This window comes from Rattus rattus, chromosome 1, assembly GCF_011064425.1.
Source record: "Rattus rattus isolate New Zealand chromosome 1, Rrattus_CSIRO_v1, whole genome shotgun sequence".
In the NCBI taxonomy this organism is placed as follows: Eukaryota; Metazoa; Chordata; class Mammalia; order Rodentia; family Muridae; genus Rattus; species Rattus rattus.
Window position 1 is genome coordinate 97,386,192 of NC_046154.1, and position 144,179 is coordinate 97,530,370.

The 144,179-nt window shown below is 41.6% G+C and overlaps 2 protein-coding genes across 5 annotated transcripts in view; both read left to right on the forward strand.

Moving 5' to 3' along the window:
* The first annotated feature begins 19,514 nt into the window (after positions 1-19,514).
* Positions 19,515-82,949, forward strand: Fsd1l (fibronectin type III and SPRY domain containing 1 like). The gene is given in 16 exon segments (XM_032903966.1): positions 19,515-19,712; positions 37,994-38,089; positions 38,703-38,834; positions 41,390-41,491; positions 47,250-47,272; positions 50,873-50,994; positions 61,624-61,833; positions 63,783-63,881; positions 67,851-67,980; positions 68,656-68,688; positions 75,533-75,544; positions 75,546-75,603; positions 75,605-75,632; positions 77,001-77,252; positions 79,166-79,254; positions 81,846-82,949. Coding segments are annotated over 16 exon segments (1,524 nt in total). The 5' UTR covers positions 19,515-19,697; the 3' UTR covers positions 81,969-82,949.
* A 9,700-nt stretch (positions 82,950-92,649) lies between these two features.
* Positions 92,650-144,179, forward strand: part of Fktn (fukutin) — a 51,736-nt gene continuing 206 nt past the window's right edge. Inside the window, exons 1-10 of one of the 4 annotated variants that reach the window (XM_032903983.1) lie at positions 92,650-92,876; positions 100,519-100,721; positions 109,092-109,151; positions 110,239-110,442; positions 115,884-116,161; positions 118,093-118,225; positions 123,160-123,289; positions 125,939-126,072; positions 127,353-127,480; positions 142,762-144,179. The exon at positions 142,762-144,179 is cut by the window's right edge and continues 206 nt beyond it. In XM_032903983.1, coding sequence (XP_032759874.1) covers positions 100,617-100,721; positions 109,092-109,151; positions 110,239-110,442; positions 115,884-116,161; positions 118,093-118,225; positions 123,160-123,289; positions 125,939-126,072; positions 127,353-127,480; positions 142,762-142,975 — 1,386 coding nt within the window. In that variant the 5' untranslated portion in view covers positions 92,650-92,876; positions 100,519-100,616 and the 3' untranslated portion in view covers positions 142,976-144,179. The other 3 variants (XM_032903975.1, XM_032903991.1, XM_032904000.1) reach the window with 3 other exon arrangements.

The following is a 144,179-nucleotide window of genomic DNA, read 5'->3' on the forward strand; positions in this document are numbered from 1 at the left end:
GTATTTTTACCCTTTTAATAATGTTCTTTGAAGCATTAAACATTTTTAATTTTGATAAAATCAAATAACATATCTTTTCCTTGGTTTCTTGTACGTCATTGTTACATAAATAAACAAATATTTCACCCAATCCCAAGTCATGAAAATTCAGTTCTAAGTTTTCATCTGAGGATTTATGATTTTATTTTCTTTCCCATCTTTGACCTGTTTAGATTACTTCCTGTTTGGTGCATCGGAGGCAAGTGTCCAGCTGTCTTCTTGTCCACAGAGAGACCCAGTTGTTCTGTCACTCTGTTGAAAGACTGTTCTTTTCTCCATTGAATGGTTCTTGGCACCCTGTGAGAGTCAAAGTCAAATGGCTGTATGGGTACATTTCTAGATTCGCAGCAGTCTTGCTCTGCTTCATGTCTCTGAGCTGGTCTTCACGTACAATGCAGCGAAGTGAGTAGGTTTTATTCCTCAGAGTAGACTGGTACCCATGCTTCTTACTGTCAAGGGTCATGAGTAGGTAACTGACATCCTCTGCTGAGATGTAAGGGTCACTACAGGGGTGTTTGCACAGCAAGGACTAGAGTTCTGGTCATCTTTAACAGGATCCATGAGACAGATGGACAGATAAGACCCAAATGTTTAGCTCAGCTAAAAGAATTTAAATCCCAGGTAACTATGTCCATCTCTGTACCTTCAGATCCATCTGAAATGTGTTTATCAAGGCCTGTTCTGGTGCACACCATAAAGTAGCTTGAATTAGAAGAGTTTTACTTCCTAGCATGCATCCAACATAAACTGTGGCAAATTATTAATCTTATCAAGGTAACTGGAGAATTGTTATCTAGTTAAAAGTCAAAACAGTTGGCTCTGGTTTTTTTGAACATTTGATTTTTTCAGTCCTTTTCTTTGTAAATAATTAGCTAATATGCCAGTTATCTCTCCAGGCCACTCCTCGTTAAAGGTGGTAAACTTTATTCTTTGTGTACCATAAAATGCCCTGATTGATCTTGTTTGTAAAAGGAGACATCTACAGGTCATAGAATCTTACTTCTAATGACATTAAATTATTAACACACAGGCTCTAACATTGAAGGGGGCATAAAAGCACTGATCTCAGGGCTGGGAGGCTGTCCTTCAATCTTCAGAGACTAAAGCTTTGTCGTGATGCGACTGTCACAACACCTAAGGGAGGTCACTTACCATCGCTCTTCCTGTCTTCTGATGCTGAAGATCATAGAGTAGCCTGGTATCCTTTGTTTGTGGTGATGTTCAGTGGCACAAGAGTCCCAATACTGAACTCAGGAACAGATGTTCAGTAAACCCAAATCTTATACAACTTGATCTCATACAAAGATCAGAAAGGTAGACCTCTGGACCAAAGCTTTTCTCTTGAAATTGCTTTGAGATGTCCATTGGATACAATTAAAAGCTAAAATTTCCAATGGTATTTATCAGAGGAAACCATTAAAATGAGGTAGGTTCTAGGGAAAGTGTATCTTTGGTAAAAGGCTCATTGGAGACCCATAGAGAGCATGTGCAGCTGGGTAAGAAAAAGGCGGAGAACCCAAATTGCTGGAAGATTTGAACAGGCACTTCACCAAGGAAAATCAGTGCCTGGAGAGTGGATAAAGGGACCTTAGTAGCTTCCTTCACAGGGAGACCAGCAAGGGGCATCTGCCTCACTCTGGGCACTGGACAGTGCTAAGAATTCTTAAATCAGGGGCTGAAGGGGTAGCTCAGACTGCAGAGTGCCTAGTCTAACAAGCATGAAGCCCCAGATCAGTCCTCAGCGCTATATATGCTGGGTGGGATGACACATGAAGACCTGGGATATATGAGCCCTTGTCTCAAAAAAAAATTTTTTTTTCTTAAAACGTGGCTACACTGTGTTAAAGGTGGAGAGTACTCTTAATGGTCAGCACCTCCAGTGCATAAACTGTGCACTCCAATATTCATTTCTATAAATAGGCAAAGACACTTGGGGCAACTTGACTCTATAATTATCATCTATCAGACCTTCTCTTGCTGCTCAAACTTGCTTGACAAAAAGACTCTAGGTAAAAACAACCAAACAGCCCGCTCTCGTTCTTGCACCAACCACACTGAATCTCCGCAGAGATCCTGAGACATCTATACAGGGAATAGCAGCAGGTCACCCTGGCTCCTGGAGCCCTAAACCTTATCAGAGCTATTTGAAAGGCTGTAGAGGGTGGTTCTGATGCTTTGAAACTGTGTTTACCGTCGCTGAAGATCCTTGCCCCCAATTGGTTTTTGATCTATCAATAAAGAGGCCAGTAGCCAATGGCTGAGTATGGGGCCGGACACGGAGCGTTGCGCTGGTAGGACTAGAATCGGGAGGGGGAGAGGATAAGTGCCTTGTGCGTTGCTCTGCGGCAGATTGGTGGCTAAACAGTCCCAGGGGAGCAGAGGGAAAGCTGGTACTGACCAGCACAGCACACGCGATCTTGTGTACAACTGCTCGATAGTTGGCCTCTCAGTCCATCCCGGCAGCCGGCACCCAGTTTCCAGTATTCAGTATTGGGTTCTAACTGGCCCTACCTGCGGTCAGTGTCCAGTTGCCATCTTAGAACCTGCATGGCTGTAGAAAAGGCCCAGGCAGAGGCGTAGAGCAGCTGCTCAGCATAGCCACTGACAACTGACAGAGCAGAGAGCAGCCAAGGTGGGAAGGGAGTGAAAGCAGAGACAAGGACGCTGAGAACGGGCTGTGAGGAGCCAAGAGGAGAGAACCTGACGCTCTGGACTCCACAGAGCTCCCTCACAGCCACGAGACTCAGACCCCCAAGCTGAGAGACATAACACAGGCCACTGACAAGGACCCAGGACCCTTGCCCGAGGCCTTCACTGGGCTGTAACAGATTGTTGCTTCCTGCCCTGGATGTCTGCCAAGTGCTGGGACCGGTGTGGCCAAACATTGAGGGAAACACAAACTTCTAGAGACCAGCAGTGAAGAACCTCTGTCTGCCCATGATTTCCACCCATTTAAGTCAAGAGAGCTGTTAACCATCGGATTGGTGGCAACTGGAGACATACATACTTAAGGCATCCGAGATATGCCACCCCTAATGTTAGAAAAGAAAATGTTGACTTGGTTTTGAAGAAACTAGAAACTGTATATAACTTCTGGGAGAATAAGTCAGCAGAAACATGCTGGAAACCTGTTTGCTTTTATTCATTAAAGTTGGAAATAAATACAGATCAACAGTTTCCTTCCTGGGCACTGAAAGGCCGGAACATCTGTGCACCAAGTAACTTGTTCGGGAATGCTCATGGGATGGGGGAGCAATGCTGCGAGCCTTGTGATCCCAGCACTAGGGCGACTGAGGTAAAAGGACCATGGGTTGAAGCCACATAGAGAGACACTCAAAAAAGCAAATAAAACGAGGCCCCCACCATGGTTATAGAAGGATTATTTGCAGTACCCTCAAAATTGTAAACAACTCAGGTGTCCAAAACAGTAGGATTAATTGTGCTTTATTGGCATGCTATAGTTGTACTGCACTGAAGTAAGGATGGGATGAGCTGCTGGTGTCTTCAATAACATTCTAGCATGCAGGTTTTCACCAGCAAAGGGCGATCTGGGTGAGTATTCTCTGGGTCTCTAGGTCAAAGCTTAGAAATTGAAAATAGAAGAAAGATGCAAATCCTGGTAATGTGTGTAGGTTGTGATGAATTTGAGGATGTCTTTTAGAAAGCAAGAAAGAAACTAGAAGACGGAGGGGGGAAAAAGAGGTGATTCCAAGGCCTTCAACACTAAAACAATACATAATGTCGGTTGTTGGGTAAGATGTAGATGGGGGAAGGACGGAAAGAGGGAGGGAGAGGGAGACAGAGAGGGAGAGGGAGACAGAGAGGGAGAGGGATGAAGAGAAAGATGACAGAGAGAATGGCTTCAGAAACATATTTGCACTGCAGAATTCTATCTTTGGGAGCTCCATGAGGGTAGGACAAAGCCAGTTCAAACATGCTTGGGATTTTTATGCCATCACACCGGTCATACCAAGGTCATGATCAAAGAAGGACCTTCACTGTATTTCTCCTTTGTTCAAAATAATCATAAAAAATCACCTTTATTTTAAGGTGGTTGAGTAAGAGAAGAAATCAACTATCTAAGAGAAAGCTGAGGAGGTGTGGTGCTACAAGTGTGTTACCTCATCACTTGGATGCAGGAGGGTCACAAGTTCAAAGCCAGTCTGAACTACACTGAAAACTTTGAAAAAATTAAAACAAGGGAATAGATAAAATACAATATATATATAATATACAACATATAATATGTTTATATAATATATACATACATATACACACACAAAACAAAGGGTCAAGTGCTAGCCACTCAGGCATGAGGACTTCGGTTGATTGTGGAACTTATTTGTCACCCAGATGCTGGTGGGATAGAGGCAGGAAGATCCCAGGGGTTTGCTCGTGAGCTTCCGGTTTGGGGAGAAACCTTGTCTCAGAAACTAAAGTTTGAGTCAACTGAAGAAGAAAACCAACAGTCTCAATCTCAGGCCTCCTCTTTCACATACACACATTTACATATGCACGTGATCACACACATGTACACACAGACACACATGCACACGTATACACACCACACACATGCACACACACACACATGCACACACACATACACACACGCACACACGCACACACACACATACACATACACATGCACACACGCATGCACACACACACGCACGCACATGCACGCATACACACATACACACACACTACACACACAAGCACACAAAGGGAAGTCATAAACTTGAAAATAAGTGTGCTGGGGTGGCTAAATGGCAAATGTGTTTTTTGGGGGAAAAGGTCTTGAATTTTTTCTATGGGGGATTCAGACAAAGGAAGAATAAAACATGGGATTAGTAAAATTGTTCAAATTCTATTTTACACCAAGTATTTCACCTGGAAAAAGTTTCTTTCATTTTAAAGTGTCTTTGACCTTGTTTTGTTTTTAGATGAGGTCTCACTTAGCAGCCCAGGGCCACCAGCCCTTGACCCGTTTGTCTCAATCTCCTAAATGGTGGTATTAAAGATATATACCTCGAGGCCTGATATAGAATTGAATCAAGGGAAACATTCTTTGTTTTGGAAATGGGGTCTCATGTAGCCCAGGCTGGAAAACAGGGTCCCATGCAACCCAAGTTGCTGTGTAGCCAGTGATGACCTTAACATTCTGGTCCTCCCCTTCCTCCTCGTTAGTGCCGGATTTACCGGTGGGTGTCACTATTCCTTGTTGACGTGGTTCTGGGATTGAATCAGGCTACACGCATGTCAGGAAAGGCATTCTACAGACTGAATTACACCCCAGCTCTATTAACTGAAACCTTTATTGTCTGAGGCTGCTCCCAGCACAATATAGCAGAGGCCTGCCTGGTCTGGCCTCAGTGGGAGAGGATGCACCTAATCCTGTAGAGATTTGAAGTCCCAGGGAAGGGGTTGGGGGGGGGAGGGAGGAGCACCCTCTCGGAGGCAAGGGGGAGGGGGATCGGGAATTGGGGGCAATGTCTGGAATGCAAATAAATTTTTAAAAACAGGCATATTGTTTTTCTTCTGCAAGAGGTAGGGGGGAAAGATTACCTACTTCTGACAGAAAAGAAAAAGAAAAGAAAAACCAGCCTTCTGGTGGGGAACTTGTTCTTTCTATTCCTGTCAGTCAGGGAAAGTTGAATGTGCCAGGCGAAATGTGGATCTGCCCATATGGGAGAGCTAAAAACTCGTGTTTCAGGCAGTTTTGCCTACTGTTAGCACAGTAACCAGCCGTGCACGCTGCTGCTCCTCCTCTAAGCAGCATAAATAGGCTGCTCCCCCATCCCTGGATCAGATGAAAGTCACTGGCAGACTAGGGACAGTGGATTCTGATCATGGTTTTCTAAAAGCCACGTTAGTATCCCTGGCCTGAGAGGAGGCAGTATGAGCAGTGACATTCTGAGGTACTTTTCCTCTTACGTTGGCGAAAATTCACTTCTGGTGCATCCTGTGTAACCTAGGCTACCTTGAACTTACTACAGAGCTCAGGAGGACCCCCTTTTTTCTTTCTTTCTTTCTTTCTCTCTCTCTTTCTTTTAATTTAAGACAGGGTCACTCTTACTATGTAGGTCTGGCTGGTTTGGAACTCACTATATAGAAGAGGCTAGCCTCAAACTCAGAGACCAGCCTCTCCCAAGTGCTTGGATTAAAGGCATGTGGCCATGCCGTATTTAGTCTCCAATTAGCCTTTCCTCTTCTCATTTGGTTAATCAAAATTTTTATACAATGTATAAATAAACCACATTTTTAAATGTATGCTAATCCTGTTTTCCTTCCCCTCCCCCAATTCCTCCCAGATCCTCCCAACCCCACTTCCCACCCAAATTTATGTTCTTCCTCCTTAAAAAAAAAATCCACAAAAACACAAAATGAAAATCGAAACAAACAAAAAAAGGTAAGAAGAAAAAGTCAAATAAAACAAAAGTCCCCCCCCACAACACACACGAATGGAGTTCATTTGTGTTGGTTAACTACTCTTGGGCATGGGACTTGCCCTGGAATATGATTGATATACCAGTGACACTCCAGTGGAGAAAACTGGTTTCCCTTTCCCAGAAGGTATCATTGCATCCGGAATACCTTGTGCATGCCTCTAGGCCCACCCATCCTCCATCCTCAATGAGTATTCCCTACGGATAAGGTCAATCCTGTGAGCACCACAGCAGATTTCCTCTTTTCAGCTCATTTACTTATTTCCTGTCTGACAAACTCCGGTGATAGATAGATAGATAGATAGATAGATAGATAGATAGATAGATAGATAGATAGATAGATAGAGACTCGTTCCTCTAAACTGTATAAGAAGCAAAACTTTCCCATAGGCAGCTAGTTAGATGGAGCCTTGAACTTTGAGTCTGAAACAAAAGTTGTTCTGCCTCCCAACAAAACTGGTACATCCTCATCCATCCTTGGGAAGAACTAGATTATATTAGAAATTTTTTCACATTCAAGGGTGGTGGGAAAGATAGCATCAAAGTGTCATCAAAACACAATCAGATTATATAATATGTTTAAGAGTGGCATATGGCTTTTTAATTATTTTAAATATGAAGAAGGGAATCTGTATATGATATAGTTTCCTGAATAAGCTCTTGGAACAGAAAAGGACATTGGGAAAATTAATGAGTCTGAATAAAGTATGGTGTGCAGTTAGTATCTATCTATCTCTCAGTGCTGGGTCAGGAGTTGTGACAAATGTCACAGCATTCTGAGATGTGACAACGGGGGAGACCAGGTGACAGGGAATAAGAACACTTCATTACTTTTATGGATCTTTTAAAATATATACTTAAAACTGTTCTAAAGTAAAAGTTTAAACTAAAATAGTAGTAAAATAGTATTTTTTTCAATCTCGGACAAATCACAGGCTTAGCTAAGCCCACTGTCTGTGCTGTGTGACCTTAACTAAGCACCAGCAGTCTTGGATGTCAGTCTAATTATAGGAAGTTTCGCTCTCCACAGTAGGGAACGATCATGAAAGTTGAAGCTGTGCGTCCCAACCTAGAAGACCCCGAGCATGGAACCCACGAACAGAAAGCTTAGAGGAGGTGCTGGAGGACACGAGGAGCCTGCGACTTCTTGGGAGAGTAACTGGAATCGCAGAAGCAGTGCTCTGGGGGTTATTTAAGTTTTCATTTGCCAAATGCACTGAAAGTAGGAAGACAGCTGAGGTGGAGGTCTGAGCAGAGAGGCAGCAACCCGAACGGGACGCTGCCTTCTCAAGACTGCAACCCTGAAGTGATCAGTGATGCTGTTGCCGTGGTGCTTCCAGCTGCCCGGGTCAGGACCTGGTGAGAAGCAGAACCTGGCATAGAGATGTGTAGAGACCAGCGTGTCCGGGGATCTTAGACACCATTAAATGACTGCATCTTCCTGTCTTCCTGATCCAAGCCCAACCTCCCTGCACGCTGAGGTCAGGACTAACATCATTGCTGCTTGTCCTGCCTTAGCCCTAAACTTGCATAAGAGTCAAGCTGAGTCCATAATTCTCAATTAGGTCTCTTTCATCGATTTATCCTAATGGATTTTTTAAGACTTTTATTACCCCAGCATGATGGATAGAATCCCTCTTTTTTGAATATGCTAGGGCCAGCATTCTACCAGAATCACATGCCCAACCCTAAGTACTGCCAGAAATTATTTCAAACTTGTAGAGAGAGGCTATAAGAATAAGAATGCTGTACAGAACACCATGTTCCCTATTGTCAGACTTACTGTGCCTACTGCCAACCATTCCTCCACCCGCGGGATCACTCTTTATCCTTGTTTTATATATATCCTCATAGACACCACACATCACACACACCACACACACACACACACACACACACACACACACACACACACACACACTACAACCATAATCAATACACTCAAGCACCACATACACCACAACTGTATACCACACACACACACACACACACACACACACACTCACACCACTGTATGCATCTGGATACCTTGTGAGGTATCTAGGCCCACCCATCCTCCATCCTTCAGTGAGTATTCCCTACGGATAAGGTCACTCCTGTCAGCACCACAGCGGATTTCCTCTTTTCAGCTCATTTACTTATTGCCTGTCTGACAGACTCCGGTGAACTGTGGTAACACTCATTTTCTTGGCCTGGTCTGCCCCTCTGCTAATGGGTTTACGGGCTTGAAAAAAGGTCCATTTTTATTTGAGTTTCAGGTTTGAGTCTTTGAGGGCACCATAAACCCATGCTTGTCGGTTTAGCTTTGAGTTTAACTCAAAGGCTTTTCTCAGTTCGACCTTCGTTAGGGAAGTGTAAGCACAAAGGTTAAGCAGCTTGCTCACAAATCACAGCTGATAACGGGGTACAAGTAGAGTTTGAACCCGGGCTACTGCAGACATGCATTATATTTATTGTCTCCTATGTGATTGTATTCAGCGTCTTTGATATTTCCTAACATCTAAAAGATTATCCGCATTGTTTATCTTGGGCGTTGGATGTCTCTTCTTGTGTTTCCTTCTCCAAGTACAGAAACATTCATTCTCTTGATGTGTTTACCTTGCAGCTCAGGAAAAGGTGACCTGTCTCTGGGGACTGGAAGAATGGACCCAAAGGAGGCTGTTTACACAAGGCTCTCCCGCTCACCAGCTGTTGAGTTTGTGAGGAAGACAGGATCTTATTACTTCAATGGCCGAGATCAAGAAGGTTCTCCAACCATGTACAGCCAAATGGATTCACTACCGAGGGGCTGGCTAATTAATGATTAATCAGAAGCATTTGATAGTAATCTGCCTTGCAGCCACATCCTCAAACTTCATGTTGCTTTCTCTTCTGGCCTTGTCGTGTTTGAGTCAAGCCCTGCTAGTGGGTGCTGGCGTGAAGTCAGAACTCACGGGGGGAATTCTCTGCGCTCATCTGTCCTCTCTGACTCTGCTATTTATAGAGTCCACGTGGGCTGCTAACTATTACTAGGGGCCTGCTGCATGCTAAGCACTGGGATGGGTGCCTGACATAATACTGGATCCTCACACGGCCCTGTAAAGTTGCTTTGTATCGCTGACATTTTGACCATGATGAAATGAGATGCTCAGAGAGATCATGTGTTGTGGGTAAGATCACACAGTTGATAGGATCGGTATTCCAATTTCAGAGGCCCTCCACTATAACACTATGCTTTGCTCATTCTTGCTACAAAGATAACTGCCCTGTAGCATCCCTGTGGGTATCACTCCCAGTCTCAAATTGGGGTGGGTATGGCGGTGTATGTGCATGGGAAGTGTCTTGGGGGGAGGGTTGTAGAAGCACAGAAGAATCACAGAATTATTTTCTAAGCGAGATAACACTGTTTGTTTATGACCCATGGATCATATCTCCCTGTCCCCACCTATTTTTGTAAATAAAGTTTTATGGGAACACAACCACATCCTTTATACATTGTCTGTGACTCCTTTCTTTCTGGAATGTTAATTACATAATTTTATCAAAGACCCTGGAATCCTCAGTACCTAAAATATTGATGATATTGGCCCTTGCAGGGAAGTCTATGACCCCTCACTTAGTTGACTTTGCAAGGAAGCCCACAGTTTTCATTAAGACCAATTTATTACATTTTCCCTTGACTGAAAGCTGAAGACGCGATAACGCCTACATAATAACTCTTCTGATGATGGCGGTGTGTTGGTAGACATGGTAGTGATGGGCAGGGATCGTAGGGTTGTACTGTTTTAAGTAGTAAAAGATAGCAGCAGGGGGCTGAGAACTCTGCCTCTGGAACCCCAGTAAACTCCTCTCACTCAAGGACTTCCTTCTCCTCTTGCCAAAGTAGGTCCTAAAATAACAATTCCCAGGTTTACAAGAGGTTTCCCACATACAACATACTCCAGCCCTGACATCCTAACTCAGGATTCAGACACAAAGACAATCCGATCTCTAGTCATCTCTCTTCCCATCACCCTTTGTTTCTAAGCCACGAGGAAACTATGCTAAATTTAAATGTATATTTCAAGGCTAACTTGGTTTTGGATTCTCGTCCATGAAAGCAGAAAAAGAAAATGCATAATACTTGTAGGTTTCACTGTTAGTCTGTCCAGGCTGCTATAACAAAATCCTGTACACTGTGCAGTTTATAAACTACAGAACCAGTTTTCCCAGTTTGTAACACTAAGAAGGTCAACGAACTGGCAGTAGCTTCAGTGTCTGGTTGAGAACTGCTTTCTGGTTCATAGACAGCCACCTTCTCATTCATCCTCATAGATTAGAAAAGACAGTCTCTTGTTGGGGGTAGTGGTAATGGGGGAGGTGGATGAGGAAGGGAACAGCCATATAGAAGGGGAAGGGGAGGGGTTAAGGGGCTGATGGACTGGAAACTGAGAAAGGGAATAACATTAGAAATGTAAACAAGAAATACCCAATTTAATGAAAATGGAAGAACATAACAATAAAGAAAAAAGAAGAAAAGAAAAAAAGAGCTAATAGAAATGCAAGTTCTACCACTCTGGAAATCAATCTGGAGGTCCCTCAGAAAATTGGACATTCCACTACCTGAGGACCCAGCTATACCTCTCTTGGGCATATACCCAAAAGATGCTCCAACATATAACAAAGACACGTGCTCCACTATGTTTATAGCAGCCTTATTTATAATAGCCAGAAGCTGGAAAGAACCCAGATGCCCTTCAACAGAGGAATGGATTCAAAAAATGTGGTACATCTACACAATGGAGTTCTACTCAACTATCAAAAACAATGACTTCATGAAATTCATAGGCAAAAGGAACGAACTAGAAAATATCATCCTGAGTGAGGTAACTCAATCACAGAAAAACATACTTGGTATGCACCCATTGATAAGTGGATATTAGCCAAAAAGCTTGAATTACCCAAGATGCAATCCACAGACCACAGGAAGCTCAAGAAGAAGGATGACCAAAATACAGATGTTCTCACTCCTTCTTAAAAGGGGGAAAAATATCCATAGGAGGGGATATGGAAGCAAAGTTTAGAGCAGTGACTCAAGGAACAGCCATTCAGAGCCTGACCCACATGTGGCCCATATATATACAGCCACAAAAACTAGGTAAGATGATGAAGCTAGAAAATGCATGCTGAAAGGGACCGGATATAGATCTCTCCTGAGAGACACATCCAGAGCATGTCCATACAGAGGTCAATGCTAGCAGCAAACCGCTGAACGGAGAACAGGACCCCCTTGGGGGGAATTAGAGGAAGGATTGAAAGAGTTGAAGGAGCTTGCAGCCCCATAAGAACAACAATGACAACCAACCAGAGCTTCCAGGGACTAAACCACTACTGATAGACTACACATGGACTGACCCTGGGCTCCAACTGCATATGTAGCAGAGAATAGCTTTGTTGGGGCACCAGTGCAAGGGGAAGCCGGTGGTCCTGCCAAGGTTGGACCCCCCAGTGCAGAGGAATATGGGGGGGTAGTAAGGGGGATGTATGGGGGGGAATACCTGTACGGGGGAGGGGGAGGGGGAGGGATGGGGGCTTATGGACAGGAAACTGGGAAGGGGAATAACATTTGAAATGTAAGTACAAAATATATATCTAATAAAAAATTTTAAAAAAAGAAATACTTCTAAATTTATTTAGATTAAAAAAAAGAAATGCAAGTTCTGCATTTGTTTAGGGGACCTTGATATCATTTTAATAAAAGCTTAATAGTGTTTTAAAAAAAAGAAAAGAAAGAAAAGACAGTCTCTATGGCACTTCCCCTCCTTTCCCCTCCCCTCTCCTCCCCTCCTGTCCCCTGTCCTCTTTTCTTTCTTATTTTTCAAGCTCATTCATGAGAGCCCTTGCCTCTGAGATCTGGTCACAGACCGAAGGTTCCAACTCCTAGTCTCATCACTTTGAGGAGAAGGATTTTTAACAAATGACTTTGAGGCAGAACGTAAGCATTCGGCCTATGACAGTATGATGTTTCCTAGCAGGCTCGGCTTCCGTATATGATACCACTTCTCCTGAGCCAAAAGAAGCAGATGTACTAATTTCATCTCTACATATGGCATTCAATTAATTTAGAAAAATCCAGCTATTTTCAAAATTATGTCAAATATGCTTTCTTCCACATGGCTATGCATTTTTTCACAGAGATAAGTTTTCATAGCTGCAGACTTTCCTGCCTCCCATAAATTCTAAAGTTTTCCTAACCTTTTCCCATTGTTGGGACATTAAAAGGTTCTCTCTCCCTAGTTCCTGGGTCATGCCCTACGTCTTTTTCTTGACATTACTTTCCCACCATTTCCTGTTATGCCCATGCTGTGTCTGTAGCACAGTCAGGATCCTTCCTTCCTTTCCTGTCTGCTGATAGGTCATGGTGTACCCCACACAATGGAGAAAAATACACTATAATTTCAAATCAAAGATTATTACTCCCTGCCATAGGTCCCACCTCCCAAGCCTCTCTCATCTTTTCAGTTCAGTTGTCCTGTCATGGAAAAGTACACATTGACCTTCGGAATGAGAAAGGCATCTCCGGAGTGTTATTTCCCAGGAAGGGCTGATACAGTGCCCTCCTAACCTGACAGTCACAGCCCTGCAGTATCAAAGGACGCACAGAACCTATACTTAGGAAACTGGCTCTCCTCAGTAAGAGAAACTGGGCCTGTACTTAGGAAAATGGCTTATTTTAGGACATAATAATATGTGGGTAACGCGCATTATGTATTTTCTATGCATTAAGCATTATTCTAAACGCTTCCTATGAAGGGGATGCTGTTAATACATTCATTCTACAAATGAGAAAACGGAGTATAGGGAGGATAAGAAATTGTCCTGGCCGCACCGCTAGTTCTTGCAGGCTGGGATTTGTTTCCAGTTGTGGGGCACTGGAGTTTGGGTGATGAACCTGTATGTACAGTCTCGTATACACTGGGGCGCTGTATGCCCCCAGGCTCTGCCTGGCTCATGCCATTTCAGAGGTTCTGCAGAGGGAGAAGAGAGCTGTTACCGACAGCAGTGAGCATTCCCTTTGTGCTGGGGAGACTTGGCTAGGGGCCAGCATCCTGGGGAGATTTCCTTTCATGAAGAGATGGATGGGAAGAGAATTGACTTTGTCCACAGTCATTCCCTGGACACGAGTCCAGAAGCCAGGGCCAGGCGTGTGCACTAGAAACATTTGTGCTTCCAGGCTTTCTCCCCAGTACCTAGTGTAAAGTAGGCCAGCACACACTGTGACACAGAAACCTCTCAGTAGAGCTTTTAAGAGAGTAATCTCTCTTCCAGAAGTTAAGAGGGGCTCTTGCAGTGGACTGGGGCGGGGTGTGCAGTGAGGCTAAGGAGAAGAAATCCAGAGGGTTTTCTGAAGGTAAGTACAATCGCAGAGTCGAGTCAGAGAGGGATTGGATTGTTATTGGCCTGGAGTTTTGTAGAATGGTGGCACCCAGGGTTCACAATGACGCTATCTCTACTGGGCACACTTCCAGTACCTAGTCCCCCCAACCCCATGACAGCTTGGCTAAGTAAATGCCAAGCTTCTGCTTAGATATTGGCACTGGTGAGGATCTCCTCATGGGATAGTCTATTCTAGATCTCTGTGACTCTTTTATTATGTATTGATTTATTTTACCATTTTATACATATATAGTATGTATTGATTATCTGTCGCCAAATTCCCCTCACATTCTCCACAGGCGCCCTCTACGTGTGCCTCTCTCGCCTTGGTGTGTGTGTCACTTACTCTCAGCACTCTGACTAGTGATAACTCTCGGAATTGACTGCCACTACTGCACAAAGGAGCATCTTTAGCTAAGGGTGAGAGCAGCACCAAACTATAGATTGACAACATACCTGGTTATCAAAACAAAAGTAGTAGACTGCCCCGTAGGACAGCAGTTCTCACCTGTGAGTTATGACCTCTTTGGGGGTCGAACCACCAAAGTTTGACCATGAAAGGGGTGGATCATTTCACAGGGGTCACCTAAAACTGTAGGAAAAACACAGATATTTACATTATGACTCATAACAGTAGCAAAATTACAGTTATGAGGTAGCAACAAAAATAATTTTATGGTTGGGGGGGTCACCACAACATGAGGAACCGTATTAAGGGGTTGCAACATTAGGAAGGTTGAGAAGCGCTGCTCTAAGGTCTGTGACTACTCCAGCCATTGGATTTACCAGGTGTAAACCATCGAGGATACACCTTTTGTGGAGCATGTCTCACATCCAGTCAGCAAGTATCTGTGGGACTCTAGACATTTGAAGAGGAAACCTGTCTTCCTCTAGTTTCCAGCATCTGGGCAGATTCTACCAGTGGGCTACTAGAGGACAAGACATCTTCTGTGTACTCATTCCCAAGGAGACAAAGCCAGTGACTGTATCCACACCATGTGTTTCCTTCTAGGCAGTGAGACGGTGCTTGAACTGCGCCTCTTTGGTTCTTCACCATTTAGGTTCATGTCTGCTGCTTTCCTATGTGTCTTAGGGCTGAGTGTGAACGAGGCCACTCCACTGCCCCACCTCTCCACCAGCCTCCTCCAGGGTATAACCAACCTCTCCTCTGTAGGAGTTGCTGTCATATGCTGAATGCCTAGGGCTTCTGGAGCTTTGGGAGCTGAACCTGGGGTTTCCTCAGCAGGAAGCAAGAAGCACAAGATTAGTTGTCTATGGATGAGAAGCGATACTAAGCACAGATGCTTTTTGGATGTTTATCACGTGTCAGACCCAGCTAATCACCTGACCCGAGTCGTTTCACTGAATCCACTCATCGGCTGGAGCTGGTGCCATGAGCCCTGAGTTCCACAGCCGAAGAAACAGAGGCTTGGAGAGAGGCTTGTCTTACCAGGCTGGGTTGTGAAAGTGAAAACCTGGGTCACATTTAATCAGGAAGTGATGAACGAACATTTGGGGCTTTGACCAAGGGCTGCACCTAATTAGTAATGGGTATCGGGGGGAAAAAAACAGGAATAGCAGAGAATAGGGGAGTTGGAGTGGGAACAGGTTTTTCTAAGGTTTCAAGACTCAAGTGGAGAAAAATCTATGCAAGAGTGGCCTTGAAGGACATGCGGTGTAGGAGTGTAATAGTCATAGCGGCCACCACCCATTACCAAGCCAGACATTTTCCATACACAGTCTCCTTCAATCTTCACTAAACGCAAGAAGCAAAGTATGGTCACTATGCTATGCCCTAGGAAATGCAGCCGTAGTAATGGGCTTACTGATGGCTGTAGAGTTGGCAAACAGCAGGATCAGGATCCAAATGTAGACAGCTGACGGTGCCTGTAGACGCAGTCGGACTGATCCTCAAAGGGGAAGGTTGTTAGCTACAACTCCTGAGGAGGCTCAGGCCTGCATGGAGTCCCCGGCATCTCTCAGAGAGGACAAAGAACCTAGTTTGGAGTTTTGCAGGACATTAGCAGTGCCAATCATGAGGTGATCATGCCTTGGGGTTTCATCAGAAAGCAAGCAGCTCAGGGAAGGCCCGAAGCTTCAATGAGGTAGCCATTAGTGACTACACGAGCATCTCAGAATCCCAAGCTCACATCTGGAAACAATACGTATTGTTGGTCCTCTGTTGTCCCTTTCCCTGTTGAGAATGTGTATCATGTTTGTGTGCAACAGGTATGTATGGGTACAGCAGGTACGTGTGCATTTGTGCACCACAAGTGTGCACACCAAAGGTTGATATCAGGCATCCTGCTTAACTGCGTTTCCCTGAAAACTTGAGGCAGGATCGCTGCAAGGTCACTTCCTAACTCTCCAGCACGCTGATTAGGTTGGGCTGGCCCGCCTGTGAGTGCCTATCCTTTTATCTCTATCCCCGTAGCACTGGAATTGCAGGAACTCCACCATCCCTTACACTTTTTGTGTGGGTGCTAGGTATTAAGTTTATGTCCTTGTGCTTGCGTGGCAGGCACTCTACCAACAAAGCTATCTCTCCAGCCCCTCCGTTTTCTTAAGACTTTTATTTTTATATTATATGTGTGTTTTGCCTACTTGCGTACATGAGTGCCTGATGCCCTTGAGGGTCAGGGAGAGGCATTAGGTTGCCTAGAAATGGGAGTTACAGTTGTGAGAGGTCATGTGGATGCTGGGAATTAAGCCAAGGTCCTCTGGAGGAACAGCCAATGCTCATAACTGGTGAGCCATCTCTCTAATTCCCCTTGCCCCTCCCCATGTAAGAGCAATATTCTTCCTCTCAGTGGTTCCCAGATGTTAGCTGCAGTCGTCCCATCTAGAGGACGGGTTAAGGGTTACTGGACCTGACCCTGGAGTTTCTGTTTTGTTGGTCCTGAGGAAAAAGCCTGAGAACTTGCATTTCTAAGAAGATATCAGATGATGCTGATGCAGTCAGCCCTGGGGTCAAGATTTAAGAACAACTGCTTTAAAATAGTTACTTTAAAACATTCTCCTAACGTTAGATTATTTACCCAATGAGTACCATGCCTGTAGTCCAAAGGCTTAGTGGGGTGGGTTTGTAGATGAACTGCCTAGCTTGGCGAGGGAGAGTAGTGAGAGAACTCTGAAGGCTGGAGGGACACAAATCACAGCCCAAAGGAACTGGCTGCTGAGAATGAAGTTAGCAAATGGTTGTGGGTGAGCTGTGCTGGGTAGCCAGACATCAGAGCCAGAGATCTGCTGGGAGCAGAAGTCAAATGGGGTACAGCTGTTGTCAAAATCCACAGGCTGCTTGGCTGGCCTGAAAGGAAAGAGCTACAGAAACTGGGGCAAGGAGCCCAAAATGAGCTCCTAGGGTGTGTCTCTGTGGCAGCCTGGTGATCACACTGCAGGGCAACTGTGTCTCCCGAACCCACTGTCTTGCCCTTGTGGTGGTGCCTGTCACTCAAAATGTGCCTCGGGGCTTCCCTCTGGTGGAAGTGAGATGAAGCTTTGGAGATGAGACCAAATGCTGCATCCTTCCCTTCGTGATTGGTCCATGGTGTCAATCCAGGGTGGGAGTTTGACCTCTTTTGTCTTCTCCCCTGCAGGCTGCATTTCTCATCCTTGGAAAAATGACCCCATTTTAGTGTTAAGATTGGCCCTCCCAACCACCAGCCCTTCTGTCACTTCTTCCCCCATGTAATTGAGGGCGCTTGGACAGTAGAGTCCCTTCCCTGGCTATCAAGGGCAGGCTGCTCTGAAGGACCGCATGGCAGCCTCCTTTCAGCTGGCTGGGGTGGAGTTGGGCATTCTTCTCCTTAGCCCCAGGCTATTGAGCACCTCTGCTTAGCCCAGAGTAAACCATTGTTTCCCTTTGTGTCTTTTATTACATTCCTTGCCCTTCCCTTCAGTTAAGAAAGGTCAGGTGGTGGTGGTGGTGGTGGTGGTGGTGGTGGTGGTGGTGGTGGTGGTGGTGGTGGTGGTGGTGGTGGTGGTGGTGGTGGTGCACTCCTTTAATCCCAGCACTCAGGCTGCAGAGGAAGGAGGATCTCTGTGAGTTTGAAGCCACAGAGTCTTAGATTGTCTATAAAGTGAGTTCCAGAACAGCCAGGACTACGCACCCTGTCTCCAGAAAAACAAAAAACAAAAAACAAAACAAAACAAAAACAACAAAAAACAAAACAAAACAAAACAAAAAAAACCCAAAGAAAGAAAGTCTATTGGGTGCACAGCGTAAAGCCTGGCCTTTGCTTGGGTCAGAATACAGGTAAAGTAAGAGAAGTTTTGGTCTTAAGAAATCACAGTGTATTTGGAAAGACTCTAGCAGAAACATAAAACATTGACGTGTAAATATGATTCATCTAAAACAGCTCGTGCCTCTTCAAGGTCTTGATTCTTAACTGTGCTTCTGACTAGATATTCTTCCTCAGACCCTTTCATAGGGCATTCCTGAGTAATGACAGGAAATTGAACCCTACTTCTTCTGGGTCCATTAATTCCGTGCAATTTATTTGTTTACTCTGTTTCTTTCATTTACCCCATGTAATTTCCTTCTTTGTTCATTTTTGTGTGCTTTGGGTGAGGATATTCCAATGTGCGGGCACACGAGTGAGAGCACCTGTGTGTCTGTGGTCACTTGGCTTTTATGTGGGTACCAGGTTCTGGGTATATAGACTCTGTTCTCTACTCCTGCGGTATATATGTGCTTTACCCACTGATCTGTCTCCCTCCTTCTCCCTGATTCTCTTACAAACTTTTCATCTAACAGCCTCATGGTTCTTACTGTCATTTCCCACCTTAGATTGTAAGCTCTTGAGAACCAGGCCTTTTCACTGAGGATTTGTGTAGAACTGCAGAACTGGTACCTAATGCTGATACTCGTTTCCCTTTTATTCCATTAGGATGTGAACACCCACTTGGATTTCTCTAGAGTCACCTAGATGGAGATGAAGCCTGTCTCTCTCGAGAACCTTTTCAAGTCTTCTTCCCAAGCTTTCTGATCTGTGGTGCCAGCTCTGGCCGCCCCGAGGAGATTCTAATTTGCTGTCCCACTCTCATTTACTCCATATTCTGGAGAGTTCAAACAAAGGATTTAAGCTGTACAGTCCTCGACAAGGTCTGCATTCCTTCTTTTATTTCATAGATGACACAGGATCACAGAGAAAGACTCAAGAGGTAGCAAGGTACTAATAGGGCAAGGTTGGCCAGGCAACAAAGCCCTTGTGATGTGGTCTCATACCCACGTTTCTGTAACTTCTTTCTACCTCTTGTTCTGGAGCCCTTTAAGGTTTCCACCACGCCCCATGAAGACCCTGTCCCACATTTCTGCAGCCTCCCCATCCTAGAGTGTTTCCTCCATCTGGATAGCCAGGCCTGGCCTACCAAGGCTAAGTGGAGCGACTTTGCAGATGAGGGATGCATCCTCAGCAGAACTACCTCCCAGGCCCTCTGCACAGGCCTGGCGGGTGACCAATGGCTCACTGCAAGGCCCACAGCCATGGCACAGGAAAAAGGATGCCAGGAAAAAAGCAGCTGCAGAAGGAAGATGCAGGCGAACCCACAGCGCTCCATTCTCTCCGCCCGTGCGGGTGCCAGCGCACGCATGCGCGCATGCGTGGCGCGCTCGCACCCCACCCTCCCGCGGGCCGCCCTTTCACCCTGGCAACCGCGGCTCGGCAGCGGCGCGCGCGCGGGTTGGGCGCGGACGGGCGGGATCTCTGCGGGACGGGACAGGGCTGGCGACGGCCGAGATAGCGGCTCTCAAAGGCTCCTTCGGCTCCTCACTCAGCTCCGGTGACTGGTTTGGTCCGGAGGGCTTAGCCTCTAGTCATGGACTCGCAGAAAGTAAGCGGTGGGCGCAGCGCCCGGCCGAGAGGGTGGGCGGGGCGCGCGGGCCGGGCAACCGAGGGCGAGGCCCGGCCTGGGACCCACCCGACCCGATCCGACCGGACCTGACCGAACCTGAGCGCCCGCAGGGTGCGGTGGCCGCGCCGCCGACCTCTGTCCTGCTTTTGGCTCGGAGCGGGTACTGCGGGGAGGAAACCGCGAGCCGCACCCGGGTCCCCGCCGCCCTCTGCGGGCGCTAGGCCCCTTTCTTCCCGCTGCCCGCGGCGTGCTCCGAGGGTGGGTCCCTCCAGGGTTGGAGTGAGGACCAGGGCTCAGCCTCGCGTGGGGGGATCCCCGCCTGCGCCTAAGCTGGTGTCCTTTTCTTCCACCGTGTCTTCAGCATGCTCTGTAGGTCCGGGGACCGAATCTCCTTTGTACCTCTGCCCACTGCCTTGCTAGTGGTTTATTTATAAGCAGATCTCAGTGTTTGCCTAATTGAGGAAAAAGGCAGTTGTCAGGGCCGCTGCCCCACCCTTGTCCGTCTGTTAGTGAGGCTGGTCAGTTACCCAAGTGGTGTTGTTTTGGAATGTTTAATACTTTGAGAACAAGTTTAAGGACAGAGTTACAGAGTAGCCTTTTTAATTAAGTAAAATATAGCCAGTGTACTGAATACAATTGCAATTGAATTTTAATACCAAGTAATTCCTGTAAAGAAAAAAATAAGCCACCTTACTGTCTTTGTTATGTTATAGTGTGGTTGCAATACATCCCTGTATAGGAAAGAAAAAACAAAACAAGTGTTATTAATAATGCAGCAGGGAAAAACAAGGGCATTTCTAAGAGGCCATTTTTCTTTTTATTATTGCATAGAAAGTACCAGAAAGACTTATAGAAAAACTGTAATTTTTTTTACCTGGATTCATCTTCCAGCGGAGTTCTGGAGATGTGGAAGCATGAGTAATGTGATATAGTATTGAACAGAAACGCACAAGATCCTATTGTACGTGCTTGCCTTGAAGCCCATTTGGGTACATCCAGTTATTATTTCCAGAACTATACTATAGTATCTTTTAAAGATATTGCTAGGATATCCAAGAAGTTCTGTGTCTTTTGAATGTGTACAAATTTAAAGCATTCTCTGTTAAACTCATAAAACATTGCACGGCTTATTAGAGGAAAGGCACGTGATATTTAAATGGACATTAGCAAAGGTCAAAGGAAGAGCACGTGACTGGGGAAATCCAGAAGGATGAGTGGCAGGGTACCTACCGTATGTTTGCTACCTATGTAGAGCACATCTGACACTTTTGTCTGTTCTGTAGAAATAAAGAAAAGAATACAGTACTATAAAAACTGGATAAAATACTCCATTTGGAAAACGGTATTTTAAAGTACTAAAATAGTCCATGCATGGTAAAATGCTAAAGGTCTTTCAGTGTAGATCATCTTATCAAGGGACGCTGAGGAATCAAGTGTTTGATGTTGTGAGCGCTGTAAAGACAAACAAGGTTTGAACTGGGTTGTTCTCATTTCAGACAATGTGTTTGTGCACAGGATACCATGTGTAGTTTTCCCAGAGGTAGTCAAGAATTAGCTGTTCTTTTTACTGGTGCTAATGCATCACGTTGGATAACTCTGAAAAGTCAACTTTTGATTATTAAAAGTTTGTTGGAGATTCTCTGAATCTTCCTGGCAAGGAGAGCTTGTGCTGTGCCTTCCAGTGGCTATCTAGTGCTAATGCTTGTAACTCCTGCTGTCAATCTGAGCTTCATTTTTCTTATGGTTTCCTGTAGAGTCAGTGACTTGTTACAAATAGTGATGAACTGATGGGTTATTCTTGTCTATTACCTAAGACAGTAGTGCACCCATAGCATGAGATTTCGAGACTGTTTCCTGTGATAGAATGTTCCAATTTAAATGGTAGGAGAAATGATACCGGGGTCTCCATTTCTCCATCTATAAAATAGAAACAACCACTGCTGTCTCTTTAAGAGTTATGGGGACAGAGTCCATTTCAGGAAAACCACCTAACAGTATTATCTGCGAGCTCTTGTTAATCGCAGACGCTCAACCTCAAAAAATCATGTTTTCCCTCTCAGATCCACTCTAGACTTCTTTAAAGGTGTGTTTTCTACTTGTTTATCTTTAAGAAATTATTTCAGCTGGTGATGCCAAGAGACAGTTGTTAAGTCCTAATACAAAGAGGATTGAGAGTTGTGAGTCAGGCAATCAGTGATAAAGACATTAACTGGGCGTCTTACAGAAGCTTGCTGCTGGCTGGTCGACTTCCCCAGATGCTTTTTCCTGTTTGTGGAGACAACTTCAGTGTTTTGTTAGCAACACATGCTCTGTTTCAGTAGAGGAAGAAGACGAAGTCGCTGTGGGTGTGTGAGGCACACTGTAGGCTACAGAAGCAGCATTATCTCCTAGAAATGGACAGAGGGATTTTGTTTATGTAGAGTTTCTGGGACACTTTTGTGAGCAGGATGTGTTATGGATAGGTGGCTTTGTTTGATCCGTAGACCTTTTGAATATGTCCTTAAGTGGTTCTAAGATAAAATCTGGAAGGTTTCTTTACCTGATGAAATCAATGTGTGCATTCAGAGACCAGAGACAACGTGGAGACAAATAAGACAGTTGTACCTCTTCCTACTTCTTTTGAATTTGATAGTGCAAGTTAAATTTTGGTGCAGATGACTGGTATTCACAGGGGTTTCTGTCTCTGGGAAAGGTGCTTGTTACGGCAATGAGGGTGGGAGAGTGGGGCAGAGGAAGGATGCTATGAGGGGCCTGCTTTGTTAAATGCTTTCCCCATTGTTTTTCTGGACGGTCTCCCTACCTGGATAGGGACTCAGAGGTCTCCATTATACTACAGGGTAAAGCTAGACTGGGGACATCTGCATGTGTCTTATCTATTTCCTCTTAAATCCTGACACGTGCTGTACAGTTGAGAGACTCACTCCATATCCGGTTGGATAGCTGTAGCTAGCCAATTGATCCGTGTTCCCTAGCTACTTGTTTCAATTTAAAAAAGAAAAAGTTTCTCAAGGAAGGTGAAGAAGAGTGAACGAACACTGGGTATTGTGCATACGGTACCGTGTCAGACTCTTCGAACTCTCACATAGTTCGCAGAGTCACTCAGCTAGAAAGTTACAGTCTAGATTCAAACCAGGTTTTTTGTTTTTGTTTTTGTTTTTCATATTCCATGCTTTTCCATTACCTCCCTTCAGGCCTGAATTCTTGGCTTCTAAATACTGAAACAATCAAGGTAATTAAAATTTAAAATATTAGGTCCCAACAGTTAGGGACTGAGAGATGGCTCGGCAGTTAAGAGCACTTCCTGCTCTTGCAAGAGGACCAAAGTTTGATTCCAGGACCCATATCAGGTGACTCACAAGCACCTGCAGGCATGTGCACCTCCCCACACACATACACATAATTAAAAAGAAAAAATATTTTTGAAGACAAATAAAACGTTACTAGGGACAGAGCAGAGTACAGTTGTCAGTTCTGCTTGTTTGAGATACTTGTGTAGTGAAGCTTTGGTAAGTGGTATAGAGTATAAGGGAGGGAGAGTCTGGCATCTGGTCTGCCTTGCTGCCTCAGGTAAGATCGCTGTACTTCGTGAGTATCTCCCTCCCTTTACCTCTTTCTCTGCGGGGTGGGACTCTTGCCTCTCTAAGTAGAGCTGTAGATCATAAAGGGCACTGTCAGTGAACACCGTATGAATGCCCATGAACTCTTTTCTCACACGTAGGCATCTTTGTGTTTTAATTGAGCTTGGCAGTTTCTAAATACCAGTAACGAAGCAGGCTTTTTTTTTTTTTTAAAGTCTTAACACAGTGCTTCTTTGCAATGCTTGGCTGAATGTCAATGGGATTATTCATGCAGCAAGCACATATTGGACGCTTGCTATAGTGCCGATACTCCACACTGACCATATTCTGAGGCAGGTGGATTTGTCAGCAGCCTTCACTGTGTTCTCACCTCAGCTGGTTTTCCCAGCCTCAGCATTCAGATGTAATCACTGATGTTTGTGGACTGATAGGGATTTAATCTTGATGTACAATTATTTATTTTGTTAAATGTATTTTTTAGCAAAGCCAGTCTGTATCTCTGCTAGATTATAAATACAAATAATGCAAGTTTTATTGCAGGAAATGTCAGCTCTCAGTAAGTAAGTAAATAAGTAAAGCCACCTTTAATTCTGAACCTTGAAGATACCCACATTCAACATGTGATTTGCTGGTTAGCTTTTTATGCAAATGGAACCTTAACAGTTGGTATCATACTACGTGTACTGCTTTATAATCTACCTTTTCATAATATATCTCCATATTCTTCCAATGTATCCTCAGTCTCAACACCTAGCATCAAGTCAGCTTTCATATGAGTGTGATTCTTGAATACACTTGATTGCTGCCCTTCTGTTGGATGTTTATGTTGGTCCCAGAGTTTAATGTAATAAATAATACTGAAAGAAACATTTTTGTAGCCAAGTCTCTGCCTCTATTCTTAATAAACTACTTGGCATTTATTAGAGAAATGGAATTATCGGTTACTAAAAATTCTTGAGCTCTATTGCCCATTGCTCTTCAGAAGGGTTGTTGGGGACAGTGTTGCTATCCACAGTGCTTGAGCATCTCCATCTAGGTTCTCCTTGTTCCTCCTTGGTCCCTGGTTTGCTTGTTAGGTGAGTGGTTTGTTATTGGTGGTGGTGGGTTGTTTTCTTTTGCTTTGCTTGCCAGCAGGGATGTTATTGCTCTACTCAGATGGATTTGTGGAATGGGTAAGTACTTAGTTGCTGTAGGCCTGGGACCTTGAATGCCCAAGGCTTATGCGGGGCAATCAGACTCAGGGGCTTATAGCTCCAAACCTTGAACACTAGAGCTTTATAGCCCCAGGCCTTAGGAGCCAGAGCCATCTGGCTGTGAATGCTCAAGTAAGAAGCTTACTGTCCCTGGCTCTGATTGCCAGTGGCCCTACCAGTCAAAGCCTCAGTTCTGAGCAGTAGCTAGTGGGAACAGCAGTCAACAGCAGCCAGGGACAGCGGCTTTTACAGGTCTAGTGCTTGGGTCTTAGAATCAGTAGTGGCATGATTTAGCTCTTGAGCTGCCCATGTCAGGGCCTCAGCCTTCAAGGCTTAGAGGCTCTTAGGCGTGCCCAAGAAAATAGTGTTTGTGTTCTTGGCCACCACCTCGCCTTTCTACTTTCTCTGTATTTCTATCACCTGTTATCATCTACTGCCATTACTTCTGCCACTGTTGTTCCTGCTGCTGTCTCGACTTGTCACTATCTTCTTGGTGTCGCTGATGAGGTGGCAGCCACTCCATCTCCACTGGGAGGGCCACCGATTGTTTTTCATGCCACTGGGGGTAGCACAGGAGGATGCTGGGCAGCTGTGGAGAGAAGGATGTGACATAGAAATGAAGGAGAGTGTTCATGCCAGGCATTACACCAGCTTCCAGCCTCAGCAGTCAGTGCCTTGTGCTGTCACTCAGGAGGTGCTTGTCCTTCATCTTGAGTGACAAGAGCTACCAGGTCATCTGAAGTCTAACAAAGTTTGTAATCCTGGCACAAAGCTTCCCAAGGCCAGGCCAGGCTTCTGAAGTGGTTGTGACTGGAGTACAAGGCTCCTGGAGCAGGAGTCCTGGCTTTAGGTTTATCGACACTTTCAGCCAAACATTCTCCCAGTAATTGTAAAGTATCCAAAACAGCTAAGCTACCATGAGGGCAGTCTGGCTGGTGCCAGAGAAAGGACACCTGCTGTAAGGGAAGGCTGTGTACTGCTACTCAAAGACCTGAACAGGTGCCCTTGGTAGTTTAACATACTGACAGAAAAAACTTGATGGGATATTTACAATACAGACTTAAAGAAAGCTCAACATAAAACTAAGGTTCTCAATAGCATTCAACAGTGCTTATGCTTACTTAGCCTCTCCCCCCAGTGCTCTAGGGAGTGTTGGCCCCATCTTACCTCTCACACCATGGAGTGGAACAGTTCGCTGCACGAGTAAAACCTCTTCAGTCTCTCACGCGCTTACTTTCCCTACCTCCTAGATGGGAGACTACCTCCTCTTCTTCTGACTCCCGATCATACCCAGTTCAGGATAGAAAGGCAGGCTTATCCTACTGGTTCATTTACAAGTATTAAGCAATTCTCCCAGTTGATAAATCAAATGACCAGAATTGATTGTTGGTTCAATCAATTCAATCTTACATTTACATTCAATACTACTCACAGCCGCTCACTGAGCTTCCCTGCCAGTTAGTTATGATTGCCAGATTCCTGACATCTCAGTTCTCCTTTCTTACCTTCTTGCATCATGCCTGGACCGAACACCCTTGTTAATGTTTGCTATACTCACCTGGTAGGACTTATGTCATAGCTTACCTGCTGGATGAGGCTCTCTAATTTTCAACTCTTTTTACGTAATTCAGAGGAGGACCAAGGTCTGAGGTGATAGAAGAGGGGCCATTCTGGCACAGCTAGACTCACTGATCCCTTTGCTCTGGTTACTAAAACCTTGTCTTCCAGCCCCAATAGTGGCAGTAGTTTACACGAGTGTAAAAGCTGATGCTCCTTAAACAAGTACCTGGATTAGAATTGGTCTGATGGTTGGTAGCTGCATGACCTAAATCAAGTTAACGTCTAAAATCTTTATGCAACCATAAATTGTTGACAGCCCTTACAATGATTTTTTAAAAAATACTCGTGACATTGGACATGCTTACTAAATAGTTTGTCTGAATTAAGAGTACACTGGCCTCTTTACATTGCATGGGTGTTAGTGGTTTTCACAGTGGTTCTAGTTTTGTATGCCCTAATTGTTATAAATGTAGAATTTGTCCCAGATGTCTCGTGGTCTGACAGAAAAGCCTGAGAGAGAGAGAGAGAGAGAGAGAGAGAGAGAGAGAGAGAGAGAGAGAGAGAGAGAGAGAGAGTGTGTGTGTGTGTGTGTGTGTGTGTGTGTGTCCTAATCATGCCACATGGGTGAGGATCCATGGTATAAGGTGAAACTTGGGCCTGATGGTTTGAGGTCATTTGTTCTAAAAGCGGGAAGTTAATGCATCATCCTGGCAGACTTGTTACCCTGGGTAGATTTTAGATTAGTGGCCCAAGTTGGCAGAGTTTTGTTGTTGTTGTTGTTGTTGCTATTGGCTGCAGCTAAATTAAGACTCAGCATTGGAGTTATCAGATGTTGCTGGAGCACATTAGTTAGAACAATGCCGTTTCAAAGTGGTGAGCTGCAGCATCTCAGATTCCAGTGTACAAATGACTGACACAGTGTACTGTGGATGGGGTCTGGGAAGTCTCCCACAGCCTGTGTTAAAGACATTCCCCAGTGGGTGACATTGTGGGGGAGAGCCTTGGGGGAGGTCTTCAGGTTACTGGGCTTACTCCAGCTTCCTGGTCATGGCGGGGAGCAGTGTCCTCTGTTCAGCCTTTCTGCCATGGTGATGGACTGCTTTGAGGCTGCAAGCTCTGGCGTGTACCAGCCATGTGTGAAACAGAAGGTACTGTCCCTCTGTAGGTGGTATGTGTGAGCAGTATCTGCCTCTCAGTTCCAGGGGTTTCCTGGTAATTTTGAAGCACAGTCTTAGTTTGTGATGCTCTTAGATGTTCCGACTCCTCATAAACCTCTGATCTTTTCTATATCAGACAGCACAGTGTAATAGTTAATATTAACTGTTTCATCTGAATCCTGCCTCTGCGGCATATTAATTCTGAGCCTCTAGACAATCTACTTTAATTTCGTCATCCTTTGGAAAATGAGGATAATATTAATATAAGATTCTTGATTTAAAATGTGTATGGCTGTTTTGTTTGAATGTATGTCTGTGCTCACGTGTATGCCTGAGGCCTGAGGAGGCCAGAAGAGGGTGGAGATTTCCTGGGACTGCGGTGACAGACAGCTGTGAGCAGTCAAATGGATGCTGGGGATTGAACCTGGCTTCTCTGAAAGAGCATCCAGAGCTCCTAATAATGAGTCCAATGCCATTTATAAGAGTCTTGAAAAGACTAACTGAACTAAGATGTAAACAGTATTTAAGCCAGCCTTGGCTCTGACAGTATGGAAGTGTTACTGTCCATTTTCCAGGCTACTGAGTGTGCTTTTACTTCACCATTCATTGGGACTACACACATAAGTTGGACTACCGTGAAGAAAATGTTTTAGACTTGGTTCATCCAAGATTACATTGATCCAGTCTGGAAATGGTGGCAATTGCATTTGGCTAGGGTGTATAAAGCCCTCTTTGAATTGCTGGCTTAGCAGTTGTGTTATTCTAAATTCACAGTCAAATAATTGATAGCTTGTTTCTTATGACATGGACTTTTGAGGTTTGGTGACTGTGCTGTATGAACACACACAGCAGCTAGAGTTCACATCTCTGGAGACATTTGCTCTGTGTGTTTTGTCGTGACCTGGCATAATTGGCATTTATCAGAGTCTCTTTTCCTACCTATTTAGAACTGTTACTTATTACTGCCTGCTTTACAAAACATAGTTTTCAAATGAACTCCCAAGTGACTTTATATGGCCTTTATCTATTAATATTTATCATGATATCCAGTAATATTTGGAAGGTAACTGGAGGCTTGAGACCTGACATGAATCCCAGGTCCTTGTAGGTACCTTTCATGGTGCCGATAAACAGTTTTCATCATGAGTGCCTTCCTTCACCAGGAAGCCGGGAACTGTCACAGACACCACAGTGCTCATCCTGTAACCTTTGTTTAACCAGCACATAGTATATGTCTTAGAATTGTAGTTATGAATGTGAGGGCTCCCAGGTGGAAAGAGGCCTCATTGGAGAAACTCAAAACAGTCTATACAACTGAGAGAAGAGCAAGAAAGTTGTAATTAAAGCAGCTGAGGTAGGCCGTGGAATGATCGAGTTGGCTTTGGATGCTGTGTTGAGGGTGTTTTATTTTATACAGGAAGCACTGGGATAGTGGCTGAGAGGTGTGTTGGTGTCTTATTGCTTTAGTTGAAAAATAAAAACATTGGGAAGAAAGAATGAATCAGAGGTTGAGCATGGGCTTTGCTATAGACTGAGACATGATAGTGACGTGTACTAGGGTTGTTAGTAACTATATCACTGCTTAGGATGTAAACGTGGTAGAACTCGGTGGCTGCATGCAGGTTATAAGTCAGAGGGGAGGAAATGTTGGGAGATGAAGTTTTTGGATTTTTGGATTGCAGTGCCCTTTATGGAAGTAGAACATAAGAATGGCCCACGAGTCAGTGAGGGAAGATTATGATGACCTGTTGAACTTTGAAGGGCTTTTGAGATGTCCAAGTGAGATTTCAGGTAGGAAGCTCAGAGGAAAGGCTCCTGCCTGAAAGCTCTGGGTCTCCGCCTGCACAGCGTCTACCACATTGGTGGAAACTTCAGGCTTCGACCTTCTGCCTCACCCTTGCCAGTTAATTTGTGTTCTTGTTATGAAAACTGTTTATAGGCTTAGATTTTTCAAAACCTACTTTAATATGGGTTCTTAAACACTTTAACCTCACTTCTAGCCCACCACCCACCAGCGATAGTGGAAAGGAAAGGCTGTCAGGGAAAAGGGGGATGTGGATCTGCTTAGAAATAGTTTTTGGACAATTCCAATCTTCATTGTCAGGGTGTCAGAAGTTGAGTTTACACAAATCCATTGACAAACACTGTTCACGAATCAGCAGTGGCAATTTGATCCAGAAGAAACAGCAGAGCTCCGCTGGTTGGTCAGGTCTGTGGAAACAGCAAGAAGCTGCCAGAATGAGAAGTTCGTTTGTGCGTTTCTCTCTGCAGAGTCATGACAAACAATGATCAGTGAAGAAGGCAAGGTGAACCAACGCCACAGCATCGTCAGCAAAGCCCAGCAAAGCCCAGCAAAGCCCAGCAAAGCCCAGCAAAGCCCAGCAAAGCCCAGCAAAGCCCAGCAGAGGGGGCAGGGTGAACCAGTGCAACACAGTGTCCCACTGTCTGCCAGGTTATACTTACATCCTTTCCAAATATCCCGTGTCCTGTCAAGGACTCAAAATATCACATGCCCTTTCTGCAGGCTACTTCCAGAAAAACACCACATGTCTGTTCTCAACAAAACATCCTCCCATGTCTGCATCAGCAAAAACATCCTCTCATAAGACAGTTTCCAGAGAAACATCACACAACACAACTGAGTCTCCAAAGAAACCAGAACTTTCCACTTCAACTAGTGATGAAATTTGAAATTCTGGGGGGATCACCTAAGGTAGTTGGATACAGAACATATTTATATCTGCCCTGACACGCTGCCTGGTCTACTTAGAAATTACTAGAAACAAACAGACAATTGAAGACCCTGCTGCTTTGGCACTCATTCAGCCTGCTCTTACCCAGCACATGTCCCAGAGTACTCACAAGCTATCCTGTATCACCTCTTCCCTGGGCCCTGCACCCTGGAGAGCACCCTTGTCTGACACGCACATTAAGGTCGAGTTTCCAAATGCCACTCACATTATTATCTTTTATGGATTTTTAAAGTACACTTTGGAGATGGTTATAGTTCAACTTCAATACTTTGATTACTTGTAACTTGTCTTCTGTTCTGCTGCGCTCCAGGTTCTTCTGTGGTTCTGTCATCCCACCCTGGATTAGCAAGTCCTATCCTTGGATTGGAATGGTTAAACCCACTGGTGCCCTTCAAAATTTAGTTCTCAATACTTCCTGAGGAACCTGGACTTGGTTATTACACTAAGTATAAGCTATTGACCAGAGCTCTTTGCAGGCACTTGGCCTCTCCATAACAAAGATAAAGGTCAGGTGGATTCAGAGATTCTGGACCCTTTTCTTAGCAGTCTGCCCTTGGGGGACTTTCAGGTTATTAAATATAGAAGCACTTATGTGCATTTGCTGCCAGTGTCACATTGGTTTCTTTGGGTTTCTGTTATTGATCTAGGAGTTCGCTTCTTCTGCAGTATATAATGTGCTCAGTAGCTGTATTAGATTCCTTTCCTGTTGCTGCGATAAAAATCCCATGACAAAAGCAGCTTAAGAAATGGTTCATTTAGAAGTCAAAATATCACTATTTGCAGATGATATGATAGTATATTTAAGTGATCCCAAAAGTTCCACCAGAGAACTACTAAACCTGATAAACACCTTTAGCAAAGTGGCTGGGCATAAAATTAACTCAAATAACCCCAGTGAACTAGACTGTTGGGAGAGGGCAGCAATGGGGGAGGGTTGGGAGGGAACACCCATAAGGAAGGGGGGGGGGGGGATGTTTGCCGGAAACCGGAAAGGAATAACACTCGAAATGTATATAAGAAATACTCAAGTTAATAATAAAAAAATTAACTCAAATAAATCAGTAGCCTTCCTCTACACAAAAGAGAAACAAGCGAGAGAAAGAAATTAGAAACGACACCCTTCATAATAGTCCCAAATAATATAAAATACTTGGTGTGACTTTAACGAAGCAACTGAAAGATCTGTATGATAAGAACTTCAAGCCTCTGAAGAAAGAAATTGAAGAAGACCTCAGAAGATGGAAAGATCTCCCATGCTCATGGATTGACAGGATTAATATAGTAAAAATGGCCATTTTACCAAAAGCGACCTACAGATTCAACGCAACCCCCATCAAAATACCAACCCAATTCTTCAGAGAGTTAGATAGAACAATTTACAAATTCATCTGGAATAACAAAAAAAAAAAAAAAACCCAGGATAGCTAAAACTATCCTCAACAATAAAAAGGACTTCCGGGGAATCACTATCCCTGAACTCAAGCAGTATTACAGAGCAATAGTGATAAAAACTGCATGGTATTGGTACAGAGACAGACAGATAGACCAGTGGAATAGAATTGAAGACCCAGAAATGAACCCCACATACCTATGGTCACTTGATTTTTGACAAAGGAGCCAAAACCATCCAATGGAAAAAAGCATTTTCAGCAAATGGTGCTCGTTCAACTGGAGGTCAGCATGTAGAAGAATGCAGATCGATCCATGCTTATCACCCTGTACAAAACTTAAGTCCAAGTGGATCATAAAACCAGATACACTCAAACTAATAGAAGAAAAAGTGGGGAAGCATCTCGAACACATGGGCACTGGAGAAAATTTCCTGAACAAAACACCAATGGCTTATGCTCTAAGATCCAGAATTGACAAATGGGATCTCATAAAACTGCAAAGCTTCTGTAAGGCAAAGGACACTGTTGTTAGGATAAAACGGCAACCAACAGATTGGGAAAAGATCTTTACCAATCCTACAACAGATAGAGGGCTTATATCAAAAAAATATACAAAGAACTCAAGAAGTTAGACCGCAGGGAGACAAATAACCCTATTAAAAAATGGGGTTCAGAGCTAAACAAAGAATTCACAGCTGAGGAATGCCGAATGGCTGAGAAACACCTAAAGACATGTTCAACATCTTTAGTCATCAGGGAAATGCAAATCAAAACAACCCTGAGATTTCACCTCACATCAGTGAGAATGGCTAAGATCAAAAACTCCGGTGACAGCAAATGCTGGCAAGGATGTGGAAAAAGAGGAACACTCCTCCATTGTTGGTGGGATTGCAGATTGGTACAACCATTCTGGAAATCAGTCTGGAGGTTCCTCAGAAAATAGGACATTGAACTACCTGAGGACCCAGCTATACCTCTCTTGGGCATATACCCAAAAGATGCCCCAACATATAACAAAGTCATGTGCTCTACTATGTTCATAGCAGCCTTATTTATAATAGCCAGAAGCTGGAAAGAACCCAGATGCCCTTCAACAGAGGAATGGATACAGAAAATGTGGTACATCTACACAATGGAGTACTACTCAGCTATCAAAAACAATGACTTTATGAAATTCATAGGCAAATGGTTGGAACTGGAAAATATCATCCTGAGTGAGGTAACCCAATCACAGAAAAAAAACACACATGGTATGCACTCATTGATAAAGCTATTAGCCCAAATGCTTGAATTACCCTAGATGCACAGAACATATGAACCTCAAGAAGGATGACCAAAATGCGAATGCTTCACTCCTTCTTTAAAAGGGTAACAAGAATACCCTTGGGAGGGAATAGGGAGGCAAAGTTTAGAACAGAGGCAGAAGGAACACCCATTCAGAGCCTGCCCCACATGTGGCCCATACATATACAGCCACCCAATTAGATAAGATGGATGAAGCAAAGAAGTGCAGGCCGACAGGAACAGATGTAGATCTCTCCTGAGAGACACAGCCAGAATACAGCAAATACATAGGTGAATGCCAGCAGCAAACCACTGAACTGAGAACGGGACCCCCGTTGAAGGAATCAGAGAAAGGACTGAAAGAGCTTGAAGGGACTTGAGACCCCATATGAACAACAATGCCAACCAACCAGAGCTTCCAGGGACTAAGCCACTACCCAAAGACTACACATGGACTGACCCTGGGCTCCAACCGCATAGGTAGCAATGAATATCCTAGTAAGAGCACCAGTGGAAGGGGAAGCCCTTGGTCCTGCCAAGACTGAATCCCCAGTGAACGTAATTGTTGGGGGGGAGGGTGGTAATGGGGGGAGGATGGGAAGGGTAACACCCATAGAGAAGGGGACGGGAGGGGCTAGAGGAATGTTGGCCGTGAAACCGGGAAGGGGAATAACAATCGAAGTGTAAATAAGAAATACTCAAGTTAATAAAGATGGAAAAAAAGGAAATGGTTCATTTAACCCGCAATTCTGTACTTTGCAGTCCATCCTTATGGGGAAGTCAAGGTAGCGGAGCTTACAGTAGCTGTCACGTGACACCCATAGTCAAGAGCAGAGACCCATAGGTTAATATATCCTATAGGCTAGTGGTCAGCTCGCTCTCTCTATTACCAACCCTGCAGTTGTGCCACCCACAATGGCTAAGTCTCCCTGTGTCACTTAATATAATCAGTATAACCCGCCATAGACATGCTCACAGGCCAAGTTAATCTAGACAGTCCTTCTTTCAGATTCCTCTCTAGGTGATTCTAGATTGTATCAAATAGATAATTGAAATTAACCATCACAGAGCTGGAGAAATGAGTGCTTAAGAACACTTAGTGCTCTTGTAGAGGACTATAGTTTGGTCTGTGGCACGCACATGTTAGCTTACAGCTGTCTGTAATTCTAGTTCCAAAGGATCCAGCATCCTCTTCTACACTCCTGGGCATATGGCCTCTGTGGTCAGGCAAACCCCTCAAATTCATAAAAATAAATAAATAAATCTAAAACAAAAACCCAAAAACTCTCACAGTAGTTTTGAAAATCAGTGTGACCTTAAATTCAAAGGCTCCAGTGTCCTATCAGAGCTGGCTTGTCTGTTTTCACATCTCAGTGTGTTTCGAAGCCAGGGCTACAAAACTCTTGTCACCTGGTCTTCCTTAGGTCCTTATAGCCCCACCTGTAAGCTGACTCTGCTCCTGTCGTTCCACTGCACTGGCATCCATGTTCAGTTAAATGGAAGCCTGAAGAGTTCTGTCATCAGATGATAAGACTTTTCCAGAAATACTCTTCCAACCTTTAATGGCCTTTCTTCCAACAGTTTCCTGATAAGAGTGTGGTATTTTTAGACAGTTCCTGCCCTTAGCACAGAGGTTCTGTTCTAGCTCCACAATGGTAGAACTGCTTTCCAGAAAGCATTGGAACAGCTGCTGCAGCACCTCCTGGACCAGTACAGTTTGAAAGGGGTCTTTGAGTCTTTGATTCTTGTGTTGATAATACAAGAATTTTAGATGAATTAAATGGAAACAGTAAAATGTAAAGATGAATTGTAGTCTACAGTGTTGGCGGTATTGAACAGATGATCCTGCTGGGCCTTTGCGTTTGGCAACTCACATGACATCTGTCCTGGGTACAGTCGTATTTTTGTCAGTTTCTATTTTTACTTTGTTGTCTCCCCAAACTGCTCTCCAATGAGTAATATTGGTGATCAGTGTGCATTTTACTGGCAGGGTACGTTTATTCCCCACCTCGGTGTGTGATCTTTAGGGTCTGAGAGTAATGCTGCGTCTGCACCTCTTCCTTTTCTCTTTCTCTTGAGAGTTGATAACTTTATAATATTTATAATCTAGTGGTAGGAATTACACACATAAAAACTTAGAAATTAGTGAACTCTGAAGCTCTGGTAAAGAAACATAGTTTGACTGTTGCCACTTATATCCACATAAGGCTGTTAGAATTCAACAGTCCAGCATGGTATAAGCACATACAGAAAATGTACTTATCTAAGAAAAAGCTGAGAAACATTTAGATGGTTTATTTTTAATTCCAAGTTAATTGTATCAATAGATGAATTCTTTCTACTCTTAGGAAATTAAGGACTGCTTTCATGATGTAGGTCTGTAAGTTGTATTGCCTAACTTCTAGACACATGAGGCTAGTTGAATTGAGATATGCTGGAAACTGAAAACGCACATTAGATTTTAAAGATATAGTAATACTTTTTTACTTTTTAAAAAACAGATAAACTTTTTTTAAAGTTTGTTTTTAAAATTGGTATCATACTATGTTGTTCTATGCAGGCTGTCCTTGAATTCTTGGACTCAAGCAGTCCTCCTGCCTCTGCTACCTGTGTAGCAGGGACTACAGGTGTGTGTCACCATACCAGGCTATATAATGACTGAACATTTACTATAAGTTAGAATGATAGAGTAAAATGCCACAATGAATTCACCTGTTTCTCTTTGCTTTTGTGGTGTGGCTGCTATTGGCTTATACTGTATTTCTGTTGGCCAGCACCCCCCTAAGAAGGAGAACACTGTAGTTGGTAAAGGCTGCACTCTGACTCCTGACGTCATTATTAGACAAAAGTTGGTGGGTAACTCATAATGTTGTAGAAGAATTATTATGAAGACATAATAAAAATTAGAATATTTAGGTGTGTTTGCCTATAGTCAGTAAATAACAGAAGCTTTAAAAAGCAAGCTCTTTATAGAAAAGTCCATGGATCTCACCACTCATATAGCCAAGGCAGTATGCCTTTGTCCCCAGAGTTCTTACTACAAACGCTTACAGTTGGCTCCTAAGCTTAGGTAGACGCAGAAGCGTTGTGTTGGAGTGTCCTTGCTCGGAGAGATTTGCTCCTTCTGTGTACATTGCTTCGGTTTTTATTGAGCACCCACAGATCCTGATCATTGAAACTTTGTTATTGGGCTGCGTCCCTTGGGACCTGGCACTTCTTTTCCATAGACTAAGACAGTCTTGAAGATTCTTCTGTCTCTGTTCTGGTGCAGTGTCAGCATCTTTAAATGACCCTGCAGTTTGCTATATGTGCTTGCCAGTGAACAGAGCTTAAGTTCAATTATGAGTCTCTACTATGGAATTTCTAGAAACTGTCTATGCCTTTAAAAACTTAACAAGCCAAATATTAAAGGATATTAACTTCATCATATGGTTATACCAGATGACACAAATTAATTGGGTTTAGAGACTGTATTCTAAAGTGGTTGAGGGCATGGACTTTGGAATGTGACTAGCCCATCTGTATCTCTCTAGCAGTGTGACTAGCTAGTGAAGTCTCCACTTTCTTGTCTTGTGTAGGATAGATGAATGCGGCTTTCCCTTGCTGCAGCAAATATCTAAGAAGAGGGTTAATTTGAGCTCATAGTTTCATGGGTTTTAGTTCATGGTTGTCTTTGGACCTTTTGCCTTAGTCCTGTGTGGAGGACCATCATGACATGGATCATGTGATGAAGCAGAACTCACTCCATAGCTGAGGAGAGAAGAGAGAGGAAAAGATTGAGGTCCTTCCTTCAAGAGTACACCCCTGTGATCCACTAGCCTCCACTTAATGATTCCACCTTCTTCCAGTAATGCCACTCTGGGGGACAGCTTTGAAGAAAGGGTCTTTAAGGAACATGCAGGACTAAGCTATAGCACTTGCCCTTATGAGGGTCAGAAGCTGTCCGTTGGCCAGAATGAACCAGGTCATGTTATTTACCCCCCCCCCCCGTAAAAGCCAGAGGATGGTGTAGTAATGTTCATACTCTGACTGTGCTGCTTTACATACCTGGAGGGCCTGACTTGGACACATACATGGCAGACCTGAATCTTCTTTTTACGTCTTTTCAGAAGAGATGTGATGCACCGTGACACCTCTAACTGTGCCTGCCCTTCTTCAGAGTTCTGACTGCTGATGCCATTCTGATCTGTACATATTTCTGGGAAGAGCACAGACAGGTTCAAGGCTAACTTTTGGTGCCTATAGTCCTTTTTCTAGCATAACTTCATTGTATTGTTTTAAAATAGCACAGAGATGAGGATAGAAAGTCATGTGGGTGAATGAAGAAAGCAGAAAGCCCTTGGTTGAGCGCAGGGATGACAATGTCTCCTTAGCTCCAGGGATTGTGAGAATTAGATGACATTTGTTGTGATTGTTTTTAACTTGCATTAATGTTACATGGATTGTCCTCTTACTTCACTTCCTAAGTATTTTATATATAACCTCTTTATCCATGTCCAAGTGTATATTGAAAAGAACCTTGATCCTATGAAATTTTATAGGCTTTACCAATAGTTCAGCATGCAGGTTCTTAGAGGTACCTGCTCTGGGAAACGTTATGCAGGAAAAGTACTTACATTTGGTTTTCACTGCAGTTTCCCTCATTATTACTTGTGAAGTTATTAGGCAATTAGAGCTGTACTGTCCACTGTGGCAATGCAGGTCATACATAGCTCTGAACATTAAAATTAACTAAGTGGGAAGATATCATCAAAGTATATTACATACATATCTGGACTGAAAAGTGAGCAGTAAATGTATTTCCTAGTTGTGCTCCCACATTTCTGGACAGTGATGATTAATTCTAGGCAATGAGTGGTCCTTCTGGAAAGCTTCATGTGGCTAGGGGCCACATACAGAGAATGCATTTGTCTTAGAAAATGTCATTAACATGAATTTAACAACATTAGATTACATAGTTAAATTAATTTAATAATATTAAAATAAATTAGTTACCTAGTTTAAAAGTAGTTTACAAGTACACAGCCCATTTTGTGTAATCATAGGTTTTGAGAAAAGGAAGGGAAGCTTTACAGTGCTCCTGTGCGTCACGCTCTGCGCAGTGCTCAGTGCTCCTGTGCGTCACGCTCTGCGCAGTGCTCAGTGCTCCTGTGCGTCACGCTCTGTGCAGTGCTCCTGTGCGTCACGCTCTGCGCAGTGCTCAGTGCTCCTGTGCGTCACGCTCTGTGCAGTGCTCCTGTGCGTCACGCACTGCAGTGCTTGTGTAGGTTCTCTAGAGAATGGTTGTTAGGGGATTTAAATTTTTTTTTTTTATGAGAAGATAATACTTTGTTTTAAATCCTAGGAAGCTCTACAAAGAATCATTTCAACTCTGGCAAATAAGAATGATGAGATTCAGAACTTTATTGATACACTAAACCACACACTGAAAGGAGTTCAGGTATGAATATTTCTATCAATAAATGTATAGTTGAATGATTGCTAAGTAATATCATATAAGTAGCAGGGCATCGACTTTAGAGGATAACGTAGTGCAGCCAGGTCTTCAGAGGACAGAAGAGTCAAATAGCTTCCTGAGTCATCTCTGCATTCTACACAGGAGAGCAAGGGCTTGGGGCCAGGACACCGTGATTAGGAGCAAGTATTAAAGACTTGCTCATTTCTGTGGGTGGTTTTCTTTACTAATTCCAATTAAGAGCCAATGGTGCCTCTTCCAAGTAGTGGAGAACAAACCATTTCTTCTACTGTACATAACGAGGCAGATGCCAATGATAGGACTTGGTTGAAGAGATAGATGAATACCGGATATTTACATTACTATTGGTATCAGTAGCAAAATTACAGTTATGAAGTAGCAACAAAATAATTTATGATTCCAGATCACCAGCACAAGGAACTGTATTAAAGGGTCGTAGCATTAAGGAGGTTGAGAACCACTCCATTAGAGTAAGGTAGTTTATGATATGCATCTATTCTTTCCTTTGTTTATGCATTTAGTTTTTATGTGCTGTATGACTCTTTAGTAAAATCTTTGCTTTGTTTTGTAAAAACAGGAAAATTCTTCCAACATACTTTCAGAATTAGATGAAGAATTTGACAGTTTATACTCTATATTGGATGATGTAAAAGAAAGCATGATTAACACCATCAAGCAGGAACAAGTGCATAAGTCACAGGAGTTGCAGGTGAGTGTGCGACTGCCTGAACATGGTGGTCTACTCCATGCTTGAGGTTTTAAGTCTTGTCAGAGTGGTCTTTATCTTGGCTTGGGTCACAAATATCTTTTAATGTCTTTAAAAGTTATAGTTAAAAATAACAGAATTTACTGCTTGCCCAGAATTTACTACTTGTTTCAGGTATAGCTTGTTGATTCATACTATTGTTTAGCAGAACTCAGGATCTGAAACTCTTCCTCCCTAAAATAACAGTTCTTCACTTCCCCCTCTCAGCTCCTGGCAACTGTGCCATTTGTCCCATTATTTTGATTAAATAGATGTCACATGCAATCGGAATTGCACAGCATTTGTCCCTTAGTGACCATACAACTGTAGCATAATGTCCCCAAGGTTCGTCCATGCTCTAGCACAAGCCAAGGTTTCCTTATGGCTCCAAAGGAAGAACAGGGACAAAAAATGGAACAGAGACTGAAGGAAGGGTCAACTAGGGACTGCCCCACCTAGGGATCCATCATGTCTGCAGACACCAAACCCAACACTGTTGCCGTGGTCAAGAGGTGCTGGCTGACAGGAACCTAGTGTGGCAGTTCCTGAGGAGGTCTGGCCTGCAACTGACCAAAGCAGATGTGGATCCTTGGAGCCAAGCATCAGACTGAGCTCAGGGAACCTGGTAGGGGAGCTGGTGGAAGGAAGAACTGGAGGATCAGAGGGAGATTGCAACCCTATTGGAAGAACAACAAAGGCTGGCCTGACCACCCAGTTCTCCCAGAGTCTAGACCACCAACCAAGGAGTGTACCTGGAGGGATCAATGACTCCAGATACATATATAGCAGAGGACAGCCATGCCTGACAGCAATGGGAAGGGGAGGCCCTTGGTCCCAGGGAAGTTTGATGTCCCAGGGTAGGGGGATGCTGGAGCAGTGGGGGGGGAGCGTGTGGGTGGGTGGGTGGGGGAGGACTCTCATACAGGCAAAGGGGAGGGGAGGGCAGATGTGGGATGGAGGGCTGGTGGAGAGGTAACCAGGAAGTGGAGTATCATAGGAGATGTAAACGAGTGGAATGATTAAGGAAGAAAAACATTTTTGTAAGCCACTCCGTCACTGCCCGTTCTTCTCTGTGTGGCCTCGGTGCTGCGGAGAGAGTGGGCAGGCAGGCACACCTTGAAGGCACTCCTTCCCACTCTTTCAGCACTCAGTGTGCTGACCACGTGGCAGCCGCTTTTTTAGTTTTCTGAGGAGCCTCACACTCTTTTCCTCACTGCCCTCAGTATTTGATATCCCACCAGCTGTGCCCAGTGATTCCAGTTGTTCATCCTTAGCAACATCTGTTTCCTGCTGTTTCGTTTTGTTTTGTTGGCAGATATCTTAAAGGCTATGAATCTTTGTTGGTTTGTTTGTTTGGTTGGTTGGTTTTTGGGACCAGGTCTCGCTATGCAGATCTGGCTATTCTAGATTTCACTTATAGCCCAGGCTGACCTTGAACTAACAGAGATCCATTTGCCTCTGCTTCCTGAGTGCTGGTATTAAAGGCATGTACCACTGTGCTTGGATATGTATCTATATTTTTATCTTGTTTTGATTTCCATTTCTCTAGTGAGTAGAGAGAGATGGAACAGTTTTTGTGTGCTTGACAATGTCTACATATTTTCCCTGGAGAAATTTTTAATAATTTTTTTCTGTTTATTAAGTAACTTATTTATTGTTTTAAAGTTACAAGCTTTGTTTATTCATTCTATGTATATATGTTTTTCTTTCAGCAGGGCTGTACCGGGATTTTTAATTCAGCCAGGGTTTATGTATATGTTAAGCACATACTCTGCTTAGCCTTACACCTAATCCTGAGCCTTGGATGTTAACCTTGGAAATATTTTCTCCTATTCTGTATTTTGCCATCTCACTCTCAGTTGTTTTGTTCTCTAACTGCAAATTATGATTAAAATATTTTTTAATACTTGAGTCATATGTAAGTGAGCTCTGACTATACTAACTTGATTTACTAGTTTAAGTTAAATAAACATCAGGAAATTCAGTCTTTATTACAGAAAGTTGCTTTCTGCAAGTAGATTATTCTGGTATTTTAGTATATATTATAGTTTTCTGACTAAGAACCTTTAAGTTAATTTCATCCCATTTATTTATAATTGCTTTATCCTTTTGTTTTAAGTTATATGCTCAATAATTTTATTGCATGTAATTGTTTTTAAAGATATTTATGTGTGACCATATGTGAAAGTGAGATGGGCAGGGTGTGTGTGTGAGTGTGGATCAGATGGCAACTGTTTCAAGTCAGTTCTTTCCTTCCACGGAAAACTTGTATCATCAGACTTGGACCACAAAGGCTTCTATCCACCTAGCCATCTTGCTAGCCCTGGTTAAGCTGTTTATGATACATTACAGAAAAAGAAGCAATGCTGTCATGTATCATCTTTCTTCAGTAGCTCCATGACATGCATATTTATCCAGTTATTGCCATCTCTTTAAATTTATTCTAGCATATATTTCAGATCGGCCTAAATAGTATTGGAAAGTTCACTGTGATAACCTGGGTATTGTGCTTTCCCTAGAGTCAGCTCAGTCAATGTAACAATGCCCTGGAGAACTCTGAAGAACTACTAGAATTTGCAACAAGGTCGTTAGATATAAAGGAACCTGAAGAATTTTCAAAGGTAAACAAAACCAAAAGCAGATAAACAGACAAATATAAAACCCTATCCTAGTATACTGAAGGAGTATTTCAAAAACTGTTTTGTCCTTTCTGATGCTGAAAAGGGCTTGGGGTTTTTTGTCCAATTTAAATAAGCCACTCTTTCCTATGCCTATTGGCAATTCATTTTAGCTGTTCTTCAGTGATTGAGCCGGATCATACGTTTCTATAGGCCTTCTTCAAATGCTTAGTTACTGACAAAATCGCGTGGGTAACTCTGAAGTACAATTAGTAGACAAGCTGTGAATTTTTGTAAAGCTGGAGAAAACAATTCTTTTTGTCACACTATTTTGAAACATACCATCTTAGAGCCCTTAAGTCGGGCTAATATAATTGGAAACAACAGAATAGCCTTGGGTAAAACCATACAGTGGTTCTTTTTATACTTCTTTATCTTCACGTTCTACTATTTAAATTGCTGTGTTCCTGTTGCTAGCGTGAGACCTGGATGTGAAGGGCCTCCATTTATCAACATCATACAATCCGAGAGTGAACAGTAAGAACAGCACAAATGAGATAAGATTTCTAGAATATACTTCACCTTATTTTTTGAATATTAGAAGTTTTGTTGATCATAAATATATGCAAAAATTCGAATGAGATGGGAAGGTAAATTACCCAGGTAAATATCAGGTGTGTGAAATCATTGGGTAAATAGCCAGGACTCCAACTCTGGTCTCTCCATTACCATCTGTGTGACCTGCAGAACAGTGCTTGGATCCTCTGTTAAAATGTAAATTCCTCTTCTTACCCTGAATTCAAACCTTGAACTCATCCAATGAAAAGAACTGGGCAGAACAATTTCCGAGTCAGTATATGATTATCCCCCTCCTTCAGCCAGTTGTCAGATTCAAAGGGAAGAAGGATTTCCTGCCCACGCATACCCACAGTGGAGTAACAGTTCCAGGGCACTGTGAAAGGGGAGCAGTGTCTGCATTTGATCACAGAGGAAAAGAGAAAATGGGGCTCATTTCCTTTCTCTCACAGTAGCTTGCCTCTGGAATCCTCTCAGGGTGCGCCCATCTCTTGAGCACCGAGAAGAGCAAAGGAGAGGTGGAGCCCAGTCAGTACCCTGCAGACTGAGGTTGGGAGAAAGTCCTCCTTAGGCTGGTGAGGAGAGCCTGGAAGAGAGAGGGACTAACCCACACCACAGATAAAAAGCACTTAGTAAACACACCGTAAAGTAGAACTTTTTATCTGTGAGTGTTGACGTCTCAGAAATGTAGTCTCCTACTGTACAATGTGCTTGGCTTTAAAGGAGTTGTAAGTAGGACTGTACTGAATTAGTTTCAGGCTATCTACTTTTAAGTGAGCATGCGTTTGTTTTAAGGGTCTGAAGGTTTTGCTTGCATATATGTATGTGTACGTGTCATGTACCCTCAGAAGCTAGAAGAGGGTATCAGATGTCCTGACTGGGATTCCAAGGGTTTGTAAAACACCATGTGGGTGCTGAGAACTGAACACTGGTCCTCTGAAGAAACAGCAAGTGCTCTTTACCACTGAGTTATCTCTTCCAACCCTAATCATATGTTTTGAAAAATACTACTTTCATAAAAAAGATTATATACACACTTATAATTATATATATACATTAGGTATATAATCCTATATATTAAAGGATATGTACATGTATATATATGAATATATATGTATATAGAGAGACGGGGAGGGGGAATATGTAACTAGTTCTTTTCCAAAGGTCTTAAAAAAAAAAGACAAGATTTTCCTATGTAGCTCAGACTGGCCTGGGACTCGGCTATGTTGACCAGGATGGCTTACAGCTCACAGAGATCCACTCTACTTCCTTACATGGCAAGGTTAGTATTTTTGCCTAAAGGAAAAAGAACATTTTGAGATACCTCTTTTTTTTTAAATTTTAAGAAGGGGAGGGGATATTAGGAAGAACTGTACTTTTTCCTACCTTTGACAGAGTTAATAGGTCCCTGAGTGTCAACATTAACAGCTTCACATCTTGGAGTCAGTATCATGTGACCTAGGATGCCACAGGCCACAAAATGAATATTTTGAATTATTCCATAAAAGGTATAGCTTGCCTTTTGGCTTTATATAAGAAAAAGAAGCCCCAGGTTCATGAACATTTGATGAAGACAAAATATTGATCTGACCTGAGCAGCCACGCTGGGAAATAAAAATGAAGTGAACAACCACGATATGTGGAGCATGGGACAGCAAAGGAAGAGCTAGAAGCTTCTGCAGGGGCAGGGCCCTCCTTTGATGGACAGAGAGGAAAACTGATGAAGCAAAGGTGAGACAAGCAAGCTCATGTGGCCGCAGTCCATGCTCAGAGAGAAGCAGAAGGATTAAAACTTATGTGAGCTGGCATGAGGCAAAGAATTCCTGGAAGAGGCCAGGCTAGTCTAAAGGCCACCTCAGCACTGAACTGAGAACCACCCTTTGCTTTCCAGTGTTTGCTGAGAAAACATCACTTCTCCCCACCACAGGCAACTCTGGTGTAATTAGCAAAGGCACTACCATTAAAGTGGGTTTGACATGGATCTTGTAGCGAAGGAAGCAAGATTATTTGGAAAAACAATACCCCAGGTACCCTGGAAATGAAGCGTGTATAAATGTAATCTTACTGATTTGACAATAGTTCCATATTGACAGCCACAAAGCAGTCAGGCAATCCACCATTACTGTGATGTTCTGAATACTGCCAAACAGCCTATCATTGATCCCAGCCATCAAAAGAACTGTTCTGTAAACTCTTAGGAAGACAGCCCAGACTTATTATTGCTATGTTTGCCTGTTTTGAAACAGGGTTTTATGCATATCCCACAGTGTCTTGAGTTTACTTCAAAGCTGAAGATGGCCTTGAACTCCCAATCCTCCTGACTCTACTGCCTGAGTGCTGGGATTACAGGCACACACCGTCATGCTCAGTTTAAACTGCTGGAGCTGTGTGCATGCTAGGCAAGCACTTTAGCAACTGAGCACCGTCCACAGCCCCCGGGTTTTAAAGTATAGAAGCATAAGGTAGTCAAAATGGTGGATACATTTACAGTAGTTTCTGGATCTTTTCATTGCAGTTAAGAAAAGGTTAGGCAAAGACCCAGTTTGTTTTGTTTATGCGTAGTTGGTAATTATGAATGCGTATTTGTAATTACTCCTTTACTCTTGCAGTTCTACCTATCCTAAATCTGAAATACAAAGGCTTGTGGTTAGTAATTTAAAAAGCAGAGGCTAGGTGAGATAGCTCAGGCCTGTTGTCCCAGTACTTGAGAAGCTGAAGCTGGAGGATTTCTGTGAGTTTGAGGCCACACTGTACTACAGTATGAAACTATGTCTCAGAAAACAAAACAAGAAAGTTAACTGATGAAGGGAAGAGAGAATGAGAGACATTAGAGGAAGGAGAGGCCACCTCCAGTCCAAACACAGAGGTGAAGTGTTGGCAAACGGGATTTAGTCAGTGTAAATAATGATGCTTCCTGGAGGCTTTCCAGTACTGCACCACACCATAACCCTGTGCAGCCAAGCGCTCACCCATGCCCTCCTCAGTGGCCGAGTGGAGTCATTCAGATGCAGGTAAATATGAAAGCAGCAGAGGTCTGCAAAGTTCTAGACTTAGTGTTTCAGAGACAGAAAATTATAAAATTATCACTCTTGAAGTGAAAGCAGAGGAATGAAAGTATATGGTAAAGTATACTTTTTAGATGGCTATCTTTAGAAGAGGAATTTCTAGAGAAATATAATTTATTCCCTATTAAAGATATTTCTTAAAGTCGTGCCATTCTAAATTCTTGCCCTTTTTTTTTTTCTTTTTTTTCGGAGCTGGGGACCAAATCTAGGGCCTTGCGCTTGCTAGGCAAGCGCTCTACCACTGAGCTAAATCCCCAACCCGCCATTCTAGATTCTTATAGAGGATAATTTCTCATCTTCTACATCTGCAGGTACATGTAAAATAAAATATGAATCTAAATGAAAGAGGACAGAATTTACAGTGTGTGTGGTCTGTGAACACACAGGACAGCAGTTTCTCCTAGGCCGTTTGCTTCCTCATCTGTTCCTTTGCTGTCGTTTTCACACACGGTGTGGCATGTAACTGATGCCCAGAAGCTGAGTCAGTGGTCGTCCTATAGATGGGTCATGTGCGGGAAACTGGGAGTTCAGAGCCATCAGGAATAAAATAAAGCAGGGAAACTGAGAAGACCCCGAATCCTGCTGTGAACTGGAGAGTTTGGGTTATGTCAGTAGGCAGACTGCCTAAGCCTGGAACTAATCTACCTACCCAGGTCTGCTCAGCAGAGGTGTCAGAGCACTGCGGGCTGGGGAGGCTCGTTCAGGGTCACTTAACAGCACAGAGGACGAAGACGACAAAATATGTTCTCTGTGGAATTCTGAGAAAAGTTAGAGGCACTGAGTTAATACCTTTAACACATATAATCTGGTATCACTGTTAAGGAAGAAAGAAGTGAAGGGGTAATGATGTGGCTTCCTCTGTACGTAAAGAAGTGTTGGCACAGAGGAGAGTCTCTTTCTTTTCCAGATTTCACATCTATATGAAAATCATTTCAGTTCCAGCTGCCCATGGCAGTAATTTCCAAAACCAGTATAATAGTTGGTTAATGTAACATTCCTTATAAAAGGGACTGCCAAACTAGGTTCATGACCTAAGGTGATCAGAAAGCCACCACACTGGATAGGCTGTAGTATGTGGACCTTCAAAGGGGCTTTTTTTTAAAGGCATTAAGAACCCAAATCCCTAGTAGAGAAGTAAAATAATTAATATCCAAGGCCACAGCATTGATCACTCGTAATACTGGAGTTGGAGCATGTTGCAATCTATTTCAAACTTCAGTTCTTTTATGTAGAATGATACTCAGGCCTAAATAGTTAAGGCTGGGTATGAAAATGGCTTGTGGCAAGTAGAAACAGTCCTAGGATTGAAAGAAGGAACAGAAGCAGTGTTTATACATCTAATTTCCATTCACCTGTGCACCAGGCTGTATGCTAGCAAAACAACCATCGTTGTCAGCTGTAGTGGTTAACTATGCTGGTTAGCACGGGAGAACGCCTTAGGTTGTATATATTACATTTAATTCATATGTGAAGCAGCAGCAGCTTTCTGTATTTTCATTGTTGTTCTATGACTGTATAGTACCAGGTATTGACAATGAACCCTTGCTAAACTTGTATTTCCATTTTCTAAAGTCAAAAGTGGAAGATATGTACAGTATGTGTAAGTTTATAACGTCCGTGAACCTTCTCAAAGGAAAGACTCACTTATATTTCTCTCATCTATCCTTGTCTGAATCTCTGCTATCAGAACTCTTTCTTTGGGAGCGAAGGCTTCTAGAATTACAGTCTAGTTTGTATGCTAGCAAAGAAGCTTTCATACGCATAAAAACTATTGGGTTGTGTGAAAATTTAGTTGAAAAATATCAGACTGAGTAAAAGTGAAGGTGTATCTGATAATCTGTTTAAATAAAACACAATTATAGTTCCATGAAACTAGTTGAAACATTAAATTTTCCTACTTTTGCAATGATTGCTATGGGGGTCTGGATTCTACTGTGGTTCTAACATTACTTTACCAAGCTTCCATGAACTATATAGATTTCTTATAAGTTATGTTTTGGATCAATATGAACTAATCTATTGCAGGGTTTATATCCTAACTTTTCTTGCATGTCGCTGCCATTGAACTTGCATGGAAAGCACTAACTACCTTCTTTCTCTTCTCCCTGATTTGCTCCAAGGCTGCCAGACAGATCAAGGATAGGTATGGTATAAAACCTACATTTTTTTATTTAAGTGTCAATATTGAAGTCAGAAATGAAATTCAGAAACTCATTTTTCTTAGAATTCTGTTGATTAACACAATATGTAATAATTATGTACAAAGTAAAGAAAATATATTCTATATATAATAGAATAACTGGTTAACTTTTTAAAGTCACATTTTAAGTTGTGGAAATTACATTTCTAAGAGAATTTCATTTCTGGTTTAATACAATAATTAGCTTTAGTTTTTAGAATAGCTCTTAATTAGTTTAGTATTGAATATTGATCTATTTTGAATGACTTAAAATGCATCCTGCTGGAATGCAGTTTTTGCCGCTGTTCTTAAATCTAAGTGGATCTTGTTTCCAGAGAAGTCCAGTGCTGCCTGTGTCTTCAGTCTGAAGCTCCTCACTGCTGTCCTGGTTAACACCTTTGAGTTCTGTGCTGTTCTGGTGTTGCCTCTTTCTTCTTCTCTTACTGAGGACACTTAAGGAAATTGTTAAGTAGTTTGGCTTAAAAGGTGTTTCTCATTGGTAGAATCATGAACATAAAAGGGCATTTAGCACTTGCTGGAACAAATGTGTGTGTTAAAGGGGCTGAGGTAACATTTGGATTTTGTTCATTGAGTCACTGAGCATTGTCTGGAGTTTTTGTAACTTGAGGCTTTTTATCTCAGGATGGTGAGATTCTCTGACAGGCACAACTTTTGAGTCTTTTCAAGTCTAGATCAGTTTATTCTTTATTAGGAAATTCACAGAAATTCTCTTTATGGATTGTGTGAAAACCAGTGTCTGTTGTTAATTTGGAGAAATTTTTTGGCTGTGTTTCTTGGTTATTTGACCGTGGGAGGCTGGGGGTTGTGTGGAGCAAATTTACATAGAGTCAAACAAAACTATTGTCCCTCTTTGTAGATTTTTATATTATGACTAATGATGGGGTTCATTCTTGTAAGTGCCGGATATAGGAAGGTCACTGGAGTTTTGTTTTAAGAGATGGATTCTCACCCTGTTTTCTAGGCTGGCCTTGAGTCCAGAGTTCTTCCTGCCTCAGGCCTCAAGTAGCCAGGTCTGTAGGTACTCAGTGAATGAAGTACTATGTGAGGGGTGGACAAGAGGAAAGTCTTTGACAAAGTAGATTTGTCTGCTGAGATTTGCCCAGGCCAGATTATTACTCCTCGTTGATAATTCTATTACACTCCGCTCTGCTTCCTGACTTTTCTGGCCTAGAAATCAGTTCCTAACCAGGTTTGGTGCTGTCCAAACAAATCTTGAGAGATCTCTCCTTCCTTTCAAGAGTGTGTGGCTTTCCCAGCTCTCACCTCTACTTCTGAGGCCCTCTGTTCAGGTTTGTTTGCCAGGATTTAATGTTAATGCCAGCTTTGATGGTGTCTCCCCTTCTCAGTCTGCCTCTGCATGTGATTGATCCCTTCAGTATCCTGGTCAGTCAGTCTGGGGGTGTGGGGGGCATTGGAGTTCTTGCTTCTTTATTTTGTTTAAAGCCTACACTGTTTCCTTTGTTCATTTGGCTACCAGAGTACTCGCTCCTTGCCTGAAGAGTGTTTCTAGGTCTTAGCCTGTTTTTTAACTTGATTAAATGTGCTCATCTGTTTTGCAATTAATTTCTGGTGACCATGATAATACTAGAAGGAAAGAGTCTTTTAATTCAGCTGCTACTGTAAGATAATCTAGGAAAGTCAAAAGGAATAAAAGAATAGCAAGTAGCATGGTGTGAGACTGTCTTACCAATTTTGGATTTTTAGTTTGGGCTTTAAGGCTAACTTGTCCAAATATAATCAGTTTAAAAATAAATTTTAAGTTTTTGAAAATATTGTTATACATATGAATTGATTCATATACTTTTTTGTTTGTTTTCTTGTTTTTTGTTTTTGGAGTTTTTTTCTTTCCTTTGAGACAGTGTTTCTCTGTGTAGCCCTGGAACTAGCTCTGTAGACCAGGCTGGCCTCAAACTCAGACATCTGCCTGCCTCTGCCTCCTAAGTGCTGGGATTAAAGGCCTGTGCCACCCCTGCCTGGCAGATTCATATACGTTTTTATTTTAACTAGAAATCATTCTTACTTTTTCTATTTTAAGTGACATGTCTACTGAATTGGGGCGGGGCATTCTTTTTCTTTTTGTTCCTTGTTGTGTTCAAGACTTTACTGGTTTCAGATTTAAAATTCTTAAATCCTCAGCTTTTCTCATTAAGCAATTAGTTCATTAGGTTTGAAGACACTGGCAAGGCCGAAACCCATTTATTGAGCATCTATAAACTGTCTCATCTCAGTATGGTGCTTGAGGAGCTCTGAAGTCAGGAAATGCTCAGGGCTGCCATGTGCGTGTCCAGCTGAGCCTCCCTTCTGACTGCTTATCAGCATAATCGAGATCGTACTCCTGAGAGCCAACAGCCAGTGCTGTGTATGGGGTATGCAGTGCGTATTTCATTTCTAAAGCTTTCAGACATGTGAGCTGCCTTCCCCAGGACTGATTTGCAGTGTATCCCTTTCTTCTTGATGAGGTAATCTCTAGCTGTTCGTTGTTACATTACAATGATTACTTCATTTTTTAATGAGGTAAAGTGACTAAAGATAGCAACAGTTTTACATCAGCAGGTTTGCCGTCTTTCATCCAGTTGACCTCTGGGTAGCAGGTCCAGTTGACTAGGCCGGGCATTCCCATTGTTCTGTAGCTCTCATTATATCGTCTCTCACACTGTATACTAGGAAGAGGACATTGACAAGTAGACATCTGCATCTTTCTTTCTCCAAGGATGTTACATAACTGACCGTGATATTTATAGAAATTTACTATAATGTGAAAATATTGAAATTGATGATTAACAAGTTATTTAAATACATTTATTTTCTTTTGTGTGTGTGAAAACCATTTGGATAGTTGAGGGAAAGCAATTACAGACAGGAGCACAGTTAAGTGGATTTCCTTCTTATATCAACATATGAGCTTCTTTTAATTATCAGTATTTGCTAAGAGCTTCCCCCATACTTTGATAAAGCAGCATTTTGTATTTTACTTCACATTTATCTGAGTGTTTATGAGCACTTTTTATTCTATGACACATAGGTCCACTAGCCTGTTTCTCATCGTAAGCACCTTTCCGTGCAGTTGATGCTGATAGACGAGAGTGACAGCTCGGTGGTATGGCACCCACTGTAAGGATCTCAGTTCCTCCTTTGTTGTTTGTGGTCTTTAGCGGATTGCAGGATGTAGTGCCAGGTGTCTGCCTTTGTTGAGAGGACATGCTGGAACAGTACCTGGGAGAAGGCTTGAAACATGCTTTGGTGGAAATGAGTAAGGCGAGGACTAGGAAGACGTGAGAGTGTACACAGAGCTTCAGATGAATGGGGACCTTGTATAGATTATTTATATAGGATATTGGTTATTGTGATAATTGTGCGACATTTTAGAAAACTGGCTAGAGTTTCAGCTTTTGATTCAGTTCCCAAAAGACAAAGCAAATTTGTTTTATTGCCTGTATTAGAGTTTCTACAGTCACTTAGTAAAATAATTTTTATCTTAATTTTATAAATTATATAAAATTTGTATTGATTTATTTTTAAAAAGTATGTCTGTGTTTACCATAGAGTCACAATGGCTTCAGCCTTTCGCCTTTCTTTGAAACCAAAAGTCAGTGACAACATGACCCATTTAATGGTGGATTTCTCTCAGGAAAGACAGATGCTGCAAACTTTGAAGTTTTTGCCAGGTAAATACATTATTACATGAGAACTTTCAAATAAAAGGTATTGCAAGAGTTTTCTGTAATAAACATCATGTAAATATAAAGAGATATAGTATATTTTAATTTAAGTAAGAATTAGTTACATTCGTTAACTTTTATTGAAAAGAATTATTTTCTTGAGTACAAATTCAACTTTAATGTCATTAAGAGATAGTGCATGTTCCTGTTTTGGCAAAGAACAATAGTTGGTCTCATGGCTAGACTGCATAGATTAGAATTTTGCTGGTTTTTTTGCAATATGATCTCAAGAAGTCAACTAAGTTTATTCATTTTTCTACATCTTTAAAATGCACTGCTGATGTTCTCAAGGCGTCATGGGTGTTCATGCATTGGTTCTTCTAACACAGCTATAGCAGCAGCTGGAGCTTACTTCAGCCTGCGTGAATGTTTACTGGCTGCCGGTCTCATTGCTGTTATGTTCAGTGTTCAGCATGAACTTTCTCTCCATGTTATGTGGTAACATTGTCTTATGAGAGAGTTAGTCTAACCATGTGAAACTCAGTCACAGATTATCGCTTGTCTGTGTATAACAGCCAGCGATGGCTTTTGTTCCTGTCCTTTGAATTCTATCTTTTTTAGTGCTAAGTAGTATTTTTATTAGCCAGTAATCTGTTCATAGATATGTTAAATTGTTAAAACAGTGATGATTTGGGAAATCAAGAATCCGTTTGAAAGTGAAATTCCACTTGCATGTTTCTGTGGGGTTAGTTTATGTTATTTTTGTTTGTTTGCTTGTTTTTGAGATTGGCTGGCTTTTGCATAGGAAATACTAACTGCACCAGACCATGTCTTCTCTGGATTTAAACCTAGTCGTAAAGAGTAGTTTAATAATCATAATGCTATCAGAGATCCCAGTATAGTGGCATAGGTGAAGAACTAACTTGTATGCTAGACATTATGAGCTGTAGAGGAGGATTGTAAAAGGAAAGGTGAAAGAACGGAGTGCATGTGAGAGGAGGAAGGTGTCATGGTGTACAGGAGTAAATACTCAGGATTACAGATAATCCCTAACCTACACAGATTTGACTTGTAGTTTTCTGTATTAAACTGGTACAAAGTGAGAAACATTCAGTAGAGACCATATTTTAAATGTGGGTCTTTTCCTACGTTGGCAGTATGCAGTCCTATGGGATAAGCTTTTATGATGGAGGGCAAGACAAGGAAGGCACAGTTTGCAGTGAACCTTGTAAAGAGCCACATGTATGCAGTGGAGCATACTGTGTGGACAAACTGCAATGCACCATAGACTAGGCTTATGACATGAAATTTTACATAAGATATTTTCACGTTGTGTTTGGCCTAATGTGCTGTTGGCCTCTTGCAAATTGAAGAACATCTGTGCCATCATTCAGTTCACGGGGCTCACGGTTGGTGTACATCTGATATCAGAAGGCAAGAAAACATTTTTTAGAGTTTCCAAATACCAGATACTTTAAATGGTTTGGTAATCTCAGTCTAACACTTAGAATTTCCTTGGGAAGAGACTGGATCTTATTTTAGTTTTGAGAGTGTGAGGTTTTGGATCAGAGTTCTGCTGATTACCCGTTAACTGAGACCTTACTCTTTAGTACCCGCATGGTCACTTGTGAGCTCCAGACACTACTTGGCAGCAGGACACAGCCTCATGTGCCCAGGACAGCACTGCCACAGAAAGAGGGAGTGTCTGTGCTCACTTGTAGGCAATAGAGTAGGGACTTAGGCTTCAGCCTGGCAATAGATCTCATTTTTAAGAACGACCTTTTCTAAAACACGGAAAAGAATTTAAAAACTATCTTGGGTCTCATTGACTGTGTACTATTTACCATCAGTTTGGCTCTAGAATTTTACCCTTTTCATGTAACTGTCATATGTAAAACATGGACAGTTTCCACCCTGGGGAAGAAAAAGAATTGGTAGCAACCTAATGAGAAGATCTGTCCTCTTGAAGTCTCTCCACTCAGTTATAGCTTCTCAAAGTCCCGTGCTGGTGCTTTGTGCTGGGGAGGGAATGCCTTCCCCGCAAGGCAGAGCAGCACCGAGTATGCACACGAGTCTCTCTTCTCGTGGCACAGTGGCCTTCTTTGCAGGACCATGCAGCTCCTGCTCTTTCTGCATCACCAGTGGAGAATGGCCAGACAAGCATCAGGAACACAGTCATGGAACTGACACAACTTTGCTTCCCTAAAGAGGCTGTTCTTTTAGTTAGACCTAGTTTTATTCCACTTCCTGTACAAATATGGAAGAATGCATATATACTATACTACTAAATACTTTTGCTTTGGCATGTAACAGTGTGTGAGAGGTTCTTGTTGATCACTTCTGTTTCACTAATGGCTGGGTGATCTGAATTTTTCCATTTTTATTTATGGTAGAGCATTGTGTATAGGTCAGAGGACAGCTTGCAGGAATAGGTCTTTGTCTCTCATATGTGGTAAATATCCATGACACCTTAGTTTTTCCATCAGATCAGTTTATGGTCATTTTTTTTTGCCAAGCAAAGAAAATATTTTTATGTAATCACATATATATATAATTTTCTTATATATAATACATATTTATATAGATATAGATTATTTCCTTTGTGTATGTTATATTTTAGTAAATAGTTCTTACTTAGATTCACTATTGCATGATTATGTAAGTACACATACTTTCTTATAGTTGGCTATTTAGGTAACTAGTAAGTTATTGAGATAGGATCTCATTGTAGGCCCTGGCTGCTCCAGGACTTACATGTATCAGTCTGGCCTTCACCTCATAGATATTTGACTGTCTCTGCATCTAGAGCACGAGGATTAAAGTCACGAGCTATCAGTGTGTTTATTATATTTTTAATATGGCTGTTATTTTGTAGACCAGTTTTAGGTGCCTAGCAATACTAAGTAGGAGCCGTGGAGCATTATCAAAGATATTCAAGACACAGAGTCCTTCCCCCATTATCAACATCCCACAGCAGAGTGGCACACTTGTTAGAAGTGAAGCATCTTCAGTGATAAGTCCTTGTCATCCAAAGTCATGGTTTACATTGAGAGTCTCTCTTGGTGTCATTCTGCCATGCTCCGCATAGTGTGCCTTTTCTGGAAAGTCACCGACGTGGAATCTTTTCTCTGGCAGCCTTTACAGGTTGGATTCTCTGGCCTAGTCAAGAGCATTAGTTGTCTTCCATTTCTTTTCATGGCTTGATAGCTCTTAAAGCATTGAATTAAAACCGGTCTCGATGTTCCATATGCAGTTTTCATAAATAGTTACCGACTAAAGGACAATTGAATTGCTTCTTAGTTTTGGCAGTTACAGTTTTAAACATGTATCTTTGTGTAAATATAAGTTTTCAGCTTCTTTAGGTAGTTTAGGGGTAGTGTGATAAGATTGCACTTAGCTTTGTAGAAAACCTCCCAAGCGTCTTCCAAAGCGTCTATGGTTTTGCATTCCTAGCAGCAATGAATAGGTTCCTCTTGCTCTGCGTTTTGCCACCAGTGATTCTGTGGTGTCATTTCATCGCAGGTATAATTTGTGTCACATCTGACGTGGGGCACCTGTTCAGATACTCAGTCTTTGCTGTTTCCTTAGGCCTTTGGCTTTTTTTTTTTTTTTTTGAGTATTTGTTACTCCTCTTCCTCTCCCCCCTCCTTCTTTTCCTCCTCCTTTTCCCTTCATGTGAATCTCCAATTACTGTAACATTTGTTTAAAATACTTCTGTTCATTTTATTATTATTATATATTATATATAATTTATTTATTATTGCCATTCTGAAAGATCAGTCATATATTTCTCTGGGTCTGTTCCATAAATCTGTTTGCTTTTTCTTTGATCAGCATTTGAGTTCTGTAGCTTTTAAGGTGTTTTAAGTCAAGCGACGTAGTTTTCCAGCTTTGTCCTTCAGTGCTGTGCTGGCTCTCCCACAGCGTTCCCTTCTCCGTATACACAGTCAGCTGAAACTAGCAGGAGAGTTGTGGGGTTTCCCCTGGTCGTATTGAGGGAAGAACTGACAGCCTGAGGATGTGGAGCCGTCTGGCCCCCAGGCATGGGGGCCTCTGCAGTGATGCAGCTCTTTAAGTTCACTCATTGGGGTTTAGCAGTTTACGGCACACAGACCTTGAACACACTTAGTTCCTAAATGTTTCACACTGGCGATGCTGATGCAAATGCTGTGTTTTAATTTGAAATTTTATTTTTATCGCTAGAACATAGAGAAGCAGCTGCCTTGTGTGTGTTAACCTGTGTGTGCAGCCTTACTGTGATCACTTCTCAGCTCTAGACTGATTTCATTTTCCTTCAGATTTCTTACATAACTGGTCATGTCATTTGTGAGTAAACAGTTTTCTTCCTTCTCAACTGAAACCTTTTATTACATTTTTAGTTTCTTAGCACACTGGCATAGGCTTTAGTGGGTCATCACAGTGGTGAAGATTTCTGTTTCTGGTTTCAGTAAGAAGAGTTCCAGTTTCACAGCCAAGTATGAGATAGCTATTTTCACAGACCTTCCTTGTCAACTGGAGTTGAGGAGGTTTCCCTCAATTCCTATTCTAGTGAACCAGTTTTTTGTTTTGTCTTGTTCTGTTTTGTTTCTAATTAAGAATGGATATCTTGGCTGGAGAGATGGCTCAGAGGTTAAGAGCACTGACTGCTCTTCCAGAGGCCCTGAGTTTAACTCTCAGCATCCACATGGTGGCTCACAACCATCTGTAATGGGATCTGATGCCCTCTTCTGGTGTGTCTGAGGACAGCTACAATGTATTCATATATATCAAATAAATAATATTTTTTAAAAAAGAATGGATGTATCGATTTCATGTGGCTTTCTTTTAGCCCATTGATAAAGGTGGGTTATATTTGTTGATTTTTTTTCCCAGGTTGATAATTGAGTGTTGCACATAGAATGATACACATTTGGTCAACACACATTCTTACTTGATCTGTCCTCTAAATATTTTGTTCAACTTTTTTACATCTGTTTGTTAATAAATATAGTAGTCTATAGTTTTCCTATAATACTCTTGCCTAAATTAGGTTATTGTAGGTTGCTGGTCTCACCAAAAGAGCTAGAAAATATTTCATCTGCTTTTCTCTTTTCAAAAAGATTGTATAGAATTTATTCTTTATGCTAGGTGGAATTCACCAATCAACCCATCTAGGCATGATACTTACTTTAGAAGGTTATTAACTATTGGCTGAATTTCTTTAATCAGTTTAGGCCTGATCAGATTAATTTTTCTAATGTGATTTTTTTGCATGTAGTGTTTATCATGGAATCAGAATTTATCTGTTCATTTATATCACCAAAATTGTAGATCTAGAGTTTGTTCATAGTATTTCTATTTGTTTTTGAGGATTATTTGTTCGTTTGCTTGCTTGCTTGCTTGCTTGCTTGCTTTTTGAAACAGGGTTTCCCTCTGTAGCCCTGGCCTTCCTGGAACTAGAAACCAGGCTGGCCCTGAACTCCGAGATCTGCCTGCCTCTGCCTCCTGAGTGATAGCATTAAAGGCCTATGCCACCCCACCCCTGTTTAGCCATAGTATTTCTTTTTTTTTAAAGATTTATTTATTTGTTATACATGACTATATTGTAACTGTCTTCAGACACATCAGAAGAGGGCATCAGGTCTCATTACAGATGGTTGTGAGCCACCATGTGGTTGCTGGGAATTGAACTCAGGACCTCTGGAAGAGCAGTCAGTGTTCTTAACCACTGAGCCATCTCTCCAGCCCAGCCATAGTATTTCTTGATAGATATTCTTTCTCCCCTCTTCACCTCCCTCTTTTCCCCTCCCCTTTTCCAGTGCAGAGAGAGAGAGAGAGAGAGAGAGAGAGAGAGAGAGAGAGAGAGAGAGAGAGCCCCCCCCCTTCCCTTCCTCTTTGTATCCTTGTCCACTCCCCTTGGAGATAGAGTCTCCAGGTTGCTGGCCTGGAATGCACAATGTAGACCAGGCTGGCCTCAAACCTATATATAGTATTTCTCTTTGTCCCCAAATGCTGGGATTGCAAGTGTGTACCTGGCTTGGTTGTTGGTTTTTACATCCATGAAGTCTGTACATCCTCTTTCATTTCTGATATTAGTAATTGGTGTCTTCTGTCTTTGGAGTTAACCTAGACTTGTTGATTTTAATGATTTTTTTTTCAACAAACCAGCTTTTGGTTTCATGAGTTTTCTTTTTTTCCCCCCATCTGTATTAAATTGGGTATTTCTTATTTACATTTCAAATGTTATTCCCTTTCCCGGTTTCCAGACCAACATCCCCCTAACCCCTCCCCCTCCCTTCTCTATGGGTGTTCCCCATCCTCCCCCATGACTGCCCTCCCCCCAACAATCCTGTTTACTGGGGGTTCAATCTTGGCAGGACCAAGGACTTCCACTGGTGCTCTTACTAGGATATTCAATGCTACCTATGAGGTCAGAGTTCAGGGTCAGTCCATGTATATCTTTGGGTAGTGGCTTAGTCCCTGGAAGCTCTGGTTGGTTGGCATTGTTGTTCATATGGGGTCACGAGCCTCTTCAAGCTCTTTCAGTCCTTTCTCTGATTCTTTATTGGTTTTCTGTTTTTAGATTTGTTTACTTGTGTTCTAATTTTCATCATTATTTTCCTAATTTTGTATTTAATTTGTTCATTTTATGTATATGCATTTGTTTTCTAAAATAGGTGTTTAGATTATTGATTTTTAGATTTTTATGTATTCAGTGTTATTTTTATAAGCAAGTCATATGTTTTACAAGTTTTCATAAACTATTTCTATTTTCACTTAGTTCAAATATTAAAAGTCACTCTGAGATACTGTGCGTGGCTCATGTATTATTTAGAAATGTGTTGTTGAATATTTCTAAGTATCATAGTATTTTCCAGCTTTTTCCAGTTATTTCCAGTTTAATTGGATTGTGGATGAAGAGCAGATACTGTATGTTTTCTACACTTCTAACTTTGTTAAGGTTGATTTTGTGAGTAGTCTGCCTTGCTGAAAATCCATAGTCATTTCAGGTGGTTCTGTATTCTTCTAACACTGCACAGAGCAGACCATAGATGTCAGCCTTAGAGTTGATTGTTGTTTAGCTCAGCAATTTTCTGTGGTGTTCTGACTTCTAGATCTGTCTGATTCTGATGGAGGACTGTTGAAGTCGCTGACTGGTCTGGATGTATGCATGTCTTTTTGCAGCCTTGTTAGTTTTGACTGACAGATGGAATCAATACTACACCCTTTCTTATCCTTGAAAATTCCCTCACTCTAATGTCCAAAGTGTCCAAAATTAATGTAGACTCATTTCCTTTCATTCATGGTGGTGTTGTTTATCTTTTCCTAAGCAACAAGTGCTGTTATATTTAAGGTGAGTTTTCTCACAATCTTTTAGCTTGTGCGTATACATCTGTGTACTTCTCTCTGCCATCAAGCAGGCACCCCTGTAACATACACATTGGGTTTTCTCTAACTGAATTTCCTTCTGACACTGTGTAAAGGTAGCACTTAAGACAGGTTGTAAGTTCAGTTCTTAAAATTTCTACTTTAGGCCCACTTGCAAATATGAGGCCTCCAGAACATGGTAGTTGATAGGAATATTGAGATTCCTGTTGAAAGAATCAGTCTTCCCAAGGGTGATCACATTACACTGAATGGGCTTAGCATTTTGTATTTGTATACTAAGGCGCGTGCGTGTGGTGGGGGGGTAAAGAAGCCATTTTGAGAGCAAGCAAGGGTGAGTGGTAAACATGCGAAGGATTAGAGGGATAAAGGAGAAGAGAGAAATGATGTAATTATATTTTAATTTAAAACATTTTAAAAAGTGAATAAAATTAAACTGAGATTTCCACAACCCCCTCCTTAGGGTTTTATGACTTGCTGTACTGGCTCTCAAAACTCAGAAAAACACTGTACTTATACTAATTTATTATGAAGGCTACTTTTAGAAATATTAGTAGGTAGCTCAAAGAAGAGGCATTAGGACGAAGTCTGGAAGGAGTCCAGGTACAGGAGGCCCCTTCCGTGTGGGATTTTGGTGTGCTGCACCCCTGGCGTGCTGCACTCCTGGCATGCATGAGTTCCTACCACCGCTTTGCTTAGTGCACCCTACTTGGCTTCCCAGAAGTTCTCAGCCCAGTCATTTTGGTCTTAATGCAGACTTCATTGCATAGGTGTGATTGCCAACAGGGTTTGTGAGGGAAACCTACAAGAGCATTCCCTTGTGAGATCTCTCTGAGTCTCTGTAGCCTGCTTTGATAAAGAGGTTATGAATCAGTAATCATGATTATAAACCAACATATATGTATCATAATGTCATGTAGTGCTTTATGTAAAAGACATGGTAACCACAAAACCCCAAATCTAGAAATATTAGAAACAAAGAAGGAGGAAATGAAACCTGTTCAAAACATTTTGTAAAATGGAAAAGTGAAGACAAGAAGAAACACAGAAGCTGTAAGACAAGTGAAAACAGTCGACCAATTGGCAATAGTAAATCCTTCCTCATCAATAATTTAATGTAGGGAGCAGAAGAGTGACTCGGCAGTGAAGAGTGCTGTTTATTCTCGGAGGACTGGATTTGATTTCCTGCGTCCGTGTCATAGCCCACCACACTCCATTCCAGGGAGTCCGTGTTCTCCGCTGGCCTCGGTAGATGGGCATTGGCGCTCTCTGCTGTACTGCACAGTTCTCTGGGCTTTCCGAGATGACGTTTGCTGCTCACAGTCATAGAGAACTCCAGGAAGGATAGGCTCACTGCTAAGCTCCCTGGCCCTCCACCTACTTGGCTCTTGCACCCACAGTGGTTCAACAGCCACTTGAGACTGCCAGTGTTAGCTTTGTTCAGTGTTTTCCCATGGCTTCTTTCATCTGCAAAGAAACTTTTGTTTCCTTTGGATACGTTTCATTTTTTTATTTTCTTGTCTTGCTGGATTTGGATAAGACTTCTAGTAAATTGCTGAGTCCAGATGATAAGAAGGAAATATCTTCACCCTGGTTCTGCAGTCTTGGGGTTAGGTATTGTGTTTCTCACCATTAACTTAATGTTAACTCCAGGCTGTTTTGAATATTTTTTTCCTTTTACTTAATGTTGTGTTATTTGCTTGTTTGCTTTTGAGAATCCTCTAGCCTCAGCCTCCCAAGAGCAGGTATTGGCCAGCTTAGGAAATATTTTTTATTTTATTTATTTATTCTATGTGTATTAGTGTTTTTCTTGCATGTGTGTATGTGCACCATCTATGTACCTAATGCCTACAGAGGCCAGAAGAGAGGGTATCAGATGCCTGGGACTGGAGTGATAGACAACTGTGAGCTTCCGTGTGGGGCCTGGCAATATGGCAATAGAAGTAGGTCCTCTGCAAAGCAGTAACTGCTCACCCACTGAGCCGTCCTTTCAGCCCACTGAAAATGCTCTTTTTAAAGTAAAGTTTCTTACTGTTTCTACTTTGCTAAAAGTTCTTGTCATGATTATTGTAATATATTTTTGATTTATTTTTATGGTTATGTCTTTATTGATGTTATTGAATATATTCATCAATTTCAAATGTTGGTCTAGCTTATACACCAGGATTTTTTTAAAATAAGGACTCCTCGTGTAGCCTCATCTGCCTGTGAGATCCACTCTGTAGAGCTGGCTTGCCTATGTCTCAAGACATCTGGCTGTCTCTGCTTCCCAAGAGCTGGGACTAAACGCATGCACCACCATAAGAGGAGGAAATGCTTTTACAGTCCTGATTTTAACTTTACATGGTTTATATATGTGTCTATGTATCATATGCAGAGATTCACACACTTAAGGTTCATCTGAGTCACTTACCAGTGTTTTAAAGCTGTGAAACCTTTTATGGAAAATAAATTGATTTATAGTTATATGTGTTAATTGTAGCTCACCGAATCCATTTATTTTAATAAATCATAAAACTCTAGGGAGAAACACTTTAAAAATCATAAATATTTTTAAGAAACGAGGAAATCAGTTTTGTTTAGTATATTAAAATTATTTTTTAAGGTTTTTTAAATTTAATAAACATCAGTTTTATATATTTATGGGGAATAGTGTGATATTTTTATATATAGTCAAATTATGAACTCATGATCAAATTATTCATGATCACATCATCACCCAAAACATTTACCATTTGCGTTGAGAGCATAAAACATATAACTATTTTAAAGTATATAATAAATTATTGCCAACTATAATTTTTTCTGCTTTTGGAATATCAGAAACTATTCTTGTTATTTAACTTGATATATCTGTTCGTGTCTGCTAACCAACTCTTCTCTTCCCACTCTCAGATCTTAAAAGTACACTGAAAACATTTTTTACTTAATTTAGCTATTATATATAAAATATATTTACAAGTAATAAGCCATTCTCAATTATCTTTAGCATGATAGATGTTTGGAATTTACCTGTTGCCATCTAAGATGTTAATAAACTCAGAGTCTAAGAGAAGCTTTGGAATGCAAACATTATAATCTGACAATAAAAGAGGTTTTGAAAATAATTATCTTGAATTTCTAGGTTATCCTTTCTTATTAACTTGACTCCCTTTTGAATATTTGAAAAGAAGAAGTAGCAGAGGTTGAGTGCCAAGCATAATAAATGTTTGCTTAGTGTTATAATATGTGAGAGTTGATAGCCCCTCCTTTTTTTTTCCTTCTCTGCAGTCCCAAAAGCTCCAGAGATTGACCCAGTGGAGTGTTTAGTAGCTGACAACTCTGTAACTGTAGCTTGGAGGATGCCAGAAGAAGATAATAAAATTGACCATTTCATAATGGAATATAGGAAAACGAACTTTGAAGGACTTCCACGTGTAAAAGACGAGCGATGTTGGGAAGTGATTGATAACATCAAGGGTACTGAATATACATTATCAGGTAAGTCAACAGCATTTCATGAATCTAATCCTTAGAAAGTAAGTGGAAATAAGAAAAACAGTTTGTTATTTTAAATGATAAAATTAAGTTCTATTAACCAAACTGCTGCTCTTAGATATTTGTTATGTGAATGACTTTCTGTTAAAATATCAGTAAAAATTTTAATTACTTAATATTTGCATCCTACTAAAATAGCGTATGTAAAGCAAATATAGAAGACTGTTATGGGAGCAACATTTCAGAGCAGTCTTTGACCCCTGCTTTTCGTTCTTCTTTGTTTCTTTGTTTGTTTAGAGAGACTATTCCATGTAGCCCTGACTGGCCTGGAGCTCACTAAGCCCTACACCAATCTTGAACTCTGCCTTTGGAGTGCTAGCATTAGAGCAGTGCCACCATGCGCAGATAATCTTTAATTTTAGTTTTTGCCTAAGTAAAAGAACTATTTATTTTTCAGGTCTACTCAGACCTCCACATTTCAGGGATACCATAACCACCATTGTTTTCTCTGTCTTAATTGCTTAGCTCCCCATTAGCACAGAACTGGGGCTTTGCTAAGACTTTTTGTTTCTGCCTATTGAATGCTTTTTAGAAGCTATCTTAGTATAATGAGGTCTTTTGATGCTTTAAACAACAAAGTATTAGCAGAGCTTTTCAGTGTGTCCTGTACAGAGTGGGACACATGACGAGCTGTCCTGTTGAGCACTAGTTCCTTTCCTGGAGCAGGCAGGCATCCTGTGTAGCAGACAGAAGTACATGCAGCACGCTACAGTTGGTCAGCACACCACGTCACTCAATCCTGAATGGTTGGAAGTGGTTTGTAGTTGTTACAGATGGAAAACAGGTCAGTCAAGTTTTAAAGGCTTTATAGCTAGTAATATTTGGACTTAGAGCTTAGTCTAGGCATAACTGCACGGGTCATGTCCGTCTCTGCTTTATTCCCTTCCACCTTCATGTAAAATGGCATTTCATATAAGCACGCACTGGCTGGTTTTGTGTGTCAGTGTGGCATAAGCTAGAGAAGAGGAAGCACGACTTTAGGACATGTCTCCATGAGGTCAACTGTGAGGCAGTTTCTCAGAGATAAATGGGGGAGGTCCCAGTCCACACTGGGTGGTGCCACCTCTGGGCTGGTGGTCCAGGATTCTGGAAGAGGCAGGCTGAGCAAGCCATGGGGAGCAAGCCAGTAAGCAGCACTCCTCCATGGCCTCTGCATCAGCTCCTGCCTCCAGGTTCCTGCCCCATTTGAGTTCCTGTCCTGACTTCCTTCAGTGATGAACAGCAGTATGGAAGTGTAAGCTGAATAAACCCTTTCCTCCCTAACTTGCTGTTTGGGCATGGTGTTTCGTTACAGCAATAAAAACCCTGACTAGGACAAACATACATTTCATACACATAAAAATTCATTAGTGCTACTTATTTTTCAAAAAAAATGACTATGCTATTGTAAATTATGTTATCTCTTCCTTGAATGAAATACTACAGGTTTTGGTTATTGTTGCTGCTATTGCTGTCTTTGTTACTGGCTTCTTGTGATTTTATTATAAGTGTATGTATGTATGTCCGTCCGTCTGTCTGTCTGTCTGTCCGTCCTTTGGAGATAGGCTCTTGCTTTGTAGCCCAGGTTACATGGAACCAATGGTCCGTCTGTGCTGGCTTTCCAGGGCTAGTATCTCAGGTGGCACCACCACATCTAGAACAATGACCCCTCTAATGAAGCCTGAGACAGAGCTGTTTATTAATCGCCAGGTTGAAACGTTGGTAATTGTGTAAATTACTTATTTTGAAGAAAGTATTCTTATTTTCATGCATTACCTTTCATTTAACATAAATTTGTCCTCATCAAGTAAAGGGATTTCTAAGAAGGAAAAAAATGTCTGATTGATGTACACTCACACTTTTGGGAAGGAATCCTTTACTTTTTATGATGAAAAGCTTTCATTTTATTTCAGGCTTGAAATTTGATTCAAAGTATATGAATTTCAGAGTGAGAGCGCGTAACAAAGCTGTGGCTGGAGACTACTCTGACCCAGTGACCCTAGAGACCAAAGGTAAGGCCATTAGTGCCGCCATTAGTGCTTCGGCAGACAGAACTCTCCTTCAGAAGTTTCTCGAGACTTTGCAGAGTCGCGCCATGTGTAGTTGGACTCCTTCCCTACCATCTACCTCTGGCCTTTGCAGTGTAGGAAATGAAAGGCAGGGGAAATAGGACTAGAGCAGTAGTGATTTTCCTTCAGTTCCTCCCTTATGGAGGTGAGAGGACAACATGGAGAAGTCACTTCTCCACTTGTGGATCCCAGAGATCAGACTCCGGTCAGCAGCCTGGGGTAGCTGGTGCCCTTACCTGCCACACCGTCTCACCGTCCTGAGGTGACGCACTTAACGTTGCCTCTGAATGTTGACTTCACATTTAGGTTAGTAAATACATACGCACTGCTGAAGTTTGTCAAAGAATTCATTAAGAAACAGCAACAAAGGAGTTCTTTTTATTTTCCTCGTTTTCTCCCAGTTATTATTGTCTCTACAGTTTATTAATAATTACAGAGCACTCATGGTTTTTTGGTCATTAAGATCACCTTGAGAGACCACTGCTATTTTATACTGATAACCATATGCAAATGAAAGGAGGAAAGTTGAAGTATGTTATTCAGACCTAGATCTGCCCGGGATGAGTATTAGGATCTAGTTCCAGGTTCTAGAGCAGCCTTTATTGTAGGCTTCTCACCCAAGTTCTCTTCTCTAAGAGTTCAGATTTATGAACGTCACCTCTTGTATTCAGAAGAATGTTTAGGTATTTACCAATTGAAAGCTATTCTGCTAGATTCCCTCCCACTCACAAGGCGATAGTTGTCTGAGTTTGCTTCCTGAATTAGACTGTACATTGTAGTCAGTACTTGAGGCTTTCCGCATTCCACTGACTTCTAGTTTATTTCTTATGCATTTAATTAGAGACACATGCTAGAAATTTGCTAAGATCCATAATGATAACGTAAACATATATCAGAAGAGAACTTAAGTAAGCGCTGGAACTTCACCCTAGTCCCTGTGTACGGTAGGCAAGTGCTTGAGCATTCAAGGCCCGTGAGTTTTTGATGAACTCAGAGTAATGTTTGTGGCATAAAGGCCTAGAAAAATTCTCATTTAAAGTAATTTGGATTAGTAAATAATTTTACTTGAGAATTATACATAGGTTAGTGCAGAAATGTAATTACTTTGAATTACATGTTTTCAAACATTTTAAGATTTATTTATATGAGTGCACTGTAGCTGTCTTCAGACACACCAGAAGAAGGTATTGGATCCCATTACAGATGGTTGTGAGCCACCATGTGGATGCTGGGATTTGAACCCAGGACCTCTGGAAGAGCAGTCAGTGCTCTTAACCACTGAGCTGTCTCTCCAGCCTGAGATAATTAGTTTTTAAAAAAATGTTTCTCTATTCAAAGCCTTGTCAGATTTCTGGGCCAAATAACTTTTTCTCTGCAGCTTGAGCTACTTTGGCCCATGTCGGGAAAGACTGCATTGCTGAAATTGTTCACTAAGGAGCGTCAGGTCATTTGTCATTGCTGTCCCTTCTGTTGTCTCTTCAGCGAACAAGCTTGGACCTAATAGGAGGTGCAGTGTAGATTTCATGGACTTTAGTTAGCAAATAGTTGGCCATTGCTTCCCAGCACAGCTGCTCTTCAGCAGTGTCTGACATTACCAAGCAGACTCCTGATTGGTCTTGAGCTTCAGGGAGAGAGAGAGAGTAAGCTGATTCTGGGGTTTCATGGAAACAACCCCCTGGGCTTAGCCTAGAGTAACAGGGATTCTGATCATTGGGCAGTTTGAAGTAAAATTATTTCTCATGTGACTATGGATCATAAAATTTCTGGGATTGGTTTGCAGCATTGAAATAAGTATTAGTAAAAACATGAAGAAGTCCAGATCCTTTAAAAGTGACCATTGAACAATTATTTACTATGTTATTGGCTTGTTCCTGCTATTTTTGACCACCCAGTACCAGTCAGTAAACCCACAGAGAACAGAGGGGAGAGGCAGTGGAAATTAAATAGTTCAGATCCATAAAAATACAATACAGCTAGCATTGTTTACTTCTGTCCCTTTAATCCATGTGGCATTATTTATTCTGGCATAACAATTGTAAAAGTGATGAGTAGTGCAAGCTTCAAGTACATTTTCCCTTCCTTTCTGGTGAGATAAGTGACCTCACTAAATAGCAGAACTTACTCCAGCCCCCAGTCGTAGTGCTGTGGTTCAGCCACGTCCATGTTAAAGCCAGGTCTTCTTTATTTCAGAAGGGTAGATGCTCTAACTGTATAATTAGTGGCTAACAGCTAGGGGATACCTGCGTTTCTATACAACAGTTGACTCTGGAAATGTCTCAGTGTGTCTACCTATTAAAGAACCCCTTTCCATTTTGCTGAAAAGGTACATTCTTCCTGTTTACTTCTGCTTAGAGGCAGCTTTTGAAAGTGAGTGACTTCCTTGTGTAGTGTGGCATTCAGTAGAGCTGTGCAGTCAGTAGATGTTTATTCAGATGTTTTCTAAGTGAGACAATGAACAATGGCTGTGGTGCATGTTGGAATTGGAGTCCTTGTTCCAGAGTCTGGGGTGAGAGGATGCGTCCTCCACTGGCCCTGTGTCCTTATCTTGTTTGACGATGAGTGTTCACAGACTTACAAATGTCTTAGCTAATTTCAAATAATATTGTTAAGCGAAGTAGTGTACTATAAATGAATATTTCTTTTAGTTAACAATTACCAAAAGTTTGAATTTTAGCAGGAGTTGTAGCCAGAGCAGATTAACTTGTAACTAAGTAGCTGAGGTCTGTAAAGTAGTTTAGGAATTGCGTTACAGCATAGAAGAGACAGCATCGGACAGCTGTTTTAATGATTTATTTTCTCAGTTTCTAGAAAGGGAAGCTAATACCATGCTTCTCTGATTTCCTCAACTATCACTTCTAAGGATTTTGAATAGTATTTATATGCCTTAGAGTTTCATTGCTGTGAAGAGACACCACAACCAAGATAACTTTTATAAAGGACAACATTTAATTGGGACTGGCGTACAGTTTCAGAGTTCAGTCCATTATACTTATGGTGGGAAACATGGCAGTGCCCAGGCAGGCAGACTTGGTGTGGAGAAGGAGCTGAGAGTTCTACATCTTGCTCCAAAGGCAGGCAGAAGTCTTTCACACTGGGCAGAGTGCATGATATATTACCTCAGAGCCCTGTCTCCACAGTGACACACTTCCTCAAACAAGGCCGTTTGAGTAAGGTCACACCTCCTAATAGTGTTACCTCCCATAGGCCACGCATATTCAACCCACTACACTATAATTTTCTAAAACATCAAATAATCTGAAAAGCATGGGTTATTTCATATTTTTGTTTGTTTGCCTTATTTTCATTAAGTAGATGTTTTTCTCTTCTACTGTGTGAAACAAATTATCTGTCAACTGGCTCAGTTCTTTGCTTATGTCCCCAGGGCATAAAATGAATATATTGATTCATTCAGTGATGGCTTTCATTTAGTATGTCATTGGAACTCATGAGAGTTTAAGTGTGAATTTGTTAATAGTAAAGCTTCAGAGAGAATACTTGTGCTGCTTTTACAGTATCATTTCATATACTGTACTGCTCTCTCTCTCTCGTCCCCCATAATTCCACCAGTTCATTCCATTCAGTCAAAACAATCAACCAAGAACCCAGCTGATAATTTGAAATACCACGAACTTCCGATTATTGTATGCTGGTGGAAAGTTCAGTACAAGTGGAGATACCATTGGCTCTCACGTTTACTGTACTTGGTTACTGTATAGTATGTGCAGAGAAAACATGGAAATAGGTGGGATTTATAAACCACAGCTGAAGCATTGAGAGTTTTTTGTGCAAGAGCTAGGGATTGGAAGCTTTTTCTCTGCACACAGAGTTGGCTCACTTGAATAAGAAATAATATGACAGGTATGTTTGAGACAGTGGTGATTTCTTACGTTTGTTAAACATTGTCTTGGGCAGCACTTAACTTCAGTCTGGATAACTCATCATCCCATTTGAACTTGAAAGTTGAAGATTCCTGTGTAGAGTGGGATCCTACTGGAGGAAAAGGCCAAGAGAGTAAAATTAAAGGAAAGGAGAATAAGGGCAGGTAAGTCAGCTCAGGAAATCTGTTTTGTGGCCAAATGCTTGCACAGTGATTGTCTCTGACCATGACTGATACTGACGTTCTTACTTATTTTATGGACAGGTGTTTATATGTTGATTCTTATTTGTATTAAAATTTACAATGTTAATGTTTATTCTGCACAGTAATATGATTTCTGACATGTTAGTAACTCAGAAGTGAAGAATATAGTATCATCTGTCAATACTTGATTTGTGATTAACCTTTTTATATTTTTCTTTCTTTCATAATTGGTTCATAAATTTTATTTCAGCATTCTGATTTTTAATATTATAGATACAGCAATCTGAACTAGCTTAAAAGAAGTTTCTTGACATCTGTCTAGGCTTATAGGTCATCTGTCTTAGCTGAAAGATGGCTGCACTAAATGACAGCATTGGGCATTTCTACCCAAGCCTTCCTGTTGAAGAGCAATCCAGTGAACTCAAGGCTTGAGTTTCTGTCACACCTTCCCCACATGAATCAGAATGTGGAAGCTATAAATTTTTAATAGTAAAGTTTTGCTCAGACTGATGGCAAGTGTCTGTGAGTTACGTCAGTGAATCAAGCCCCTCAGGAAGCATTCAGGCTAGTTCTATTGTAAGATGTTACATATAATGTAAAGGAGTGTCTTAACAGTTGCCTGTTTTTATCTGACAGTGTCCATGTTACTTCACTGAAGAAACATACAAGGTGACGCTCTGTGTCTGTCTAGTTCTAGGACTTAGTATCTAGCTTGGCTGAATAATTCTTTAACCAATAAGCAGTGCCATTGCAGCAGCCTTCGTAAGTGAGAAGCTGCTTTCTGTAGACTGTCTCTATTGGTAGCTCGTGCTTTGAACTTACAGCATTGAGGTGCACTGCATTCTTTTGCGTTCTATGATGTATGATAACAACTTGTGCTCTGCTTTAAAAAGACTATTTCCCATCTGGTTTTACCCTGCTTTTACTTACACGTGGCGTCTTTCTTGTTTCACTGTATTCAGTAACCTTATCGATCACTTTTATTTATCTGATATAAGATAGACTTGGAGTGCCCTATATTAGTTATGTGATTTCAAAAATGTCAAAAATAATGAATGCCATTGATAAAATGATTTAGACAGTGCCACAATTAGGGATCGTTCCAGGTCCTCAAATAAGATGATACTTCGGTGAAGATGACCATGTGTCTTCACCAGGTGCCAGCCTGTGCCCTCTGTCTTTTCTTTTGCTTTGTTTCCTTGGCGTTGGTGAAAGGGATTGCATTCATATTATAACATGCTATTGAACTTGATAGACCGCATAATGCTTTATTTGGCAGCTAGGAAAATTGTAAACTGAATTTAGCATTCAGACTATGCTATGTCTTTTTCCTTTCTTTCCTATTATGATTATTGCATATGTTGGCTGTTTATAGAATTATATATGAGTATCCCTTATCTGAAACACTCAAGACTCAAATTATTTTAGATTTTGAAATATTTGCACATATATATTGCACATTTATAAAGTTTAGACTCAACTCTAAACTCAAAATTATTTTTCATGTGTACCTTATATTAATAGCCTGAAAGTAATTTTGTAAATGTTTTAATATACCAGTGTTTTGACTGTGACTTGGAACAGGTCAGGTATAGAATTTTCTGTTCATAACATTTATCCGTGCCTAAGAGTTTTCAGTACTGACATATTTCAGATTTTTGGATTAGGGCTGCTCAACATTTATTTATCGTTTTCATAAGTATTTGTTGTTGAACATATGACAGAAATTATGGGACCTATAGGGATAACACTGCCCTTGCTTTCAATAAACTCAGTCTAAGTCATATAGATGAGCCATGTACACATGAAACAATGATACAAGATGGCAAGCTAGAAGGAAGCTGTTCAGAGCTGCCAGACGTTGAGGTGGTCAGTTGGAACTGTGTGCCAAATCACTGGCACGGCAAGTCTTACTGACTTACTGAGAGCGTGAGAAAGCGGTCACAAAGGGGACGATGCTCACTCGCACTGAGTTCTCCAGTCGGATGGCGCCGGGTGAGAGTCAGGAGCGTTAGGACAGACCAGGCAGAGGAGCTCACTGGACAGCCCCAAGCAGAGGGTTTGTGTTGGCTTTAGAGCGCTAAAGAGGTAGGGGATAAGAGAAGCTCAAAAGAGAAGAGCACTAAGTGATGAAAACTGGTTCCTTCGTACACACTTTTTAAAGAATGGTGCTTCTCCTCCATAAGAACAGACCTCTAAATCAATGGTTCTCAACCTTCCTAATGCCGTGACTTAAATACAGTTTCTCGTGTTGTGGTGACCCCCAACCATAAAGTTGTTTTCATCACTACTTCATAACTGTAATTTTGCTACTGTTATGAATCAAAATGTGAATGTCTGTGTTTTCCAGTGGTCCCAGGTGACCTAGTAGAAGGGTCATTTGACCCCCAAAGGGGTCTCAACCCCAGGTTGAGATGACCTGCAGTAAATGAAGCTGAGTAGGCCAAGCATAGCGGTTGGTGCTGAGCTTGGTGTTAGGTAAGGGATAATCTCTAGAAAGTGCAGAGGACCTTGTTTTGCCCATGTGGTCTGAGCTGTGTACACACTCTGCTGTCTGGCACCAAGGCTCCCCACTCATGCCTCCTGGAGGTCTGCCTGGTAAAGTCTGGGCAGTTGTCCGTGATTGTGTATATTGAAATGTCACAATAGGGCCAGGATCTAGAGTATAAAATTAGCATAGTCGGTCCTGGAAGACCTTCATTCAAGAAGTGGTATTTAGACTGTTTCTTCAAGAATTCTTCAGAGTCTGGGAGAGTTTGTGGTGTTTCATCTTTTAATGAGGGGAAACAAGAAGAATATAGTAGATAAATGTAATCTAAAAAATAAAGAACACTTCAGCTGGCCTATTTAACTGTAACACACACACACATACACACACACACACACACACATGGATAGATCCTTATTAGCACAAGGCTAAAGTGCAGACTGAACTAAAACATAAGCTTATAAGACCAAATTGCTTGTAGACAATATGAAAAAATAATTATTTTATCTTGCAATAGTGGACATTTGAGAAATGAGTAAAACAGTTTGCTCTAGGAGCTACACAAGTATGTAATCCGTAAGGTGCCGTTAAGATGGATGGAGGAGACTGTGTGTACACAGAGGATAGCTGTGCCCTTAGACACAGTGACGGACTGCCTCAGAAGAAGGGCGGGGCACTAGGGTGGAAGGCCTTTTCTTATTTAACCGAGCTCTGCAGCTAAACTGTCAACCTCAGCAGTTATCTGTTTTCTGTTTTTCATGCTGCCTTGTATTCTTTACTACTGGTAAGTCATAATTCTTTTAATTTTGTTCTTTTGTGTTTTTTTTATATCAGCCTTTAATATATTTTTGAAGCCGGGCTCAGTGAATCATTTCTTATTTCTATATATTACTATCCTCTCACTGTGTATTTCCCTCAAGCACCTGATGTATAGTTTTCAGAATGAGTTCCTTCCCAGCAGACTGTTGGACCTGCCAGTGGAGGAGTAAATGAACTGTGGGTATTTTAGGAAGATGTCCTGCTTGGTTCTGACTCTATTGAGTTTCCTTGGTTGACATAAATACTTTGTTACAAAAATCCTAAAGACCTGTAGTTTTGCAGTTTTAAGACTCTAAGAGTATAGCTAGCCCTTCACCACTAAAACCATGTTTTCGTGAAGATATTGTATATCTCTTGTGTGCTGAGGACACGGAGATGAGATGTGGTTCCTGTTCACGGTTACTTTCTTTCCCTAAGACCCTTCATAGAGAGGCCCTTCACCTACCATAACCATGTACTGAAGCACCACATGAGTTTCCTTTCATTATCGTCTGAAGGTCCGTGTCTGTGGTAAGGGAAGCATTTACTTACTTCTCCAGTGGCTTCTTGTTTTGCCCTCCTGTGCCACTGTGATAATTTGCATATTAAGAGTTCTTCAAATGGGCCTGGGGTATACAGCTCGGTGGCAGAGTGCTTCTGTAACCTGTGCACAGCCCAGATCCCACCACCAGCACCAAAACAGCAAGAAAACAAGCACAGCTCAGTCGTTAGAGCTGTGCCTACATCATGGCGTCCTGGCTTGGTGTTTTTCATTCTTACTCACATTTAACTACACACTTACTGTAACTTCTTTCTCATCTTCTTTCATTGAATCACTCCTTGGTTACTCACAAGATCTTTCTTACGTTCTTTGGTCCATCTTTCAGCTAAGAAGCAATCACAGCCATGACTGTTAGCATCAGCCTTCCTAAGAGCACTGAGGACCAGGGTTCAGCTGATGCAGTGAGGGCCACTATTCTAAAGTACAGAGTCCAAGCCTTCTCTACTTTCAAAATGTATTTTCTACAAATACACTTAAGATTAGCTAAAACTGTGCTTATTATGTCAATATAAGTACATAAAACTAAATTAACTTTCAAAGGGGAAGGTACATTTTGGTGACTGAGTGAGGTTCTCTGGTGAGCTGTCTGGAATGCACGGTCATTTTCTAGTGGAAAGGTGCATTCAGATATCAGCTTGAGATGAGTGTCTGGGAATACTTATCACTCACACAGAAGCCTTATATTGTACAGATGTTTCGGAGATTTAAAACTTTTTTGTTAAGCCATGGTAGGCCAGTCTCATTTTTACTTTTAACCCTGTTCCTTATCAGCCTGCCCTAATGTTGTTGCACCTAAAGCAGGGCTTTCCACACTTCTCTCAAAGCGACAGAATGACTTCCTCAAATGAAGCATGCCCAGAAGGCTAATGTAAAAGGAGAAAAAAGACAGGTGGCCGGAATAAGAGGCAACCCTGGAGCTGGCCTCACCCCAGCGTCCCACAGCAGTCTCTGTGGCTGCCACCCCAAGCTGCTCTGTCCTCCCCACTGCTCTGCTCTGCGTGGGGGTTGGGAGGTGTGGGTGTCTTCCTCCCGTCCTTCTGTCCTTCCATCCACTTTTCCTTCCTTCCATCTGTCTACTTTTTCCATTTTGAGAAAATACAGTGTTGTCTTTCCCCTTTGCGTTAGAAAACAGAGTATTTGTAATCAGGCAGTCTAGATAAAAAGAATGGAGAAGGAAACAGTGATGTGTCCTTCTGGGTTGTCCTTGACTTGACAGCATTTACATTCTTACCACTAATGGCTCTTGTGTTGCACACTAGGTAGCAGCTTAGAACATTGGGCCAAGCTGAAATGTTTACACTAATTTGCATACTACTTTTATTTGGTAATTTATTATCTAATAAATTTTTAAAAACTTCTTCAAGAAGTTAAAAGTACATTTCTTCAAAATAACGTTTTTCTTTAGTTTCACTTTTTCCCCAGCATTTTGAGGCAGAGACTGTACGCAGCTCATTCTAGCTTTAAGCCTGCTCCTTGATTATCCTCAAACTTGTAGTCCTCCTGCCTCACTCCCTCACGTGCTGAAGTTACTGGCATATGCACCATACACAGGGACGTTATTTATTCCCGCCTTCTATTTTAGAGAACTTCTCAGAGCACTTGGAGGTATTTTTCCCTCACTCAGTTCTTTGCTCTTCCTGCCCTGACTTGTTCCTCTAATTTTCACAGAAAATTTCAGTTGCCAGTCCTCATTGATCTCTGTTCATACTTTTGGAATACACATGTTGTATGATTTATTTTAGAATGACCTTTTTGGTGGCGGGTGGGTGGTTGGTTGGGTGGTTGGTTGGGTGGGTGGGTGGGTGGTTGGTTTTTCTGAGGCAGGGTTTCTCCGCCGCCTGCTGCCCTGGAGCCCACTCTGTAGACCAGGCTGGCCTTCAAAAAGGAAACGTTTGGGCTGGGGATTTAGTCACGGTAGAGCGCTTACCTAGGAAGCAGGCCCCTGGGTTCGGTCCCCAGCTCCAAAAAAAAGAACCAAAAAAAAAAAAAAAAAAAAAGGAAACGTGTGTGTGTGTGTGTGTGTGTGTGTGTGTGTGTGTGTGTGTGTGTGTGTGTGAAGGACATTGTTAGACCAAGCCACCATGATTGCTTTCCTCTTCCCTGGATCCCCTCATAGCAGCCTCACCCATTCTGGCTCAGGATGATAAAGGAAGGCAAATATATAAGAGGAAACTTTTAAAGGAAAGAATATTCGTTATTAGTCCAACATTTCAAATGATCACTGTTAATAGTCACTCACATAAAAGACATTTTATCTTCTTAGAAAGGATTAAACTGTACCATGAATATTCTATTGTTCTGTGAAATCATGCTACTTAATAGCATTCACTAAAATGTAGATACTTGAAGCAGTCCAGTTTAGTTTAACTGCTTGAAACCATCTGATAAGTCTGTTCTTAACAGCAAGATAATATTTAAATAATGTAAAATGAAGTGATTAGTGCATATGAAATGACTGTAACTATCTTTATGTTTGTTTTCTGTTTATAAGAGATTTGTATATTACTTTTATTTGGTAATTTATTTTTTATTAAATTTTTTCTTTGGGAAGAAAAAAATCCTAGTACATCTGTATTAGAAAATTTCTAAATAGTGGTAATAATAAAGTATTTCTATTTTTCTTAATAACTTTAGAATAATCTCTCAATCTTTCTCCTACACACACACACACACACACACACACACACACACACACACACACACACACGTGTAGGTAGGCAGGCAGTATTCCTCACGCATCATCCACTTTGTATTTTAAGTTTGGATTTTGTGTTCATTTGCTCAGTACTGGGCTAACAAGTGCACATCACCATTCTGGCTTTTTTATTGCATTCTAGGGATTGAACTCCAATCCTTACACTTGTACACTAAGCACCTTACAATTGAGCTATTTCTACACCCCAACTTCAGGGTGACCTTAACCAAAGCAAATGTTTTTCAAGTACAAATTTAGCATAATTGAAACATACTTTTAAAACATCTTGGGGACAATATAGAAGGAACTGAGACTACAAAAAGTACACCATGGAACTTGAGGCACTGTCTTGAGAGGCTCAATGGAAATATCTTTGAGATTTAATCTTTCTGAGGCTTTTGAGAATTAGTAAAGAGTCTAACAGTGCCCTGTTTGTCATATTGTTTGATATGAAAGGATCTTATTCACTCTAATAGTGGACATTCTTTGAGATTTAATATTTCCAATGTATAAATTAAGATAACTTCCTCTTTTTGAGAAGGAAAGATCGGAGCAAAAATACTGCTAATGAAAAATGGCTACTTAGTTTTAGTTATATAAGGAATTTAGTTTTGCTGTTGCTTTTATTTAAATTCAGTTGTAAAACATTTACAAGCAGTAGTCCAGACCTTAATTTTTCCCCATCGGCACGTCTTGTCTTATTTTGACATTGTGCCTTACTGCAGCTGTGTACGCTTTATAAACCTCTCTCAGTCTGCATGACATTAGTGTTTTCAGCCTGCTTTGTGTGGATGGCTTCTTACATTTGAGGGCTTAGAATTGATAACTCATTAATAATTGAGATTAAATGAAATGTTGCAATATAATGAGTATTTTCAAGGATTTCTGCTATGATTTGCAATCCTAATTTATGAACCATTTTCAACATATTTTTTGTTCCTGATTGTTTTTTTTTTTTTTTTTTTTTTAGAAGTGGTACACCATCCCAAACGGACGCCTGTAGGCTCCAGGCCACCAGCAGTAAGAGGAGGCAGAGACCGCTTTTACTGGGGAGTCCTACACAGTGCTAGGTAGGCTAAAGCATAATAGTTCTCAGTTAAAGGCCACATAGCACACTGCTGGGCTTCCTCCTCACATCTGGACTGTCTGCCTGCACAGTGATTGAGTCTCTGTAGAAGTCTCTCTATTGATGCCTGAGGACTTTGAGAGTTTTTCAGACTGACTTACTGATACTTTTAAATTGTACTTCAGCAGGCTCGATGCCCCAGTATAGGAGAATGCCAGGGTGGAGAGGGAGGAAGGAGTGAGTGAGTGAGTGGGTGGGTAGGTGGGTGGGAGAGCACCCTCATAGAAGCAGGGGGAGGGGAGATGGAACAGGGGGTTTCCAGAGGGGAAACCGGGAAAGGAGACAACATTTGAAATGTAAATAAAGAAATATCTGAGGCAGAAGGAACACCCATTCAGAGCCTGCCCCACATGTGGCCCATACATATATAGCCACCAAACTAGACAAGATAGATGAAGCAAAGAAGTGCAGGCCGAAAGGAACTGGATGTAGATCTCTCCTGAGAGATACAGCCAGAATATGGCAAATACATAGACGAATGCCAGCAGCAAACCACTGAACTGAGAACGGGACCCCCGTTGAAAGAATCAGAGAAAGGACTGGAAGAGCTTGAAGGGGCTCGAGACCCCATATGAACAACAATGCCGAGTAACCAGAGCTTCCAGGGACTAAGCCACTACCCAAAAGACTATACATGGACTAACCCTGGGCTCCAACCTCATAGGTAGCAATGAATATCCTAGTAAGAGCACCAGTAGAAGGGGAAGCCCTTGGTCCTGCCTAGACTGAACCCCAGTGAAAGAGATTGTTGGGGGGAGGGTGGTAATGGGGGGAGGATGGGGAGGGGAACACCCATAGAGAAGGGGAGGGGGAGGGGCTAGGCGGATGTTGGCCCAGAAACCGGGAAAGGGAATAACAATGGAAATGTAAATAAGAAATACTCAAGTTAATAAAGATGGGGAAAAAAAAAAAGAAATATCCAATAAAAGAAAAGGAAAAAACCTACTTCAGCTCATGTGGTATGCCTCATAAATATAAGCCTTGAAGGGATTCTAGCAAAGAAAGACTGAAGTAGTTTATGTGCACTGAAACATAAATAAGATGTAGATATACAGCATTCTCTGTCCTGCATCTGTGGTCGATGTGGGATTCTTACAGGAAGAGGAGGGATTTGCTGTGTATGTGATGTAAGCCTGTAATCCCAGTACCTAGAGGCTGAGGTGGAAGGATCATGAGCTCATGCCTGGCCTGAGATACACAGTGAGGTTTGTTAAAAAGAAAAAAACGGAAGTTGTTAGAGAACACCTGACAAGTAAGAATCTGTGACTCATAAGGATGACAAAGAATCAAACTTTTTTCTTATCTTTTATAGGAGACACTGCTATTGAAAATGGACAACATTATTGGGAAGTAAAGGCCCAGAAGGATTGTAAATCCTACAGTGTGGGCATAGCATATAAAACATTAGGCAAATTTGACCAGTTAGGAAAGACGAACACTAGTTGGTGCATCCACGTCAACAGCTGGTTACAGAACACGTTTGCAGCCAAGAATAATAATAAGGTGAAAGCTTTGGATGTCCCAGTTCCTGAGAAAATAGGTGTGTTTTGTGACTTTGATGGGGGTAAGTGTACTTATTTTTCTAAAAAAAAAAAAAAAAAGCATTTTCCCATACTTGCTTGTGTTTCAATATATTTTATGTATACAAAATAATATTTTTACTTCTGTGAAAGTCCATGGGAATATCGTTTTTTTTTTCTCTCTTCCTGTTTTATGATAGTTGATTTCTTAGGAACAGCTTACAGAGAAAATGAGAAACCGGACAAAACAGCTACATTTAGGAAAGATGTGAAAGTGACAAAGGGTTTCAGCACAGTTAGGATTCAGATGAGGAAGAGAGCCATCGCAGGGGCCTTGCAGAAGGTCGGCGGGTATTCGGCTGAACAGCTAGCAAGTGAGTTGTAGGACTAGGACGCTTCTGAGACAGACGGTGAAAGGCAGGAACTTCACAGATGGCAGAGCTGAAGCAGCAGACACTACACTGGAGTGTATGTGGGCTTCAGCAGGCAGAAGACAAATGGATGGAGTAAAGTTTAAAAGCTGATAGAATTTGGCCCAGTCAGTATAAAAAGGAAGAGATCTTAGCACCCAGTGAGCTAATAAAGCCTTTTGTTTGAATATGGTGTAGAGCAAGGAGACAATGACTGGGTGGGTGCAATGGGGATCCACTTTCTGGACTATGAATTTTAAGTCATTATAGCTAGGCTTGAATACATTTTTGCTAATCTAAATAGATAGCATTAAAACCAACAACTTATGCCAATAAGAAGTGTTTGTTTATTCATGTAGTATAAAAATCAGCACTTCAGGGATTTGACTAATCTTCACCCTGCTGATTAAAGAATTGTTTTTATTGCAAAAAGTTCTCTAGGTTCTTGAACAAGTGGTAGGAGTTACTGGGTGAATGTGGTGGAAACAACTTGGTACTCATGGTCTCTGTCCTGAAGCACTGGTTGTTAGATGTAAGGTTGGGCAATGTTGTAGAGAATTGGGCCCTTTAATTTAATCAGTGCCAGCTGCCGGCACTGCAGGTTTTGATGCATCTCATGGATTTGCTAAGCATGATTCTCAGGTGTAATGGATTTGCTGGATTCGTCAGACCAGCAGCAGAGCACCAAGCAGTAGCCGTGACTTTGGGAGAGGGAGAGAGGGAAGGAGGGAGAGAAGGAAGAGCACACATGCATGCACACACTTTAGCTCTCAGGAGAATCTTTGGTTTGACCACTGAGCAAATCGTCATCAACTGTTACATGCACTCCGCTTTCTTTACACATCACAAGCAGAACGAGAAATGGTTGTTTACACAGAATAAGAGAAGAGAAAACGACTGTTTTCATTTTAGGTCAGCTTAAGAGGCACCCACTTACCAAGTCCTTTCACCTTTCCAGTTGCTTCAAATGCGCCCACCATCGGATGGTCCATGTTGAGTTGCTCTGCATCCCAGCAGTGTCGCTCATCAAGTCCATTCTGCAGAATGTCTTGCCCGACTTCTGTAGTGCGAGCTCACTGCAGCTCCTAAACCAGATGTGTCACTGATGAGGGCTGTGGCCACTGCTTTACAAGCAGTTTGAACTTGCATGTGAGCCTAGTTCGCTTTTTGTCTAACATTTGCATAGTACAAAATAAATATAAAACAAGTAGCAAAATTGTCAGTAGCAAGAAACATAAATCGAGAAATGTGCATTAAAGTGGTATATAACAATCTTAGTTAATTTTAAGAATGTATTCCAATAGTGACAAATTTCAACAGTGCAAAAACTACAAGTACTTCTGCATCAACCTAATAGTTTATGGAGATATTAATAAGGAAAAGATTTTAAGATCTTATCCTTATTGTATTTTGATATTTTTATATGAACTGTTAAGTATGGCTCATACAATTTGTAACAAAAACTCATGTTAAAATGTCTTTTGGCATGGTCATCTGTTTAACGTATATTAACTTGGAATAATAAATTGGACTTTTTATCCTTTTAGGTCAGCTTTCATTTTATGATGCACACTCAAAGCAGTTGCTGTATTCCTTCAAGACAAAATTTACCCAGCCAGTAGTCCCTGGCTTCATGGTCAGTATCTTGTTTATATTTCATGGCTCAGCAGTTTTGAGGGTACTGTGTGCTCTGCAGTGGGTGAAGCGCCCGTGTGGGTGCAGGGAAACGAGCCCCATCCTCTGACAGCAGCCAGCGCTCTGCATTGCTGAGCCATTTCCCTGGCCCTTTCCTGCTAGATGTTTTTTTAAAAATGTTTTTAATTTATTCTCTTACATTTACATACCAACAACAGCTTCCCTCCCTTGTCTCCTCCAGTCCCTCCCCTATCCCACCCCCATCCACTCCTCCATTTCCCTTCAGAAAAGGGCAGGCCTCCCAGAGATATCCACTAAACAAGGCATATCAAATTACGATAAAACTGGACTCCCCTCTTCATAGTAAAGTTGGACTAGGCAGCCCAGTGGGAAGGAAAAGGTTCCAAAAGTGGCAAAGGGGGAAAGACAGCCCCACTCCCACTGTTAGGAGACCCACAAGAAGGCCAAGCTACACAACATAACATGTGCAGAGGACCTGACTCAGACCCATTCAGAAACTCTGGTTCCCTGTCTGTGAGCCCCTGTGACCCCAGATTAGTTGATTTTATGGGTTTTCTTGTAATGTCCTTAACCCTTCCTACAATCCTTCCTCCCTCTTCACAGGATTCCCCCAGCTGTGCCTAGTGTGTAGGTGTGGGTCTCTGCATCTGCTCCCATCAGTTGCTGGGTGGAACCTCTCTGCTGGTGGTTATGCTAGGCTCCTGGCTACAAGTATAGCAGAATATATTCGGAATGGGTTTATTGGCTTTTTTGTTTTTCTGGTGTGTTTGGACCTGTCCTGGGGATCTAGGCTATCCAGCCTCCTCTAGTTCTTGGCCAGCCAGGCTGAGGCAAGGGTTGGCTCCCTCTCGTGTCATGGGTATCAAGTTAGACAGTCAGTTACTGGTTAGTTATTCCCCCAGTTTCTGCACCACCTTTACCATAACACGCGTTGTAAGCAGAACAAATTGTAGATAAAGGTTTTGGGGCTGGGTTGGTTGTCCCAATCCCTCCACTGGAAGTCTTGTCTGGTTACAGGAGATGGCTGGTTCAGATTACATATGCCCCCTTCTAGGAGTCTTAGCTAGGGTCATCCTCATAGATTCCTGGCAGTTTCTACTCACGAATTCTACCTTGTCCCCAAAGTGTCCCACAGTCTAATAGTCTCTCTCAGTACTCTCTCCCTCCATCTTCCCCCAACCGGATTCCTCCTATTCCTGTCCCCACTTGCCCCAGTCTACCTGAGATATCTATTCTATTTCCCTTTCTAGGAAGATTTATGTATTTCCCCTGTGCCCCCCCCCCATTACTTAGCCCCTCTGGGTCTGTGGATTACATGTGGTTATGCTTTTTAGCTAATGGCCACTTATAAGTGAGCACATACCATGTTTGTCTTTCTAGGTCTGGGTGACCTCACTCAGGGCGTGTTTTCTTCTAGTTCCATCCATTTGCATTTGCCTGCTAATTTCATGATGCCATTTTTTTAAGCAACTGAGTCATAAGTACTTCACTGTGTAAATGAACCACATTTTCTTTATCCATTCTTCAGCTGATGGACATCTAGGTTGTCTTCAGTTTCTGGATATTATGAATAAAGGTGCTGTGAGCATAGCTGAGCACGTGTCCTTGTGGGATGGTGGAGCATCTTCTGGGTATACGCCCAGAAGTGGTATAGCTGGGTCTTGAGGGAGATTGAGTCCAAATTTTCTAAGAGACTACCATATTGATTTCCAAAGTGGCTGTGTAAGTTTGCACTCCCAGTAAAAGTGGATGAGGAATATTACCTTTGCTCCACATCCTGGCCAGCATGTGCTGTCACTTTTATTTTTGATCTTAGCCTTCTGACGGGTGTAAGGTAGAATCTCAGAGTAGTTTTAATTTGCATATTCCTGATGGCTATGGAGGTTGAACATTTAAGTGTTTCTTCTCTATTTGAGAGTCCTCTACTGAGAATTGTTTAAATCTGTACCCCATTTTTAATTGCATTATTTGGTTTATTGATGCCTAATTTCTTGAGTTCTTTATATATTTTGGAAATTAGCCCTTTATCAGATGTGGAGTTGTTGAAAATCTTTTTCCATTCTATAGGCTGCCATTTTGTTCTATGGACAGTGCCCTTTGCCTTACAGAAGCTTTTCAGTTTCATGAGGTCCCTTTATTAATTGTAGATCTGAGGACCTGTGCGATTGGTGTTTTGTTCAGGGAAGTTAACTCACTAGAGCATGTGTCCTATCTAAAGCCATGTTCCAATATTAAAGTCTTAAGTGAGATAGGCTTCTCTGGTCCCCTGGTTGTAAAGGTTAGGAAGCACCAGTAGTCAGCATTGCTCGCTGAGATTAATCCAGTTCAGTCTCTTGAGCTTCTGCTGCTGTGTCCCCTTTCCTGGGTGCAGATTCAGTGGCTTCTGCTACTACACAGGCTTCCTTTGGCCGCTGTGAGCCTTTTCATTTCTCCTCAGCTCAAACAGGAAGCTCTATCAGTGTAGGAACTGTTGGCCTTCATACATTTTGCCTTTCAAATGGAAAGTTGAGGATTACTGCAGTTATAGTTTGATTTGAGTCTAACTGAGGCTTTGTTCTTATTTTTTCTTAGGTTTGGTGTGGTGGCCTTTCTTTGAGTACTGGAATGCAGGTCCCAAGTGCTGTGAGAACACTTCAGAAAAGTGAAAACGGAATGACTGGTTCAGCAAGCAGCCTGAACAATGTCACTCAGTAATGGCAACTCAGACTGTGTTTACCGTCCTCTTCGACTGTGTGGCCTTTCCCATACAGTTACTAACAGATATTTCTGAGTGCTGGAAATCGGGTTTTCTGTGTTTTGCTTTAAAGCCTGGAATCTGTTAGATTAACTACCAAATAGGAAGCAGCCATGGGAGGTTATTGCTGTGTCCCAGAATCAAGCAGTTGGGGTGTGGGAGAATGACTTAGGAATATTTGAATAGTCAATAGGAAAAGGGCAATGTTGAAAGGGCTTATGTAGAAAGCCATTTTTCTGTTTCTTAAGCGACTCTGGCTTGTCTAGTAGTGTAATTCCGTCTGCTGAGCCTTGGGCCTGGGTTGCAGAGCTTTAAGGCTTGCCGTTCCTCCTCTCTGGTTTATGTTTTTCTCCTCACTGGCTGTCATTGAGTCCTACACTGAGGCTTTAAAAACACCAGGTCCCCTAAGGCTCCTAGAAATTGAAATCTTTGCCTAGAGATGGCAGAGAAATGTCATGGTGGCTTATTTTATTCTTTTATAAATAAGCTGAGCTTTTGATAGAGTAACTTATGTATTGGTATTTTTCTTATAGTTATAACTCAAAATATCACTCTGTCAGACAGACAGAGAATGGCGGCAGCACAGGGAGTACTGTGTGTCTGTGCTGAGTCATACTGTCCTCTCCTCCATGCTGCTCCTGGGCGCCACATGAGAAGCTGCTCGCTGAGTTTGTCCTCTGCTCTAACCCCGCCTTTATACCTGTCCTGGTATCTTTGATCAAACTTCCACTTGAATCTGGCCCCGGTATAAATTACTGCTTATGGAAGTTTGTGAATTAAGTTCTATAAAGGGTAAAAAGCTCTATTACTAATTTTTTGTCTGTGAAAGATTATAAAGAAATGTGCCTAAAGTATTCTTTTCTGAAATAATTTATATGTTCTTTTACAAAGATATGAATTGGTTTAATCAGCTGTTTAAAAAATACATGTGTCCTATTTAACTGGTATTTGTGTTTTTCAAGCAATCATTTGAAAGGTTTTTTGTTTTGATTTGGTTTTTGTTTCTGTCTTTTTGGTCCATTCATTCACTGTTTAAAAGTTTGTGATTGTTCCAAAAACTGAACATAGTTTTCTTTTTCCCAGATCTGAAGGAATGTGTGAAGTAGTAAGTAAAACCTGTAGTTATAACAGAAAAGCCTTTATTACAAAGTTGATTAAAACTTTCAACTCAAGGTTTTTGAGCCAATTAAAACTTTTAACATAATTTTTGAGCCAAACTAAAAATGGAAATTGTAAAACTGCTTTCAGAACTTCAAAGAAATGAATATTTGACTTTTGATTAATTTTTGTAACTTTTAAATCTCTTCTTGTTTTAAGTAACTTGGGCTTCTGAAAAACTTCCCTAGAGAAGTGTCCATTTTTGCTGTCTGTGTGTAGCTTATAGGATCATAAGAAGTATTTGCTCTTAAAATGGACTGCTAATTGGCATGGTTGTTTTGTTCTGTTGATGAAAAAAATTTGACATAGAATATTATTTTCCATATAACAAATATCTGCACCATTGTCTGATAACACACTGGCAGTTTTTAAGATTAAAGTGGTTTATAAAAGGAAGTATATCAGTATTCTATTGGTTCCCCAAAACAATATTTTACTTTTCATTTATCATAGCTTGAAAGACATTTTTCGTTGTTTCACTATCTATAGAAATGGTATTTCATGACCTAAGGAAAAAAGAATTACTCTTTTTTGTAGACTCATACCTGGAAGCAGTGATTTACTGGAATTGCTTTGTGCGTCTACTAAGTTTATTTTGTCAAAAATGACATGGGAAGCCAGCAGCTGTTCTTGTATAGAACTTTTCATTATGATATTATATCTTGCATAGTTTATCTACTCATTTATACAGTGCCTTTTTCTCATGCTCATTGTCTACTGAATTTAAGGCAGGCAACACTGTACCATAGTGGAGAGGGCCTTCTATTGAGGCCAGAGGAGCACGTGTGCTTCTTGTCTTTGTCCCATCATCTGAGACCTTCATCTGCAATTTCCAAACAGTCATGGGAAAATGCATGACTTTTACTGAGAAGGTTTTATTTCTCAGCAGCCTTGTAGAACAAAGTATAAACTCAATGAATAAGAGTCCAAGTTCTTATCATGTGTATTAGGTACTAATTATACCTTCGTTGCTTTAAAGTAAACATCAGGGTCTCTTTTAAAAAGAACAAATCTGTAGTATTTTAGTTTAAAAATCTTAAGTTTATTAGGGTAGGCAGAAGTGTGTCAACCCTTCTTTTTAAATTAAAATAATTGAATAGAGTGCCTAGTTAAATCATCTCAAAACAAGGTAACTATCAACTTGATCATAATATGTAACATTCCTTTAACATTGGGTTGAAATGGCTGCGCTTCTCTGCTCAGCTCAGTCCCGCTGTGGAAAGCTTGCAAGCCCTCTCCAGTATTCCTCATTGCTCTGTGTCTGCCTGCACACCATGAACAGGATTACTTTCCATGAAGGGAATATAGGGGAGGTGACCATAAGGGATATATCACCATTGTGAGGAACCAATTCATAAAATATGGATTAAGTATTCTATTTCCCTTTTAGCAGTTGAATTCCAGACCAGTTTCATCTAGCTGGAAATAGACAGGAAGGAGCTGCCTTAAGCACTTTAGAATTTGCTACAATTCATTTGACTCAACTGATTGTGTCACGTATTTTAAATACTGGTAAATATGTATATACCAAGTATTTAATGACTAATGCACATGGAAATTTAATATACAGTGATCTTTTGAATGTTCCAGGTATAGGCTTTTTAAAAAGTGTTAAAAGTGTTTGTTGTCTGTCTGTGCGTTTAATTGAGAGCACCTCTACCATGTGACAGTAAACTGCTGACAGCCAGACTGGGCTTCTCGATCTGTTTTAAAGATGTTCTGTTCTGAAGATTCTGAAAAAAGTCAAACCGTCAACAATATTATGTATAATTTGAACTTCCATGATTGATCCTTGATATAAATAATAAAAGAAAATATTTATGATGAAATATTTTAATTAGGTCAATTACCTAGAATTACTTAGTTTTTTTCTATATATCTTTTCCATGAAATTATAGCTATTTATGTATTTGCAGTTATTTCTTTCAAAAACAATTTTTAAAAATTGGAAAGGGATATATATGGGAAATAATTACTCCAAAGAATATTCATCTTAAAAGAAAACAGTATAGGCGTCTTGCCAGGAAATACATTACTCTGGGCTAAAATTCAACTGTTTTAGTCATAGATTTTTAGCATCTTTGTTAGATCAGCATATAATTCATATATCAGTTGTTAATTTTTTATGATGTAGCATCAACTTTCTGTCTAGGTTTCCAAAACGAGTAGAGTTTAATTCACCATCTGAACCTAATTCTGCTATTTTTTATTTGATGTCTTGAACTAAAAATAATGTTAATGTGTCATTAAATTTCTAAAAACTTCATTCATGGGCCGGCAAGATGGCTCATAAGAAAAGCACTTGCTCCCAACAGGATAGCTTGAGTTTGTACCCTGGGACCTAAATGGAAGAGGAGACTGACCTCCAACAAGTTGTCTTTTGAACTATGTGCACTCGCTCTCACGCACTCGCGCACACACACACACACACACACACACACACACACACAAACACACACAATGTAACAAAATTTTTTTAAAAAAGTACATTTGTTGTAGCTTGTAAAAAATAATTATCAAATTAACTATACATAGTAATATTTCACTTTTATATTGTAATAAAAAGTTTGGAAAAGTATCCTTTTTTTTTTATACATCATATTCGTTCTGTCGGAGGTAAGCATGAATTTATTCAGTATCCACATCACCATCAAGTTGTTATTTTCAACCAACCATGCCATCCCTAACGCCAGTGCTCAGAGCTAGAGTGGGTAATGAGGCTTTTCTTACAGAAAATCATCGCAGCAACATTACCTGGTGTTTGGTGATTTTACTTATGTGTCCTGTACCAGTGTTCACACTTGTGATTCTGAGGTCAGTGTTGTCTACCTGAGTGGTATGGTTACCTGAATAGTGGTATGGTTATCTGAATTCCATAGGAACTTTGCACCGGTTAGAACTTAGTGGATTCTTTGCTGCTTTTTTTGGCGCTGGAAGGGTGGACATACCATGTGGATGTTAGTAATCAGTACCAGAAATTACCATAGGACTTTTATCCTGACTGCCCACCATATCAAAGGAGTGCTTTTTGTCTGGGTTAATAATACTGATTTTGAGGGGTTGGGGATTTAGCTCAGTGGTAGAGCGCTTGCCTAGCAAGCGCAAGGCCCTGGGTTCGGTCCCCAGCTCCGAAAAAAAAAAAAATAATACTGATTTTGATACATAATCACTTGTTATATTTGTTGAAAATTTTCCACTTTCTTAGTAATAGTCAGCTTCAGTCGGTGCTTAGGAATAAACATTTCGAAGTTTTTGCAGTATGTAGGTCAGAGGTCAGTGAATATTTGCTTGGCTTCGAATGTAAGATTGAATCAATTTTACAGTGAATCAAATTGGAAGAGATTGGTAAAAGGCATTTTAGTAATATTGGAACTTTTGGGAGAGCACAGGACTATGAGAAGAATTCCTTAACATTTTCAGTATCTGTAAGGTACCAAAGGACTGAGACTAATTGATCTTTTAACGGAGACGCTTTGAAATCAGATCCATAACTGAGTCTATCAAGATACAGTAGTTAAAGTTAGGGAATAACTTCAGGCAAAAACTGCACATCTTTAAGATTTCTGGCATTCTTTTAAGTATTTGATCATCATAGCTGCCCCGTAATCTCTGACCTCCGAATCACTCATCACCCTTGGGCCTCTGTTGCCTTACTTAAAATATTGTACCTTGTTTAGCCTACCTCACAGGGCTGTTGTGAGGAGTGTAGTGAAATGGACTCCTATGTGAACTGGGTGGTTTTCATTAAGAATGGCTGTGTTTGAATACTTACAAATGCTGTGTAGTTTGAAAAAGCATGTTCTTAAGTTGGTATAACCGGTGATTTTATTTTTTTAAAGTAAGACCTTCAAAATGTCCTTTAGAATCAGTTTACTTTGCGCATGACTGTTTGTATGTTCCTCATCAACTGCACTTTTACGAGTTGTAAGGTCTAATGCAGTGTTCATGTGTAGAGGGGAAACCTAGAGTAAGCGAATGGCTTCAGCTCCTTTTCCACCAGGAGTTTGCACTTCCAAACTGGTACCCCATGCAGAGTGAATTTGGCTGAAATAACTTCCAACAACCAAGTAGTTCAACAATTTGTTGCCTTTGACAAATATTCATCAACTTTATTGAATTGTACCTTTTATTAAAAAAGAAACATTTCGAAACCTTGTTCTGCATCGGCCTGTATCATTATCATCTGTCTGCACATAGTGGTATTGCTCCAGATGGATGTATTAAATGGTTTACAAGTTATCCTACTCCACAGGATTTCGGTATGTTTGTTATCTGGACATGATTTTGCTACACAGTTGTGATAATAAAAATTACAGCTCCTCAGGTCTAACCTCTAAGTTGTGGATGAAAACTATTAATAAATGACACGTGGTATATTCAGTGCTGCAAGAGTTTGAAATGAGCACACTGCCTCATTTCCTTACAAACAAGACAAAGCCTTCTAAATGATTTTTTAACTTTAAAAATGGTTATTCAAAGTGTAGTGACTTGTATGTTGAAATGATTGTATGTTCTGTATAAAATGTCCCACTGAGGTTTTTACAAAAGCACCTGTATTATCCCTTCTAAAAATTAAACCCCTTTTTTGCTTTCTTTTGTGTCAGTGCTTTATTTTTATCAACTTTTATTTAAATATCTTTAGTTGTTTATTGAGAAAGAGAATGTTTAAAAAGCCATTGTCTCATTTCCTCAAAATATGGTAGACAATGCCATTTAATAGTGTTATGTGTAATAATGGAAAATCCTGTATTCAGTAGCCAGTAGCCCAGGCAGTTACTGTGAATAATGCACTGGCCAATTGAATTTCTAAATGTATATTAATTTAAAATAAATACAATTCACTAGTAGTTGCTGCTTTCTCAGTAAAGATGCAACAGTTAGCTCATCACAGCCTAGGTTAGCTCATCACAGCCTAGGTTACATTCGGTAGAGAGTCAGACCCAGAACACAGTCCTTTTACAGTGTATTCCAACCTGAAAGAAAGGAGGAAGAGTAATGATGGATTATATTTAGGTGGTTGTTCCTGTATTTAAGGTCTTTGTCAATAAGAGAAAGATAAAAGGAACACAGTCTTGCATTATGAGAAGAAGTGTGTGACAAAGGTTTTGAGGAGCAGTCCTCTTGTTAGAAGGACTGTGGATAGGTGCAACTTAACAGGTCAGCAAATTAAGATTTTAAGTGCTCTTACCCTCAGAAGGTTGTTATTCAATGATTTCTCATGCATTTATATGCACAGATAAGATAGAATACAATGTAGCATTGTGAATTAAAATAGAAGCAAACTGATTGTTAAGAAAGGCAAACATGGATCTTTCATCCATTTGTGGTTTCTAGGCAAAGAACTGGCCTCCACAGTTACTTGAATAAAATAGACTATCAGAATTCTGAAGGTTCCCCTTTCTGACTTGTACCTGCAAATTAACAATTTTTGTATGATGGCCTGTAAATCCGATTGTGATTTTACGGAGCCAGCCAGTAGTATATACAGTGTGATACAAGAGTGTACATGCACCAGATACTTGGGTTACAGGTCCTGACCTTGTCTCCACTGGACCGCTCTTCATAAAAATCACAATTGGAAGGAAGCCAGGGATCATGTCTTCCATATTTCTTGCCCTGACTCAGGATAAAAATGGAAAATTAAGGTCACTGAGTAGGGATCTTGCTTTTATATAGCTGTTGGTAAACTGCTTAGTTTACCAAGCTCTACTTCATATAGACTCATCCTGAAACTCCATTATAGAAATCAAGCTCCCAACTCCACCTAGAAGAATTCCCTAAGGGTATCTGATGGTTTTAATTGTCTACTTGGCCCAACGTAGAATCACATGAGAGGGAAGTCTCAATGAGGGGTTGTCTCATTTAGGTTAATCCTGGGTGTGTCTGTGGGTGAGGGAAGGGAGACCTAGCCTGAATGTGGACAGCACCATTTCACCAGCTGGACCCTGGGCTGAAGAGAAGAGAGCTAACTGAACACTGGCATGCATCTTTGGCTCTTACACTCACTCCTTCCTGCTTTGGGATGTGATGTAACCAACTCCCTTAAGCATTTGCCTCCTTGACTTCCTGATATGATATTCTGTAATCTGGGACTGCGAGACAAAAATAAACCTCCTCTTCCAAATTGCCTTCGACAGAGTTTTCACAGCAACAGGAAATGAAACTAGAGGTTGGATTCCTCAGGCTTTCACTGACATACCCAGTTTTAGATTATTATGGAAGACATAGCAGTACCCCAGACCTCCTTTCCTGGTCATCTGTAAGTCTTCCTTGAGGACCTCTGTAGACATGCTCCCAAGATCCATCCAGAAGACAGACAGACAGACACACACACACACACACACAACCACACACCCATGGATGGCAAATTGTGGAGACTGGATGGTCTTGCATAGTGTTAACAGGGACAAAGGAATAAAGCACCCTGACCCTGACTTGACCCCAAGACCAAGGCCAGGGCCAAGAAACCCACCAATCCCTGAACTTGTCTGAGCTCAAGAATTGAAATCTTACTAATCCTCACTCTGGAAATCTCCACGGTAGAAAGCTCTGCCTGCCCCACAAGAAACCCCATAAAAACCTGCCTGCTTCTCCCAAACAGAAGCAACCACCCTGATGGGTTTTCCTTCCCAACAAATCTGTGTGAGGTTTGTTGTGCAGTGTGACTTTGTGGTATTCCTTGACTCCAGAATACCAGGATATCTCTCGGAGCAGAACTATTTAACACTTTTGCTGGGGGAATTCCCCCTGCCAAAGCGGAACTGTTAGACTCACCTTGGGGAAACCTTTTCCTGCAGCCCCAGTAGCTGTAACACTTCTGTAGGTGAAGCCTTTCCCTTCAGAGCTGCAACACTTACAGCTTGGATGTGCCAACGGAGTGTCTACATGCCAGGAGCCAAGCCCGCTTACGCACCTTCTGTCTCAGGCATTTTTCTCAGGAATGCACTGCTCCTTATATGGCCTCTATCTCCAGGAAAATTAAGCCGGTTACAGCTCCGGCTCTGGGACACGGTCAATTGTCCATTCTTACCACTTGTACAGGCTCCGTCTCCAGCCGCCATTCTTATCAGTTTATACCTGCAATTTACGGTTTAGGGCTATAGAGAGGGTGGTGGCAATGATGGATCAGTCCTGGGTCCTGGGGGACCATCCCGCCTGCTTGTCTTTATAAACTGCTGTTTTTAAATAAAATTTGAGAGCTTGATCAGACCACAGACTTGCTCTCCTTTGTGCCTCCTGTCCCCCATTCTTTCACCCCCTCCCAGGTCTCCGCTGAACCCCAGCAGGCCGGGACATCTACATGCACGTATTCCAGGTCACATAGTACTTACACTGTCACTTTTCAACATTGTCTGAGGAATTTGAGACATCCATATTTGAATCTAGATTTATGTTCCTTCAGAAAAATCTATCAAGGATGGATATTAAATAAATTTCTATATTCACTTTATTTAGGTATATATGTATGTCACATAAGTGTGGGCCAGAAGAGAACATTAGATATCCTGGAACTGGAGTTACAGAATAGAACGTGGGTCCTTTGGGGGAATACTGAGTGTTCTTCACTGCTGAGCTATTTTTCCAGCCCCTGAATATTTAATCTCTTGGTTACTTAAGTTTGTTAGTGCTAGTATTTTATACTTTTGCCATAGGATACCACAAATGTTACCGGGCCAGAACGTGTAGATACACATACCTGGATGCTTCCTGGAAGGTGAATGTTTACTTCTGGCAGAGGCTATTTTTATTCCTCCTTGTATCCTTCTCAACAGCTTTAAATTTGGTTAACAAGATTAAAGGGCGTTTTATGATGAGCGAGTCTCTCCGAACCTGCTTGAGAAGTACTATTTGTATGACAGTATCTGATAGCAGGAAGTGAAGGGAACAAACATTTCCTTTGGCTTCTAGTTGGAGATGTTAAAGTCTAACATAGGAGGGAGGGCATGGTAGAGTTTATGGCAGCAGGGGCAGGTGGCTGAGTCTACTCACATCTAGATAGACTGGACCAAGAAGCAGAGAGCAGACTGAAAGAGGAGCCAGGCTCTAATCCTTAAAGTCTGTCCCCTCTAGTGGCCTATTTCCTCCAGGGTTTTAGAATCCTGCCCCTTAAAGGTTCTAAAACTGCCTGGAGGCAAAGTATTCCAACAGAAGCATCTGGGGAGCAGTTCACATTCGACCCACTAACAAGGACCACCATCTTCAGTGTGTGTACATGGTTATCATCCAACTTCCGGCGGTAGGTGGGGCTTTTACTTTGTAAACTTATATTAAAAACAATAAAGTCACCTGCAAGTGGATGAAAATTTACAGGTAAATGGCCCAAAGAAGTTGCTGACGAGTTATGTCTAGGAAAACCAAAAGGATTGTCCATTTTCTTTGAAGTGTTCTAAATTCTTTCCTTGACATATATCTCTAAGTCCTGGTACACTTTACAGTAACAGAAACTTTATAATGTATATAGCACATTACAACTGTGCTTATATAGGAAAAGCCATGAAATCTATACTTAAACTTAACCCGGACCAGAAAACTGGCTAGTCCTCTGCCTCTTTCAAGGTTTATACAGGATAAGATTTACTGTGCATGGAAATGTATTCACTTCTAAAACCTAGAAAGTTTTCTTTCATTCTTATAATTTCCAGACATTATTGAGCATAACAACATTCATTTCTTTTTAAATATCGTCTCTTATTACTCCAGTAGGCATCAATTACATTTGTGTGTGTGTGTGTGTGTGTGTGTGTGTGTGTGTGTGTGTTTATGTGTGTGTGCGCGCGCATGAGTGTGTTGAAAGACAAGGCCTCTCTCCAGATTCTCCTGTCTTGGCTCCCCAAAATGCTTGAATTATAGGCATGTCAGACTTAATCAAAAATTTTGACATAACCACTTTCCATCACAATTTTTAGAAAAATTCTGTTTTAAGATAAGCATGGTGATGCAAACTTGTTATCCCAGCACTTGAGATGTGGAAGCGCTAGGATGAGTTGAAGTCCATACTGGGCTAAGTAGAGTTTAAGGCTGGTCTGAGTTAAATGATACAGAGCGAGGTATGTAGGGTAAATTGTTTCATCTTTTTTTTTTTTTAACTAAATGTCATTAGTAATTTTTTTAGAGAACTTAAAATATTTCTTTGATGCTTTTTAATTTTCAAAAATTCCTATCAAAATCCGCATCTGATCTTTGCTAACTCTTAAAATTACACCGCTAAAAGCAAAGATGCCAGGCCCAAAACTGTCTATATTACTTTCAACCCCCAAACCTGAAGATAGCATCTTCTAGACTTGGATGTCTAGTAGGCACCTCAACTTCATGAGTACACCCATCCCTACACAGTGCTCTTCCCCATTCTGCCCACAGTAGCAGAATGTGGAGAGAGGATAATAATGGGGATTGGGGTGGAGGTAAGAATCGTTATCCATCCTAAGTTTGCACTTTCTCCGCTCTGTTTGGTGAGCCACACACTAGGGGAGACAGTTCTGTTTTTCCTAAACCCCAGGCAGCCTCAGGACGCTGCTGGAGGGATGGCTGACTGCAGATTTCTGAAGGCCAGACAGATAGAAGGGCTCCGAGAACTTGGCAGCAGACGTTGGCAAACCTGTACGGCCAAAGGCCACTCGGGCTAGCGAACGCCGCTGTGCGCTTGACGGTTTCTTTGCGACAGTCGTCGTGACTGCCGTAAAGCGAGGCCTCCGCCGCAGCTCTAGAGTTAGGTAAGATGAGGGCGTCCGGGCTGGGTAGCTGAGCCTGGGCGTGGGCGGGTTCCCTCAGGCATGAGTCGCTGGTCTACTCGTACCCTGGCCGGCGGTCCGCCACCTTTTGGGTGCCCGCCCTACGGCGGCGGGGAGGAGTCCGACGTCGGCCGCAGGTACGCGAGCTTGCTACCGCCACAGGGACAGATGGGTCCCACATGCCCATGCTGTTCGTTGATCATCCTGACACGGCTTCGATTTTTGGAGGTTCATGGAGACGCTTGTAGAGGCCGGGTTAGAACAGTGATGTTTGAGCTGGGCGGCGAGAGCGAACCACGCGAGTAGAACGATCGGTCGGGTGTGAGGACCAATTCCTTGCCAAGGTTCCTCCGCAGGGGAGGAACTGCTGCAGCCCGCTGCTCTGAGTGCATCCTCCGCGGTGGCTGGAGGCATGAACTCACTGGGAAAGGAAGGGAGAATGGCAGGTCAGCCACCCAGGGAGGGTTCCACCTGAGGCGAATTTTGGTGCTGCGCGAAAGACAAGTTCTGCGTAGAGCAGCCATCTGCCACCGCTTCGAAAGGAGTAGGTGGTTGGTTTTCCAGTCTCTTTACTCTCTTCTGAGACTCCTCGGTGGTTATAGATCGTTTGAAGGAGTGCTCACTATGCTTAATATATGATGACGATGGTAATAATACAGTGGGCGCGGTTAGCGATGACAGATAACTGCATGTAGGAACTTTCCGGTCTTCCGTTTACATTATCAATTGGGGGGTATCGGGAAAGACTTGATGTAAATGAGTACGGGTGGCTAAAAGCTTTAGATAAGAGTCTAAAGAACTGAGTTCAGATTTCATCAAGATCGCCAATGTCTCAGGTAGCACAAGGCAAGCCACTTTCCTGTATGTCTCGAGCTTTCTCAGCTATAAAGAATGATATTCCAGCCTTTTTACCTTTGACGATTTCCAATAAATAAAAGCCAACCTGTGAGCCAGCCATGGTAGCTCACACCTGTAATAACAGCACTTTGGAGGCCAGGACAAGAAAAGCACTAGGAAACAGCTACGTAACGATTGACAGACCAGCCTTGGGTAAATGCCCACAGCCAAGCAATTAATTACTTGCCCCTTGAGGGAAAGGCTTTACTCACTGTCTTAGGGCGAATATTGCTGCGATGAAATACCATGACCAAAAGTGACTTGGGGAAGAAAGGGTTTATTTTGCACACAGTGGCATATAACAGTTCATCATCAAAAGCACCGAGGGCAGGAACCTGGAGGCAGGAGCTGATGCCGGGACCATGGAGGAGCGCTGCTTACATGCTCCCATGGCTTACTCAGCCTCCTTTCTTAAAGAACCCAGGACCACCAGCCCAGGGGTGGCACCACCCATAATGGGCTGGGCCCTTCCACATCAGTCACTAATCAAGAAAATTCTCTATAGGCTTGCCTACAGTCCAGTCTTATGGAGGTATTTCCTCATTTGGGGTTCCCTCTTCCCAATTATTGTAGCATGTGATAAGTTGACATAAAATTAGCCAGCAAGCTCACGAACATGAAATGTAAATCAAATAACTTGATTTGAGCTGGGACAACAACTCAGTCACTGAAGCACTTGTTGCAAGCATGCTGATCGGACTTCCATCCTTAGATCAGGGTGGCCTTCAGGTAACCTCAGAGCTGGGGACAGGGAGATGGGATTCCTGAGGCTCCAGGGGAGCCAGCAGAAGTGAGAGGATTACTGGTCACCAGCCTGGCTCCAAAGTCAATGAGAGGCTCTGTCTTGAGGGAGTAAGGTAGAGTGTGATAGAGCAAACACTGGGCATTTTCTGGCCTACACATAAGTCTCACACAAAGGTTGATGGTACCCAAAGAATGGCATCTGGGGGAGCCTGACCCCCACAACTTACATACACTGCTTTGCACTCATCCCCCACTCCCCCGCACAGTAACAACTAATTTATCACATTCCGTTCTAGCAACCAGAACACATTGGCAAAATAAAGTTGGTGTTGGTGGTGGGTTTTGCGTTTTTGAAACAGGGTCTCACTAAGTAGCCTTGTCTGGACTGATAGAGGAGGGTGGCCTCCAACTCATACACCTGTCTCTGTCTCCCAAGTGCTGGGATTAGGGGCTTACACTAACATGCCTGCTTGAGACACTTTTTTAAATTTAATTTAATTTTTTTATTACACAATTATGTTCGGATAGGAAAAACATCAAATAAAAAGAAAAGCATCTACATTTCTCTGCCTGAAATCCAACCTTACCTAGCTGACTTTCTATGTAACCTCTCGTCCCTAGCTGCTTTATTCCTGTCACCCCCTCAGGGAACTTTCCTTACAGCATATTCAGAAAGGAATCACCATGTGCTTTTGGATATCACACGGAGAGAGTACATTATCTTACCTTTTCATCTTCCAAGTGACAGTGTGGGGAGGTAGAGGTCGTTTTGTAAAGGATTAAGAAGTGAGTGAATATTGCATAGGTAAAGATCCACTGACATCATCCGTCCTGGGCCTCGTGTATGCACGCACTCCACTGCTGAGCTACAGGCCCTGCTCCTTGCTCAGTTTGAGACAGTCTCTCTAAGTTTCTCAGGCGGCTTTGAACTTACCATCACCCTGCCTACCCTCCGGAGTAGGTGGTATTATATAGGTCTGTGCCACTAGGTCCTACTAGACTTTGATTTTTTTATACAATGTATTTTGGTTATATTCTTTCCCCACCCCAAATTCTTCCCTGATACACACTCAACTTTGGGTTCTTTCTATCATAAAAATCAAAACAAAACTACATGGGGTCTGTTTTGTGGTTGGCCAACTATTAATGAGCATGCGGCCTATCCGGAGCTATGCTTGATACACTCTCTCACTCTGTTTAAGAAAACCTGTTTTCTCTCCGCAGATACCTTCTTGGCTCAGGGCGGGACTTTCTGCCCACTTCCCCTTCTCTGTGCTGGGATTTTGACTGGTTTGGACTTGCGCAGGTCTTGTGCATGCTGTCACAGTCTCTGAGCTCTAATGTACATCAGCCCTGTTGTGTCTGGAAAAGTGCTGTTTCCTCTGGCTTTTACAGGCTTTCTCTTTCCTCTTCTACATATATCCCTGAGCTCTGGGGGGAAGGCTTTCCCTTTGGGAGTTAGTGTTCCAAAGGCTCTCAGTGTCTGTATAGTTTTGAGTGTCTGTGTTTGTAGCAGTGAGTTTAGCGACTGCTTTGTTCCCAGCAACACCAGTTAATTTTACCTTGACTAGCTCAAAGGTTAGTTAGTTCTAATCCTTCCCACTGCTAGCAAACACTCCCCTCTGGTACTTCTTAGTTACATCTTTTAAAATCTATGTTTCATCTCTGCTACCCCAAACAATTGGGGGAGTGGCCCATGTGTTCACTTTCCCTGATTCTCACATGTCGGTTGTCCTTTAGGTCTCCCTCAGCATCTGAGAACGTGGCCTATGGGAGCCGAATTGAATGAGACAGCATTAGACCCAGTCCCTAACATGTTAACTGCTGTCTACTGCAAGGGGTCTCTTTTTTGATGAGTGTTCAGCAGTGCAGTGATCTGTGGGTAAAGCAATATGTGTTAAGAGTCATTTTATTTCTATGTCCATTTGGCAGGGTAATTTTAGTGAAATTTCTCTTGGGGCCTCCGACCTGTCTAGTCTCAGGTTCTTGGCCCCATTAACAGTGCCAGTTATAAATTCCATCTCATAGAGCCGGTCTTTCATCTAGTCACGAGGTGGCTGGCTCCTCCCATAACGTTTGCGCCACTGTTGTACAGCCAGTGGGTTGATCATGCAGACAGGCGGCTGCTGTTGTAGCTCACAGGGTTCACAGCTGCCTGAGCCTGATGATTCATCCCCTTTCTCCTCCAGTGGAGTGTGCGTCTACCTTCCAGCACGGCGAACTCTAGTCACTTGGGGTGAAACAAGTGTTTGCTTTTTTTTTTTTCTTTCTTTTTTACTTGCAAGTGCATCTTTTGTATCATTTTCTTTTTAGTGCCTCCCATCTTGCTCCCTAAGTCCCTAAGCGCACATGTACTGAACTGTACTACTCTCTTCCATTTGTAGTTGACTTACTTTGTTCTGCAGACTGGGGCATAGCTGAATGTCAGCAGTGACACCGAAAGACTGTAGCTCCTGGCTACAGGAAGATTCTTAACACGATCTTGAACTTTGTCCACGTTTCCATCACAAGCATGTTTGACTCTTAGAACCACTCTTTCCCAAACTCATTCATGTAGTGATATGTAGTAAAATTGTTACTAAAAGATGAAACGAAAGCTAAAAGGATGGGCATTCTGTGACCTAAAAATGACAGTGTGGAATCTTGCCGATCAAATAATACGTACCCGAATGTTATCTTGATTTAGGTTCTGTGCCATCGAAGAAGCCAGGGTCAGTGGTGCTGCCCTGAGACACTTCTTTTTAAAATTATCCCATTGCTCAGGTTAAGTGGTAACTATATTATTAGTGGATTAATTCTGTATTAAGTGTAGAGACAGCTCCCTCCCCCCCAAAAAAAAAAACAGTATATTATTTTGGACTTTAGAATAGTTGCACTTGGAGGAAGCAATGGTAAGCTTAGGTGCCAGCTTAGATGTCACCAGGAAGCAGCATTCAGTACTCTGGTGTGCTGGCCTTCACATATATGAGGGAGAGCTGAAATCTAGACTGAGAAGTAATCTCGTTATCCAGGACCTGCCCCGATGAAATCATTGTAGTAAGTTTCAGTTAACAGCAGACTCGTGCCATCATCAGCGTTGATGGATGTTGCTGACTTTCACAGGTTTGTGGAGAAAAATCATGATTGAGTCCAATATTTTGGTACATTATCTACAAATGGGGCAGGCGATTCTCATCTCTGTTGAGGTACCTCCCATGGATAGTAGTTGATCTTACGTGATTTCTTCTGTGCTTGCTTTGTAGATTCAGACTGTGTATGTGGATTGTTTCAAAGCTCCGCACAAAGACTTAGGACTTTAATTAAAATGGCAGAGTAAAAATACTTGTACTTTATTCAATCTGAACTTACCCTGAAAAAAACATGAAAAATGGGAGATGGGTCTTAACACAGCTTCCCCAACGCAAATATTGCTGTGACCCCCAAACCGAAATGTTTGAGAGGCGGTTGCCACAGGTAAAAGGAAGATCCTTGTAAAAAGAGAGCTCAGAGCGGATGGAACAGAGGCACGGCTCCCTCTGCACAGAGGCAGGACATGTAGGGAAGGTGGGGGAGCAGCCACAGTTTGGCAGCATGAGGTAGCAAGAAGAAAAGCAAGCACGTATACACAAATGCACTATCCGTCCAGCGGCAAAATGGAGCGAGAGATTGTCAGACACTCTTTGGTACCTGTTTCTGATACCATGAAGGAGTTATGTTTTGACTTTTCACATGTAACATGTGTTCTCTATCTTTCTCACATACATACACACATGTGTAAACTGTTCTGTCAGAAAAAACTTCCATCTTGTCTAGAACATGTTCCCTCCTACCCCTCTATTCTTACGAATAATTGATCTGGGGGAGCTCAGGTCATTTAAAGATAAGTAACTAAAAGAAAGTGAACATTAAAAATGATACAACGAGAAGAAAATAAACTAGAAAATAAGTGAGAGCGGTGCAGGCTGAAGGGGAAAATTAATGAAAGACGGAGAATTCAGTGGTTAAGGGCATATACTGCTCTTCCCAGGGATCTGAGTTTGCTTCCTAGTACTCATGTCAGGTGACTCACAACTACGGCTTGTAACTCCAGTTCCAGGGGAATTGGACGCCTCTGTCCTTCACAGGCACCTACACACATGCGAATATACCCATGCATGGACTTAGAGTTAACAGTCGCCTTTTGAAAGTCTTTAAAATGACAGTGTTGTCCCTCAGTGATTATGTGCTTGCCAGTCCTACATAGAGAGGCCTTAGGTTCAGTTAGCAGCACTGCAAAAAAAAAAAAAAAAAAAAAAAAAAAAAAGGCAATACTCGGTGGCTCAAAAGCTAGGAGTTGGTTGTAAGACAGCAGCCTGGCAGAGTTCAGGAAGGAAAGACACACACTGAGAAGGAGCAGCCTATTGAAATGGAAAGTTGACACTGAAGCCTCAGGAAGATGACGCGATGACAGGCTTTGGAAGTTGAGTGAACTGAAAGGGGAGTGAGGGAGTTATACTTTAGTTCTAAAAATAGAGAATCCAGTGTCCTAATGAAGTTATTTAAACATAACTTCAAAAGGCTTTCTATAAAGAAATTGTTATAAGCTGAAAGACTAAAGAAAATGAATATATAGTAACTACCATCCTTATATAGTCTAGGTAAACAAGAGTTGAGTTTCACTGGTAGGGAATGTATATGCATGCTTTGTACATTCTGTTAAGCAGATCAGACTCCCCATATGTGAGGCTGTGGTATTGAATGTTATCAAGAGAATATTAACATTGCAAGGCAATGATAGAAATCCTGTAACTTCTCACAGCCAAACTTTCTGACATTGTTTTTTAACAATGCCAGCGCTAACAGTAAGTAGTAACTTCACATTCTCTTTTATAAGCTGCAGAGGTGAGTGGGCAAAGAGTATGGCAATAGAATCACCGTGGGACACTGGAGTAAGAGCGAAATAACAGGTACAGGACAGAATAAAATAACCACGTAGACATAAGGAGGAGAAAGAAAGAAAGAGGACTGGGGATTTAGCTCAGTGGTAGAGCACTTGCCTAGCAAGCACAAGGCCCTGGGTTTTATCCTCAGCTCCAGGAAAAAAAAAGAAAGGAAGGAAGGAAGGAAGGAAGGAAGGAAGGAAGGAAGAAAGAAAGGAGCGAGCATATTTTATCAGTTTTTTCATTATAACCAGGGAAGAAAAGGCAGAAAACTTAGACATTAAGTAAAAGATATATTAATATTGAAATAAAGCTAAATACTAGGGGATCTTTAACTATACCTAAGATGATGTGTTGGAGAGGAGGTAGGAAGTATATTCATACTAAATTTCTTATTCTAAAAAGATAGTCAGGGGTGGTACCCAGGATGAAAGACCAAAATATTTACCAAAGTATTCTTTACCCTTGCAAATACCAAGGTCATATATGAACATCCTATATCTCACACTCATACACACATACACACCTCTCACAAAACAAACAGCTGGATACTATGTTCCTTGACTAAAAACTGTCCCACTCTTTTCCTATGGAAGTGGTTCTCAGTATGGTCAGGAGTAGCATCACCTTTGAACTTGTCAGACATACGTCCTGAGGTCCAGAGGTCCCAGGACAGCTCTGTTGAGTCAGACACATTGGAGAAGCCTCCCCTCTGCATTCCTTCTTGGCTGTAGTGTTCTGTGGAACTGCAGATAGCTTTTCCTTGTCTTTTATTTTTTCTTTTCTAGATTTGCTTTTAATGTTTATTAGTTTGTTTGAGACAGAATCTTTTTATGGAACTCAGGCTGGTCTTGACCTCATTATGTAGTCTAGGCTAGGCTTGCCTTATACTTGCTATCCCCCTGCTTCAGCATACCAAATGCTGGCATTATAGCCATGTACTGCCACACTTGGGTAAACATAAATAACTGTGTGCGTGTGTGTGTGTGTGTGTGTGTGTGTGTGTGTGTGTGTGTGTGTGTTCTCTCAATAATTATTATTGAAGTTATTTTTTTTCTTGCCAAATTGGCTTTCTTTCTTTGCAGAAGTACCTCTGTTGACAGGAAACAAGATTCTGTTTCATAAAGAAGATGAAAACAACTGGGTTCCTGTTAACAGACACCCAAGAGAACAGCATAGACCAATGAGCAGAGTCAATAAGAACGTGGTCTTGGCCCTTCTCACACTGACGAGCTGTGCCTTCCTGCTGTTTCAGCTGTACTACTACAAGCACTACTTGTCAGCACGGGTAACTGCCTTCTCTTATTACACGTCATCGTGGCCGTGTGTTCTCCTGACATATTTACCTTTCAGTATGAATATTAAGAATGTTTAGCTTTTAAAGAAACATTGCTCAGTGGGGTTCTCATCTTTGTAGGATGTGACAGGCAGTTTAAAATTCAGTTAAATGTTTTTGTAATTATACAACTAAATCAAAAATAGTTTCAATAATATTTAACCTATTCACATTTCCTTATGAATAGAAATTGTTATTCCTTAATAGTACCAGTTAAACTAAGTCACCGACGAGTAATTTTGCTAGCATAGCATTCATCTGATAGTGTCTGTTTTGATTCAGAACTTACCTGAAGAATTGCAGTGCAACCTTTGTGGCTATTTGAGGGAATAAAGAAGTAGAGACACTGGCTTGGAGTCAGGTAGCTGCTCGTAGCAGTGAATGCCTGTGGCTCCATGTTGGGATGAGCACACAGCTTTCCAGGGTCTCAGGAGAGATGGACTAGGGAAGGGGACTGAGTGTTTGCTGTCTTAGAATAAGGAAGGCCTGTTTCTGCTTATGTTTGGAGCATTACTATTGATGTCCTCTTGGCCCTTGCCACTTGCTTAGATGTTTAAATTTTCTGTGATCTACATCAGTGTAAGGGGAAGCCCTGGGTCCTGCTAAGACTGAACGTGATTGTTGGGGGAAGGGCGGCAATGGGGGGAGGATGGGGAGGGGAACACCCATAAAGAAGGGGAAGGGGAGGGATTAAGGGGATGTTGGCCCATAAACCGGGAAAGGGAATAACACTCGAAATGTAAATAAGAAATACTCAAGTTAAAAAATAAAATAAAATAAAATAAAATAAAAAATTAAAAAAAATTTTTTTTCTGTGATCTATAAATGAAATCAATCCAGTTATCTAATAATTAAAGATAAGGAACAGATCCACTGTATTCCATAGAGGAAGAGGCTTGACGGGAGTTCAGGTTTTTAAAGTGCAAACTTTGGATGTTCTATCAGGGAGCACAGCTTCTCATATGCCTTTGTCCCTTTGACTTTTCTTTTGGGGGGATTTTGTCATTTTTAATGGACTGAGTGCTCAGCTTCAAGAGGGGCAAACATGGAGCAGTGAGGGAGGAAGGGAATAGATACTTGCCTCGCCCGTCAAATCAGTCCTGACAGCGAGGTAACAGATACCACAGCAAGGCCTCCCTCATATCCTGAGACACAAACTCCAGTGGAATGGTAGCATTGTGAGCATTCCATGGACTCTAATCAAGTACAGATGTTCTTCACCATACAGTGAGGTTACACCTGATAAACTCATCATCATAGGATCAAAACTGTGTTTATATGCCTCAGCTTCTGACCAGCATAGCTTGGCGTGGTACTCTGTGAAGCAGTAAACCCTCGTTATCTCATGTGTTAGCACCACAGCATCGTGAGTTCTGGATAGCCTGCCTGGGGAAGGATGGGAATCCCCGACTTAAAGGACCGTTCTGTAGTGCACAGTAGTACTTCACATCATTAGAGGCTCAAAATGGTGAGAGTCTGCACACTGTAAACTGGGGCCTATCCAGAGTCAGCTTACAGTTCACACCGAGAAGACATGTTTCTAGGGAAGTTTCAACCATTCGTTGTTTTTTTGTTTTTGTTTTTTTAACTACACACAGCAGGTTAAAGTGGTTTTAATTCAGTGTGCTTATTTAACTTGTATTTTATGATCACTTGTTAATGCACAGGGTATGTAGCAGGAAAACTCAGATTAATAGGGCAAAGTTACTCATAATTTGACAGTTTCATCAGCAGTAGTAACTCTTGACTATGGGCTCTGAGTTCAAATCATAGTTCAGTCATCTGGCTTTCTGCAAATCACCTCTTAAGCTTTGATTTCTTTGACTGGGGCTCAGTGACATTGCCGACTGAGCTAGTCTAGTTGATGTGACGCATCTCACTTAGTGTTTTCTACATAGTACGTGCTAAAATATTGATAGCTTCTAGTAGCTTCTGTTTCCTACCAATGACTTACATTACAATTTTAAAACTAAAGTTGAGGCCTCTGCCCCAGGGCGGGAGGTGAGGGAAGGGTTGAGTTCGTTGTTTGTTTACACATTGTAGGCGGAAAGAGAGATCAATAAAGCTTATTCTGGAAACAAAAATAAATAAATAAATAAAGTTGAGAGGCTGGTGAGAGGCTTAGTGGGTAAGACTTGCCTCTAAGCTAGACAATCCTGAATTCAACTCCTGGAACCCATACAGTAGAGGGGGAGAACCGGCTCCTATGACCTCCACAGATGGGCCATGGCATACTTTCTCTCACCCCTGAATGAATGAACAAATGAATGAATGAATGAATGAATGAATGAATGAATAAATGAAATTATTAGAGTCCTGGTGAGCCCTTATTTTCACTGTTTTATAAATGAGTTAACCAGAATCTCAGTAGAATGTTCTCAGGACCTAAAACTGTTACCTTTACTCATGCAGCCATTCCTATGTGTAAGTAAAGCTTTATTTAAGCAGAATGTGTTGCGATTGGCAGATAGGAAATAAAGCGGCTCTCAGGCTGCTGCAGGACAGTTGAAATACGGAGCTGGTGGCTCAGTGAGAGACGGAGCACTCAGGGAAGCAGAGCATGCGTGTGCTTTCCAGTCAGATGAGTCTTCAGACCACTGTTCTGTTCCCAGCGGCCATCGCAGGGTACGTTCTGGGCTGCCTTCCCCGTGTGCTGAGTAATTCGTTTTCAGTTCGAGGGAGAGGTTTGAAAGGAGAATGGCAGCAGCTATTCACAGTGAACTATTTCATGTGCCGTCATTAAGACTGGGAATCAGTCCTACAGCCACATAGAACACGGGCAGCAAAGCTCTCGAAATATTTTTAAGTTGGCTGCTTACTAAAATTATGTGAAGATTTTCCCTTGGTCTTTGACTTTTGGCTTGCTTTATTTTTCTCTGAAGGAAATATGTTACTCCTAGAATGGAAGTAGTGTAATAGTGTAATAGTGTAAATATCACCCCTCCCCCCTTTCTCCCACCCCTCCAGTTCTTCATTACCCAGGGGGAAAGTGAATTTCTTTTATTACAGTTTTTTACACATGTCGTTTATTCTTTGTGTATTCTTAGGATGTAGATTAGTGGCTTTCAGATGGTTTACTAAGACAGATAGCTTTCTTCCCCCTTGCTGATAACATTTAGGACTTGAGAGAGGTGTTTCTGTGTGAAGGAACAGCACTGCAGTGCAGAAGAAGGCAGCTGCCCAGATGGATGCGCCTTCTCCACAGTTAGGGTCTTTCAGCTCTGTCTGCCCAGGTTTATAAACCACTGGGGGGAAATCAAGTACTGAAGACCTTGAAGTTTTTAACAAACTGGTAACCATTTGACTCTAAGTGGGCATGTTTAAACAGTCATACAAATGAAGAATTTGGACTTTGGGTTCCTGTAAGAATTTGATTATTAGATGCTGTGCATCAGAAAGGACAAGACACTTCCTTAAGTCTCAGCATCCTATTTCTGGAATACCTTTTCTTTAATTGCACACAGTGGGGCTACTGGAATTCAGTGGTCACCAATTATTCTTCTGCCAGTTCTGTTTAGGTTCAGTCTGCCCACCTTCTTATTTGTGGCCCTTAAGTTTTCAGTACAACTACCCAGTAGGAAATATTTTTAAATATCTGTACATGAGTTTTCTTAACCCCTTGCAGCCACTGCCAACCAATGTCCACACAAACAGAGAACTAAGAAAATAAATAACCTGACCTCCTCTTCTTCCTACTCTCCAGTCTCCGCTGATGCGTCCCATTGGTTGAACCCAACTGGAAACCAAAAAGCAAGGGTTTCAAGCACCTGTGGGGTTGCTCATAAACTCCTGTAGATTTAATGCCCTCTTCTGGCCTCTGCAAGCTCTACACACATGTGATACATATGTATAAGCAAAGCACTCAGACACGTATATTAAGTAAATATTTAATAAAAATTAAAATCGAGAAGACCTAATGAGACACCAAATAAGTGAACATAGATTTAAAAGAGAGAATATCTCAGGATCTGAGCTTTGGCCCCTTGAGCTGTTTCAAGGAATTGAGAACTAGCTGTTGTGGGTTCCCCTGGTGCTGTTTGTATTCTGATGTTAATTCTACTTGGGGTGGGGGAGGGAGAGAGGGAGAAAGGGGGCACTGCCCCGAAGAGGAGTGGATCACGTATTTAGATGATTCTATGTGAACCTTCTCCCCATTTTAACTGGTCAGATAAAGGCTAGAGACTGTGATTGGTCAGTGGAGGGGAAAGGTAGGGCTGGAAGTTTTAGAGAGTGGGGGAAGAGAGGGAAGGAGAGGAGAAGAAGAAGAGGAAGAGGAGGTGGAAGGAAGATGGAGCAGAACCACATGGCCCAGAGAAGTGGCAAGTAGCAGGGGATCTCGTAGCTGGGGATAGAGTAGTACAGGGTGAAGCTGCCTGATCAAGGTGTGCAGCCTATAAATACCGTAACTGAGTTGTGTGTTCTTGCACGGGTTCATTGGGGTTAGAGATTTACTACAACTAGCTAGTAAGACTAAGAAGGGACAGCCAGAGAAACAGTAGGAGACTGTAGTATGGGAGTCATGAGAGTCCAGTAAGTGAAATGTTCCAGCGAGGCAGAAGTTACCAAGTCTTGTTAGATGAAATGAGGTAAGAACTGACAACCAATAGAATCAGCATTGTGGAAGTCAGTGTAGTTTTGTGCGAGTGTTTGGCAGAGTGGATTTGAGCTCAGGTGATCTCACCGGAAAGAATTAAAGGCAATGAGAGCAACATTGGGAGTTTTTTATTTGTTTGTTTGCGTGGTTGGTCTTTCAATAGAGGGTTTCCTCAGCGTAGCCTTGGCTGTCCTGGAACTAACTTTATAGACCAGACTAGCCTCTAACTCACAGAGATCTTCCTACCTCTGCCTCCCATGTGCTGGGATTAAAGGCTGCACCACCACAACTATGTAGCATAAAGGAGAACAAATTGTTGAGGAAAAGGGCTACCAAGAGGTTTTTGTTGTTTCTTGTTTTAATTATTTTTAATAGGAAGAATAATATTGTGTTTATATGCTAATAGGAATGGTCCAGCAGAGAAAGGAAAATTTCTGGGCCAATGTTTTTGGTCAATCAAAAGGGCATGCAATTTAGTAAGTAGAGGAGTGGCTATAAATAGGAATATAGTAGACAGCTTATCTCTTATGAGAAAAGGGAAGTCAGACTGTGTGGATGCAATTTCACTGGGTAGCAAAGTATTGGGAGTGCTTGAAAGTTAATTCCTTTTCTCGGGAAAGAGAAAGCAATGCCACAGGCAGATGAGGAAACACATTAAAGGTTCCATAGAATGAAGGCCTATTCAACATTTGTCAAGAATTGGCAGTGACAGAAGTGAACAGCCAAGGTTAGCTGTGTGCTTACATGTGCAGACAACTGAGGAGCTGGATTTCTGTTGCTCATCTTGGCTTTTTTTTTTTTAATGAAGAGTCTCACTATGTCATCCAGGCTGGCCTAGAACCCACTAATGATCCTCTGGCCTCAGCCTCCCTAATACTAGGATTATAGTATGTTAATGTTAGTATGGTGGCACAGGAAGTCTGGGGAATGACTGCCAATCAGCATGTGGTTTGGACAGGGGGAGTGTTGTAGGTAGAGGTGATAGTAACAACTGTAACTGTATTTTTACTACTCTAGTTGGTGGCGTGGACCTAAGAGATCAGGCCTGAAAATGAGGTGACCAAAATTTCATGCAATAGCCAACCTTATTTATAGCATCAGACAATTATACTCGAGGGCTAAGGAAAGTCACCTGAATAAAGTGTACAATCAAAGGACTAGCCTCGAGTGGCAAAAGCATGTTTTTCCCTAGACACACATGAATAACAACAGCTGAAGTAAACTCACTGTTATACACTACACCTGTGCACCTGGGAGGAGCCCAAAAATACATTGCAAGGACACGTCTGTTTTGAAGGAACTGGGGTCACAAGACTCTTGTCCTGAGAATTTCCTTACAAGCTCTTAGAATTCTCCTTGAATGACTCCATTCTTGGCCTGTGTTCCAACAACCGTACATACAGGCAACTATACTGGGTAAAGGAGTAGAATTTGTGATATATGGCCTTAATTCCAAAAAAAGGTATAAAATAATCTGCTAGCTCACTAGAAATGTACTTATTCCAAATACAACATATTCACTACGGCTGTAGTGAAAACTAAATGACGGTCTGCAGTTTCCATCTCTTGTCAAGACTGAAAATAACAAAGTTACTCTTTATTTTTGTTATTTATTTTCCTCAAATGTACATTGGTATTCAACGGTTACCAATTTGCAGATCTTGTGAGAGAATGAATCCGGCTCTACCTTAATTACTCTTCCTCCCATCTTTTCTCTTCCAATTACCAAATTCTTACTAACATTTATTTACGAAGCACTCTGGCAGACATGGTAAGACAAAGACAGCTTGCTTTTGGCACCTGTCCTTGAGTATGCAATTTAACAAGAAGACGAGTGTCCTTTTTAAGAATGTTGAGCATGTTGTATTTGTAGGATGAAGCAGTTCTCATTGCCAGCCTCTTCTACATATTCATACTTCACAGGTAGAAAACACTGAAAGCATAAGGAGCTGTCAGGCTTCTTTGAGTTTGAAATGGTCTTCTGATTTCTAGACCATCACATTCTTCCTATTTAAAATAAATTCGGGGCTAATGATATGAATACTGATAACACTGCTTTATTTCTTCTGACTCTGAACATTTAAAAAGGACTATTAATTTATAGGTAACTTAGAGTGTGTGAGGTAACAGTGGGCATCGTGATAAATGTGGACATTGGGGCTGTCTTCCAACTAGAAATAATGACACTTGCTGTGCAGGATTGGGGAGAGGGAGTAGATAGGGAGGAAACCATTGTTTTCTCTTTGGAAGTATCAGACCCTGACACTAGGGAACTGCTTACCATTATACTTTTTAAAATTCACTTTGCCATCCCTTCACCAACTGTGTGGAGATGAAGTTAGAAATATGCAGCTAAATGGGTGAACCCTAATTTCAGAGAGACAGCTGGTTCTAGCTGTAATCTCAGGGTTTAGGAGACTGGGGACAGGACAGAGAAGTGGTTGAGGGTGGGGTGGGAGGATGACAGACAGACAGCAGAAAGACACAGGAATGTGGATGTGGATTTTTTTTTAAAATTGGATATTTTTTTACTTACATCTTAAATGTTATCCCCTTTCCTGGTTTCCTGTCCTTAAACCCCCTATCCCATTTCCCCTCCCCCTGCTTCTATGAGGGTGTTCCCCTACCCTCCCACCCCTTCCCACCTACCCACCCTGACATTCCTCTGCACTGGGGCATCAAGCCTTGGCAGGACCAAGGGCTTCTCCTCCCATTGATGCCAAACAAGGCCATCCTCTGCTACATATGCAGCTGGAGCCATGGTTCTGTCCATGTGTAGTCTTTGGATGGTGGTTTAGTCCCTGGGAGCTCTGGTTGGTTGGTATTGTTGTTCTTATGGGGTTGCAAACCCCTTCAACTCCCTCAATCCTTTCTCTAACTCCTTCATTAGGGACCCCATTCTCCATTCAGTGGTTGGCTGCAAGCATCCGCCTCTGTATTTGTCATGTTCTGGCAGAGGAGAAATAGTGATTAAAAAAAAAAAAAAACAAACAAAAAAAAACTGTATGGTATTGGTATAAAGACAGGCAGGTAGATCAGTGGAATAGAATTGAAGACTCAGGAATGAACCCACACACCTATAGTCACTTGATCTTTGACAAAGGAGCTAAAACCATCCAGTGGAAAACAGATAGCATTTCCAACAAATCATGCTGGTTCAACTGGAGATCAGCATGACGAAGAATGCAAATTGACCCATTTTTATCACCCTGTACAAAGCTTAAGTCCAAGTGGCTAAGATAAAAATAAAAAACTCATGTGACAGCAGATGCTGGCGAGGATGTGGAGAATTAGGAACACTCCTCCATTGTTGGTGGGATCGAAGACTGGTACAACCACTCTGGAAATCAGTCTGGAGGTTCCTCAGAAAATTGGACATAGTAGTACCTGAGGACCCAGCTATACCACTCCTGGGCATATATCCAAAAGATGTTCCAACATATATCAAGGACACATGTTCTACATGTTCATAGCAGCCTCATTTATTTATAATAGCCAGAAGCTAGAAAGAACCCAGATGTCTTTCTTGATGTCCATTAATTGGTTCAGAAATGCTGTCCATACCATTGAATTATTTCAATAATTGTGATACTCTTTCAATGTTTTACATCTTGGGTTGATTGAATATATAAAATTATATTATTGTTTGCTTCTGAGTATGAAAATAAGCGTGTGGATATTGCATGCTGAGCTATGAATTTACTAAAATACCCTTTTTTCTCTGTTAGAATGGAATGGGTTCATCAAAATCCAAAGGAAATCGAGTTGGATTTGATAGCACACAATGGGTATGTACCATAGACAAGAAGCCTCAGTTACAGTTTTGTCTGTAGCTCATGCATTGATCTACCCCTCAAATATGTGTTGAATGAAGGTAATGACAATCACTACCTTGGACATAGGGTAGACCCTCTACCAAGAGCTTTGCATGCAGTGTCTCATTTTGTCCTTGTGGAAACCTTATAAAGTCAGTATCTATTTGCTGTTCTCAGTTTAGCTAGTTAGAGAGAGTAAAGTTAGTTGGTTAGTAAGTGTCTGAATCCAGATGGAAACTTTCCATCTCTAGAATTCTTGTCCACTGAGCTAGACTGCTTCCCTAAATAAATGAACATATGGATCAGAAAGAATCTACAAACATAAAGGGAGATTAATAATCAGGAATAAAAATCTCAATGCTTTCTTTGGAAGAGGAAAGGAACAGATAATGAAACATATACACTACACTTTTTGTTTTACAAAATTTTATTACTTCCATATTTTAAAAATACATTTTCTTACTTTTTTTCTACCTAATTAAAATGCAAAACAATGCTGAGAGGGCAGAGTTGAAATGTAGCTCAGTTGGTAGAGTGTTTGCCTAGCACGCAGGGGTCCCTGGGTTCAATCTCAAGCACTGTATACACCAGACATGGTAGCAGGGGGGCCAGGAGCTCAAGGTCATCTTCAGCAACAGACACTGTTCAAGGCCAGCCTGGCCTACGTGAGATCTTGTGTCAGTATAGTTTTTAAATTTGGTAAATGCTGCTTTACCAATCGAAAAACAACAACAACAACAAAACCCTTTGATTAAAAAAAAAATACTTGTTTGTTTATTGCTTCTTTGTTTTGTCTTTTTTTATGTCTGTTATTTTGAGAGTACTGAAGCCTTGGTTGGCCTGGAACTTTCTGTGTAGGCCAGGCTTGCCTCAAACTTTGTAATAGTCCCCTGCCTCTACCTCTGGAATGCTGAGATTACAGTCAGTCCTCACCCTACTGGGCGTCTGTAGTGACAGAGCACTTACCTAACAAATGTGAGGTCCAGGGTTCAGTTCCCAGTACTAGAAAAAAATTCTGTTGACTTAATGGTTTCATAGAGATTATTTTTCTCTCAAACAGCGTGCAGTTAAGAAATTTATTATGCTGACATCCAGCCAAAATGTGCCGGTGTTCCTTATTGACCCTTGGATTCTGGAATCAATTAATAAAAACTTTGAACAAGTGAAAAATGCCTCTCAAGGCTCGGCCTCAGAATGCAGATTTTTCTGTGTTCCGAGAGACTTCACTGCGTTCGCGCTGCAGTATCACCTGTGGAAGAATGAGGTGAGTGAGCTGCTTAGAGCATGGAGACGGTGTGAGCTTACACCAGCTGAAAGTGTCAGGCATCTACAGTTCCTTTTGTAAATCGGATTGGGAATGTTTTCAGCTATAAGATAACTAGATATGGAGGTCCCGAGACCTGACACCATTACTGAAGCTATGGGGTATTCACAAAAAGGGACCTAGCATGACTGCCCTCCAGAAGACCCAACAAGCAGCTGAAAGAGTCAGATGCAGATATGTGCACCCAACCAACAAACAGAAGCTGCTGACCCCTCTGGTTGAATTAAGGAAAAGCTGGAGGAAACTAAGGAGGAGGGCAACCCTGTAGGAGGACCAGCAGTCTCAATTAACCTGGGCCCCTGAGATCTTTTAGACACAGGATCACCAACCAGGCAGCATACACTAGCTGAGATGAGGCCTCCAACATATATACAGCAGAGGACTTCAGGTCTGGGTTCAGTCAGAGAAGATGCACCTAATCCTCAAAAGACTGGAGGCCCCAGAAAGTTTAGAGGTCTGGTGGGGTAGGGATATCTTTGTCAAGAGGGACGGGGTGCAGGAGGGTAGGAAGTGTGAGATGTGGAACTCTCAGGGAGTGAATGGGGAGGGGAATAAAATCTGGAGTGTAAAAATAAATGAATAAATGAATGAAATAATAATAATAATAACAACTAGATACAATGTCTAGAGCAAAGAAGACATTAATTCTCTGCTGGTGGCCTGCCCAGCCTCAGGGGAATAGAGCTGAAGAGAGCCACAGCGTTGGATGAAAGACAAAAGATGGATGACCTCTGGCCTTTTAAATCTCTCTAATTGTACTGGGGGTGGAAGCTGTTGGTTTCTGGAGAGTTAACATTGTCTTGCTTATTCTGTGACTGAAAACTTCTGGCTTCTTTTCTCTTTAATTCTCTGTATTTTACTTTATAAATTTCTGTGTTTTATTAAACACTGGAGACTTAACTCTTTCTTACTGTTCTGGCTTAAATAAATGCTGAAGACTTAACTCTTATTGTTCTGTGCTAAAAACTTAACTCTTGGGGCTGGAGAGATGGCTCAGCAGTTAAGAGCACTGACTGCTCTTCCAGATGTCCTGAGTTCAATTCCCAGCAACCACATGATGGCTCACAACCATCTGTAATGGGATCTGATGCCCTCTTCTGGTGTGTCTGAAGACAGGGATAGTGTACTTACATTCATTAAATAAATATATCTTTTTAAAAAAAAAACTTAACTCTTTATTACTGTAAATAAATTAATTGCTAGAGTGCCTTTCTCTGGCTAGTCTGCCCTGAGCCCCTCTCCTTGCTGGCCAGGCAAGAGGCTCTCAGAGCTCATTAACTCTTTGTGAACCAGAGAGAAAAGAAAAGGAAAGAAAAATTCATTTATATTGACAGTGCTCACATATACATTCATACACACATACATTCTGGCTGGGCCCAACCACCTATATCATCTGTACCCATGTTCATGCATACCTACCCATAGACAAACAAATACATACATTTAGTGGATGGATGGATGAGGCAGACCACCCTCCCAAGACAACACTTTCTTTTCTCTGGCCTTTTTATAGATAAAAGTTCTTAGAAAATTACCTCATAGATAGAATGTTACACAAAAGGAGAAGGATGTTGATATTACATTGAAAGCAGTGTTTCATACTGTAAGCTCATTATAAGTTCAAAACAATTTCATATGACCTTGCCATATCATAGTGCACACCTTTGGCATTGTTCTTGGACCTGAATGTTTTTCCTCGAACACAAATTTGTCCCAAGCCTATTTCTCCTTTTAGTGTAATTGTGGAAGCCATTGTATTCCGTATTATGCATCCTTTGCTTACTATTTATGAGGAGTGGGCATAGTCTAACATTCTGTTCTTGATTCTAACTTTGTTACATCTTTTTAGCAAAACAGCTAAAACCATCTCTTAAAACTTTCTTTCTAAAACCAGATCAGGAATTCTATAAAATTTTTAATTCATCTAAACAGTATTATTTAATGAAAGTTCATCTTTATGTTGATCTATAGGAAATTTTCTCAACAGGGCAGGCTAATGTCCAGAAATCCTTAGGCTATGTAATAGTGACAGGAAAGGCATATCAGCTACAAGAAGCAGCCCTGATAAAGTCTCTTGGGACCTTTCCTCTCAGAGCTCATCTGTCTTACGGCATACAAAAAGGTGGGCCACCTGCTAGCCTTAGCCTTTCCTAGATGGCTCCCGACACTTTTCCAGTAAAAATCTGAAATAATGGTGGCTCTTGATGTTATTTGCCTCCCCACTGACACCAGGGCTGAAGTTCTGTCTCCATTTCCACCATCATTCCAGCATAATCCGTACTGGCATAGAAACATCATGTCATGGTCAAAAACAGAGAATGAGGCAGGAACGGGAGTATCAGCCTTTTGAAGGGATTTTTTTCTCAGAAGCTTCTAATAAATTGCTCTTCGGATATTCTGTTAGAATAGTCAGTCTTGCTATAATCATGACCTTGAGGAGGTCAACAAGGATATTCAGCATCTCCGCATTTCCACTGTGTTGCATAAGGCACTTCTCAGTGTAGGATTTTTGTCTACAGCGCCATTCCTCCATTTTGTATGTGCACAATACTAGTTTGATACTCATGGAGTAGTTTTTAGATGTTTCCAAAAATTGAACTTACATTCCTATCCTCCTTTGTGACTTCAAGATGAAAGGAAGACAGGAATAAGGAAGAGAGATGCTTCTTTATTTCAAGTATCTGTCACCGTTTTCATCCAGTTTAGACCCAAGTCAAGTTCCTCCAGGGTTTACGTGTTGTAAACTTGATCCCCAGTGCAGAGCTGTAGGGTTATAGGATATAGACCATTTAAGTGGTAGAGTCTGGTGGGAAAGAGATTAAAATAGCTTCAATCAGAAAAGCCGAGCTCAGCCATCATGAAAATGCAGACATTCTGTGGCAGATCTGATAAATCGTGTTGTCCCTGGTAGGTGGGACTCCTTGTGGAGTGGTGGTGTACTCTGGGGCAGTAGTGTGTGCTGCAGGTTGCTTGGTTGCCTCAAATTCAGTGTCAGAGATCTTGTCCCACAGTTCTGCCTAGGCAGTGATGCAGGTAAGAAACAGGTCAAGTGTGTATATAAGGATATGATCTTTGTTGACTTGCTTTATTTTCTCGTTTTATAGTCTAAAGATGTTTCAACCTATGGAAAAGTGAGAATGTGATATTTTTAACTTCATTTTTATTGTTAAGTATTGAGTTCAAAAGGTCAGAGAGTGACGCAGACCTCAGTAAGCTAGGGTGCTGTCTGCCTCTCCTTTTACCACTTACTAAGAGCCTTGAACCCAGTGACTTTTATCTTGTCTATTTTCTCATTGAAAAATGCTATGTGTTACTAGGATCTCACTTAGATAAGGGTTATGGGAATTCTCATATGCATACCTGTCATCCCCCTTTTTTATAGTTGCATCAGTCAGTCTACCCTATCATGAGTAAATATTGGCTAAATAGCTTACTCTGCTCATAGGATTCTCTCTTTCTTTCTTTTCTTTTTCTTTCTTTCTTTTCTTTTCTTTTTTTTCCTCCCTCTCTCCTCTCTCTCTCTCTCTCTCTCTCTCTCTCTCTCTCTCTCTCTCTCTCTCTCTCTCTTTCTTTCTTTCTTTCTTTCTTGGTGTTGTGACTACTTTGAGCCAGGCAGCTACCATCTAGGGGAGTTCAGCTGTGCTCTCTTGCAAACATTCCAGCTGGCCTTGTTGACTGTTTATGTCCTCGTGGAGGGATAGAGAGGGTCTCAACAGCTACCTAACACCTGCTGTATGCAACTCTGCCTTAATTACACTAGGTGAAGCCACTGGGGAGGGGCTGTAGTACATAAATCATGAGGACATAAACAGGATGGTCACTCTGTCACTTACAACACCAGTGTTTTGACCTCTGCCTCTAGATGCCAGTTTATTGATATAAGAAATATTCCTCCACATTTCCAAAGTGCCCCTTGAGTGCAGGACACTGCTACTTTAAAAGAAAGAAATATGCACAGTTGTCGAGACAGAGTCCATGGAGGAAGCAAAGGTCAGCTAGGGGCTGGTGAGATGGCTCAGCAGGTGAGCATGCTAGCTTTGATCCTCAACGTTTGTTTCTGAAGTCTGTGGCCCGGGAGATTACTTTCTTAAAGCTCTGTGTTCCACACCATAGGCTAGACATAAATAATACCTTCCTGGCTGACCTCACAGAGTCTCTGATGGTATCAGAGGAGATAATCAGTGTGCATGCACTTTACACACAGTAAGTCACTCTGTGTATTATTACTGCTTTGAAAGTTGACTTTAAATGTTTCCTCACTTAAAACTACTCATGCTTGTAAGAGTGGATATCACTTCCAAATGCAAATGTAGGAATATAAGTGATAGTTCTTGGGAGATTTTAAATTTCTAGTGAAATCAAAGATTTTTCTTTAAGAATCAGGAGTTCACTGTAGCTGAAGCTGGCCTCAAATTTATAATCTTTCTGAAAGGATTACAGTTATAGGGCACCATACCTAGCAGAAACTCGTGTGTGTGTGCGTGTGTGTGTGTGTGTGTGTGTGTGTGTGTGTGTGTGTGTGTGTGTGTGTGTGTGTGTGTGTGTGTGTGTGTGTGTGTGCGTGTGTGTGTGTGCGTGCGTGTGTGTGTGTGTGTGTGTGTGTGTGTGTGTGTGTGTGTGTGTGTGTGTGTGTGTGTGTGTGTGTGTGTGTGTGTGTGTGTGTGTGTGTGTGTGTGTGTGTGTGTGTGTGTGTGTGTGTGCGTGTGTGTCGTGTGTGTGTGTGTGTGTGTGTGTTGTCTAGTGTAACAGAATTCCATTTCTGGGACAGTTCTGGTGTTCTGGCTTTTACAGTGTTTCAGACTCTGCTCTGCAATGTTCCCTGAGCGATAGATGCTTGAGTTGTGATGGAGATAAATCCACTGAGTCAGCAGATACTCTTAATACTTAATCATCTACTAAAATCTACATATAGGATAATCTTGATAAATAAGATTTAAGTCTTAATGATTTTGAAATGCAAACATTGTCTTATGGTTCGATGGAATCGGTTTCCTGATGTTTGCATTGTGGTATGGGTTCTGTTAAAGCATTCCTAAAGCCATTGGAGTCAACAATTGCAAGTTTGTTTTTCTGTTCCTGCTCCTAACATCTACTTCATAGGAACTAATGAGAGAACACTAAATGAGCATTCGCGTCCCATGGGGGATCTTTATTAATGTTCAGAGTCCTTAGGGCTGCCGTCCATTCTGCACAGCTTTCTGTTGCTGCTTTATTCTCTCAGCACTACCCTCTGTTCACGACTCTCATTTTTAAAAATGTTCAGCAAAAAGGCAAGTTAAGACAAAAATATGGCTTAATTGATTAATGGTGTAATAATTGCTTTAGTTTTGCTACTGATATTTGGTTTTAAATATTCATGCTTGATCCTTGTCTTGTGCTAGGATGGATGGTTTCAGATGGCTGAGAACATGGGGTTCCAGTGCCTGAAGATTGAAAGCAAAGATCCTCGGCTGGATGGAATAGACTCGCTTTCCGGAACTGAGATCCCTCTGCACTATGTCTGTAAGCTGGCCACTCACGCCATCCACTTGGTCGTCTTTCACGAGAGGAGTGGCAACTATCTCTGGCATGGTCACCTACGACTCAAAGGGCACATGGATAGGAAGTTTGTTCCTTTTCGAAGGCTACAATTTGGTCGTTATCCTGGAGCCTTTGACAGGTAAATCTATAACAGTAAACAGTAATAAGTCAATAATATATGTTTATGTTTATATGTACATGTGTACACACACACACACACACACACACACTGAAGTATTATACCTCAGGGAAATCTGCTGCAATTCTGCAGTAGTGTGGGTGCATCCTATGGTGCTGAGTGTCTCAAAGCAAAAAAGAATAGCAGTATATAGGTATACTGTGTTCGTGGATATATTTAAAATAGAATAAGATACTAAGAATAGTAAGGAAAAGTTACCTCTAACGCAAGATAGAATGTATTCCTAATGGGGATGGTAGAGAGGGAGTTACTGAGTGGGGTACACAGGGAACTCCAGGGGAACTGACAAATTTCAGTGTCTATGATAAAGATAAGAACATAAGTGTTATAACTCATGATTTTATGCCTGTATGTCTTACGTGCACCTGAGTGTGTATGTATGTGTTATTTTCTTACTCTATTTCCAATATGGCTGAGATTGTGGTTCACACCTGCTAGCACTTGAGAAGTTGAAGCAGGAGATTGGCAAGCTGCAGTGAGGCTGGGCTAATGACAAGTCCCAGGCCAGCCTAGATGTACTCATAAGACACTGCTCAAAAAACTAAGGCAGATCATAGGAATAAAATAATACTGTATATACTAGTATATCCTTACTATCACAATAATAAAAATACTGCTGACAAGAAAGGGGTGCTTTAAAGTTAGACCACAAATGTCAACGTTATAACCCAGAGTAGTACTTTTCTTTGTCTTTGGAAGTCATTAATAATGATGTTATAATGTCTGAAATACTAGAACTTAATGTAAATACAGCAGTGAACGTTTGTCTTTTCCTTTACACTTTATCATTTATAAGAACTTCTATAGCAAAGACCTTTCGGGACACTTTTAGAAAAAAGCTCTGTTATGTCATAAAACCATAAGGCACGTTTATTCTTGTCTCCTTCCTAGTATGTGAAAGCACCCATGGGAGAGAGAGCTGAAGAGGTGGTCAGAACTGGAGAAGGCAGGAATATGAGTGACCAAAATGACTGCGGTTGTCAGGAACAGTTTCTTGTCCGTCTCGATCCTGCTGTTTTCATTGACATCTTTGCCACTATTCGTGTTTACTCATTTTTCTTATTTTGTGTTGCAAACAGGTTTTTAATAAGTCATTTAGTTCTTCAACTATTAAGAGTTTACTTCAAAGTTTAGTTAATAATTTAGTCAAGTTCAGAATCACCGCCCGAAAACTAACTGTGAGTGTAGTGTGTGCAGTAGATCAAGCCGTCAGTGCATGTGACGGAGAGGAATAGAAATTCCCAAGCCGCATTCACAGCGGTGGGTCCAGGAGTCTCTGCTCAGTGAGGCTTCCGGGCTACGGTAGTTCCCTCAGATTTCTAACTGTAAGAACTGCTAAAACTGTTAGTAACTGAAACTGATGTCATTCAGCTTTCATTTCTGCTTAAAATGCCAACGTATCAATAAAAACTATTTTAGATGCACTAAGCCAGGTCTGGCGGCAGAAGCCTGTAATCCCCGCTACGTGGTTGACTGAAGCAGGAGGGTGGCAAGTTCAGTGCCAGCTTCAGCAATTTAGGAAGACCTTGTCTCAAAAAAAATTCTTTTTAATTTAAATTGAAAGAGGGCTAGGGTGTAGCTCAGTGGTAGCGTGCACACGGCCCTGAGTTCAGTCGGTAGACGGAAATCCATTTCCCTCCCCCTCTCCCTCAAATTTAGCTGCATAAGTGAAAATACCTAAAACTAAAATTCTGTGCTGCTATTTGATGTCTGGTGTTCAAGATCCTGATAAAGTTGGTGATTGATGCCCAAGGGATGAAGAAAATTCACTTGATATTTAGCTCCTTTGCTAACGTTTACTGTTTTAAAAGGCTGCCAGTGTTCTGATTAAATCTTGATAGCAGATTTTCTTTTTAACTTTTGTTTTTCAGGCCGGAGTTACAGCAGGTTACCGTTGATGGCCTCGACATGCTTATTCCAAAAGACCCAGGGCGCTTTCTAGAAGAAGTACCTCACTCCAGATTTATCGAGTGCAGGTATAAAGAAGCCCGGGCATTCCTTCAGGTTAGAAACAACCAAAAAAAAAAAAAGTATTTCTAAACTAAATTTAATGAGAGAGTACTCTGCTTATTTCATTTTTTAGGAGGAAACAAAGAGGCTTCTGCAGAAAAACTTAAAATGGCTTGTTAAATGATCTTTGTTAAACACTAAACTTGATTTTCCTGAGGGCTGGGGATGTAGTCCAGTTGGCTGGATGCTTGTCTAGCATGCCCAGGGCTCGAGCTTGCTCTCCATCCCCACATGAATTGGGCATGGTAACAGTGTCTATAATCCCAGCGCTCGGAAGACCCTGGCAGAGTTGAAGGTGGTGCTCCACTATGTGGTGAGTTCAGAGGCAACCCCGGCCAACAGACCCTGTCTCAAAAGAAATCTTAAATTCAGCCGGCTAGTATGGTACGTTTGTAACCACAACCAGCACTCAGCCAGCTAAGATAGGGATCTCAAGTCGAAAGCAGTCCTGGGTTACACAAACACGCGTGCACTCTTGTACTCACACACATACACATGCCCACAGACAAACTTTATTCTTCCATGAATGGAGAATGACCATATACTGATTGTTTTATTTCATTAGATCCTGATAAGGGTAACACTGACTCATTCCACAGTTATGATCGCTCATTAACTATTTTAAAAGTACATTTTTTAAAGAAGTCCAAGTTGGTTTAGAATATAACCACTGAAGAGGGGTCATGTGGATTTAGAAACACTTAAATAGGAGTTTTTCTTTGTTTAAGTTTGACACTGAATATGAGTGTGTGTTTGTGTGTGTATGTCTGTCTGTCTCTGTGTCTGTATGTCTGTGTATGTTTGGCAAAGTGCTATGAAAGACCAGCTGAGTTTTCAGCTTTTCCTCTGCTGTTCTAACTTTGTAGGCTTCTGACTGTAGTGATATAAAAATGATTTTGATGGGTGTAAAAGTTCAACTGTAGCAAGTCATATGAAGCCAGAAAGACAGTGGAACAGGCATTTTGACTGGGGATTTGGTACCATAGTTCTTCTACTTGCCTTTTATTTTCTGGAGTTCTCTGCCTCTCGCTCTCAGAGATCCACTTGCCTCTGCCTCCATAGTGTGGAATAAAGACATAGTTCTCCAGGTCTACCCTTGTGTCCTTGCCCCGAGTTCCCTCAGGCATGAGCTATGACTGGTGAACTAAACCCTTTCTCCCCCAAGTTGCCTTTGACCGGAGTGTTTATCATGGTAATGGAGAGCGAACCAGAGCACATGTGAGACACTAAGTACCAACTTTGCTATTGCTGCCCAAGGCCCAAGACCGATACAAGGCTTCTCACATCCTGAGGCTGATACCCAGGACAGCCCAGTGGTTCTTCTAGCTCTTCCTATTCTTCTTTATTTATTATTGTAAGGGCCGTCAAATTTCCTGAGCTTCGAGGTAGAAGCTAGAAAGCAGCATGTGTGGATAGGCCTGTTGTGCAGACACGTTAGGACAAGGTAGGAGGGATAAATTCAGTGCCTCCTGCCATACAGGCATTGCCCACTTCTGCCCTAGCAGTTACCACGGTGAATTGTGAATGTCTCGCATCCTCCTCGTTTTGTGAGCCTCCTGGTAGCAGCATCTTATTTTATTCACGGCATACATTGTAGCCGTGTCTTTAGCGATGCCTGCCTTGTTTCCACTGCAGCCCTTGTGTTGATGCCAATGTGCACCGACTAAAGGCTCAGTCATGGTCTCATCTTCTCTGTTTCATCCAGGAGTGTACACTTTCAAACTAAAGTTAGCGTACGCTCATTTGAACACTAGATGGCGTCAAACAGTCTTAAATGCACAGAATGGTTGTAGTGATGAACTAATTCAATAAACCTAATAAAATAGTCCCCTAGCTTTCTCATTTATTTTAATAATGATTTTTTTAAAGCCGTGTATGGCTTATATAACAGTTGCCAGCACAATACAAATAACACCTCTTTTTTGTTTTCTGGCATATTTGAGAGTAAATTATAAACCAGTATTAAAAAAAAACTAGATTATTTCCTATAAGTGAAAATGAAAATCAAGAATTAAATACACTGCTTTTAATCTCAATCTAAACTGTATATGATGACACATGCCTGTACTCTTCACATTTGGAAAGCCAGGGCAGGAGGATTGCCAAAAGTTCCAGGCCAGCCAAGGTACATGGCAAGGCCAGTTTAAAGACAACAAAGGTCTACATGCACACTTTGCTGGTTGTCCTAATGATAGGCTTGTATCGAAAGGATTCTGTTTAGAATCACATGCAGTACTGATTTCCTGCTATAATTTCCTGTAGGCTGGGCTGGTTTCTCCACTGTCTGGGTTAGTTCTCCTTACTTTCGTGACTTTGGTAATTTTGAAGATGGCCTCAGCTGTTTTGTAACTGTCCCTCTGGTTTTTTCTGTGCTAGATTTAGACTGAATATCCTTACATAAACAGCATGGCAGTGCTGCTATGCTCGCTCCTCTCGTTATAGCCCAGGAGGTGCCACCTGATTGCCCAGTTATTGCTTCTTGCCTGACTTTTCCTGAGGAAGCATGAGCAAATAGTATTCACCCCAGACAGACACTAACAGCAGACTGAAAACCGATTCCACCCAAGTCTAGCTTCGTGAACCCTGAGTTTGTTAATGTTACTTACGAGGCCATGGGCAAGAAGTTCCAGGAGTCTGGAGGTCTCAGAGTCCGCTGCATGACCAGGGAGCTCACCTCTGTGGGAGTGATTTAGAAAGACCTTTAGGTCTCATGACTTCTGAGTCCTTGTGGCCTCCCTTCTCCCTCTGGTGGAAAGGTTCAGAGGAAGGCTACAGAACACTGCTGGTGTTGGGTCCCTCTCTCGATTCTCTTACCTGCTTGCTTCACCTTTGTGATGTTGCATTTTTTTCCCTTTATAATTAGAAGCATTTGTTTGCAGGCTACTTTGTAACCATTTAAATACTACATTTCTTATCATATTTATTGTTGATATAAGAGACTCAGGGTTTCCTGCTTAATGAGTTGCAAGCCCTCACTTTTATCATTTATTTTAATCTTCAGATTGTTCCGTATTTGGCCAGTTAAAAACTCTTCTGGATACCTCTTGTATCTTCTGACTTATCTCCATCTTTTTTCATTTTTATTAAAATGCAGATATCCTAGGCTCATCTTGTGGTTTTTCCTATCCCAGGTCTGGGGTCAGCCATTTCTGAAGAAGCTGAGATCTGGGGAATAGGTACTATGCCCATTGCTCTTTGGTTTGCTGTGCACAGGCTCTCTCACTTAATAGAGACAGTGTGCATACGTCTGTATATATTTATTTCTATATCTATTTGATGAAATCTGTAAATTCAGATCATTATCTCCAGCCTGATCAAGTTATAAGATGTAACTAAACAACATTGGATAACCCATCTGGGCACTCATTCTCATTACTGGAGAAAACTGTCCTTCTGTTAGCAGCCATTAAGTGCCTGTAGCTCTTCATCTAGGGGTTAGGACCTTAGGAGATTTCTCCCACCCACACTGTAATGTCAGCGGTACTGTCATTGTACCTGTAGTCCTGTTGAGGTGGCCATATTGTTAAGGTTTGGGGGTTTGTGCTATGTTATCTATAGAGGATGCTGTCTCACAGTAGCCAGTGTGATCTTTCCACCCTGAGTCCTTCTGCCACTCTTCCAGAGATCCAGGGATTGGGTTGTACATGTAGTGACTGATTGGTGCCCACGTCCAGTTCTCTGCGTTTTGACCAGCTGTGGTGCTCTACGGTGGTCTCCATCTGATGCAGAAAGAGGCTTCCCTGAGGAGGGCTGAGGGCTGTGCTTACTGCAGCTGCGAGGAAGAATACAAGTATTCAGAATTCAGTTAGGAATTACGCTAGCTTAGGAAAGCGGCCGGAGTAGGCTCTCCTCCAGGTTTGACGAACCCTTTCTAGCCACTGGCCGGGTTTATGAAACCAGGCATGAGTTCCCTCCTGTTGAGCAAGCCTCAAGTCCAACTAGGTGGATGTTGGTTACTCCCAAGATGTAAGTGCCACTCTTGAGTGCTTGACTGTACCTTGCCATGCTGCCCACCGATGTGGTTTAAAGACTTCATAGTTTAATTGCTTTTCTCCTTGGCAGTTTACATTAGCACCTTCAGATACTTTGAGAGGCAGGCCTCAGGAGTAATGCTTCCAGGTCATTTCTGTAAGTCCTGTGTATAACGTGTGTAGTGTCTTCAGCAATAGTGTCTTACCTTCGTGCTCTGGACGGCAACCAAGGACAGTGGCTTATATGTTTGGGTGTTTCTTGGACTCCTCTGATCAACAGTTTGAAGAAAGGTGTCTCGTATGACAGAGAGGAAACTGTAGCTTCAAGACAGCACTTAACACTGACCGTCATGTTGGCTCGGCATGTAGTCTATGGGGTAGCTAAGTCTATAAGCGCTTAGCTCTAGGCGTTCTCTCTTAGAACAAGCATAGGAACGTGGACCTCTCAGCCCAGTCCTGCGCTCTGAAAGGAGCAGTGGCTCACTCAGGGATTCTTTAGTCTGCTTGATCCACGAGAACAACTCACTTCAGGGACGCTGCTTCACAGGATGCTGGTTCCTCCAGAGCCACCTAGGGCTCCCATCTCTCACTGCCCCAGTGGCATCTCTAAACCGCGTCTCCTGCTTTCCTGTAAAGGAACACAGAATTCGTTACGTCCTCATTCAGCCTCCCAAGGTATGTGTTGCACACCTACTCTGGCCCGCACCACACTCTAGAGGTGTAGATTGAGTGGGGAGAAACGCAGTGCCTGCTCTCATGTTTTCTGCCTCACTGAGGAAACTGAAATAAAACCTCATGCTCACAGTCACCCACTCAGCCAGCCCAAGCCCCCTAAATTTGGATTTTTTTACAATGGAAAAAAGATGCACTGTTAATCTCTCAGTTTAATTCAAATATCCTATTAGTGTATAGCAGTTTAGGGATGGTTATAATAGACCACTGTTTGTTAACCTGCAGCAGTACGTCGATGACAACACTGTGGATGCCATGGCTTTTCGGAAGAGGGCAAAGGAGTTACTGCAGCTAGCGGCCAAGACGCTGAAGGCACTGGGAGTGCCCTTCTGGCTGAGCAGTGGGACGTGTCTAGGTAAAATGCTCTACTTTTTCTGTCTCCTCCTTTGGCTCTAGGAGTAATGCTTGAGGTAATCAGGCATCAGTAATATGGCAGTGCAATATTTATAATCAGAATAAGCATTAGTGTACAAAGCAAAGATGTGTTGACTGCTTTAAGAAAGTAATTGATAGGGGTTGGGGATTTAGCTCAGTGGTAGAGCGCTTGCCTAGCATCAGAAGGCCCCCTGGTTGGTCCCCAGCTCCAAAAAAAAAGAAAAAAAAAAAAAAAAAAAAAAAAAAGAAAGTAATTGATAAAATATAAAATAGAACCTTTTTTAAAAAGTAATTTATTTGTGCCTTTTATGTTTATTAGTGCTTTACTTGCCTGTGTACCAGAACAGGTCATCAGATCTCATTATAAGTGATTATGAACCATCATGCAAGTGCTGGGAATTGAACTTAAAACTTAAACTTCTAGAAGAGCAGCCAATGTGCTTAACCTCTGAGCCTTCTTTCCAGCCATATAAAATAGAATCTGAGGTCACTTGTATTTACTAAAAGCTATGTACAAATTTACATCAGACATGTATATTGTGGTTGGTTTCCAGGTACTCCTTAATACCTTTGTTATCCTGATACCTTTGCTGTTTCTATCTGAAAAGATGTCTATTGCTTTACTCTAAAATAACAACAGAAGTTACACTGTAGGAAACATTTCTAGTGAGAGGGAGATTAAAAGTCATGCTCTGAGGTCATCCGTAGACTTTTCCAGGTCACTGAGAGCATCACTGACTTGGCATCACTGTTCGCCTGAGATGGGAAAAGATACTTTTGTCGTCTTAAGCAGCAGCTATGAGACTCTGGAAAAGGTTTCCAGATACACTGTTCATTACATCAGCTTCTTGGAATTTAGAATTATGTAGATTCTTAAGATTGTTGTTTTATCTCTTCCTTCTAAATTATTACAGTAGTTGATAACTGTCTGTATTTTGATTGTGACTATATGTGTACAAAAGTTAATTCAGCTTTTAAAGAGTCACCGTAGAATTTATTGTGCAGTTCAGGACACTCTGAGGCTGAGAGGAAATGCCTTGAATAACTGTGCACAGACACGTGCACAGGTTGTAGCCTGGGATTCGAGGCCTCCTACAGAGTGGGCTGTCTGAACGACCGCATGCTTAGACTGGGTATGGCACACATCTGTACCGCACATGTGCTACAGGCAGAAGACTCGGAGGTCCAAGGCCAGAGCTACACAGCAAGTTCAATGCCAGTCTGGATCCATGAGACCCTAAATCAGAAACAAAATAATAAAAACACAAAACATTATATGGTGATCTCTTGTGTATGTGATATTTGCTTTAAAGTTTAACTGTTTTATAGAAACAAGGTTGTTTTATAGTCAGTAATTAAAAATTCTTAGTCATTTGTCATGATTTCAGTTTTTAGCCTCATGGCTTATTTCATTTATAAAATAAGAGAATTGTATTTGATGATACCATATATTAAATGGTATTCAAGGAGCCCTTCATTTTTACATTTTGGCGGGGTTTTTGCGGGGGAGGGTTAATTTTGTGTTTGGTTTTTAAGCAGGGTCTTTTTTTTTTTTTTTTTCGGAGCTGGGGACCTAACCCAGGGCCTTGCGCTTCCTAGGCAAGCGCTCTACCACTGAGCTAAATCCCCAACCATTAAGCAGGGTCTTAATATCTCACCATGACTGGTTTGGAATTCTTTGTAGACCAGGTTGGCCTTGATCTTCCAGAGATCCACATGTCTGTGCCTCCTAAGTGTTGAGATTGCAGGTGAGCGCCACAGCACCTAGCAAACCCTTCGTTTTTAATAGTTTATGATTGGTTGCTAGAATTCTTTATAATTCCAGATAACATTATCCAGTAGTAGTGCCTATTAGAATGACCGTAGACACGTACGTACTTTAAAGCCACTGGAGTAGAGACATGAGAAGCTCGTAGGGAAGACTCAGGAGTCAGTGCTGGGGACTAAGCTTTCTCAGAACATTGCTGAGGCGACTGTGTAGGAGGTAGACTTGCAGCAATCCCTGAGAAAGCTTTACAGAACAGCAGACCTTAGTCAGAGCTCAGTGACCATTGCTTAAGAGCTATTTGGAAGTGGTAAATGCTATAAATTATGGACTCAGGAAAGCATATTAAGAGAATGAGATATTCTTAGTACATCTTAAGGCAGTCTCAGTCATTAAATGTTAGTGATCAAACACTCTGAACAACAATCAAGTGGACCATCTATTTACCGTATTATTAAAGCTAATAATGTATTCAGAAATTATTATGTATTCTGAAAACCTTTCTACTTTACAAAGGATCTCATTGTGTAGCTCTGGCTGTTTTGAAACTCACTGTGTAGAACAGAACAGGCAGGCCTAAAGGTGTGAACCACCACGCCTGAGGTCATTAAAGCCCTTGAGGAAGCTGAGCACTCAGACCAGGGAAAGAAACAAAAAGGAGAGAAAGAAGGACACTGATTCTTCAAGAAAACACCTATAACCAAGGTGTCTAGTTTGGGATTTAACTTTTAAAAAATAACCTTGGTAAAGCAACCCAACTTTAGCCCTATGAAATCATATAGTCATTACTATACAGTTTGTTCATTATAATAACTAATTTTCCAAATACAATTTAAAATTTTATCCCGTTTTCCCCCATTTTAGGATGGTATCGGCAATGCAGTATCATTCCTTATAGCAAAGATGTCGACCTAGGAATTTTCATTCAAGATTACAAACCTGATATTGTTTTGGCATTTCAGGATGCAGGACTTCCACTCAAACACAAGTTTGGGAAGGTTGGTAATAGTCAAATTAATATCATACATAGTGTGTCTCCATTGTGAAGTTTACCTTACCTAACGTATATACACTTAAATGTGTGACAAACATGGTGTTATCACCCAGTACTTATCAGGATGGGCCTGTGGGAGCTATTATCCCTTAAGGTTTCTGTGCTACTTAAAGAGAAGCTAGAAAATCCAGCCTTTTTTTAATAATGAAGACAGAAGGTTCTGTGGCTCCTGTAAGAGGCGTATTCCTGTTCCTTAGGCTAGAGTGTGGTACAAAATTATTATACAGTCAGAACATTTGAAGTTACTCTTTCTCTGAGTATCTTATTCTATATCATTTAAGACTACATTTCATAATAATATCAGCACAAATATCCTTTGTCTGCTGAGGGATAGAGATGTGAAGCCACGTTAGACCAGTCCTGTCTTGCTCATATGTCCTAAGGTGAGCGACTTCCACAGAGGCTAGGAAGAGCTGGGACACCATGGCCTAGAGGAATTCCTGCTCTAGACAGTTTGATTGCTGTTCCAGAAGCCCATGGTCCTTTGTGATAACCATGCTCTTACTTTGTCTCCAGAGAAGTGTTATCCTGCAAAGCAAGGGAAAAAAGGAAAAAAATTAATTCCTAATTCCTGGAAAATTATTTCTCACTATCAGAGCTAATCATTCTAATTGAAAAATACACACACACACACACACACACACACACACACACACACACACAGACACACAGACACACAGACACAAACACACTCTTAATATTTTCTGCTTCCAACCAAAGCAATAGCTTTAGTCATTCAGCAGATACTTGCCAAGTGCTGGTGTCTGGCGCTGTGCTCTGCAGTGGAACGTAAGATGAATACATTACGTTTACCCCTTTGAGGGTCACATAAGTTATTATGGGATGCTGCTGAAGACACATGAACCAAGTCTGACGTGAACCATACTTCCAGGATAAGTTTCCCTTCTTCCTTTAGTTAGATATGGGCTTAGAAATGGGCTCTGGACTATGACGTTTCAATTTTCCCCACAGAGTGACAGTTTTAACTACCCTGAGGCATTACTCACAAATTTTTGTCAGTTTAAGGAATGTTTTATATGCATTTAAGAAAAGGTAGTATAGTGTCCCACTTTCTGAAGCTCTACTTCATAGGCACTTAAGTTTAAAAGAAAATGCATCTTAGAATTAATGCTCACTGCATAAAACATGAATATCTCTCCCTAATTAATAAATGAAAATGCAATCCTGTTGTTTAGTCTGTGAGGGTTTTCATCTTTCCTACAGGTGGAGGACAGCTTGGAACTCTCCTTCCAGGGAGAAGCTGATGTAAAACTTGATATTTTTTTCTTCTATGAAGAGACTGACCATATGTGGAACGGAGGCACGCAGGCCAGAACAGGAAAGAAGTTTAAGTACGAGTCAGATAAGTACTTACTAAACAAAACGGGACTCTGGGTGTCATTCAGAAACAAGAAAGTCTGCTAATGTGCTCTCAGCCTACCTGGAGCCCAGCTTCCCTGTGAGCCTCTCAGAGGAACTCACTGTGAGGACGGTGCATGAGGAAGGATCACCAAAGCTTGTCAACCAAAGGAGTTATGATCAAAGCCTTGAGTTACCATAGAACAGACACCACGGGCAGCAAGCCCACTGCCTAAGGCAGAAGCATGTCTATCAGAGTTAGAGAGCTTGATAGTGTTCAAAATGGACAAACAACTAACTGATGGTGGACTATAGATTTCATATTCTTAGCCACTGATCCACATGGCCTCCATGATATACTTGACAGTAAGAAGCATTTAGCATAGTCCTTAGCACTTGGCAAGTTAACAGCATGTAGGATTATCACTGATGTTGCTACATAATGTCAGGATTATTTTATAGTTACTGTCATTGCTACCACTGGTAGTCATGTGACCGTAGGCAGAACTCTGAACGGTTAAGCAGAAAGGAGACTATTCTGTATACGTGAGGGAGGAGTTCTAGACTTACAATGTTGCTTTTCTTAGGTTCATCTATCTTACTAGGGTCCCTGAGTCTTCATGTGAAGATCGGAAAGTAAATTTGTGTTGGAGGTTTGAGAGTAACCCAAACTTTTTCTGAAAGTCATAAATTATCCCCAAATTGACTCTGATCCTAGAGTATAGTCTTTAAGCTTGTTAATTATAAAAACTGCTTTGCTCTGTTACAACAAACTATTGAGTAAAATCTAATTATGAAGTTCATAGGAATACAAATTTTTTAAAAAGAGAAGTGGGCCAGTGAGCTTGTTTAGCAGGTAAAGCACTTGCTGACAGGCTTAACAGCCTCACTGGATCACTGGGGGCATATGTGGTGGGAGGAGAGACCAACTCCCACAAGTTGCCCTCTGATAGCCACGCATGTAACACGCTTAGCCCACTAAACATGTACATACAGACACAAACAAAAATGATTAAAAATTTAAATATACTTAGAAATAAGTAAATTAATGAGTATATAGGTGTCTTGGTTAAGGTTACTATTGCTATGATGCCAACCCACGACCAAGAAGGAAGTTGGGGAGGAAAGGGTTTTACGCTTCACATTGTAGTCAGGACAGGCACTCACAAAGGGCAGGAAGCTGGCGGCAGAGGCCATGGAGGTGCTGTTTAATCATGGCTGGCTCAGCCGCTTTATCACAGAACCCAGCACCACCACTCACAATGGGCTGGGCCCTCCCCATCAGTCACTCGTTTAAGAAACGCTGCACAGGCTCACCTACGGCGTGAGCTTGAGGAATTTTCTTAATCGAGGTTCCTTCTTCTCAGACGGCTTTCGCTTGTGCTAGGTTGACAGAAGCTCCCAGCACAATGATAAGTAACACCTGGAGTTAGTGGGTGAATGGGGTGGGGGTTGGAGATATTTACAGCTTGTTTATTCAAAGATACAGCAGGGATGCCAAAGTGAATGTATAGAGTTTTTCCTTATAGATTGCATACCTTAAAAATTAAGATCATATAGCCAGCTTTTGAATCCGTGCTCTACACAACAGCAGTTTTTTTTTTTTTAAATTGGGCCTCTCTGCATACGGTTTTTCCACTTCAAAGTGGAAATATTAGACCTTGCCATGCAGCCTTGTTTTAAGGATTAAAACTATTAATGCACAGGAAGGGATGTTAAGAGCGTCATCATGTCCTGGATGCTGTTAGCTAGTGTTAACACCGCTACAGTAATAGCAGAAAAAGATCCCTTTCTTAGTCTTAGGACAGAAGTACAGATTAGGTGTCATCTAGTCAGCTCGGTAAGAAGTTGCTGCATCTGCGTTTTGAGAAGTCATGTAAAACATCACTCTTTTGTCTTAAGTTCCTACTGAGGGTGAGATTTTCTTCTCACGGGTGTGATCCAGAAGCAGAATCCTCAAAGGCAGCGTTCACTTCAGCTGCTGTGCTGTCAGTAGAGACAACGTGGGTTCACCCCACAGCTTGTTGGAGTAGCAGTGTTGGAGAAGTGTGACGTGCTCTGACTAACCGAGAAATGAGCAGTGAGGGAGCTGTCTGGACAGATGGTGTGTGTCCCAGATTTCCTATCATGTAACTGTGACCTTAAAAGGCAGAGAAAAGAACAGGGGAAGGCTGTGTGGAGCAGTTTCTTTGGAAGACTCCCCAACCATATGCCATTGTCAGCACTATTTCCTTTAAGGAAATAAAGGATTTATCACACTGCCATTTTTAAAGGGAAGAACCTGAAACTGTTATGGGGTCCACTTCAATCAGACATAACTCAAACACCAGGTCAATGCAGATGACAGAAATGTATTCTAGTCAAGCTGCTCCTGATCCATCAGGGCCACAGGCAGACTCAGGAGCTGAACTGCAGCATCGAGCCAGAGTATCACAGGCTATGTGGGCTTGCAAACCGTGAGGATCTGTGCCAAGTTATTGTTACATTTGCCTACCAGCCAGGGGAGGAGTTGGCTCCTGGGCCTGGAAACATGAACTTAGTTTAATCCTGTCAGCAAGATGGAGAAGGTGTCCCTGAGGTGGCTGGACTCAGACAACTGCCTCCTTAAAACAGAAGCTGTTCAGCTATTGGGAAGTCCCCAGCTCCCCTAGGGCCTGAGACCTTGAACCTAGTTTCCCCCTATGAAAGTGGAGTCTGAAAACAAAATGGCAGTACTTAGGACAATTTTCTTTTGCTTGTTGCCAATAAAACTAGTGTAAGAGGTCTGGGTTTATTTTATTTTATTTTATTTTATTTTATAGTGCTGCTTAAAACAAAACAAACAAAAAAATGTGTTGTTCATGCTGAGAAAAAAAAAAAACACTATAGAATGCTTACCATTTTTTTAAGGAAGGAACTCCGTGGGAAAAGCTTCTCTTTCTACAGTGTGCTCCACATGCCTTCTGGCTGATAAACAGGATCCTAAGATTTAATAATAGTTTTACTATTAGCAACTGTAAAGACGTAGTTAATGGAGTGCCTGCTAGAGAAAACTGTGTATAGTTTTAGATATTTCTGTATTACACTTTGGATTGTGTATTCTTACTACCAACTCAGGCTCGAGAAGCTTAAGCACAGTGATCTGAGGTAACTCTGTCCAGAGTTGTGGACATCAGTAACAGTGGCACGATTTAACCTCAGACTTGTTTGGCTCTGCCCTAGTACTTGGGTTAGTAGCATGAGCTGACCGTGTCAAGTACTTCAGACAGCGCCTGGCGCCCTGTAAGAACTGTGTCCGCTTCTGCAACCACCACTCTACATTCCCAAGCTGCTGGGCTGGCACAGAGCACAGCACCTCCACAGGAGCTGACCTGCCTTAGTCACCCTCTGGGTGAAAGCTGTATGTTCTCTATCTGTTTCATTTTCAAACCTTGTCTGTGTTTCTCACATCTGCGTTCTCTCTGTAGAGTTCAGATCACCATCAGTAAAAGGGGATGGCGCTCTAACAGGGTTTTTGAGGGGTGGTGGAAGGGAAAGGATAATCTGTCTAATTTTCTTGCAGAGTTTGTAAACATTATGTAAATATTATATTAGCATAATTATATAATTATATTAGCATAATTATAGCATTGTTGCTTTCTGACATATTCAGTGGAATATACAGGCAAAACGGTCTTAGAGCAAAGTTCATGGGGTGGGAAGTTTTTCCTTTTTAAAATTTTATTAGCATGTATTCATTGTAAATAGTAATAGGTTTCATAAAGGCATTGTTTTCAAATATGTTGTGTATTTTGGCATCCCCTGTAATCTTCTCTTTGTCCCTATTCCCCTTAGTCCCCTACCTTCCCTTAGTCTGGTTTCTCATTTCATGTCATACATATGTAAGGAATTTTATATGCCCACATAAAATCTGGGATCCACAAATGAAAGTGAAATGTGATACTTTTCTTCGTGAATCTGGTTTGTTTCACTTAATATGATGGTCTCCATTTGGCTATTTGCTAGCAAATTCATTCTTGGTTTAGACTAAAACTCCACTGTGCATGTGTGTACCACAGTTCTTTAACCTGTTCACGTGTGTTCACACACCCAAGTTGATTCCACAGTGTGACATTGAGAATAGTGCTGCAGGAACAGAAGGTGCACATATCTGTGTTACAAGTTCGACTTAGAATCCTCTGAGCATATATCCCTCAGTGGGGTCATGTAGCAGTAGTTCAGGAAACCTCAGACTTGACAACAGTGGAATTGCATGAAGCTTTGAGTAAAGAAACAGGTAGTAACCTATAGAATGGGGGAGGGGCACCTTGCTTCGTGCATGTAACAATATCTACAATATATAAAGAATCAACAAGCTAAATAGAAAAACCCAAACAGCCCAGTGAGTAAATGGGCTAATGGAATGAAAAGACAGGTCTCACTGAGATACAGGTGGCCAATAGATGTAAATTAAAGCATCACTGGGATTTCACCTCACCCCAGTCAGAATGCCTATCATTGGGAAAGTCAGGAATAATGAATGCTGACAGAGATGCAGGGAAAGGGAATCCATATACACTGCTCCCGTCACTATGGAAACATGGGGGCTCCTCAAACAAACCACTGTTTCTGCTTAACTTCTCAGCTCCCACAGCTATTGGATTGTGTTTCTTTGCATTCTTTCCTCATCTGAGTCAATGTATGGATAGAAGCTAGACGTTTTAGAGATAACCGGAAGGGCTAGTGTTTATGGGATGCTTACTTTATAAGGTGAAAATGCCACATTTTTATGGCTACCTTCTTGTTTAGCCCTCTCAGGAACTTTGTGATAGAGATTCGAATACTGCTACCTTTAATGGAGGAGATTAAACCAGAGCCGAGAACAGATCTAGGCCATGGCAGTGCAGAGCCCATGTTTTCCTCCTCGTCCTCCTGCTTTTAAAATCAGTTTTATGCAAGTACAGAGTGCATTCGGGTTACTCACTGCACAGCTCTCTGGTTACTCTTACCTTCCTCCCACCCATGTCTCTCAGCCCCTCTCCCCTTCAAGCAACCTTCCCATACTCATGACTGTTTTATTCAAGTGTCCCACCAATATATAACCAGGGCCTGTGGCCCTCTGTGTGAGTATGTGCTAGTGTGACTCACTGATGGGTACTTAGCTGCAGACTGTCTCCCCCTCTCCCAGAATCTGTTAGTTGCCAGTAGTTCAGCCATAAGTGGTAGGGCCCACGAGTCCCCTTCCCTGTTTATAACTGACTGAGTGGGCCTGACATATGTAGCAGTGTCAGTAGGCACTCCTGCTCTCCCCAATTGCTATGGCTGTTCTTAGGAAATGGCATTTTGCAGACCTCTCCCTACCATCCAGTCAGAGTCCACACTTTTTCTATATACTGTTAGCGTCACCAAGCTCACTGTCATACTGTGAATACTCCCTTCACTGTTGGGACAATACAGCTACTGCTATCTCACCCGCAGGGAACCCTTTGTTTACTGGGTTAATATTGGATCCTTATAATGTTGTCTATTTGCTTACTGGATACATCTTTAAAACTTGACTTGTCCTTTTTAAGACTACATTCCCAAGTGTAGTATTTATTACTTGATGTTTTTATTACTTTATTTCTATCAAATTTATTTCTAACTGCTCTGTACTAAAGATGCTGTTTCAAATGTATCTTAGTGTCTGCTCTCAGTGAGATCATAAGCTAGACCGTAAAATAGATGCAACAATATTCTGTAAGCAAAAAGCAAGGTGATTGAACGGTGTGCCATACACAGCTGAGGTCCTTATCAAAAAACAGCGACGAAGTATGGCTAAAATAGAGGAGTAACTTTCTAGGCTACTTCTCCATTTTACTGACAAGCAATATTAACTTATTTAATCAGGAAGCTATATAATAACATATTTAATAAAAATATTTAATGATAAAATTTAACTTCTTGCACATTTATGCATTTAACTCTTAGGGTGTCTTTAGTTTTTGACTCTGTCTAGTACATGGTGGTGCATATTGAAGGATCACAGATCAAGGAACAGCGAATACAGTACTGACTTAAGAGGTGCTCCAGAAATAATATGCATAATTCCTGACAGTTAAATACCCTGATGATGACTAACATTGTAAAGTATTGTTTCTGCTATTTTTTGAGCTACAGGTTCCCTATGGGCCGTAAACCACAGATAATGTCATGCAAGGCAATTTTTTTTTTCGGTCACAGAAGCAGATTTGGCTGGCAGTTGTGGCTTTTAAAATCCAGAAGCAAAGGCAAAGGCAGGTGGATCTCTGAGTTTGAGGCTAGGCCGGTCTACACTACTATTCTAGGATAGCCTGGGCTAAACAGAGAAACTCTGTCTCTGAAAAACCTTAAACAAGCAATCAAACAAACAAACAAGTAGCTTTGTTTACATCTCCTTGTAACTCATTAAGTTATGGCAACTACCTTAGTGGAACTAACCCCAGTGTGACTTTAAGTTGAAGCAGACAAACTTTTAGATAATGCTTTTAACTTTTATAAATAAATAACATTTCTAACCTAAAAAAAGTGAAGTCATCATGCCTGTGGAATAGCGATTACTTCAGGTTGGGAAAGGGAGCCTAGAGTTGGTCCCTGCATGCTGCATGCATGGACTGTACTGATATGTACACTCACCAGTATGTGTTAGTCACACGTAAAGCAGACACAGCCATGCTGACAGCATTGGGCTATGCTGTATCATACAAAGAAATCTCATCTGTGCAGTGCAGATCATGTCATATTTTTTGTAGTATCCCCAGAGCTAAGCCATACTTCCTCAATAACTATTAAATTATGAATATGGATGGAGAAATAAATTAACAGGGTTATGGTATATATTGCCAGATTGTGTTCCTAAAAAGTTATTAAATTTTTGATAGTCACCAGCAATAAATGATACTGTTATGTTATTGAATTTCACATTGTAATTTGGTCATTGCTCCTTTGAGTCATTTTCCCCCTATGGTTTTTCATTAATGCAGGATATCATAAAACAGGATCAGTTATTAATGAGAGGTTACAAGAGTTATTACCTGGCAACTATTTCAAAATCCATAGCCTCTTTAGTCCTACCAGACAGGATTCCTGCTACTTAGTAGTCTCCATTTCAGAATTCACTGTGAAACATTGTAACACTTTATATTATATCATTTTAAATAGTTGACCACTATGTAGAAATCTGTGTTTAAACTTTATACATTTATGAGTTAAGGATAGTGAATCCAGGAAATCTGTTAGCCCTGAATTCAAGTCCAAGATCTGCATTTCCACCACCTAAGCTTCTGAGTTCTCCTCAGTGAGAAGAAAGTAACTGAGTGCTTCTCAGCGTGCACTGCTTGTTTACATAGCAACATCACCTGTTGTAGGACTCAGCTCACGACAGGTCTCAACTCTTCCTAATTCCAGAAGTCTGATGAGGAAGGTTCAGTATCATGTAGTAATGAAGGGAAAATTCATTAGTGTACTGAAGTCTACCATTGATTGCAGGGAGGAATGCAGATTTATATGACACACGGTGACAGAGAGACGAGTTGTAGGCCTACAAAGGGTAACGGTTGGCTTAGTACAGTGGGGATGGCCAGTAAGTCGCCTTGAGTTGAGTCTAAGAAGGAAACCCGTGAGAAGTGTGGAAGCGCTGCTGACGAGTGCCAGTGAACAGCGCTTGCCAAGTGCTGAGCTGCAAGCACACGGGCCGACTTCACCTTAAGGACTCTTCTAACGGATTGTTCTTGTCGTACTTTACGCCACAGTCATTGCTTCTTGGCAGCACTTGGTATTCTCTTTAATGTTTAGCCATTTGTGTTAGATACACATTGTTACCGTGCCATAGATTTAATTTCCACTTTTTTATATTTATTGGCCATCTAGATGCTCTGTTTTGTGGGGAACTTACTAAATATCTTGGTGGTTTCCTGTGAGATGTCAGTCCTCTTCTCACTAACCGTAGCTCTCTATTTTAAAAACCTCTCCTTCCAGTCTGCCCTTTATTGTTTCCTATCTTAATGGAGCTGACTCACTGAAAGTTCTTGCTTTTAATGTAATTCTGTGTAGCAGTCTTTATGTTCAGAACCTTTGGTGCCCTTTTTACAAAGTATTTTCCTATTTGAGGTAATGAAGGTATTTTCTAGGTTGTCCTTTAGACACTTTGTTTTATATATCACAAAGTAAAGATCAAGTTTAACCTCCGACTTTACTAGTTTTTGTTAATGTTCTCTTTCTGTTCCAAGAGCCAGTCCAGTGTACCACATTACATTTAGACTCCTTGGCTTTTAACCCTTAGTTTTAATCCACGAGTTTGAGAATGGCACTAGTAATTCCAGATTGCCATCCAACATTGTCCCAGCCCTTCCCCACTCAGTGGCATTGACTTGCTTTCTCTGTAAAGTTTAGTACCACTGTAGAAATGATCTTCCCTCTCTCCAAGTTTTCATAGATCTTCCCCGACCCCCACTCGAGTTCTTTCTGCTGAATTTTTCAGAGTCCTTTGCTAACCTATTTGCCCTAAATTACAGATAAGGTCAGTTTTGACAAACTCTCAGGGTGATTGAGATCTCAGTGCCTCTTGACTGAATCCATTCTCTGCCGTTTAGTGAGCAGGAGAGGTGGTGCTCGGATGGTTTGATCCAGCCTAGCATCTTCAGAGAGCTGAGACGGTGAAGTGAAGCCATTCTGCTCTCACTGTATTATAAAGGTAGCTTCGGAGCTGTCCCTCGTGTCTCTCACAGCTCAGAGGCTGATGTAGCTCTGGTTCCAGCTCTCAGGAAACACATTTGTCTCTGCAGGACTTATGCTGCACAGCTGACAGGCAGATTGGGTAACTCCCTTAAATGAGCATGTTTAAAGCATCGGCTTTTCCAAAGAGATCCCATCTCCTGTTCTGTTTATATCTTCATATTTTGTAACATACTGATTATGTCATGGGTCTCCGTAATCAGATCTCCAGACAGTGAGTGAGGAGCAGGTGTAAGAGGAAGGACTGAGAGAGAAACCCGAAGAGGTGGTGTCTTCCAGAGTGAGCTTTGGTTTTTTTAAGGAGAAAAATCATACTACTAAACTTTTGTTTATGTGAAGTAAAAGTTATATTTTTTCAAACATATTTTGTTAAATATAATTCTATAAGATGCTAATTTGGTAGTATCCAAAGAGATGTTTCCGCTACAAGATGTATGCCAGGTGTTAACAGTTTTATTCAGCTAAGCAGAATGGCTTGATTTTACCCATGCTATCCAGATGTTCTAAATGTTCATCTTCTAGTGACCAGACACATTGTTTGTGTATTCACACACTGGAATATTACTGAGTGCTGAAGAGGAATGCGTTACAGATATACTAACGTGGATGAATCTTCAAAACATGCAGAGTGAAAGAAGTCAGATGGGAGGGGGACTTAGATTTCCATCTATTTGAATTTGTCGGTATGCATGTGGAATCCCAGTGCCCAGCTGAGTCAAAGGACTAGTCAGAAGCTCAGGAGTGCCCCAGGCTCCCTCCAGAAACAAAACCCTTCTGTGTAGGTTCTCTTCCATGTAGTATTGAGCTCAGGTTGTCAGGCTTGGCAGAAAGCGCCTTTTACCACCAGCCAGCACTCACTGGTTTTTAAAACATAAAATAAATGCATTTCATTCAATAAGATTTTACCTTAAAACCTTGATTTAGGTTAAAAATACAAAAATACTGTATAGTTTTGAAAACTGATGCTAAGACAAAATAATCTAAGATTACACATTGAGAAACAGCACTGTATGGGGCCGGAGACAGTGAAGTTGACCACGGAAGACCTAACTTATGGAGACCTTTGCATCTGATTAGACAAGTTAGGTAATATGCTATGATTTTTTTAAAACTCTTTTTAGATCTGGTGTGAAATTTGAACTCCTAACTTTAACCTCTCTATCTAATTATTATATCTACAGAAAGTTCTTCAAAAATTATCTGATTGAAAATAATTATAGCTAGAATCTTAATTTTTGCTGATAAGCTACAGATGTAGTTTGTAATCATAAAAGGTGTCCATTGACCTGTCAGCAATGCTTTATCCTTGTGGGCTTTAATTTGTCTACTCATTAGTAGTGTAAATTATTATCGCCTCCTCCTCCTCTGCTGCCTTCATTGCTCTTTCTCGTGTGTGTGTGTGCGTGTGTGTGTGTGTGTGTGCATGTTTATTTAGGAGTGGAGAATGAGAAGTAAGATCTCAAACACTGTTTCAGCCCATGTCCTGGAGAATATATTAACTCCTGTATAACTCCTTCCTCATGGTACCATTGTGGTGGGATTACGAAATGTTTAGTGGAAGAAACATTTAACCCTGGCTGTCCTGGAACTCACTCTGTAGACCAGGCTGCTTCAAACTCATAGATCCTCCTGCCTGTGCCCCTCAGTGTTGGGATTAAAGGCATGTGCCACCACCAATCACCTGATAGTTTTTAAGAAGAAATACTCACCAGCATACTGTGACTTTGGTTTTCCAAGAGTTGAGTCTAATTCTTAGATGAATGTGTAAGAGCAGGATTGTTAAACATATATAAATTTGACAGGGGAAAGTATAAATATGTCATAATTATTATACCTTAAAACCTTGATTTTACATGAAATACATGCCCATTATTTTACATGATTAATATATATTAATATGAAAATGAAATATGAAACAAAAAAGGTTGGTAACTAATTGTAATAGTGTGGTCTGAACATTTAAAAGGCTGAGGCGTTTTTGAGAGTTTGAGGTACAACAAAAGAGTACCAGGTGTGCTTTATCAATAATACGGGCAGAGGATGATGAACCATAATCTTACAAAAGTTGAATAATAATGATTAACTTTTAATGTTAGACACAATTAAAAGTCACATTCAGGGCAAGACAGAAATAACAACATTTACAAATATAGAAAGGCTAAGGAGCTTGAGGCCTCACAGATCTGTACTCAAAGACATATTAAAGAAGCCAGAAGGGTTGCTGGGGAGGTGGTACAGTGGTGAAGGCATATACTATGCAAGCCAAAAGAGCAGAGCTCAGATTCCCTAGAACCCATGTAAATGCCCATGGGCATGTTGGTTCACCTCTAATCCCAGCCTCGGAAGGAACAATGAAAGAGGAAAGACTCCCCAGAGCAAAGTAGCTAGAAAGAAGAGAGACAGGGAGGAGTCCTGATAACCACAAACAAGCATGTGTGTCACACACACACACACACACACACACACACACACACACACACAGGGAAAAGACAAGAATCAGAGGGAAGCTAATCATGTATTATATATGTTACAAACATTAATAAAAATCTTCATTGGTATGTGAGTCTAATTTTCCACATGAATGAGAAAGAAAGAAAAATATTTTTTATGACCATAGTGGAATTGCTTAGAAATTAGTAATTTAAAATGTTTTTAAATCTGTGGAAACTTTTTAAATATTCTCTGTTAAAATGAGTACAAAGGTAAATTATAGTAGAAAATACAAGACATTTTGCACAACATTACTGAAACGGAATATAAAAGAGTAAATATACATTTATAGCCTTTAAGAAATACTTGTGAAACTTGGGTCTGGAAGATGCCCGCTGGTTAAGGGCAGTGGCCGCAGTCCCAGAGGAGGGCGTGAGTTCAGTTCCCAGCACACAGTTGGGTGTCTCACAGCTACCTACAACTTTGACTTCAGGGGAACCTGACCCCTTCTGTGGCCACACACACACACACACACACACCCATACAGACATATTCGTGTAAAGATAAACTTTTTTTAAATACTCATACAACTTAGGGATTCCCATGAAGATCAGTATAGATGACCAGTGACGTCCGCCAGAGGAAAGGGAAGGAAGCAAGGCAAAGAAACTGATGAAAGGCCAATTCCACATGCTGCTGTTTAAAAATATTTTTGAAATTTGTATAGCAGACATTTAGCACGATTGATCAAGGTGTGGGAATGGAGTAAATAAAGATAACATTTATTCCCCAAGCCCAAGATGCCTGGCCCTTTGTACTTCTCTCGGGGTTGTGCTGACAATGAGAAAATACTATGGGAGGCCTTAGATCAAGCAGTACAGCCATCGGGGCAAGATGTGAAAATGGTTTTTGTTTTTGTTTTTTTAAGTAGGAAAATAAGAATTGACTCAGGAAGATACAGATAGCCTATCCCCAAGTCAGGGAGATACACATGGCCTATACCCAGCCAAGAAACTGAATTAATAACCAGAAAGCCCTTTTTCTCCCTCCAAAAGTCACCAAGACCTCCATAGTTTACAAGTAAGCTGACCATCATGTGTTCACACAGGAAGTCCCCTGTGGGGATAGAGCCTGTTTCTAAACCCAGGAAGAGAGCAGCTTAGGCTCAGTACCTCAGTACCCCAGTACCTCAGTATGTGGGCAAACCCGCAGGGAAATGGCACAGTAAGCCCGGGTGAAAGCATGCTACAAGAGCAGTTTCATAGTGCATTAGTGCATATACTTATTAGTGTGATTCTTTACCCCAAAGGATCGAAGGGAACACTTCCTGTGCATAAAGCCTGTCTGTTATCCCATCTCCAGCCTTGCCACAAGGGCTGGAGGCCAGGCTGGTGACTGAATTGATGTCATTAAAAAAAAAATTCTATAATTAAGCAAAAATCTTATAAGAAAATTTGAATTAAAAGGGCTATGGAGTGTCCTTAACTTGATGAACAGAAGATAATGAAAACCCAGAGTGAGCATCGTGGTTAATGGGGAAACTTCAGAAGTTTCTCCATTACAGTCTGAAGAAGCAGTGTTTGTGGACTCCTGTTAAGTGGTATGCTGGTGTCTAGGCACCGGAATAACAGATACATTGGGAGGTGATGACGACAGAAGATGCTAATGTTAATAGACTGTGTTGCCTTGAGAGAAATTCTGGGGGAGGGGGAGTTTGGCTGTGCTCGTGGAACTGCAGCATTTGGTGCAGACTTCCATGTAGAAAGGTCAAGTTCTACTGTAGTTGATGGGTCTGTCTCACTTAGCCTCCTTAATTAGTGCCAGTAAACGCACTGATCCGCGGTGCTCAAAAGCTTTCTTCTCATCTAGCAATTATGCTCATAGATAGTACAATTAAGCTGACAAACTCATCTTAACTACCCAAAAGTGGCTTTATTGGTTTAAAGAATTTGGAAGGAAAATAAAAATATCCTCCTCTAGCTCACCCTTCAATCCAGCAACTGTTCTGACTGCCATTTTAGGCAGAAGCCCCAAGAAGCAAAGTGGTTCGAGTTAGGAACAGATGGGAGAAATTTCTGTGATAGTAAGATTTCCTAAATGTGTAGCCCAGGACAGAGCGCCTCAGTCTAAATTTAAACCTGCTCCCATTTTGGATTTCACCCTAACTAAGGCTTTAAAGTACAGACTGCTCTGCCAGACTTAATCATAGCTTTTAAAGAGGTTTAGTGTCGATCAGTATTTACTGGTGACCCAGGTAAAGTACAGGGCATGTGCTGTTCTGGGTGACTTCCTGCCCTTTTCCTGTCTGTGTCCCGATCCTAATTAGTTAAAACGTTTTATGGCTTGTTTATCTTTTCTGTTCTGGGAAGCTAAGGTATTTGGTTGAATAGAGAGAGTAGAGAAACAAGAATCACAGAGAGTTTGGGGATGGGGGGGGGGGCAGGTTTATGAACAAACGTTAACACTAAGCGTTGTTTCTGTATGATTTTCACAGTGTTTCTATTTTACATGTTCTGGGTTTGCTCTTGGATTCTTCACTGTTGCAAGCATCGTTATACTCTGCAGTATTCTACCATGGGTATCCTAAAGCCGTGACCGTTCTCTCTCAGCTGTATGATGATACTAGAACTAATAGTTAGGAGAGATGCTTCCTGGCTGCTGTTGTGAAGGGAGAGCATGCCTGCCTCACTTCAGGCTCATTGTGTCAGCTTGATGGTGTGGGACAGGTGGACAGTCTGCTGACCAGCAAGTGGTTGCGAAGGGTGGAGGCTGATGATGGATGGCTGTGTCTCATGACAAATGAGTAATTCCATGGATGTGTGTGTGCAGAGTAAAACTGGGACCAGCAGATGTTGGTTCTAGGCAGTATCTCATTTCTTTCTCAGCTAGGAGACTTTATGTGACAATCTTTTCATAGACGCCAGCAGGGTGGGGCTGTCCACTCACCGCCAGCGTCCACTGGCTTTTATAGAGGCACTTGCTGCTTTCTTTAGAATTTATTCAGACACATTTTCAAGTACAACTTCATGTTCACTTAGTGGTGAGATAAGATATTCAAAAGCAGAATCCATTCTTGGGGTTTACTTGGTGGTAGACATGATAATCAGATACAATCAATTACCTTTTCTCCAATTCTCTACTCTGTCTTTAGCTTTCTGGTTTATTAAATTCCTGTGGTCCCTATTATTGCCATTTCAGGATTAATTACTGAAAGTTCTTTTTGAGTTGTGAAGAAAAAAATTTTCATTGAGAATCTTAACACAGAATATAGAGCTATGTAACTTTAAACAGACTTGCTACTTTTAGTTTTCCTTTGTAATGTACCATGTGTAAGTTATTCTTAATCTGAAGTACCTATTTAAATATTTCGTGTTTTGAGACAGGGTCTTATGAAGCCTAAGCTGCCCTAGAGTCACTGTATGACTCGAGCTGGACTTGAATTCCTGATCGTCAACCACTCCCTTCCAAGTGCCGCAATCACACACGTAGACCATGACACATAGGCCATGACATGTAGACCATGACATGTAGACCATGACATGTAGACCATGCCCGTGATTATTCAAAGTACCTTTAAAATGCATATTTCCAGTTAACTCAAAAGCTTACAAATCCTTACAGTTCTGGAGCAGATGCAAGCGAATTCATTTTAATTGGTATTTCTTAGACAGCTTTAGGGATGTTCTTTAGAGTCTCAGAGGAAAGAGGTAGAAAGTAAAGCCATTGTCTGTAGAGCGAGGGACGAGCCGTCCATATCCGTTGGAATGCCAGGTAATGCAAGAGAAGAAAATGACCACTTACATCTTGTGGAGGCTCGGCTGTGATACCTCTTTCCCCCAACACAACCCCAGAGCTGGTTCTGATTTGCCTAATCTTGGTGGGCTCCCATCTCTGCAGCAGTCTCTGGAACTTGGCTAGTGCCAAGCCTGGATTTGGTTTAGTTTGGTTTGGTTTGTATTTTTTCTCATCTTTGGAGCTTATGGATGGGAATAGGTCTCCTTCAGATTGGCAGAGACTAGAAGAAGACTGGGGAGGCATTAATCCTGAAGGAAGAACGGGGTGCGGGGCAGGTTAAAGTGCACAGCAGCTGAGTTACTTGGCCTAATGCTCCCTGCTCGCCCATGTTTCTCTGCAGGTATCTGTTCCCCAAGTTTACACTGTGCTGGACGGAGTTTGTAGACATAAAAGTCCATGTTCCCTGTGAAACAGTTGACTACATTGAAGCCAACTATGGCAAGGCCTGGAAGATCCCTGTCAGGACCTGGGACTGGAAGAGCTCACCCCCGAATGTGCAGCCCAATGGGGTCTGGCCTATTTCGGAGTGGGATGAAGTTATCCAGCTGTACTGAGAACACTGAGCTCCTGTGGGACGTTTCCCAGAAAGAAGGTAGGCAGCTGTTGAAAGCACTACTATTTTCTGCCTGGTGTGAGAGCCAAAGAGGAGAAATGACGAGTTGGAAGACAGAAAAGGTTTTCTGACTCATGGGCCATCTAATCAGTTCTGCCACTCAGCATTTACTGAGGAGTTTATGCACCAGGCGAAGTACTAGGATCTGGTGAACAGGCAGAGAGGAATGAGAGGCCAGCTTCTCTCTTGCCCTGTTGGTAAGCACTACAATTTTATGTTAAGGGAAACTAACCCACTCTCTGAGGAGGTGTACAGTACAATGTATTCCATAATGATTTTTAAAATGTTAATTAATGTTTAAACCGGAAAGTGAGCTCATCAGACAAAGCTAACAAAGGATGTGTTAGTTGAGAGTAGTTCATTCCTGCCTGCCCTCGGGATTTAAGCTGCTGTGTTAGTGTTAAGGTTGTGGGATATGAGTTAATATTCCAGTGAGTGATTAGACTTTGTCTCACAGAGAAAAGACAGTGGCCAACTCATCTTACAAGCAGTGTGATACACAGTTGACTTCAAGCACTGGGCATTCTCTAAGGGAGGATGAGAGCCGATAGCAGCTCTTGTCAAGACGTACACTGTTTTCATCTTTGAGATGAACGTGGATGCTTAGATGGTGCTTGAATCCCTGACATCATAAGGATATTCTCGCTGACCTGCAGTAGTACTTGCTGATAAATCATTCAGTCGTGCTATCCAAAAGTTGTGACATCTCAAAGCTTACGTTCCTTATTTCATTCTTAGTCACTCTTAAACTCAAAAATGGAAGTTACTCATGAATATTTTTATATTTTATGAATGTACAACTTTTCTGCCTTTAATTTTAATATTGACACTAAGTAATAATAGACATACCTCTTAATTTTTTAAAAATACCCTTTATTTATTTATCAACCATAGCTCCATATGTTTAATTTATGGCCTGCACACTAATTTATTTAGCACAAGATATGCCTGTTCTTCTATCCAATATTACTTCACGTTTCCAAAATGGAGGGTTAACGTGAACCTGGCCTTTACTCCTTTTCCCAGATTACTGTCTTTAAAGCCTGTGTCCATCTCTAGATCTTCATTCTGCTGAGTGTAATAGGGCAAGGGCTTCCTACCCCCAAGTACTGCACATGTGGGACCCTTGACCTACACTCCTGAGT